The sequence below is a fragment of the Symphalangus syndactylus genome, chromosome 5, assembly GCF_028878055.3.
Source record: "Symphalangus syndactylus isolate Jambi chromosome 5, NHGRI_mSymSyn1-v2.1_pri, whole genome shotgun sequence".
Classification (NCBI taxonomy): Eukaryota; Metazoa; Chordata; class Mammalia; order Primates; family Hylobatidae; genus Symphalangus; species Symphalangus syndactylus.
In genome coordinates this window covers 146,635,701-146,779,513 of record NC_072427.2, presented here as the reverse complement: position 1 = coordinate 146,779,513, position 143,813 = coordinate 146,635,701, and the positions used below count along the sequence as shown (strand labels likewise).

The window sequence follows — 143,813 nt, the reverse complement described above, 5'->3', positions numbered from 1 at the left end:
ACCCACTAGGGGTCAGCAAATTCACATATTTGCTTTGACTTTTTTTTTTTTTTTTTTTTTTTTTTGAGACAGAGTCTTGCCCTATCACCCAGGCTGTAGTGCAGTGGTGGCATGATCTCTGCTCACTGCAACCTCTGCCTCCCAGGTTCAAGTGATTCTCCTGCCTGAGGCTCCTGAGTAGCTGGGACTACGGGCGTGTGCCACCATGCCCAACTAGTTTTTGTATTTTTAGTAGAGACAGGGCTTCACCATGTTGGCCAGGCTGGTCTTGAGCTCCTGACCTCAGGTAATCCAACCACCTTGGCCTCCCAAAGTGCTGGGATTACAGGCATGAGCCACCATGCCCGGCCTGGCTTCTTTTTTTAACTTCAGATTCTATTAATAAATGTCAGATGTAAATCTGATGGGAACAAATATTTTTATAAAGCATATCAGAGTTATGGATAATTATAAAAAAGGTGAAATACAAATAAAGCATTTCATAGGAATTTCTCTTGCTTACCTCATCCTTTTTTCTAAGTTCCAGATAGAAATTCATCAGGTTTGGCTGAGCTTCATGGTTCATGCCTGTAATCCCAGCATTTTGGGAGGCCAAGGCATGCGAATCACTTGAGGTCAGGAGTTTGAGACCAGTCTGGCCAACATGGTGAAACCCTATCTCTACTAAAAATACAAAAATTAGCTGGGCATGGTGGTGCATGCCTGTAGTCCCAATTACTCAGGAGGCTGAGGCAGGAGAATGAATTGAACTCAAGAGGTGGAGGTTGCAGTGAGCTGAGATCTTGCCACTGCACTCCAGTCTGGGACAGATAGAGACTCTGCCAAAAAAAAAAAAAAAAAATTCATCATCCTTGACCAAAAAGCCTCTTAACCTTTCACACTCGTTATGGGCTTTCTTCTTTCAGAACACTTTTTTTTTTTTTTTAAGTAGGACGTCATGGATTGGAAGAACAATCTTTAATAAAAGGAATCCAAGTCTGTTCCAATTCCACAGGATATTTGAAAAACCACTAACCTTAATCATTCCAGAGACTGCAGGAGAGGAGTGGAGCCTCTCCCTGGTGTAGCCCAATCCTTCCTGGTTCCCTTTCTCCAGAGGCCTAGCTACATTCCAGTCCAGCCACTCACAGACACAGGAGCAAAGCAATGGGAGAACAGAGGGCTTGAGAATGTATCCTAGCTGTCTCTGGGACTCTGGGATTTCAGGGCAGAGTACTGCTTTTCTGCATATACCTCAGTTTAACCAACTGTTCCAAGAGCTATCACCATATAAATATCTAGTATTCATGAAGTTCTCTCTGAAAAAAAAAATTAACATATTTTCTTTTCCTTTTCTTTTTTTGAGAGAGAATCTCACTCTGTTGCCCAGGCTGCAGTACGGTGGTGCCATCATAGCTCATTTGCAGCCTCGAACTCGCAAGCTCAAGCGATCCTTTCACCTCAGCCTTCTGAGTAGCTAGGACAACCTGCAAACCACCACACCTGTTTTTTTTTGTTTTTGTTTTTTTTTTAAGAGACAGGGTCTCAGGCTGGAAGCAGCGGCTCACACCTGTAATCCCGGCACTTTGGGAGGCCGAGGCCTGCAGATCACCTGAGGTCAGGAGTTTGCGACCAGCCTGACTAACATGGTGAAACCCTGTCCCTACTAAATAAAAAAAACTAGCCAGTTGTGGTGGTGCATGCCTATAATCCAAGCTACTTAGGAGGCTGAGACAGGAGAATCACTTGTACCTGGGAGACGGAGGTTGCAGTGAGCCGAGATCGCGCAATTGTACTACAGCCTGGGTAACAAGAGTGAAACTCTGTCTCAAAAAAAAAAAAAAAGGGTCTCGCTATGTTGCACAGGCTGATCTCAAACTCATGGCCTCAAGTGATCCTCCCACCTCAGCCTCCCAAAGTGCTTGGTATTATAGGCATGAGCCACCACACCAGGCAAGACAATTCATCATACCTTATGATATGTCTGCGAGAAAAGCATCTAAAGTCATAACACAGGACTGGTTCCTAATCAGCCCAGAAAAATGAATTCCGATTTTCAGTTTTGCTGGTACTGAAAGCTCGGGAGGCCTTTCCCCTAGTCTGAAGTCTAGTCACATTCCTGCCCTTTCTTTCCTAGATTCAGATTTAGATTCAGAAACTGGGGGTTTCAGATATTTTTACCAACAACAGAAAAAAAAAATTTTTGTATTTTTATCTTTTGTACCAGGACCCACTGCAAGGAAAATATATTATACTGTACCCTGGTATATACATATGGAAAACTAAGAGAAGTTTTATTAAAGTTGTATGAAATAATACTTTACTCTTGCAAAACATATGCAATGCATCCTGGTATATTTGTTTTGGTCTATCTTAATTCATTTTAAAAACTAATACGAGTTGTGACCCACTAAATTGATTTCATGATCCCATTAATAGGTTGCATACTGGAGCGCTCTGTCCTCTAACTCTCCTGGGATGGGAAAAATGAAGAGATAAATTATAATTATGTTGAATGCCTTGAGGCAGAATGGAGTTGTCTTCATGAAGTTGAAGGAAGTGGTCCTTTAGGAGTCATAACTTTTGGGATTTTTGTTATGGAGAATGGTGTGAGCAAAAAATACCTAAAAAGCAGAAAAACCAAAAAATACCTTTTGGGTTTTGCCCAGTTGTGCCACAATTTCACCTAGTACTGACATGACTCCTTTTTTTCTAATTTTTTTTTTTTTAGTCAGTCCCACTCTGTTGCCCAGGCTGGAGTGCAATGGCATAATCATGGCTCACTGCAACCTCAGCCTCCTGGGTTCAAGCAATTCTCATGCCTCAGCCTCCTGAGTAGCTAGAACCACAGGCATGTGCCACCATGCCAGGCTAATTTTTTTTTTTTTCTAGATATGAGGTCTCCCTGTGTTGCCCAGTTTGGTCTCAAACTCCTGGGCTCAAGCGATCCTCCTGCCTCAGCCTCCCAAAGTGCTGGGATTATGGGTATAAGATGACTTCTTATCCTGTCTTTCATTTTTCCACAATTACATGAATTAAGGAATGCTTTTTGTAAGGACTGGTGAGCATTTTCTGAGTAAGATAGGAGATGTGTAAAGAAAAATAAAAACAGAAATGGGCATAGAGGAGGTCTTGGGAAGGTGTTTCAGTAGTTTAAACACACACACACAAGAAGCTTTTATGAATGGGATAATAGGATTGTGGAAACTGGTGAGGTTGATCCTATTTCTCACACTTTGGCAATGCATCTCTCTGTTGTAGGAGATATTCTTTTTTTTTTTTTTTTTGGCAGCCATAGATAAGCAGGAGGGATTTTTTAACTCTGTTCATCTAAATTCTCCTGATAAGAACCCCAACAGAGCCCCTGTCCAAGGGTTCACCTACCTCCTCGTTGACTATTGACCCCCAGGGGTATCCAGTCTATAGCAAAGGAAAAGAAAAGAGATGTGAGTGACTGCAGCTCTATACCTCATAACCCTTTTATGAGACAAATCAGAAAGTCATGGAGAAATGGTTACACTTTATCTTTGTGACTTATTCCTAAATAGCTCAATATAAAATTACTGAGACCATTAGTGCGATGAACAAAACCAATAGGAATAGAAACACTTCAGAAAGACAAGTTCCTTCACTGCTGTGCATTTGTTTGGTTAAAAAAAAAAAAAAAGGCAAGTTCCTGAGAACAAAGCCCTGCTGCCCTCTTACCCTCATTCCTGGCCAGGAATGAAGTCCAGCTCCACTGAGAGGCCTGGCAGCCCTTCTAGTGTTTCCTGCCCTTCTAGCCCCACAGCTTCCCCACTAGCTACGCTAGTGAACAAGACAGAAGAATTATTTTTCTCAATCTGTATCGGAAGACAGAGGAAAAAAAATAGAGTAGGACATCTTTACAGCCTAAAGTTCACTTTCTGTGGCCAATCTTCTAGCCAGATTCTGGGAAATCTGTGAGGATCACTTTTCTCTTGTGTGTCAGTATGGCATATATTTTTTGCGTGCATGTGAATATACCTACATATATGATGGTAATAGTGTATATATTCCCACTGTTCTTCTTCAAGATTTACATTTGGTCCAGTTTCTTTTTTCTTTTTTTAGTGGAGATGAGGTTAACTCGTCTCACCATGTTGCCCAGGTTGGTCTCAGTGATCCTCCCCACTCAGTCTCCCAAAGTGCTAGGAGTATAGGTGTGAGCCCACCATGCCCAGCCCAGGTCCAGTTTCTTTCTAGGTAGTCCCTCTATATTTGTGTATGCATTTGTATGTCAGCTTCTTTTTTGCTTTGCAATTTGTTTACTCATATGTGACCCTCTTTGGGTGGTTAATATGCATTTGTGTGTATCTTAGTTGCACCTTAATTTCATAATTCTCGGGAGGTCTTTCCCCTAGTCTGAAGTCTAGTCACATTCCTGACCTTTTCTCCTTAACACAAAATCTGTTCTTTTCTTCTAATAGGAATTCCAGAGCTCAATAACAAGCATCTCTACTGCTTGTCTTCAACCTCATTCCATCCCATCTCCTGCCACACACATATATAGCTGAGGAGCTGAGGGTTTAGGGAGCAAAGAATAAAGGACTCACCAGAGGTGATGATGAATGCAGCAAGAAACAGCAGCACCTTGGGTCCCAAGAGCGACATATCTATAGGGGTGGTGGGCATAGCAGAGAATGTGATGCTCAGAGGCACATCAGCATTTCAGTGCCAGGGAAAGATGCCTCTGAGGTCCCTGTCTCTTTGTCTTCCCAGAACTTTCTTCATTTTCCCTTATGACTCAAACCCTTTCTCTCTTTTCGTACCTTTCACCCAACATTCATTTCTCCCTCAAATCTATTCTTTGGTCACTTACCATTATTCTTGCTTTTATTATTCTCTTCTACCAAGTCAGAGGAAATTTTACATTCCACATGGTCCGTACTTGGCCCTACCCTTTGGCCTCTTTCACCTCTGATGTGGAATCTTTCTTTCTCATATGCATGTCTTTTTCATATCATCTGCTCATCTTGGCGTCTCCTTCATTGGAATTCTATGGTTATTTGGGAGATCTGCTCAAGTCTAAGTTCAGTGACATTCCCCATTGCCCCTCTCCAGCCCTTTCACACACACACAGACATACACACATTCCCTCTGTCTCTTTAGGGTTTTAGGTAATCAAATAACTCACTGTCTATAGTGTTCTGCTCTTTCCACCGAGTCCTTTGGCTGCTGAATGTTTCTCTCTCCTCTTACGCTGTTCCTACTTTGGCTGGTGAATAAGATGAACAGAGCCACTCCCTGGAAAGGACTTCAGATTTGGCCTCCTCTGAAACAATGAGATGAGGGAGAGCAAGAAAGCCAGGCTAGGCGTAGAATGTGTGTTACAATGAGGCTGGAATGAGAAGGGAGATGGGAATTTGCAGTTGCTCACACCCTCATTCCAAATGTTATGACTACACTGGTGAGAGCTCTTGCTGCTCCCTGAAAGTGTTGGCTCCAGCTCATGTATTGCCTTTCTTCCATCAGCCTATTTTCCCTCCTCTCACGATCTGGTCCCAGCTCCCCTTTTCTCCTTGGGTTCCTTCTTACCGAAAAGTTCCATCTCCTCCTTGGTATGTTTTAATGCACATTATAGATGCTGTTTCTCTCTCTCTCTGGCTATCTTCTTCTTCTTCTTTTTTTTTTTTTTTAAGCAGAGTTTTGCTCCTGTCATCCAGGTTGGAGTGCAATGATGCGATCTTGGCTCACTGCAACCTCTGCCTCCTGAGTTCAAGCGATTATCCTGCCTCAGCCTCCCTATCTTCCATATTTGAATCATTCCTTCATCCCTCTTTCTCACTTTCTTTTTCAATATTCATCTCTTCAACACTAACAAATTCCCTTTTATTCCTGTATTTCTTTTTCATCTCTGCCTCTTTCTTGACCTACACGTTTAGACTCTTCTTGGTTTTTTTCCCCTGGGAATATCCTGTGTATTCTCACAACCAAGCAAACACAGATACCATATGAGTTTTGTCCAAGAGGAAGGCTGGCTACCTTAGGTTTATAAAATGTTGAGGAAATTTTCAGAACTCTCCAAATCATTTTCAAATGTAGGGAAGCTCCGTGAAAGGGGTGCCAGCCATACTTTGTCTTTTGGCTTTGTTTGAACTTAACTAAGAATCTGGGTTTCTGGGCTCTTAAGGATAAAATGCAATCAGATGCCCAAAGAAAATTGAAAGGCAAGGCTATTATGCGTGCCTTATTTTCTACCAATATTTTTCCTTAGATAATATAATGTGTAGATAACACTTTGTTTGATCCAGGAATTTTTTTTTTTTAAGATAGGATCTTACTCTGTCACCCAGGCTGGAGTACAGTGGCATGATCACAGTTCACTGCAGGCTTGACCTGGGCTCAAGTGATCCTCCTGCCTCAGCCTCCTAAGTCGCTGGGACTACAGGTGCATGCCACTATGCCAGGCGAATTTATATTTATTTTTTTGTAGAGACAGGATTTTGCTATGTTGCTCAGGCTTGATTCAGGAATGTTATTTTATTTTATTTTATTTTATTTTTTTTGAGACGGAGTCTCACTCTGTCGCCCAGGCTGGAGTGCAGTGGCGCAATCTCGGCTCACTGCAAGCTGCGCCTCCCGGGTTCACGCCATTCTCCTGCCTCAGCCTCTCCGCGTAGCTGGGACTACAGGCGCCTGCCACCACGCCCGGCTAATTTTTTGTATTTTTAGTAGAGACGGGGTTTCACCGTGGTCTCGATCTCCTGACCTCGTGATCCACCCGCCTCGGCCTCCCAAAGTGCTGGGATTACAAGCGTGAGCCACCGCGCCCGGCCGTATTTGTTGTTATTCACAGAGACTCCAGTGGTTCAACCACTAAAACATTCCTGCTTTGGATTCAAGAGCAAACTTGAATCACAGAAACTCAAGTCTGAGGAATGGTGGACCTTGCATGCCGTAGAAATATGTAAGTTTCAGGTTACCTGTTAGCTCCCCTTTAGTCTACATTATATATCTCCCTGATGAAATAAATTAGAGAAGAGTACAGGTAGAGAGAGAGCAGATAGTATTAATAAATTACAGACTAGAAGAAAATAAAAGGGGGTATGATGGAAGGAAGGAAAGAAGGAAGGAGTCTAGTTGAGAGGAAGAAAGAGCAGTGGACACAGAAATAAGCAAATCGCACTTTGTAAGCACCTCTGGGACCTCTGAGGGAGCTGTAAGTTCTACATCTCTAAGATACATGGAATCTGGTCAGTCCACAGAACAAGCTGAGTGCTACGCCCAGCTCTTCCTGATCTTCCTGCCCCAGAACTTGCTCTTCTTCCATCTGCTCCACAGTGAGGGGGCTGAGAGTAGAAAACAGATGTGATTCTAGTCTGAGGAGAGTCAGGGGGAAGAAAAGGGTGTTGGGAGAAGAAACAAAAAAGCAGATGCAAAGCAGGACATAGCTAAGGCAGGACATGGAATAGAGAGCCTAGAGCAACAATCAAGTTTTCCATGAAGCTCAGACAGATGGAGACACTGAACTCGGGCCAGTCATTTGGCAGGGAGAGCAATGACCTCAATGTGCTGGCCTGGCTAGAGGCTATAGTTTAGGAGAGCCTCCCCAGGCAGTGGGAGGGGGCGTTCTCCTGGGGTTGTAGGAGGTAGTCTAGAGTTGGGGCAGTGAAAATAGGAACAGAATGTTCAGAGCAGGGCTGAACAAGAGAACAGGCAGGGAGTAGCATCCTAGAAGGAAAGGAGAGGTAGTGAGGCAGGAACTGGCAGAAGAGCAGGACAACCATGTATTGTTGGGTTTTAAAGACTTTTGAGAATGCAGTTTGTTTCAAGGTTGGTTAGTTTCTTTTTTCTTTTTTTTTTTTTTTTGTGTGTGTGTGTGAGATGGAGTCTCGCTGTGTTGCCCAAGCTGGAGTGTAGTGGCATGAACTTGGCTCACTGAAACCTTCGTCTTCTGGGTTCAAGTGGTTTTCCTGCCCTAGTAACTGGGATTACAGGAACCCGCCACCAGGCCTGGCTAATTTTTGTATTTTTAGTAGAGAGGAGGTTTCGCCGTGTTGGCCTGGCTGGTCTCAAACTCCTGACCTCAAGTGATTTGCTCCCCTCAGCCTCCCAAAGTACTGGGATTACAGGTGTGAGACACCACACCTGGCCAAGGTTGGTTAATTTTTTCATGGCAACTATGGTGGGTCCTTTATTCTACTACAGTTCCCCATTTGTTTTCAGAGCCCAGGTTTGGATCCCCAGGCTTAGAGATCCTCAAATTTGTTTTTCTCAGGGTGATTTGGTCAGCCTCTTTTGCATTGTACATTAATTAATCATTTAATGACATCAAGTCAAAATCAGCACCAACGGTCAGAAACGAGCAAATGCCATCCAGAGTTACAAGTCCATAATTTTCTGGGGTTCTTTTTGAGTCACTGAGTAGCAATCCATACTTCCATCCCGTATAGGCTGGATCTTCTGAGGGTAGACAACACATTCTCCAGCAAAAAGAAAGCCCCTCATGGGACTGACTGGCAGGTGTAGAAGTGACTTAATGAAGGCAATCGATGTTTGAGTTACCCAGGAAAATTTTAGTTTTTATAAAATGTCTGTGAAAGATGGGCAAAGTGCAAAGAAAGGAGAGAGACAGAGATGCGAGATGTCAAGCTGGTTTTATTCATCTGTTTATTGGCCTGTAAAGAATACACCCATTAGCTGAAGGCCTCTGGGCAAATGTACAGAAACGTTATTACTACAGTCCCATCCAACTAAATTAAACCCAGGAGCTAAACACACACACAAAAAATTTCCCATAAAAGGAAGGAAAAGAAAGGGGGAAGGTTATATGAGGCAGGGAGGGCAGGGAGAGGGAGTGGTGTGTGTAGAGGAATGAAGCAATGAAGTAGTAACAGCCAAACACAAAAGACGGACTTAGATGCCAAAAGACATATGCCCTTAGAAAACTGAAGCTAGGGAACACTTGTTTGTCCATCAGAATCCAGCCTAGATGTTGCCTCCTGCCAGAAACCTCTCCTGATCCCCTCTGCCTCTGAAGAGTTAATCATTCCCTCTATTAAACCAACTCTTTGTTTATTTGTATAATTATATAATTCACTTTATTAAACTCTTTTACATATGTTTAATCGCTATTAGGCTGAGTGTTTCTTTTTCTTATTTTTTATAGAAATGGGATCTCACTATGTTGCCTGGGCTGGTATCAAACTCCTGGGCTCAAGTCATCCCCCTGCCTCGGCCTTTCAAAGTACTGGAATTATAAGCGTGAGCCACTGCCCCCAGCCTAGGCTAAGTGATTCTTGATGGCAGAGGCTGTCTTACTCCTCTTTAGCTGACATAATGGTTAGCACATCAAAACTCAGAATTTGAAGCCTGGGCAATGTGGCAAGACCTTGTCTCTATGTCTCTACAACAACAACAACAACAAAATTGTTTTTTTTCTTTCTTTTTTTTTTTTTTTTTTGAGACAGAGTTCCACTCTGTCACCCAGGCCAGAGTGCAATGGCACAATCTCAGCTCACTGCAACCTCTGCCTCCAGAGTTCAAGCGATTCTCCTGCCTCAGCCTCCCAAGTAGCTGAGATTACAGGCACCCACCACCACACCCAGCTAAATTTTTTGTATTTTTTAGTAGAGACAGGGTTTTACCATGTTGGCCAGGCTGGTCTCAAACTCCTGACCTCAGGTGATCCACCGGCCTCTGCCTCCTAAAGTGTTGGGATTACAGGTGTGAGCCACTACACCTGGCCAAAAAATTGTTTTTAATTAGTCAGGCATGGTGGCATATGCCTGTGGTCCCAGCTACTTAGGAGGCTAAGGCAGGAGGATCACTTGAACCCAGGAGGTCTAGGCTGCAGTGAGCTATGACTGTGTCACTACACTCCAGCCTGGGCAACACAGTGAGACCCTATCTCAAAAAAAAATTATCTAAATTTGGTCAACTGGATTGAATTGAGATGAAGACTTGAAATAGTAACTTCCTATTTCTGATATATTAACATTCAAAAACTTAGTCAAATGCGAGGGGGTAGAGGATAACGTTTTAGGGAAGTAAGCAGTTTGAGAGTATACATGGAGTTCAGCAAGCGGAACAAGCAATCAATGTATTGAAGCGATATGGGGGCAATAGAGCAAAAAGGAATAGGCTCCCCCAAAGCAGAAAAATTGGGCAACAGCTAGTCTTAAAATAAAGGAATTTTAGCAGTAAGACTTTAAAAGTTATTTCATGTAAAACATATATAATTTATATCTACAATAATTAGTGCTTCTGTCTCATTATTTTGCTTTGTGTAAATTTTCTGATGGCACTGGTAGTCAGTCTTACACTGTTACAGTCATACTTTCTTGACCATACGGATGTAAAATGTTTGATCCAGGTTTAAGATTCTGCTCAAGTTCCTGAACCCACAACAAAAAAGATATAAATAACTGATAAAACTGGCTATAGACAAACAAAACAGGACAAGTTCTAAAAATTCATTCATTCATCCATCTTCTCATTCTACCTGCCAAAAAAAAAAAAGAGAGAGAGAGAGAAACTCTGAAATTTGCAAATATGGTTTAAAACAGGAAAGTTCAATGTATATAGTTATTAATAATAACTCATATAATTAGTAATTTAAGCACATCTATATAATAAATATATAGTTTTATAAATTATATGTATTAATACTAGGCAGCCTGTAAGAGAGTCCCAACGATCCCCATCTCCTGTTTTGTTTTTGAGATGGAGTCTCTTTCTGTTGCCCAGGCTGGAGTGCAGTGGTGCGATCTTGGCTCACTCTCAATCTCCCTCCACCTCCCAGGTTCAAGCAATTCTCCTGCCTCAGCCTCCCAAGTAGCTGGGATTACAGGTGCCAGCCACCCCACCATGCTAGTTTTTGTATTTTTATTTATTTATTTATTTTCCTTTTAATTACATTTATTTTAATGCTGAATTTAGTCCCGTGCCATAAGTTTTTGTTTCTTCAGTTTCTTCTGGGATATCTTTTTCTTCTGGGCAACCTCCTCTTCTGGTTTAGGAACAATCTGTTCCTTTTCTGTAAGGATCATCTCAGTGTGGCAGGGAGAGCTCACGTATGGGTTAATCCGACCATGAGCTCTGTAGGTCCGGCGGCGCATCTTAGGTGCTTTGTTCACTTGGATATGCTCAATGACCAGAGAATCTACATCTAAACCCTTAAGTTCAGCATTACTCTCTGCGTTTTCAAGCATGTGCAGCAAAAATTCAGCACTCTTTTTGGGTCACCGACCTTGTGTCCAGCCCCACTGCTTGGCCTGCGCACACCTGCCAACTCCACCATTGTAACGTCGGAATGGTACGCACTGTTTCTGTAAAGTGACATCTTTCAGATACTTTGTGGCTTTTCGTATATGCATACCCTTGATGGCCTGAGCAGTTTCACGAGTGTTCTTAAAGTGAACACGAAGATTGGAACCTCTTGATTTGCATGATTTCGTGGGGTTCTCCGGGTCAAGTGAATAGCAAACCATTTTCACAGATTACCTCAGAGGCCAACTGGCCCTGGCTCCCAAAGTCAGGCCCTCTGCCACGTCCTCCCGCATAAGAAACCACCACATCCAGCGAGGATTTAGTAGCCCTAGGAGTTCTCCTCCTGGGGGCCTGGAGGCCGGCGACCCCGAAGCCAGGATGGCGGCGATGGCAGGAGGATTGAGCCCTTGGAGCAATGCAGGAGCTAGTTTTTGTATTTTTAGTAGAGATGGTGTTTCACCATGTTGGCCAGGCTGGTCTTGAACTCCTGAGCTCAAGTGATCTGCCCGCGTCACTCTCCCAAAGTGCTGGGATTACCGGTGTGAGCCACTGTGCCTGGCCTCCCACCTCCTGTTCTTCATCCCCTGTGTGATCCTCCCCCTTTGAGTGTGGGCTGATCTTAGGTACTACGAGCAAATAGAACATAGCAGAGGTGATGAGGTGTGACTTCCCAGATTATGTAACAGAAAGACTCTGGCTTCTATTTTTGGTGCTCCTTGTTGCTCTCCTGCTTTCTTCTTTGCTCTGAACAAAGCCAGCTGCCATGCTGTAAGCTGCTTTATTGAGATGCCCATGTGGCAAGGCACTGATGTGTGTAGCCACAAGCCAGCAACCCAAGGCCTGCCAAAAGCCACGTGCATGAACTTGGAAGTGGATCTTCTCTCAGTTGGGCCCTGAGATGATGACAGCACCAGCTAACACCTCGATGACAGCCTTGTGAGATACCCTAGCCAGAGGTACCCAGCTAAGTCGTGTTTGGATTACTAATCAACAGAAACGTTGGGAAAATAAATGTTTTTTGTTTTAAGCTGTTAAATTTTGGGCTAGATAGATAAATAATATGTTGTATAACTACAATATAGGATTATTTTATCTATTATATAAATTTAATATATATATATTTGTAACTATATATAGTATATGCCTTAGTCCATTTGTGTTGCTGTAAAGGAATACCCAAGGCTGGGTAAGTTATAAAGAAAAGAGGTTTATTTGGCTCGTGATTCTGCAGGCTGTGCAAGAAGCGTGGTGCCAGCATCTGTTTCTGGTGAGGGACACAGGTTTCGTCCACTCATGGATGAAGAGGAAGGGGAGCTGGTGTGTGCACATATCACACGGCAAGAGAGGAAGGAAGCAAGAGAGAGGGGAGGGAGGAGCCAGGCTCTTTTTAACAACCAGCTCTCACAAGAACTAATAGAGTGAGAACTCACTAATTACTATGGGGAGAACACCAAGCCATTTATGAGGGATCTGACCCCATGATCCAAGCACCTCCCACTAGGCCTACCTCCAACATCGGGGGTCAAGTTTCAACATGAGATTTGGAGGGGCCAAACCATATCCAAACCATAGCAGTATATAATAATTATACGATATAGTATCAATACAGTTATATTAAGATGAAATACTGTAAATTACCTTATATATTAAATATTAATGTAAATTAGTAATAATAGTAATATTTATGGAGCATTTATCATGCATTAGGCTATGGTAGCTAAAAAGTAAGTACAGTATGATTATGCTACATAAATTATATACCTCCTTTGGAAAGTAATACATTCATAGGAAAGCAGAGAGAAAAGAAAGGAAGGAAATGAAAAGAAAAACTAAAGAAGAGATAAGGGAGAAGGGACAGGAGAGAAGGAAGAGACATGGAGAGTAAGAAGGAATCAAGACCCCATGATTCAGTTACCTCCCCTGGGTCCCTCTCACAACATGTGGGAATTCACCGAAGTTGAGATTTAGGTGAGCACACAGCCAAACCATCTCATTCTGTCCCTGATCTCTCCAAATCTCATGTCCTCACATTTCAGAACCAATCATGCCTTCCCAAGAGTCCCCCAAAGTCTTAACTCATATCAGCATTAACCCCAAAGTCCACAGTCCAAAGTCTCATCCAAGACAAGGCAAGTCCCTTCCACCTATGAGCCTGTAAAATCAAAAGCAAACTAGTTACTTCCTAGATACAATGGGGGTACAGGTATTGGGTAAATACAGCTGTTTCAAGTGGGAGAAATTGGCCAAGACAAAGGGGTTACAGGGCCCATGCAAGTCCAAAATCCAGTGGAGCAGTCAAATTTTAAAGCTCCAAAATGATCTCTTTGACTCCAGGTCTCACGTCCAGGCCACACTGATACAAGCGCTGGGTTCCCATGGTCTTGGGCAGCTCTGCCCCTGTGGCTTTGCAGAGTACAGTCTCCCTCCCAGCTGCTTTCACAGGCTGGCGTTGAGTGTCTGCAGCTTTTCCAGGCACAAGGTGCAAGCTGCTGGCGGATCTACCATTCTGGGGTCTGGAGGGCCGCGGCCCTCTTCTCACAGCTCCACTAGGCAGTGCCTCAGTAAGGACTTTGTGTGGGGGCTCCAACCCCACATTTCCCTTCTGCACTGCCCTAGCAGAGGTTCCGCATGAGGACCCCACCCCTGTAGCAAACTTTTGCTTGGGCATCCAGGTGTTTCCATACATCTTCTGAAATCTAGACAGAGGTTCCCAAACCTCAATTCTCGACTTCTGTCCAACCGCAGGCCCAATATCACATGGAAGCTGCCAAGGCTTGGGGCTTCCACCCTCTGAAGCCACAGCCCAAGCTGTATGTTGGCCCCTTTCAGCCACGGCTGGAGTGGCTGAGACACAGGTCACCAAGTCCCTAGGCTGCACACAGCACAGAGACCCTGGACCCAGCTCATGAAACCACTATTTCCTCCTGGGTCTCCGGGTCTGTGCTGGGAGGGGCTGCCGTGAAGGTCTCTGGCATGGCCTGGAGGCATTTTCCCCATGGTCTTGGGGCTTATAGGCTCCTTGCTACTTATACAAGTTTCTGCAGCTGGCTTGAATTTCTCCCCCAGAAAACAGTTTTTTCTTTTCTTTCTTCTTCTTTTCTTTTTTTATATGGAATTTCAGTCCTGTTGCTCAGGCTGGAGTGCAATGACACAATCTCAGCTCACCGCAAATTCTGCCTCCCAAGTTCAAGCAATTCTCCTGCTTCAGCCTCCCAAGCAGCTGGGATTACAGGCATGTGCCACCACCCCAGATAATTTTGTATTTTTTAGTAGAGACAGGGTTTCTCCATGTTGGTCAGGCTGTTCTTGAACTCCCAACCTTAGGTGATCTGCCCACCTCGGCCTTCCAGCATGCTGGCATTACAGGAATGAGCCACCGCACCCAGCTGGGTTTTTCTTTTCTATTGCATAGTCAGGCTGCAAATTTTCCAAACTTTTATGCTCTGCTTTCCTTAAAAAACTGAATTCTGGCTGGGTATGGTGGCTCACACCTGTAATCCCAGCACTTTGGGAGGCCCAGTGGGTGGTTCATGAGGTCAGGAGTTCAAGACCACCCTGGCCAAGATGGTGAAACTCCATCTCTACTAAAAAAATACAAAAATTAGCCAGGTGTGGTGGTGGGCGCCTGTAATCCCAGCTACTCAGGAGGCTGAGATGGAGAATTGCTTGAACCCGGGAGGCAGAGGTTGTGGTGAGCTGAGATTGCGCCATTGCACTCCAGCCTGGGTGACAGAGTGAGACTCCAACTCAAAACAAAACAAAGCAAAACAAAGCCTGAATGCCTTTAATAGCACCCAAGTCACCTCTTGAATGCTTTGCTGTTTAGAAATTTCTTCCACTAAATACCCTAAATTATCTCTCTCAAGTTTAAATTTCCACAAATCTCTAGGGCAGGGGCAAAATGCCACCAGTCTCTTTGCTAAAACATAACAAGAGTTACCTTTGCTCCAGTTCCCAACAAGTTCCTCATCTCCATCTGAGACCACCCAGCCTGGATTTTATTGTCCATATTGCTGTCAGCATTTTGGGCAAAGTCATTCAACAAGTCTCTAGGAAGTTCCAAACTTTCCCACATTTTTCTGTCTTCTTCTGAACCCTTCAAACTGTTCTAATCTCTGCCTGTTACCCAGTTCCAAAGTTGCTTCCACATTTTCGGGGGTCCTTTCAGCAATACCCCACTCTGTTGGTACCAATTTACTGTATTAGTCCATTTTCATGCTACTGATAAAGACCTATCCAAGATTGGGAAGAAAAAGAGGTTTAATTGAACTTACAGTTTCACATGGCTGGGGAAGCCTTAGAATCGGGAGGAGAAAGGCACTTCTTACGTGGCAGCAGCAAGAGAGAATGAGGAAGAAGCAAAAGTGGAAACGCCAGATAAACCCATCAGATCTCATGAGACTTAATCACTACCACGAGAATAGCATGGGAGAGATGACCCCCATGATACAATTACCTCCCCCGAGTCCCTCCCATGACACATGAGAATTCTGGAGGATGCAATTGAAGCCGAGATTTGGGTGAGGACACAGCCAAACCGTATCAGTTCTCATGAGATCTGGTTGTTTGGAAGTGTGTGCTACCTCCCTGCCTCCCCATGCTCCTGCTTTCACCGTGTGAATGGCCTGCCCCTGCTTTGCCTCCCGTCATGAGTAAAAGCTTCCTGAGGTCTCACCAGAAGCAGATGCCGCTATGCTTCCCATATAGCCTGTGGAATCATAAGCCAATTAAACCTCTTTTGTCTATAAATTACCCAGTCTTGGAGTCAAGTGGTGCCATCTTGACTCACTGCAACCTCCATCTCCCAGGTTCAAGAGATTTTCGTGCCTCAGCCTCCTGAGTAGCTGAGATTACAGGTGCCTGCCACCATGCCCAGCTAATTTTTGTATTTTTAGTAGAGACAGGGTTTCACCACATTAGCCAGGCTAGTCTCGAACTCCTTGAGGTGATTCGCCTGCCTTGGCCTCCCAAAGTGCTGGGATTACAGGCCTGAGCCACCATGCCTGGCCTCTGACCAGGTATTTCTTTAGAGTAATGCAAGAACAGCCTAATACAGTGACAGAGCGATGCTGAGAGCAGTGACAGGTAGAGGTACAGTGCTGGTCTTTCAAATACTCCTTACTGACAAGTTTTCGTGAATCACTGATACCTTTCCATCTGAAGAGCATTCTCCTCAACTCCCTGAATGGTGCTATTTAACAAACTACACCAAAACTTAGTGACTAAAAACAACAATAATGATTATTTTTCTTGATTTTGTGTGTTGATCAGGCAGGAATTCTGCTTTACACAGTGTTAGCTGGGCTGCAGGAATGGCTGAATGGCTAGTTGGTGCTAGCTGCCAGTGGGAATCCCAAATAGGGTTGTTGGCAGAAGCCCCAAGTGTCTTCCACGTAGTATCTCCACCAACTCAACTCACTTGAGCTTCTTTTTTTTTTTTTTGAGATGGAGTCTTGCTCTTTTGCTCAGGCTGGAGTGCAGTGGTACAATCTTGGCTCACTGCAACCTCTGCCTCCCAGATTCAAGAAATTTTTCTACCTTAGCCTCCCCAGTAGCTGGGACTACAGGTGTGTGCCACCACGCCTGGCTAATGTTTGTAGTTTTTAGTAGAGACGGGATTTCACCATGTTGCCCAGGCTAGTCTCAAATTCCTGACCTCAGGTGATCCGCCTTCTTTGGCCTCCCAAAGTGCTGGGATTACAGGAGTGAGCCACCGTAACCGGCCTCACTTGGCCTTCTGACAGCACAATCATGGGTTGAGAGAGTATGTGAAGAAACATCACATCTCCTAAGGCTTAGTCTCAGAAGTCCCCACCATGTTCTGTTGGTTCAAATAAGCCACAGAGTCAGTTCCAATTTAAGGGAAAGAGAAATAAACTCCACCTTTTACCGGGAAGAGCGGCAAAAAACAAACATGCAGTCATCTTTAGTCCTCCACAGCATCTCTGAAGTTAAGCCTCATCGTTTCAACAGACTAGGGTTAAGTGTCAAATAGTCAACATTTACATTTTGCCCTTTCCCTGAAGCCTAACTCACCTCTTCTCACAATTCTTTTTTTTTTTTTCCTTTTTTAGGGGACCAAGGGGCCAGCGTCTCACCCTGTTGCCTAGGCTGGAGTACAGTGGCGCTATCTCAGCTCACTGCAACCTCTGTCTCTCAGATTCAAGCGATTCTCCTGCATGAGCCTCCCAAGTAGCTGGGATTAGAGGCATGTGACACCATGCCCAACTGATTTTTGTGTTTTTAGTAGAGATGGGGTTTCACCATGTTGGCCAGGCTGGTCTCGAACTCCTGACCTCAAGTGATCTGCCCACCTCAGCCTTTCAAAGTACTAGAATTACAGTCATGAGCCACTGTGTCCAGCCTCTTGTCACAATTCTTTTTTTTTTTTTGAGACGGAGTCTCGCTCTGTCGCCCAGGCTGGAGTGCAGTGGCGCGATCATGGCTCACTGCAAGCTCCGCCTCCCGGGTTCAAGCAATCCTCCTGCCTCAGCCTCCCAAGTAGCTGGGATTACAGGTGCCTGCCACCACACTCAGCTAATTTTTGTATTTTAGTAGAGACAGAGTTTCACCATGTTGGCCAGGCTGGTCTCCAACTCCCAACCTCAGTGATCTACCCACCTCGGCCTCAAAATGCTGGGATTACAGACGTGAGCCACTGTACCTGGCCCTTTTCTCACAATTCTAAGAAAAGCTGTCACGCAAGAACCTCTTTGTTGCTGAATAATACAGACACATTTCAGTCTTATTTTCTTATTTTCTGAAACATTAGTCATTGCTGACCAGTCCCTACTTTTGAAATGTCCTCTCCTCTTGACATCTATGATATCACAGTCCTTGTTTTCCTCTTAACACCTCTCTACTGTTCTTTTACATTTCCTTTTTCTTCTTCTGTTTACTCTTAAGTGCTGGTTTTCAAGGTTCTGGCCCGGCCACCTCTCTTTTTACTGTGCTTTCTCCCTCTCCTTAATCCACTCCCAAGTTTTCATTTACCATCTATTGGTATATTCTCCCAGATCTATACTTCAGTCTAACCTCTATCTATCACCTAAAATAATCAAAAGGGTCAGGATCTAATTTCAAAACAGTTTATTCAGGTGCAAAGAGTGGAAACATCAACTCCAAAAGAAGGAAGTCAGCTTTGTGAAGTCAGGAAGTTAAAGGTTCATTTCTATAGACAGAGGAGCCTTTAGCAGGATTACAACTTTTTCAGACAAGGTTGGCACATAGTTATAGCAAGCTGATTGGTTATAAAAATGTTTCTTTTTGGTAGAGTACATATAGTTGTTTTCTTGTTTTTTTTTTTTTTTTTTTTTTTTTTTTTTACGGAAGTGTAATAGTCATGGGTTTTCTGTCATCTGGTCTAAGCAAGGCAGAACAACAAAGGAAAAGTTAATCTGTAACAAAGGTCATTAATTAAGAAGGCAGGAGGTTTTTGTCCCTGACGTCGTTAAATTTTCTCTAGTCATTGTACAGGACAAGAAAAATGAGAAAACAAGTTAATCTATAGTCTGAGAAACATGTTATAGCCAAATGGGACTCAGATCAGTCTCATCTCTGTCAAGGTTTAAATGTTTTGGGGGGTTCCAAAAGCTTTTCTTTTTGAGACAGGGTCTCACTTTGTCACCCAGGCTGGAGTGCAATAGCGTGATCTGGGCTCATTGCAGCCTTGACCTCCTGGGCTCAAGCGATCCTCCTACCTCAGCTCTCCCAGTAGCTGGGACTACAAGCGTATACCACCACACCACACTCAGCTAATTTTTTGTATTTTTTTGTAGAGACAGGTTTTCACCATGTTGCCTGGGCTGGTCTCGAACTCCTGAGCTTGAGTGATCCCCCAGCCTTGGCCTCCCAGAGTACTAGGATTACAGGAGTGAGCCACTGTGCTAGGCCCCCAACAGCTTTTTTTTTTTTGAGACAGAGTCTTGCTCTGTTGCCCAGGCTGGAGTGCACTGGCATAATCTCAGCTCACTCGGCTGGGCGCGGTGGCTCACACCTGTAATCCCAGTACTTTGGGAGGCCGAGGCGGGTGGATCACGAGGTCAGGAGATCGAGACCATCCTGGTTAACACGGTGAAACCCCGTCTCTACTAAAAATACAAAAAAATTAGCCAGGCGCGGTGGCAGGCGCCTGTAGTCCCAGCTACTCCGGAGGCTGAGGCAGGAGAATGGCGTGAACCCGGGAGGCGGAGCTTGCAGTGAGCCGAGATCGCGCCACTGCACTCCAGCCTGGGCGAAAGAGCGAGACTCCGTCTCAAAAAAAAAAAAAAAAAAAAAAAAAATCTCAGCTCACTGCAACCTCTGCCTCCCGGGTTCAAGTGATTCTCCTGCCTCAGCCTCCTGAGTAGCCAGGACTACGTACGGGTGTGCACCACCACACCTGACTAATTTTTGTATTTTTAGTAGAGATGGGGTTTCACCATGTTTGCCATGCTGGACTTGAACTCCTAGCCTCAAGTGGTCCACCCGCCTCGGCTTCCCAAAATGCTGGGATTACAGGTGTGAGCCACTACATGTAGCCTAACAGCTTTTAAATTATATTTATTTTTACATATCTATGTCCTCAGCTCTAAGTCTGAATATGTAATAGGACATCATTGTTTGAACATCCCATAGGCACCTTGAGTCAGACAGGCTTTAATTACAGAAAGCTGACTCAGGAAGGGGAAAAGCTAAAGAAACACTCTAGTCTGAGCCCCCAGGAGTGACTACCAAGGGACTCTATTGCTTCTCCACCATCTAGGGGCCACCTTCCAAAATTGGAATGTCACCACTCAGGCATGAGAGCCACCCTGGCCGTGCTATAGTCCACACCAAGAAATCATATGCTCACTCCTTGCTGCTCTTCTCACTGAGCTTGGTTTTTAATTCGTCTCATTCTAGGGTATACGGTCACTGGAATCTAAATCACATTCAAACTCTAGCTGTAGGAGAGTCTTGAATATGTAGTTTTTTGTTTTCCACCACCTGTAGTCCAGGAAAAGCTCAAGGAAAAAGTGTGGATAAATGTTGAGCAAGCTAAATCCCTTATAGCTCGACATGTCTGTGACAGAATTGTCACTTTCCTGCACAGTGCACCCCCACCCTCAGCTAAACTGGTGCCATAATCTACTAAGTTACACAGTTGAAATATGTGTGAATCATCCTCATTTTCCTCAATGTCTGTCTTTGCCTAACTTGAGTCCCAGCACATACACCACACCCTTTATCACACACACCACACCCTTTATCACTAAAATCCCATTAAGCCTACCTCCCTAATATCGTTCAAATCCATCCATCCTCTATTCTTCCCACACGGCTTCAGCTCTGTTCAGTCATTACTCTAACAGAGTCCTAAGTGACCTCCCAGTTTCCACCCATGCTTCCCCATCTTTATAATACAAAGCAGCCAGAGTAATCTCTTTAGCACTAATCTGATTAAGTCATTCCCTGGTTTAAAAACTGTAAAGACCCTTCATTATCCTTAGGATGTGGACGAAACTCTTTAGCAAGACATACACAGCTATTCATAATATTTTTATGTTGTGTCATCAGTGCTCCAACCCACCCACCCCAGAAACTTTGCCCTTTTTTTTTTTTTTTCTTTTTTTGAGACAGGGTCTCACTCTGTTACCCAAGCTGGAGTGCAGTGGCACAATCTCGGCTCACTGGAACCTCCACCTCCTGGGCTCAGGTGATCCTCCCACCTCAGCTTCCCAAGTAACTGGGACTACAGGCATGCGCCGCCATGCTTGGCTAATTTATTTTTATTATTTGTTTATTTTTGTAGAGACAGGGTCTTGCCATGTTTCCCAGGCTGGTCTCAAACTCTTGGACTCAACAATCAACTCACCTTAGCCTCCCAAAGTGCTGGGATTACAGGCGTAAACCACCATGTTCACACACCCAGCCTTGCCCCTTGTTTTTTAGCCATACTGAATTACTTGCAGTTCTTCAAAAGCTCAGAAGTCTTTCTTATTTTTCTTTTTTTTAATTAAATATATTTTTTAAAATTTAAAAATTGAGACAGGGTCCTGCTATGTTACCCAGGCTGGTCTCGAACTCTTGGACTCAAGTGATCCTTGCACCTCGGCCTCCCAAAGTGCTAGGATTACAAGCTTGAGCCACCACGCCTGGCCGGTCTTTCTTTTTTTCTTTTCTTTTTTTTTTGAGACGGATTTTCGCTCTCGTTGCCCAGGCTGGAGTGCAATGGTGAGATCTTGGCTCACTGCATCCTCCGCCTCCCGGGTTCAAGCGATTCTCCTGCCTCAGCCTACCGAGTAGCTGGGATTACAGGCATGCACCACCACGCTCTGCTAATTTTGTTTTTAATAGAGACGGGGTTTCTCCATGTTGGTCAGGCTGGTCTCAAACTCCCGACCTCAGGAGATCCCTGTCTCGGCCTCCCAAAGTGCTGGGATTACAGGCATGAGCCACTGCGCCCAGCGGTCTTTCTTATGTCTAAGACATTGGCAAATAATTTCAGTCTTTGAAAGAATGCTCTGCAGACGAGATCCTGCCAGAGGCCCTAACTTCTGGAATGCGGGGCTGTGTTCAGGAGAGACTGTTCAAGTTCTGTCTTGCATTTCCCTCATTGTGGTCACTGAGAAATGGCATGGATTCCAGCTGGTGCAGGGGATGCAAAGGAAAATTAAGCTCATTTTTCAGGATGATCTGACATCAGATTTTTACCTATTTAGCAGATTCTGCATTCTTTATGTCACTGAAGCTGATTCAGTAGCCAGAAAATAGCTACATAAAGAGGCTTGGTCAGGTTAGGAATTCCAGTAATCTTCAAGGGGTTGTATTAGTTGAAAAAACTCATATGAGTGAACAACACTTTCCAGCCATACAGAAGTTCACTGTGCTTGACCTTGGGATGGCCAGCCAGATGGAAGCATCCTGCCTCACCATCCAGTGAATGGAAGAGCAAACCAAAGAGCTCTGGAAAAATCCTTTCTCAGGAAGAAAGGGGCTCTGTTTTCTGAGCCATTTATTCTTTGTTTTTGTTTTTGTTTTGAGACGGAGTCTCACTTTGTCATCCAGGCTGGAGTGCAGTGGTGGCATGATCTTGGCTCACTGCAACCTCCACCTCTCGGTTCAAGTGATTCTCCTGCCTCAGCCTCCTGAGTAGCTGGGATTACAGGCACCTGCAACCACCACCAAGCCTGACTAATTTTTGTATTTTTAGTAGAGATGGGGTTTCACCATTTTGGCCAGGCTGGTCTTGAACTCCTGATCTCAAGTAATCCACCCGTGTGGGCCTCCCAAAGTGCTGGGATTACAGGCATGAGCCACCGCGCCCAGCCATCCACCCCTTATTTAGCATAGCATCAAGAAATAACCATAAAATTGGGCAACCAGTCACCATCGGGGCTGCTCTGTCTTTGGAGTAGCCATCCTTTTATTCCTTTACTTTCTTGATAAACTTGCTTTTCCTTTGCACTGTGGACTCGCCCTGAATTCTTTCTTGCGCAAGATCCAAAAACCCTCTCTGGGGGTTTGGATCGGGACCCCTTTCCTGTAACACCGCTATACTGTCTGGGTTCAGGCATTGAAGTTATTGGACTGTGGAGGGCACTGCCTCATTCAGTTAAGATGAAAAGCGTCGCTAGAGATCTCTCATTCCCAGCAAAATGCCAATTAGGGCAGATTTTAATGTGTGACCTTGACCTTCATCTATTATGGAAAGGTCTTCTATGTTTTTTTTTTTTGTTTTTTTTTTTGAGACGGAGTCTCGCTCTGTCGCCCAGGCTGGAGTGCAGTGGTGCAATCTTGGCTCACTGCAAGCTCCGCCTCCCGGGTTCACGCCCTTCTCCTGCCTCAGCCTCTCCCAGTAGCTGGGACTACAGGCGCCTGCCACCACGCCCGGCTAATTTTTTGTACTTTTAGTGGAGACGGGGTTTCACCGTGGTCTCGATCTCCTGACCTCGTGATCCGCCTGCCTCGGCCTCCCAAAGTGCTGGGATTACAAGCGTGAGCCACCGCGCCCAGCCGGAAAGGTCTTCTAAAAAGTTTTGTGTGCTAGATCTAAAAGACCCATCTAAAGGAAACAAACTTACAATGAAGCATTGTGTATTACAAGCCCCTTGTTCCTGGGGTCAGAGCTGCTGTTCTCCAGGTCTGGTTTTTTTGTTTTTTTTTTGAGACAGGGTCTCACTTTGTCACCCAGGCAGAAGTGCAGTGGCACAATCTTGGTCTCAAATGATCCTCCCACCTCAGCCTCCCAAGTAGCTGGGACTATAGTTCGATACCACCACGCCCAGCTAATTTTTGTAGAGATGGGGTTTCACCATAGCATATGGACACCATTCTTAGGCTGGTCTCAAATTCCTGAGCTCAAGCCACCCACCCTCCTCGGCCTCCCAAAGTATAGGATTACAGACATGAGCCACTGTGTCTGGCAGGCCTGGTCTTCATATACCAGTGCTTTGAGGGCTGCTGCCAATGTAAACAAACAATTGTACAAAATATATATATATGTTGAATAAGTGTGGTATAAGAATAAATACATTTGGTCTTTGGGCCTGGTTCCTGTCACAGAGATCTTAAAATCCTTGGAATTTCCTGAGTGATAAGAGTGTCTTTTGTTATTCACAACAAGCCCCTGATCTTGCATAACCATCAGTCACACCTGAACTTGTGCTACGTTAATGCATGACGTAAGGTGTGGCTCCTATTCCGGATGAAACTGCTCACGTAAAGACCAAGGGATAAGAGGACTGGAACTATCAGCCCCACCCACTGACCTTCGGGAAGCAGGCAGGAGAGGGGGCTGGAAATAAAGCTCTATAAAAACTCATGAACAGTGGGTCTTGATGAGCTTCTGGGTTTATGGATTCATGGGCTGCTTCCACCGGCTAGGAGGGTGGTGCACTCTTAACTCCGGGACAGAAGCCCCTGTGCTCAGGACTCTTGCAGACCTCTTTACCTGGCTGTTCATCTTCCATAATCAACTGGTAAGTAATATGTTTTCCTGAATTCTGTGAGCCATTCTAGCAAATGATGGAACTCAAGGAGGAGGTCATGGGAACCCCCAAATTTATAGCTGGTCAGTCGGAAGTACCGGGACTTTTCAGTTGGCATCTGGGTGGGAGCAGTCTTGTGGGACTCAGCTCTAAACTTGTGGGATCTGACATTGACTGCAGGTAGATAGTGTCAGTATTGAGTTGGATTGTAGGACACCCAGCTGGTGTTGGAGAATCGGTCAGTGTGGGGAAAAAAACTCGCACATCTGGTGTCAAAAGTGTTCTGTGTGAGGGTGTAGAGAAACAAGTGTATTTCTTAGAATACATACATTAAAAAACACATAAAGTTAAAGGAATCAGAATTCTTCAAAGTGGAGGGAAGAGCCTGTAGTTCCTAAATCGGGACACAAGAGGGCAACAAATAACCACCAGAGCCTTGTCGTCGCGTTGCTTTTCTTTCCAAGGGGTTTATACTTCCAGTTGATTGCTAATATAGTTCATGTAGCAAGAATATTGAACTATGCCTGGCAGGATGAAAGGCTCCTAATGACTAAGACCTGTACTTCATTTATAGTCGGTTTCCTTCTCAATGCCAGGCACTGAGTTGAGTACTGATATTTTAAAATGATGAATCAGTCAAGGAGTCAAGAATTTAGTGGGAAAGAGAAACAAGTGATTCTTATTTTTTTATTTCCCCAAAATATAAAGAAATAAAGGGTCAAACCCATTTCCATCAGTAATACTAGCTGCTTAAGATGGTGGAGAAAGGCCGGGCACGGTGGCCCACGCCTGCAATCCCGACACTTTGGGAGGCCGAGACAGGCGGATCACCTGAGGTCGAGAGTTGGACACTAGCCTGACCAACATGAGGTGAAACCCCTTCTCTACTGAAAATACCAAATTAGCCGGGCGTAGTGACGCATGCCTGCAGGAGAATCGCTTGAACCCGGGAGGCGGAGGTTGCGGTGAGCTGAGATCTCACCATTGCACTCCAGCCTGTGCAATAAGAGCGAAACTCCGTCTCGAAAAACAAACAAAAGACCAAAGATGGTGGAGAAAGACCGGGCGTGGTGCCTGTAATCCTAGCACTTTGGGAGGCCAAGTCAGTCTGGGCAACGAGGCATGTTTTGCCACATCTTAAACCCGTTTTTCCTTTCACATAGACTTATTTTTAAAGAAGTTTTAGGTTCACAGCAAAGTTGTATTTTTAGTAGAGATGGGGTTTCACCGTGTTAGCCAGGATGGTCTCGATCTCCTGACCTCGTGATCCGCCCGTCTCGGCCTCCCAAAGTGCTGGGATTACAGGCGTGAGCCACCGTGCCCGGCCAGGTTCACAGCAAAGTTGCAAGGCAGGTAGAGTTCCCATGTATTCCTCGCCTTCACACACGTGTCCTGTAGCATCAACATCACTGACCCAGGGTGGTACATTTGTTAAAACTGATGAACCAACATTGACACATCATCACTCAGAGTCCACCACCAGGCCCAGCTAATTTTGTATTTTCAGTAGAAACGAGGTTTCTCCATGTTGGTCAGGCTGGTGTCGTACTCGTGACCTCAGGTGATCCGCCCGACTCAGCCTCCCAAAGTGCTGGGATTATAGGCGTGAGCTACCGTGCCCGGCCTGCAACTACTGATCTTTTTAACATCTCCATAGTTTTGTCTTTTTCCAGAATGTCATATAGTTAGAATCATACAGTATGTGGACCTTTCAGATTGACATCTTCCATTTAATAATATGCTCTTAAGGTTCCTCCATGTCTTTTGGAGGCCTGATAGGTCATTTCTTTTTATTGCTGATTAATATCCCATTGTCTGAATATACCACAGTTTATTTATTCCTTCATCTACTGAAGGACATCTTGATTGCCCATAAGTTTTGGCAATTATGAATAAAGCTGCTATAAACATTCATGTGCAGGTTTTTGTGTGGGCACTAAGTTTCCTCTCCTATGGATGAATACCAAGGAGTATGATTGCTGGATCATATGGTAAGAGTATGTTTAGTTTTGTAAGAAACCACCAATCTGTCTTCCAAAGTGGCTGCCCCATTTTATGTTCTACCAGCAATGAATGAGAGTTTCTGTTGCTTCACAGCCTCCCCAGCATTTGGTGGTGTCCGTGTTCTGAATTTTGGCCAATCTAATAGGGGCATAGTGGTATCTTATGTTTTAATTTTTATGCCCTCAATAACATATAATGTGCAGCACCTTTCCATATGCCCATTTGCCATCTGTATATCTTTGATGTGGTTTCTGTTCAGATATTTTGCCCATTTAAAAAATTTAGGTTAAATTGTTGTTTTTAACAGTTCTTTTATTATTTTGAATAATATGCCTTTTCCAGAAGTGTCTTTTGAAAATATTTGTTCCCAGTCTGGCTTGTCTTCTCATTCTCTTGATATTCTCTTTAGCAAAGTAGATGCTTGTAATTTTGGTTTTTTGTTTGTTTGAGACAGAGTCTCGCTCCTGCCACCCAGGCTAGAGTGTAGTGTGGCATGATCTCAGCTCACTGTAACCTCTGCCTCCCGGGTTCAAGCAATTCTCCTGCCTCAGCCTCCCGAGTAGCTGAACTTAAAGGCGCCTGCCATCACACCCAGCTAATTTTTGTAGTTTTAGTAAAGGTGGAGTTTCACCATGCTGGCCAGGCTGGTCTCAAACTCCTGACCTCAAGTGAACCACTCCCCTCAGCTTCCCAAAGTGCTGGGATTATAGGCGTGAGCCACTGCGCCCCACCAATGTTTGTAATTTTGATGAAGTCAAATTATCAATTTGAGTTCTCAATTATTTCTAAGTTCTTTCAAAGGATTATGCCTTTGGTGTCATATCTAAAAAGTTATTACCATACTGAAGGTCACCTAAATTTTCTCTTTTTTTTTTTTTTTTTAGATAGGAGTCTCGCTCTGCCACCCAGGCTGGAGTGCAGTGGCACCATCTCTGCTCACTGCAACCTCTGCCTCCCGGTTCAAGCGATTCTCCTGCCTCAGCCTCCCAAGCAACTGTGACTACAGGCACACACCACCACACCCAGCTAATTTTTGTATTTTTAGTAGAGCTGGGCTTTCACTATGTTGGCCAGGGTGGTCTGGAATTCCTGAGCTCCAGTGATCCACCCGCCCCCGCCTCCCAAAGTGTTGGGATTACAGGCGTGAGCCACCACCCGGCCTAAATTTACTCCTATGTTATCTTTTAGGAGTGGTATCTTTTGCATTTTGCATGTCGGTCTGTGATCCATTTTGAGTAAATTTTTGTGAAGTGTGTAAGGTCTGTGTCTATTGTCTAGATTCTTTTTTTTCATGTAAATGTCCAGTTGTTCCAGCACTTTTTTTTTTTTTTTTTTTTAGACACAGTCTCACCCTGTCGCCCAGGCTGGAGGGCAGTGGCACAATCTCGGCTCACTGCAACCTCCCAGGTTCAAGTCTCCCGGGTTCAAGTGATTCTCTCGCCTCGGTCTCCTAAGTAGCTGGGACTACATGTGCCTGCCACCATGCCCGGCTAATTTTTTTGTATGTTTTGCAGAGACGGGGTTTCACCACGTTGTCTAGGCTAGTCTTGAACTCCTGAGCTCAGGCAGTCTGCTCACCTCGGCCTTCCAAAGTGGTGGGATTACAGGAGTGAGCAACCGCACCCAGCCTGTGTTTTTTATTTCAAATTACACTTGCTCATCACTGATATATAGGAAAGCAATTAATTTTTCTATGTAAACCTTGTATCCTGTAATTGTGCTAGAATTGCTTATTAGTTTCAGGAGCTTTTTTGTAAATTCTCGTAGATTTTTTATGTAGGCAATCATGTCATCTGCGAACAAAGAGTTTTATTTCTTCCTTCTCAGTCTGTACACATTTTATTTCCTTTTCATGTCTTGTTGCACTAGCTAGAACTTTCAGTATTGAAAGTGGTAAAAGAAGCCATGCTTGCCTTGGTCCTTTATCTTAGTGGGAAAGCTTCAAGTTTCTCACCAACATGATGTTAGGTGTAGTTTCTTTGTAGGTGTTCTTTAAGCAGTTGAGGAAGTTCCTCTTTATTTTCAGTCTTCGGAGAGTTTTTTTTTTTTTTTTTTTTTTGAGACGGAGTCTCACTGTTGCCCAGGCTGGAGTGCAGTGGTGTGATCTCGGCTCACGGCAAGCTCCGCCTCCCGGGTTCACGCCATTCTCCTGCCTCAGCCTCCTGAGTAGCTGGGACTACAGGCGCCCACCACCACGCCTGGCTAATTTTTTGTATTTTTAGTAGAGACAGGGTTTCAATGTGGTCTCGATCTCCTGACCTCGTGATCCGCCTGCCTCGGCCTCCCAAAGTGCTGGCATTACAGGCGTGAGCCACCGCGCCCAGCCCATTTTGTGCTTTATGGGAGAAGTTTTGCAAACTTTTACGTGCACGTGCTTGTAAGCATGTTTTTCTATCAAAATTTGTGTTAGAATAGGGGTTTTTGGTGCGCACTGGGTTGTATGAATCCTATGCCTTTCTAAAATACTTTCACCTTGAAATATATAAACAAATGTAAAAAAGTGGTCTCGAACTCCTGACCTCAGGTGATCTGCCTGCCTCAGGCTCCGAAGTGCTGGGATTACAGGCACGAGCCACTGTGCCTGGCCAATCCCAGCACTTTGGAAGGCTGAGGTGGGCAGATCACGAGATCAAGAGGTCGCCGGGCACGGTGGCTCACGCCTGTAATCCCAGCACTTTGGGAGGCTGAGGTGGGCGGATCATGAGATCAAGAGATTAAGAGATCAAGAGATCGCCGGGCATGATCTTTTGTATTTTTAGTAGAGATGGGGTTTCACGGTGTTAGCCAGGATGGTCTTGATCTCCTGACCTTGTGATCCGCCCATCTTGGCCTCCCAAAGTGCTGGGATTACAGGCGTGAGCCACCGCCCTCGGCAGGAGAGTTTTTATTTTTATCCCATACTTCATGTCAAAATGCTAAGAGTTTTTTTTTGTTGTTTTGTTTTGTTTGATCATGAATGGGTGCTGGATTTTGTCAAATGCTCTTTCAGCATCTATTGGTATGATCATGTGGTATTTCTTTAGTCTGTTGATGCGATGGATTGCATTAATTGATTTTTCAAATATTGAGTCAGCCTTGGTTGTGGTATATAATTCTTTTTATTAAATTGTTGCATTCAGTTTGCTAATATTTTGAGGATTTTTACATCTATATTTATGACAGATATTTTAATATCCATAGGATTTGCAGTGATGCCTGCTCTTTCCTTTCTTTTCTTTTCTTTTCTTTTTTTTTTTTTTTTGAGTTGGAATCTCTCACCCAGCCTGGAGTGCAGTGGTGAAATCTCAGCTTACTGCAGCCTCCGCCTTCCGGTTCAAGTGATTCTCTTGCCTCAGCTTCCCAGGTAGCTGGGACTACAGGTGTATGCCACCACGCCCAGCTATTTTTTATTCTTTTTTGAGACAGAGTCTCGCTCTGCCTCCCAGGCTGGAGTGCAGTGGGGCAATCTCGGCTCACTGCAACCTCCACCTCCCAGGTTTAAGCAATTCTCCCGCCTCAGCCCCCCAGTAGCTGGGAGTATAAGCGCCCACCACCACGCCTGGCTAATTTTTGTATTTTCAGTAGAGATGGAGTTTCACCATATTGGCCTAGATGGTCTCGAACTCTTGACCTTGTGATCCGTCCACCTCGGTCTTCCAAAGTGCTGGGATTACAGGCATGAGCCACCGCACCCGGACTAATTTTTGTGTTTTTAGTAGAGACAGGGTTTCACCATGTTGGCTAGGCTCCTCTCGAACTCCTGACCTCAGCTGATCCGCTGATCCACCCACCTTGCCCTCCCATAGTGCTGGGATTACATTACAGGTGTGAGCCACCGAGCCCTCTCCCCGTTCCCTCCCCTCCCCTCCCCTACTCTCCTCTCCTTTCTTTTCCTTTTTGGAGACGGAGTCTCACTCTGTCACCCAGGGTGGAGTGCAGTAGCCCGATCTCTGCAACCTTCGCCTTCCAGGCTCAAGCGATTCTCCCACCTCCGCCTCCCCACCACGGACGCGTGACACCATGACCAGCTATTTTCTTTTTTCTTTTTTTTTCTTTGATTCAGGGTTTTCTTTTGTTTTGTTTTTGAGACGGAGTCTCTCTCTGTCGCCCAGGCTGGAGTGCGGTGGCGCGATCTCGGCTCACTGCAAGCTCCGCCTCCCGGGTTCACGCCATTCTCCTGCCTCAGCCTCCCAAGTAGCTGGGACTACAGCGCTCGCCACCACGCCTGGCTAATTTTTTTGTATATTTAGCAGAGACGGGGTTTCACCACGTTAGCCAGGACGGTGTCGATTTCCTGACCTCGTGATCCGCCCGCCTAGGCCTCCCAAAGTGCTGGGATTATAGGTGTGAGCCACCACACCCGGCCTCCATTGACTTTTAAAAAGTTAATGCTATATAGACAGCTGCATATATATAGATGCAGTGTTCAATCCTATGCAGATTTGGAGAGGGCTCCACAGAGGAATTATGGAGAAATCAGCGGTTATGAACTTTAGTGCATCAGAATCATCAATGTATAACAAAATGAGGAATCTTCAGCTCTTTCTCTAAGGATTTCAATTTGGTGTGTCTGTGGTGGGGTAAGAATACGTACTTGGCAACCACCTTCAAGTGATTCTGATTCAGATGATCTCATAAATGCAGGCTTTCTTACTTTATACCAGTATTTCTCAAATTTGAGTATGTACCTGAATCCCCCGAGGGCATGATTGCCAGATAAACACAGGATGATCTGTTTACTGTGAATTTCAGATAAACAATATAATTTTTTTAGTATGTGTCTCAAATACTGTAATATTTGGGCAAATAATCTAAGTAAAATTCAAATGTGCTTCCTCTCTAAGCATCATGAGTACTTTCAAATTAGGAGTTTAAATCTCCCTTGTGGCAGATATTTGTGATGATTATTTTGTCTTTTTAGGACATTTCAAAATATACAAACTCATCAAAAGATTTTCCTCTTCATTGCTGTTTCTCCTGTTAACTTTTTCTTAATATCTCCATCCTCCTTCTGTGGTCACTTCTGAAACAAAAAGCTCCAGAGAAATGTTACAACTTATTTTTCATACTTTTTCCTCTTTTCTTTGTTTCTCCTTTTATTTTCACACTTCTTGCTCCATTTCCTCTCTCCGCCTGTGCTCTCTCCTCTTTCCTTTGTAAGTCCCCAAGTTGCCCTGGACAAAATGAAATTTCTACCAGGGCTCCCCTCCTTCCTTTCTTCCTTTCTGTTTTCTTCTCTTTTTCCTTCCTTTCTGCTTTCTCCCTAAGCCATCCATGTCAAAATTAAAATCTGTAGGAACAAATTAGGGAGTCAGGGTACTGAGGACCAGCCTACATTATTGTGTTCCAGAAGGAGATTCTGTTCTGACAGTCCTTTTGCTAGAGCAAGTTCCAAGTCAGGAAAAAAAAAAGCAGGGGACCAGGGAGAGCTTCAAGAAACAATTGCTCTGCCTGGGGATCTGTTGGGAGAGTGATGGATGGCACTGCAGTTAGGACTTGGAGAACTGCAGGAAAAGGAGGGGAGTCATTGCCAGGCAGCATGAGGGGAGGAGGTGTCTAGAAGAAACAGCCATTCAGGAAGAGCTTATGAAAGGGGTGGAGAATGCACTGCCTGTGTATGCTGCAAGACCTTTCTGCAGACATTGTGTCTTTGTGAGCTGACTGCAGAGGCCATGTGCATGTGAAATGTATGAGAATGTATGTGTTGCTTATTTCAGATCATGGATGAACCTGTGTGAATTGCTGACTGCAAGAAACGGGAGTGGGTTGTTGAAAAGACCTTGCAGCCAGAGTGCTTGTTTGTGGTTGTGTGGTATGTGTGGCTTTTTGCCAAATGCACTGTTCTGATTCCAGCTCTGAAAGTTTAGTGGAAGTCTGGCAGATTAAGCCAAGACATAACAAAGTCAGAATTTAGAAGAAAATATGGGGGCAACATGAGAGGGAAACAGAAGCTGTTACAATAAGAGACAAGAAAAGGGAGATTTAGGGAAAGGGGAATGAGAAAACAGAAGATAAATAATAGAAATTATTTTCTTAGGAAAATTTTAAAGAAGAGCAGAAAGAAAAACAACACATTCTTTCAGATATAGGCACTGTATACTTTTAGTTCTCCTGGTACTCCAGTGACATAGTTCTTAGTCTCCCTAATTTCTTTCTGGATGGTTTCTCTTGAAATAATGTATATTACAGGTATATTTTGGTTATACCAGAGGATATTTAAACCTTACCAATTATCCAGAAATGAGCATTACTATTTTTATGTAATTAAAAAAAGCTTGTTGTTAAAGGAGGGCTGTTGAGCATAATGAAAGTTTTGATCCAGGGATTAATTGAACAGGATTAGAGAATTTTGTGTGAGTGATTAAAATAATGTGTGAAGTGCATGACATATTTCTTTCTTTCTTTCTTTTTTTTCTGAGGTGGAGTCTCGCTCTGTTGCCCAGGCTGGAGTGCAGTGGCACCATCTCAGCTTACTGCAGCCTCGGCCTCCTGGGTTCAAGAGATTCTCCTGTCTCAGCCTCCCGAGTAGCTGGGATTACAGGTGCCCAACACCACACCCGACTAATTTTTTCTATTTTTAGTAGAGACAGGGTTTCACCATGTTGGCCATGCTAGTCTTGAACTCCTGACCTCAGGTGATCTGCCTGCCTCAGCCTCCGAAAGTGCTGGGATTACAGGCGTGAGCCACTGCACCTGGCCGTGCATGACATATTTCAAAACAGGGATAATAAAATACACCTTATCTCCACATTCTAAAGATCTATTGTTATTACTTTATTAGCAAAATTTAACAGGGGCAACCTACACCTGGAATAAGATATTTAACTTAGTCATGAGATTTTCTTCTAGATTTGGTAAACACAAGGACAGCAGGCCGGGTGCGGTGGCTCACGCTTGTAATCCCAGCACTTCGGGAGGCCGAGGCGGGCAGATCATGAGGTCAGGAGATCGAGACCACGGTGAAACCCCGTCTCTACTAAAAATACAAAAAATTAGCCGGGCGTGGTGGCGGGCGCCTGTAGTATCAGCTACTTGGAGAGGCTAAGGCAGGAGAATGGCGTGAACCCGGGAGGCGGAGCTTGCAGTGAGCCGAGATCGCGCCACTGCACTCCAGCCTGGGCGACAGAGCGAGACTCCGTCTCAAAAAAAAAAAAAAAAAAAAAAAAAGGACAGCATAACTTTTAGACTGAATGTGGGATGAAAAGAGACGTCCTCGTTGGGAGCAGCCTAGTTTTGCTTTGTTGCCAGAACATAACTATATATTTTGACTTCAAATTGCAACCATTACAATGTCTCTCTTTCCCAGCATTTTGCTCAATTAATATTTTAAACCGAAATAATTAATAGAAATTATATTTCCAACACCACTTTTGCTCCATTCATTAATCTATTGTTTCATTCAGCCATATTTTCCTCCTGTACTTTCTACTCTTTTTTCCTCTGCCTCTCTCCTTTGTTAGTTCTTCCTCTCTGTCACGTTTCCCTGGATTTGATTAAAGTCTCCTTCACTTTCTCCTCACTCTTCTTTCTTTTACGGAAATCACTCCTTTTCAGGTTTGTCTTTCTCCCCATTCCTTTCTCTGGTGTCTGTGTCTCCAGCAGAGGGGGTCTGCTGGTGATCAGGAGGTGGGGAATGAGGCCTGGGAGAACGCAGGCTGGGTATAGGTAGGAGAAAATGGGGCTTCAGCTGTTTCTGCAATCAGCCTACAAAAGGCTGACTTAAAACCTGCCTCTGTAAATCCCCCCTCTTCCGCCCCCTCAAAGGGTCTCTCTACTTCCCCACCTTAAATTCCACCTCCCCCATCCGCATTTCTCTAGTGACATCACTCCTTACCAGCTGTGACCGTCAGGGACTCTGACCTACTTTTGGCCACTCTATTAGGCAATAAGCCATGTTTTCTCCACTAAACTCAGGATTTTCTGCTAAACCCTCTTTGTCTCAGCATGTCAGTGGGTCCCTTTTTAAACCTCAAAACATTTTACAGTTACCTACAATACAGTCATTTTTTCATGCCTGAAGTTCGAGAAAAAGCATAATTGATAAAAAGCTTCTATGACCGTAGAAAATCCATTTATGCCTTAAATGGAGTTATACTTTATCAAAATAGAATCCATACATTTTTGAAGAATCATGTATGTGTTAGTAACAATTTTTTGTTGAATCTTTAGAGGTGATGCTCAGTTAATGGATTCTTAGGTCCTTTGTGGCAAATTATAATGTATGTACCATTATTTTTCACATGTTGGTAAATGCTACTGAAGCATGAACCCAAACAGCAGGCATTGATATCTAAGTAAAACTTCACTAAGAAGTGGGGGAAACTGCAGACAATCCCTTTTATAGTCTTCGGAGGGATTACAAAAAGTGTTTGACAAAGCAGTTAAGAGCATGTACTTTGCTACTTGGATTCAAATCTTGGCTCTGCTATCTTGCTAGCTGAGTGACTTTGGACAAGTTACTTAACCTCACTGTTGTCTCTGTTTGCTCATCTGTAAAAAGAAGATACTCTATGCCAGGTGCAGTGGCTCACGCCTGTAATCCCAACACTTTGGAAGTCCAAGGCAGGTGGATCATGAGGTCAAGAGATCGAGACCATCCGGGCCAACATGGTGAAAACCCCTCTCTACTAAAAATACAAAAATTAGCTGGGTGTGGTGGTGCACGCCTGTAATCCTAGCTACTTGGGAGGCTGAGGCAGGAGAATCACTTGAACCCGGGAGGCAGAGGTTGCAGTGAGCCAAGATTGCGCCATTCCACTCTGGCCTGGCGACAGATCGAGACTCCGTCTCAAAAAACAAAACAAAACAAAACAAAACAAAAAATAAAGATAATCCAAACCCAGTAGGGTTAGAACATTCCATGTTCTAAGATATGATAGGTTTATTATGAGACTGGGGACAGTGATGTAACTATGTGTTTCAAGTATTTCTGTGGTGTGATCCTCATGCCTAAGTCTACATTTACCGTTTATTTATTAAGCAAGTATCTATGTTGTCTGCCCCAGTTACCCAGAAAAGTTCTGGGAAACAATAAGAAAGATGGGAACCCGTATGAGTGCAGTAGCATGATCATGGTTAACTGCAGCCTAGAACTCCTGGGCTCAAGCAGTCCTGCCTCAATCTTCCAAGCAGCTGGGACTATAGGCATGTGCCACCACACTTGGCCATATTTTTTTTTAAAAAGTTTTTGGTTTTTGTAGGGGTTGGGCACAGTGGCTCACGAGTGTAATCCCAGCACCTTGGGAGGCCAAGGCAGGCAGATCAACTGAGATCAGGAGTTCGAGACCAGCCTGGCCAACATGGTAAAACACTGTATCTACTTAAAAAAAAAAAAAAAAAAATTAGCCAGGCATGGTGGCAGGCACCTGTAATCCCAGCTACTTGGGGGGTCTGAGACAGGAGAATCGCTTGAACCCGGGAGGTGGAGGTTGCGGTGAGCCAAGATCGCGCCACTGCACTCCAGCCTGGGTGACAGAGTGAGATTCTGTCTCAAAAAAATAAATAAGTACAAAGGTTTTGTAGAGATGTAGTCTCACTATATTGTCCAGGCTGGTCTCAAACTCGTGGCTGCAAAGCGATCCTCCTGTTTTGGCTTCCCAAAGTGCTGGAATTACAAGCATGAGGCACCTGGCCATTTTTTCTTTCTTTCTCTTCACAGTCTCATCTTACTTTGTAGCTTTTTGTTAGGATGAAACCAAAATTGAAAGGTACTAAAAGAGAAGAGAAATCAAGGAAAGAAGGAGTTTGGGAATTCAAGAGTTGCTGGAAGAAAGGTTAAACAGGAAAAGCAAAGATTTTTTAAAAATGAGTAAATTAGCTCAGTGATTTAAAAACAAAATCAGGGGCCGGGCGTGATGGCTCATGCCTACAATCCCAGCACTTTGGGAGGCCAAGGCAGGCAGGAGTTCAAGACCAGCCTGGGCAACATGGTGAGACCCCCATCTCTACTAAAAATACAAAAATTTGCCGGGTGTGGTGGTTCATGCCTGTAACCCCAGCTACTCCGGAGGGTGAGGCACCAGAATTGTTTGAAGCCAGGAGGCAAAGGTTGGAGTAGAGATCGAGCCACTGCACTCCCGCCTGGGTGACAGATTGAGACTGTCTCAAAAAGACAAACGAACAAACAAAAAAGAATTAGGAAATAGGACAGGTTAAGAATTTAGATTGAATAGAAATAAACTGATGTTTCTTTGAACCTAGGATAACCACATGAACTTAGACTACTGAACAGGGCTCCCCGGTCTAATTCTTTCATTGTACAAAAAACAGCAAGGCAGATCAGGACAATTATGGTGGTGCCAGGCCATTAGGATGCTTCCAGACTTCATTCATTCATTTAATCTGTAAATGTTTACTAGTCATTCAAGGTGTTGCTGGTGACATAGATGTGTAACAGATGCACACACCCCTTATGTGGTTTGCATATTATCATTTCTGTGGTTGGATTCTATGGATGCATTATCTACAAATTCAGTCATGTTTCTCTGCACCAAGAGAGGGTTTTTTTTTTCTTTGATACTTGATGCTTCCTCTATTCTTCAGATGAGAACACATCTAATATGCCTTTCCATATTTTCTTATTTCATTTTTTCTTCTTTCATTCTTCCCAGGTTGTTATACTTCTAAGATCCTCCCAAAGACAGGGAAATCAGGACTAGGAAATTGCTGCCAATGATTTAATCTCATTGCCTCATTTTCTCTTCAGTCAGAGAGGACTAACAATATTTGCTCAACCTTAGAATGTTGCTTGAGGGTACAATGAGTTTATAAATGTTGAGGGCTTTAAATAAAGAGCATTTTACAAATAGTTATTTTGATCTCTAAGACACTGCTCAAACTTTCATGTGTCTAAAGATCATTTAGTATGCTTATTCCAAATGCAGATAAATTGCTGATTTTAGATGCTTTGAGTTGCTCAAGAAATGCAGGTACACAGGCTGATTCAGGTCAGAGGCAGAGGTCAAGGAATCTGCATTTTAAACAAGCATTCCAGGTAATTTCTATGTGGTAGAGGAAAAAAAAAATCTTAACCAGATACAATTAAAGAAGTGGGGGGAAAACCTATATCATGTTTCTTGCCAAGACTGTCTTCTTTCCACCCATTCTTTCTCTTCTGTGATTCAGCCAATGTATGGTCTTTCCTCCCTTTGTGTCTGGCATCTGCATTTTCTTAGCATAGAGAGAAAGCTCAGTTTAATGTGCTGAGATGGAGCAGGGAAAAGGAGGAGGGATGTGGGTGGAGAAAGGCTAGATCAGTGTTTAGCTATTCTACTGCAAAGACTGCAAAGACTGTCAGGCTGGTTCTAGCCGGCTGGCTCCAGGAGAGGAAGCAGTGGGGAGAGCTAGATTTAGTGCAGCTGCTGCTACCGTTCCTTATTTGCTAGTCAAGGTTCTGACATTAGACACCAACCACCTTTTCTCCAGCCACATGAATTTTGCAGTAATAACGTTAGATAATCCACAAAGAACACTATTTTAGGTACTGATGATAACCATCTCAAAGATTAAATTCTTGTTTACAATTCTCTTCACTACTTCGAGGCCCCTAGTTTTGATCAAATCCCCGCTAGTTTCCTTGTCTTCAAACCCAGGGGGAAATGATTTGCAACAGATGATGTGTATAGGCACTTAAAGGTTTTTGCTTGACCTGCAATAGACAAACAATTTATTGTTATTTCATTTGTAAATTATGTTTTTCTGGCTGATGTAGATACACTGTGTACTCAAGTAGAATCAGAGACGTGGGGTTGACTGGACCTGGGTAAGTCTGTTAGGGGAGATTTTGTTTTCATTAAACCCGCACTTTTATAGGCCTTCCCCCCAGTACCTTCATATTATCCCATCAAAAACTTAAAAATGGCTTGTACTGCAATATTTTCTCTTTTTCTTTCTTTTTTTTTTTTTTTTTTTGAGACGGAGTCTCGTTCTGTCGCCTAGACTGGAGTGCCGTGGCACTATCTCAGCTCACTGCAACATCTGCCTCCCAGGTTCAAGTGATTCTCCTGCCTCAGCCTCCTGAGTAGGTGGGATTACAGGTGCCCACCACTACGCCCAGCTAATTTTTGTGTTTTTAATAGAGATGGGGTTTCACCATGTTGGACCAGGCTGGTCTTGAACTCCCGACCTCAGGTGATCTGCCCACCTCAGCCTCCCAAAATGCTGAGATTACACATGTGAGACACCACACACGGCCTGTACTGCAAATTTAGTTGTCATATTCTAATCAGCTAATCTGACTGATTAGCCGAAATGGCTAGATAACATGTGTATTTCAGCACAACCAAATGGTATAGTTAATTCTAACATCTCTGTTTTGTAAACTTGGGTCTTTACCCTGGTTGTGTATTAAAATCCCCTGGAGGGCTCTGAAAAAATATTGATGCCTGGATGCCAATGCTGATTTAATCAGCTTTTGGGAGCTCTCCTGTTGATTCTATTTATTTTTTAAAAATAGAGATAGGGGCCAGGTGAGATGGCTCATGCCTGTAATCCCAGCACTTTGGGAGGCTCAGGTGAGCGGATCACTTGAGGTCAGGAGTTCGAGGCTAGCCTGGCCAACATGGTGAAACCCCAAGTTTCTACTAAAAATACAAAAATTAGCTGGGCACCTGTAATTCCAGCTAATCAGGAGGCTGAGGCAGGAGAATCACTTGAACCTGGGAGGTGGAGGTTGCAGCGAGCCAAGATCTCACCACTGCACTCCAGCCAGGGTGACAGAGCCAGACTCTGCTCAAAAAAACAAAACAAAACAAAAAACAATAAAAATAGAGACAGGTTCTCCCTGTGTTGCCCAGGCTAGTCTCGGACTCGCGTATTCAAGCGATCCTCTTGTCTCAGCCTCCCAAAGTGTTGGGATTACAGGTGTGAGCCATCACACTCAGCCTCCTGTTGATTTTTTTTTTTTCCTTTTTTTTTTGAGATGGAGTACCCATCTGTTGCCCAGGCTGGAGTGCAGTGGCCCAATGTTGGCTTGCTGCAACCTCCAGCCCCAGGTTCAAATGATTCTCCTGCTTCAGCCTCCCCAGTAGCTGGGATTACAGGCACCTGCCACCATTCCCAGCTAATTTTTGTATTTTTAGTAGAGACAGAGTTTCACCATGTGGGCCAGGCTGGTCTCGAACTCCTGACCTCAGGTGATCCACCTGCCTCGGCCTCCCAAAGTGCTGGGATTACAGGCATGAGCCACCCTGCCTGGTCCCTCCTGTTAATTCTCATGTGTCTAGGATGTTTTGGTGCAGGCAAAGGATGAACCCTAACTTCATCTCAAAGACATTACTCACCCATAGAGTTGGTCTCACACTCATAGGGATATGCAGTAAATAGGTGTAACTATTTGTATGATTATCACACATATCTAAACATTGTATAATTTCTCTTTGATTGCTATTTGACTGTTTTGGTATCAATTAGCCTTGAATAATAATAGCTAATATTCATTGAGACTTACTATGTTATGCATTATGTTTGAGTTACCTTATTCATCCTTCTATCTTAATAAAGTGGTGCTAATATGATCTTCATTTTGCTGATGAGAAAACTGAGGTTTATGGAAGTTAAGCAACAATCTCATGCTGCTAGTAAATGCAGCTGGATTTCAAATCAGATTGATCTGACTCCAGACATGCTAGGTTACTTACAGTATGTCTTCCCAGGGGATTCAATTGACCCTCCCCCCTACACCTCTGAACTTCCTGAAAAATATTAATTCACTGGTTAAAAATGAGTGGTGCATGATTATGCCAAGAAAAACTACTTGGCTGGGCACGGTGGCTCACGCTTGTAATCCCAGCACTTTGGGAGGCCGAGGTGGGAGGATCACGAGGTCAGGAGATCGAGACCACGGTGAAACCCCATCTCTACTAAAAATACAAAAAAAAAAAAAAAATTAGCCAGGCGTGGTGGCGGGTGCCTGTAGTCCCAGCTACTCGGAGAGGCTGAGGCAGGAGAATGGCGTGAACCCGGGAGGCAGAGCTTGCTTGCAGTGAGCCGAGATCGCGCCACTGCACTCCAGCCTGGGTGACAGAGCGAGACTCTGTCTCAAAAAAAAGAAAAAAGAAAAAAAAGAAAAACTACTTAAAATATTTTTGAGCATGTGTTGCTACCCAAAGGAGATGTGAGTCCATAGCCGCCTAAACATATCAACCATGAATGCTCAAAGATTATGACTGAATCTATGTACAGCCTTTCTGAACCTTGGGTTTCCAATATGGAAATGGTGTAAATAATTTTTGCCTCCTTATTACTTCATACAAAAAGTATGATGTATGAATTTGATCATTACTCACATAAACATTATCTTAACAATATCATGATAATGGTAATCTGTTTAAGCTTTATCATTGGCTTTGTTTTTTTAAATACCCTCCTGAGTTTTGTTTTACTCCCTATTAGCTTAAGTCAAAAGCAACGTTGTTATATACATGAGAATATCTTAGAATGTGTATGGCACATAGTAGCAATAAACTGAATAACAACTTTTTTTTGAGACAGAGTTTTGCTCTTGTTGCCCAGGCCGGAGTGCAATGGCACCATCTCGGCCTGAAACCTCCACCTCCCAGGTTCAAGCGATTCTCTTGCCTCAGCCTCCTGAGTAGCTGGGATTACAGGCATGTGCTATCACGCCTGGCTAATTTTGTATTTTTAGTAGAGACAAGGTTTCTCTATGTTGGTCAGGCTGGTCTCAAAACTCCCTACCTCAGGTGATTCGCCTGCCTCAGCCTCCCAAAGTGCTGGAATTACAGGCGTGAGCCACCGCGCCCGGCCCTGAATAACAACTTTTAAGGGCAAGTGGCAAGTGGGTTAATAGTCATACTTCCTATGCACAGTTTCACTAGTACAACCCACTTTTTCTGGGGATGCAGTTACCACGAATTGGATTCTTTAAGAGTGGGACTGAAGGAATAGGTTAATTAAATATTATTATTGATCCTCTGTACAATTTTTTCCCTGTGTCAATTTCACTAGGTTTATTTTGTCAGATTTTCAGTGTTAGTATATCTGTGCTCAAGCTTCCCTTGATCACAAAATGCTTCTCTTGGTCTTTGAGTTGAATATACTTTATGTCCCAGGGGGCTGTATATCAGAGTGGAAGTAAATAGCAATATTTTAGTTGTGTAGACCTTATCCCCTTTGTTCTCAAGATAGTGTATCTATCTTATAGGGCGTTTGTTCCTCTAAATTTTGTAAAACTAGACGCCTATCCTAGGTTACTCACTGATGTAACATAATAGCACTAAACACTTTGAACAGCACTTGATCTGTGTCAGGTGTTAAATATTATATACTTATTAACTCATTTACTCCTTATGACAACTCCATGAAGTAGGTAACTATTTTTATCCTCACTTTTACAGCTCAGCAGATAAAGATACAGAGAGGTTAAGTTACTGCAGAGGATCACATAGGTAGTGGAACCATAAATCCAATCAGGGCAGTCTGGAAGTTACCACCCTGGGTTATGCTACATCTTTTAAAGGACTCTCGAGACGCTGAAATTTGTCAAAAATTTTTTTAAAAGCAGAAAATGAAATTATATTGTCAATTGACTGGGAGAGGAGCAGTGAAAAGTTGTTAGCTGAGGTCACTGAGACGGCTGAGACCAGCAAGAAGGCAAACTGGTGAGCACATTACTGTACCTCACACACCTGGTGTCTCTGGTGACCGAAGTTATTTGGAAGTGAATCTTCCATGTAAACCTGGGAGGTCGTCTGTAGCCCTTTCTTTTTTTCTCCTTAAGAAAAAGTAATAGCGTAGTTGAACATTCATATTCGTAGCCTCCTTTGGGCTACACTTTTATTTTTTATACATAGTTTTAGAATTTACAAAATGCTCTTAAAATATCTCATTTCATTCTCACAACGACTCCGGACTGTACTCTTTTATCTTTTCACAACAAAGGCTCAGAGGAAGCGTAGCAACTAACTTGTCCAAGGTTTACGCTGGTTTCTAGGGCGCGGAGCTGGCGCTATCCACCCCGCCGGTATCTCCAAACCCGTTTCAGCCAGGAAATTTATCGTGTGGTTTTAAATTTGCCTCTCAATATACAGAGGTATTGTCTTTACTCCAGTCACGGATAAAGACCTTCTAGGTATGAATGATCTTTGTCTCCATATCTTTGCCTACCGGAGGGAGGAACCACCGTAAGCGGGGACTCCGGGCGGCGGCCGGCGGAAGGGCTGGGCGGGAGGCGTCGGGACGTGGGCAGCGCCCGAGGGGGTCGGGGGCTCGCGTCGGGGCTCCAGGCGCAGATGGATGGGGCCTGAGCAGGGAATGTGAGGGCGGGGAGGGCGTACAACGGAAGGGACTAATCTCGCGGTTTCGAGTTGGGAGCAAACCTCGCCCCCCCCATCCGTTTCCCTTTCTCAGTGAAGACGGTTTCGGGGCGGGTGGGGAGGCGCGTCCTCGGAGCGCCCTCGCGCTCCCTTTTCGCTCCCCGCGCGCGATCCATCGCCTCTCTTCCCCCGAGGCCAGCGATGGCTCGGGTGCGGGCGAGGAGCTGGGAGGGCGGGTCTCGACGCAGGTGTCAGATCCACTCGGCAGTGCTCGGCGCGCTGGCCCGGCCCCCGGCTCCGGCCGCCGCCCCCCGCCCGCCGCGCCGCCGCGCCGCCGCGCCGCCGCGCCAGGAGGGCGGGGCCGGGGCGCGCGCCGGTCCTCTGCAAGCGGGCGGGCGGGTGGCGCTCGGTCTGCGGGAGCGGGGCGGTCTCCGCCGGCGTCGCGCGCGCTGTGTGTGAGCGGGGTCGCGCGCGCGCGGCAGGCGAGTGAGGGAACGAGGAGCGGCCGGGTGTGAGTGTGTGGGAGTGAGAGTGTGTGGGAGTGGGGTGAGGGAGAGGCTGACGGGACGCGAGGCTGTGAGAAACTGGGCGAGTGTGCGAGGACGCCCGGCCAGCCTGCGGGAGCCGCGGTCAGCGGAGGAGAAAGGAGGCGGCTCCCGGTATCCCGACCCCCTCCCCCTCCTCTCCTTCCCCCCACTTCCAGCCGCCCGGCGGCCCGCGCTTCCTCGAAGGCCCCAGCCCGGCTCAGTCGGCCGAGAGCGAGGGAGGAGCCCCCCGAACCAGGTGAGCGGTACGACCGCTGCTGCCCCCGGGTGTAGAGCAGTGAGGCGAAGGCGCGCCCTTCCGAGTGGGCGAGTTCAGCGGAATGGATCCCCCGACTAGCGGGGGCTGGGCCGGGGAGGGGACCGGGCCGAGCGCGCCCGGGGTCCGGGGCTAGTTGAGGCCGGTGGTCGCCGCTCCGCGGAGTCGGTGGGGAGCGAGGCGGGGCCCGGCCTTCGCGCGTGTGCCGGGAGGCGCCGGCCCGTGGCGTGTGCGTGAGACCGGGCGAGCCGTGTTGAGGGGGCGGCGACCTCGGGCGTGTAAGGAGTATGGTTTCCCCGCCGGCGAGGGGGTGTGGTAACCCCGGGAACGCCGGCTGGTGTCGGACCCGCGGGCTGCTGACCTGTCCTCGGGATTGCGGCGACACCCCCCGCCCCCATTCCCACAAATTCTATGGAGCGACCGCGGGAGGAGGATCATGTGGTGCGGTCCCGCAGCTACTGTATTCGATTCCACGTTTTCCTCCTTACGTGTAAATTTTAGAGAGTGGCAGTCATTCCACCTTCTTCTTTGACAGCCCTCTGAATGAGAAGGGGATGACCAAATAATTGCTTGTCTAGTTTTGATTCTTTGAAAATTTGAGCATGATGTAGATATTACACTACTTGCCCCTCACCCGCCCCCCCCAAAAAACGCAAACCAGAGTGGTGATAATTTCAATCTCCCCTTATTAATATATCCTTATCTCTGGTCACACATTTGTTACTCCACTGTTTTATCCCATTTGTATTTGCGAATAGCGATGGGGTGGTAATTCTGTTCTGTGAGTGGGGTTATTACACTAACCATGCTCGATGCAACTGCTATGTAAATTCTTTCAGTATGCTGTCATTTTCCCATTAGTTATATGTATTGTTACCACATCTTTGTGGAGTTAGGTTTAACTCTAAATCGGTATAGAAAGTATATGGGCAGCCTACTATGAGGATTTTTTTTTTTGTGGGCTTGATATGTTCATTATATTTATGGATGTTCTTTATTAACTATAACCATTTAAATTTAAATGTTTTTAAATCTCATTTTTGTTACTTTCACAATATTGGGTAGCTTAAAGGTCATTTCTATTTTAAAAAATGATTTCTTAAAAGCAATTTTGAGAATACTTTTAAGATATTCATTTGGAATAAAACACTCTCTGAAATTCCAGTCGCGGAGATTTAACATTTATTTCCCAAATTTTACTATGTAAACCTCTAATTTTAAAAATAATCATAGTTAAATTTCTTTTCCAATGGTTACTGTTTTATTTGGTTAGTGTGTTAAAGGGGAGGAGGCCTATTTTGTCTTGAGGTAATCAATCCTATTTTATTCCTTCCTATCTTGGTTAGTGCTGTTAATTTCCTTCTTTCATGTCATTGATTTAGTTGTTAGTTTGGCAACATGGCTGTTGATGTTTTTTATCTTTCTCTGTCTCCCTTTTTTCTCTCTTGTCTTCTCTTACCCCTACCAGGTGCTGGAGTCCGCTTGTCAGGGAGGGGGGCAGTCTGTGATTCTGAGAACAGAGCCAAGAAGGGGAACAGCAAATTCAGTCACATACAATCCTCCACTCAGTCAAGAGCCACTTTCCTCTTCCTGCCTTGCCCCCCGCAGGGGGTAAGGAACTGAGCGTTTAATCTTTAGCCCATTGGCTACCAGCTAAAATTCTACTTAGTTTCTAGTGGATAGCTTTCTTATTTTGCCCATGTTTCTTTAGAATCCCTATTTAATATACTTTTGTCAGTAGTAGCATTTAGGAGTAGCAGGGAGAGTGACAATAAATTAGCCCCTTCTTTTTTCCCTTCTCATTCAGGCCCCTTTTCCTCTCCAGAGGGAAATTACCAGTAAACTCTTCTAAATCTTCCACCCCTTCTCAGTCATACTGTGAAGAAACACACTAAAGTGGACATTATTTGACCAGTGAACACGAACCCAGCTTCAGGCATCGGTTTGTTGTGGCACATGGAGAAACATCTCTTTTAAAATATCTCCCAATTACCCTTTTCACAATTTGTATCCACCTAGGATTTGCTGCTGGGGTAAGTCACTAGATTTATTTCTCAAAGCTCCCCTCTCTATGAGGTGAAAGACTGACCAACCATGAACACTGGTAGGGGATGGGGAAAGGGGACAGAGCAGAGCCAGTTGTTCCACACTTTGGGAAGCAGGAGTAGCTTTTATCATCTTCCTCTGGGGGAGCAGGCATAGAGACATAAACTGAGTGAAAATGGGTGGAGGAAGAACTTCTATACCCACGAACAACATGTGAAGAGAGAGAACCAAACATAAAGTAAGGAGGGTGAGTTTTATTGTATGTTGCTTGCTGACAACTGTTTTGGGGGCGCTTCAGTGATATACATTCATAGAGAGACTTTGTTTTATGGCAGATTAGTTTACAAAGAGTATTCTGCAAGTGGGATTAAGTCACAAGCAAAGGAGTTCGAAACCAGCCTGGCCAACAAACATGGCGAAACCCCGTCTCTGTGAAAAATATAAAAATTAGCTGGGCGTGGTGACGCACACCTGTAGTCATAGCTACTCAGGAGGCTGAGGCACAAGAATCGCTTGAACCTGGGAGGTGGAGGTTGCCGAAATTTTACCACTGCACTGCAGCCTGGGCAACAGAGCAAGACTGTCTCAAAAAAAAAAAAAAAAGAAATTGTAATATGTTACTAGAATCTGAGGGAGGAGGAGATTGTGATAGTGAAAAAAGTATTATTTTTAAATGTTAGCTGTGTTGATATGTGCAGTTGTTTCAAGAGAGGTTGAGTAGGGAGATTACGTACAGATGTTGGAAATTGTCTCTTAATTGTCTCAGAATTTTCTGCTTGTCATATGAGGGATTGTTAAGAAATAAGATAGTACCTCCAAAAGTATCTACATAATACATTTTAGATTTATATGCCATATGTATTTGTGTACATGTTAGGTTTGTAGAAAAGTACTGACTTTCTAGCTTCATGGTAGCTAATGCCATGGTGTTATTTTTAATGTTTTCTTTTTCAGTGTTCCCCCCCCCCCACTCAAAATTGGCTTGGAGGACAAAAGCCACAGAGCTAGCCAGCTCTACTCCCCTAGAGGCTGGTCTGCATGGAACCCATCTGTTTATATGTTTTTTCTTGTTTCTGAAATTGTTTTTGTTTTTTCTTCTAACTTTGTTAACAAAGCTAATTATTTCTGGATCAGTTATATGATCATTATGGGAAGTAAGCACAGGCCTGATCTCTCTCTTTTTTTTTTTTAAGAGAACCCGAAAATATTAATTAGGAATTTTGGATAGCTGCATTTAGATCTTACAGGGGCCGGGTGCGGTGGCTCACACCCGTCATCCCAGCACTTTGGGAGGCTGAGGCAGGCGGATCACTTGAGGTCAGGAGTTCGAGACCAGCCTGGCCAAAATGGCCAAACCCCATCTCTACTAAAAATACAAAAATTAGCCAGGTGTGGTGGTGTGCGCCTGTAATCTCAGCTACTCGGGGGGGCTGAGGCAGGAGAATTGCATGAACCCTGGAGGCAGAGGTTGCAGTGAGCTTAGATCGCACCACTGCACTCAAGTCTGGGTGAAAGAGCAAGATTCCATCTCAATAAAAAAAAAAAATACATCTTATGGGGACACCCATTTGCCTGGTATTTAATATTAAAATAGCTATGATTTTTTGATACTCTTTTACAACTTGATATAGCAGATTATTAAAATATGTTCTATTCCATAACTTCTCAGTGTTACATGTCAGGTTATGCATTTCCCACTGGGGATAACATCAGGGAATAAAATGGTTATGGGTTCTTTCTTCATGGAGTTTACAGACTAATTTTGGTAATCTCTATTTTTTATCTATCAGTTATCTGAGCAGTGTCTGAAGGAGTCTACTGGATTCTTAGGAAATGCGTACTAATTTGTGAATTGATGAACTGGCAAAACAAAAATCTGTTTAAACATTTACATGCCTGATTAATTTTACTACCTTTTATTTCAAAAGTGTATATCAAGTTGTGACAAAAAAGATTCAAACTTGTTCCTTTCTTAAATGCTTTTATTCTGTATTCAGCTTCTTACATTTTTTTTTCCTTCTGATACTAGCTTTTGGCTTCATGTTCCTATAAATTTAGAAATAAGGTCTCTAAAATGGCATATAGAATTGCTATGTAAGATCAGACCATTTCTTACTATTGTGCTTTCCAATTTTGAGGAGTATTTGAATTTTTCATACTTTATCAGAAAACTGCATTTTGAAAAGTCAGGCAGGTTTGCCCAAATAGCAACCTTGGAATTCTTCCCTGAGGCTTTGGAGTTCTCAGTTTTTAGTTTATTCCTTTGACATGTGATTTAGTTAGCCATATCTGTAAAGCCTTGGGCTTGAGAGTAAATGAATAGCTTTCTAACTCCTTTTTCAAAGTAATATCTGGGAAGAAAATTTAGACAGAAGGCCAAACATTTATCATGTTAAATATGAAACTTTGGGACTTTGAACTGTACTGTGCATTAAACCTAGGAACTGTTTTCTGTGCCATGTTCCAGAAATAATTTGATGTAAGTTTTTTCTATTAAGTGAAATCATTAGAAATGTTTGGAGGCTGGGCATGGTGGCTCACACCTGTAATCCCAACACTTTGTGGGGCCAAGATGGGTGGATCACCTAAGGCCAGGAGTTCAAGACCAACCTGGCCAACATGGCGAAAACCCATGTCTACTAAAAAATACAAAAATTAGCCGAGTGTAGTGGCACGTGCCTGTAATTTCAGCTACTCAGGAGGCTGAGGCAGGAGAATTGCCTGAACCCAGGAGGCAGAGGTTTTAGTGAGCCAAGATTGCGCCCACTGCACTCCAGCCTGGGCAACAGAGTGAGACTCCCTCTCAAAAAAAAAAAAAGGAAAAGAGAAATGTTTGGATTCCAGAAAAACTTTTTTTTTTTTTTGAACCAGGGTTTTGCTTTGTCACCCAGGCCGAAGTACAGTAGTATGTGATCATAGCTCACTGCAGCCTTGAACTTCTAGGCTCAAGCGAACCCCCTGCTTCAGCCTCTTTAGTAGCTGAGACCATAGGCCTGTGCCAACATACCCGGCTAATTTTTTTTTTCTTTTCACTTTTTGTAGAGATGAGACCCCACTATGTTGCCCAGGCTAGTCTTGAACTCCTTTCCTCCTACCTCAGCGTCCTAAAGTGTTTATTTTCTGTAGAGATGAGGTCCCACTGTGTTGCCCAGGCTGGTCTCAAACTCCTGGCCTCAAGCAATCCTTTTGCTTCAGACTCCCAAAGTACTAGGATTACAGGTGTGAGTCACTGTGCCTGGCCCCTACCACTTTCTAACTGTGACTTTAAACAAGTTATCTAACCTTTCTGCTAGAACAGCGTCACTGCCAAATGAAGACCATAACACACTGCAGAGGGATGGTTGTGAGGATTAAATGATAAAAATAAACCATCTCATATTATGTTTGGTACATATAATTACTCAGTATGTGAATTTATTTTCTTTATCCAAATTAGCTTTAATGGTTCTGATTTCTTTGTAGAAAAGCATAGAGAAACAGAAAATCTTAATTCCAGTTTTGGGTCTACTATTGTGATATCTTGGGCTGGTCTTTCTTTAAATTGGGATAATAGAAGCCTGTGTTCCTTACATTATTATATACAGATTAAGTGACAAAATATATGTAGAAAGTGTTTTATGGGTCGGACGTGGTGGCTCACGCCTGTAATCCCAACCCTGGGAGGCTCAGGCAGGCGGATCATTTGAGGTCAGGAGTTTGAGACTAGCCTGAGCAACATGATGAAACCTTGTCTCTACCAAAGAATACAAAAATTAGCCGGGTGTGGCGGTGTGTGCCTGTGGTCCCAGCTATTCAAGAGGCCGAGGTGGGAGAATCACTTGAACCTAGGAGGCGGAGGTTGCAGTGAGCCGAGATCACACCATTGCACTCCAACCTGGGTGACAGAGTGAGACCCTGTCTCAAAAAAAAAAAAAAAAAAAATTGATTTGGTAAGGAAAATGGCATTTTATAAACTCAGATCACCTAAACATGCTTATTTGTTGAACATGTTTTCAATCATGACTTAACCTGTAAAAAGAGAAATTGTCTTTGTAACAAATAGAATTGTTTAAACATAGACTTTAAGAATTCATTTTATAGCACTGGCAGACCCTAGTTTTTAAAAATAAACCTTAATTATATACTGTGATAATGGCTTGGGTGCAAATGTTAACACGTCTGTTAAGTTTTCCCTGACTCCTAAAGTCATTCTTCCAGAGGATGTGTTACCTAATGAATGCATTAACACTTGAGCCATGGCTCATGCCTGTAATCCCAGCTATCCGGGAGACTGAGGCAGGAGAATTTTGCTTGAGGCCAGGAGTTTGAGACCAGCCTGGGCAACATAGTGAGAACCTGCCTCTAAAAGAAGAGGAAAAAATTAGCTGGGCGTAGTGGTACACACCTGTAGTCTCAGCTACTTGGGAGGCTGAGGTGGGAGGATAATTTGAGCCCAAGATTGAAGGCTGCAGTTGCGTCACTGCAGGCTTGGTGCAGAGCAAGACCTCACTTCTAAAACACACACACACACACACACACACACAAAACCCCAGACTAAAACCATTTGAGCTCAGACTTTACTAAATAGGTAAGTGTTTGGGGTATATATTCCAAGCAAAAGGAAGCATGAAAGAATATAATGTGTTTAGAAAATTGGAAGTGACAGAGGGCAGAAGATTTATTTGGAGGCTTTTATAGTAGTCCAAGTGTCATAAGTTGAATATACTGGAGATAAGAGTAAAGTGGGCCAGGCATGGTGGCTCATACCTGTAATCCTAGCACTTTGGGAGGCCAAGGCAGGAGGATCACTTGAGGTCAGGAGTTCGAGAGCAGCCTGGCCAACATGGTGTAATCCCATCTCTACTAAAAATACAAAAATTAGCTGGGTGTGGTGGCACATGCCTGTAGTCCCAGCTACAGGAGGCTGAGGCAAGAGAATCGCTTGAACCCGGGAGGCGGAGGTTGCAGTGAGCCAAGATCACGTCACTGTACTCCAGCCTGGGTGACAAAAAAAAAAAAAAAAAAAGTCAAGCCCCAGTGATATTAATATTTAGAAGATAGAATTAGCTTTGTGTAAACAGTGAAAGAAGGATGGAAATAAAAATTGATGCCCTTGTCTGAATTGAGTGCCTTAATAAGGATAGGTATATCAGTCAGGGTTCTCCAGGGAAATAGACTCAATAAGATATATATATATATATTTTTTAAAATTGTGTATGTATTTTAAGCAGTTGGCTCATGATTGCAGAGTTGCTAAGTTCAAAATCTGTAGAGTAAGCAGCAGTCTGTAAACTCAGACAGGACTTGATGTTGCAGTCTTGGGTCTGAAATTTTTGGGCGGACCAGCAGACTGACAACTCAGGTAGCATTTCTGTGAGTCTGTCTATAAGTCCTGAGTCTTGAGGAAGAGTTCCTCCTCAGTTTTTGCTTTTTAGCAAGACCTTCAACTGATTGGATAAAGCCCCTCCACTTTATGGAAGCTAATTTCCTTAAGGTCAACTGATTAGATGTTAATCACATATAGAAAATACCTTCAGCAATGTGTAGACTGTTGTTTGCCCAAATAGCTTGGAACCATTGCCTCACCAGGTTGATGTAAAATTTAATGATCACAATGGGGAATATATGTGCTGAAACATTTCTGTGAATAAAAATACATTCTTTGTTTTTTGTTTTTGAGACGGAGTTTTGCCCTTGTCACCCAGGCTGGAGTGCAATGGTGTGATCTCAGCTCACTGCAACCTCCGCCTTCTGGGTTCAAGTGACTCCCCTTCCTCAGCCTCCCAAGTAGCTGGGATTACAGGCGCCCACCACCATGCCTAGCTAATTTTTGTATTTTTAGTAGAGACGGGATTTCACCAGGTTGGCCAGGCTGGTCTTGAACTCCTGACCTCAGGTGATCCACCCGCCTCGGCCTCCCAAAAGTGCTGGGATTACAGGCGTGAACTACCACGCCTGGCCTTTTTTTTTTTTTGAGACAAGAGTCTCGCTCTGTACCCCAGGCTGGACAGCAGTGGCGTGATCTCGGCTCACTGCAAGCTCCGCCTCTCGGGTTCACGCCATTCTCCTGCCTCAGCCTCCCGAGTAGCTGGGACTACAGGTGCCCGCCACGACACCCCGCTAATTTTTTGTATTTTCTTTTTTTCTTTTTCTTTTTTTTCCTTTCTTTTTTTTTTTGAGACGGAGTCTCGCTCACTGCAAGCTCCGTCTCCCGAGTTCACGCCATTCTCCTGCCTCAGCCTCTCCGAGTAGCTGGGACTACAGGCGCCCGCCACCACGCCCGGCTAATTTTTTTGTATTTTTAGTAGAGACGGGATTTCACTGTGGTCTTGATCTCCTGACCTCGTGATCCACCTGCCTCAGCCTCCAAAAGTGCTGGGATTACAGGCGTGAGCCACCGCACCCGGCTTTTTTTTTTTTTTTTTTTTTTTTGAGACTGAGTTTCGCTCTTGTCACCCAGGCTGGAGTGCAATGGCACAATCTTGGTTCACTGCAACCTCTGCCTCCCAGGTTCAAGCGATTCTCCTGGCTCAGCCTCCTGAGTAGCTGGGACCATAGGTGTGCACCACTACGTCCGGCTGATTTTTTTGTGTTTTTAATAGAGGCAGGTTTTCACCATTTTGGCCAGGCTAGTCTCAAACTCCTGACCTCAGGTGATCCCGTCTACCTCAGCCCTCCAAAGTGCTGGGATTACCGGCGTGAACCACCGTGCCTGTCCTTTTTTTGTTTTAAAAAACATGCTCAACTGAGGCAACAGTGGGTGGCATTTAGTTAGGGATGCCCAGTAGCCTCATTGAAATGGATTCTGAAATTTAGTTGAGAAAGAAATACCTAGTGGGTCAGTGGTTCGGAAGGAATAAAGTTTAAACCTGGATTCGGATGACATTTCTAGAAAGTGGAAAGCAGAGTTTAAGAATGAAACTCGGGGGATCATGTGCAGAAGGAGAGATGTCGGGAGGAAGGTCACAGAAAAAGAGACTTGATAGCATACCTAAAATTTAATGAGAGAGCCTGGAAAAAACAACATTCAATGTGCTTTTTCCTGTTCTTTCAGCAACACCAATCAATCAACACAGAAGATCCACTGATGGAGATTTCTCCTCACCAACAATCATTTCTGCAATGGACACCAGCTAGGTGTCCTCTAATTCATTTCTGACACTGTCTCCCACAGGTTAAGGCTCAGTCCCCAAAACGACCCCTTACCATGCCCCCCACCAGTACAGGCCTCTGGACTTCAGCCAGAAGGCTGACTTTAAGATGGAGTTCCCATCAACCCTGTCTTTGGGTTCGATTAATTTGCTAGAGCAGTTTACTTAACTCAGGGAAACATGTTTACGTGTATATTATAAAGGATACAGATGAAAAGGTGCATAGGACAAAGTATGGAAAAGGGGCACGGAGCTTCTTTGCCCTTCCCGGGTGCGTCACCCTCCAGGATCTGCTATGTGTTCAGCTATCTGGAAGGATTTTGAGCCCAATCCTTTTGGGTTTTTTTTGGAGACTTCCTTACATAGGCATGATTGATTAAACCACTGGCCACTGGTGATCAACTTGACTGTTAGCCCGTCTCCCCTCTCCAGAGGTTAGGGGATGAGACTGAAGGTTCCAACCTTCTAATCATGCCTTGGTCTTTCTGGTGACCAGCCCCCATACTAAAGCTGCCTAGGGGCTGCCAGCCATCAGTCAATTATTAGCATACAGAAAGATATCATTTTGGAGATTCTTATGATTTTAGGAGTTGTATGCCAGGAAACAGGGTTGAAGACCAAGTATATATTTTGTAATATCACACTTTTAAGAGACACAAATTTGTTATTTTTCTCCACAAACCTGATTCAACTCCCGTGATTCCTATCCAAGAGTGGATAGTGTTGAAAACAAGTCTTTAGTATTATTATTTTTTATCCTATGTACAGTCTTTCCCGAAGCAAGTCTGTATTAACTGACAAATGGAATAAATGCTATTAAAATTCTATTGTATGTTACGATAGAATTCTATTCAGATTCTATTGTGTGTTACAATAGAATTCTATACAGATTCCATTGTGTGTTACAAGAGTTCTATACAGATTCCATTGTGTGTTACAATAGAGTTCTATACAGATTCCATTGTGTGTTACAATAGAGTTCTATACATATTCTATTTTAGTGTATGTATTTTTTTCCTTTAGCTTTATTTTTCTTCAGTAGTTGGAATTTTGAGCTCATATGTTAATGGATTTTCTTAGTAAGAGGTACCCTAATATCTTCAGATGGCAGATTGTGATTTTTTGCTTTTTCTGTACTAGACCCTTCTGGGAAGGGTCCTCACAAGAAAGATGAGAGGGAGAGAAATGACTTTCATTTTAACTTTTTTTCTCTTATTCTGTGATGTAATAGAAATCTTTTACGCTCTCATTTGTCCTCTGTACAGAATAGGTTGACACATCCTTTGGAAGCTCTAAATATTTGTAATGTATTTTGAGATTTTGACTCTAAACATTGAACTTTTCCTTTGTTTATTAAGGAAATTTGATCCAATAAGAAACAACACTAAGTTTTAGATCCCAGGATGTTGACTTGAAAAAACTTTTAAAGTAGAAAAAATTATTCCTCGGGTTGGTCTAATATGGGAGCTAAAAGTTGGGAGAAACAAAGTGGTACTTTCTAAACTATTACCTTAGAAAAAATTTGGGAAATCTTAAGCAGTGAAATAAATGTTTATTTCCTATTTCAGAAGATGAATGAAGCACTTTAAGATTCCCATATACTCAGTTTTGCCTGAGTATTCCAAGATACAGTGCTGTTTTTTATTGGTATGCTGATCCAGAAGTTTGTGTGGGAAAACTCTCAAAAATAAACTCTCTTGGTAGAATTTCTCTTTATTTCAAAAAAGGTACTTTTGTCAGTAGTATTTATTCGGCATCTGATATTTATACGTTGTTTTTCTTGATACACTGGAGGAAATAAAGAGAGGATGGGATTGGTTGACCTGAGCTTACATTCTAAGAGAGGAAATACTATGGTACTCATCTATACTATATGTGGACATTTGCAAGTGCTGCATTTATGTTTTGCTACTGGAGAATATTTTCTTACAGTTACCTTATTGGGTAACCAAGTTTACTCCTTTAAACTACTAGGAAAAAAGTTTACCATTTTATTTTATAGAGGACTCTACTGTCTTTTAAAATAGTGAATATTATCTGAATTTTAAGATTCTGGATCATTAGCAGGACTGTCATTTTATTGGTGCACTTTTGAGCTCCTGTACTATTTAGATTTACTGGAATTCTTTTGACTTGTCAGCATTTCTGTTTTTTCCTGTTTTTCTTTTTATGTTAGCAGATGGGAAAAATAGAAAAGTAGATGTTTTGAAATTCTGTTGAAGAGGGAAACAGCTGTGCCCAAGGCTAGGAGAGAACCACTGAGGGGCAGAAGCAGGCAGGCACGCCTGGAACCTCTACCTTTGGGATTGAAGTCTTCACCCAACACTTCTGGCATCTCAGATGTGAATCCAGTTGGAGCACCCCTAAGAAGGCGAGCAGCTGTTGCTGCAGCAGCCCTTGGGGAGGCCCCATCGCTTGGGCCCTGAGGAAGGCTAGCCGCATGTCCTCCTGTGGGAATGGCAGTGTACCACTGGACAGGTTTCACTTTCCCTGGTTTCACTTTCTGTGGTTTCAGTTACGCCCTGACACAGTACAATAGGATATTTTGAGAGTGGAAGACACACTGCATTCATATAACTTTAATCATAGTATATTGTTATAATTGTTCTATTTTATTGTTAATCTCTTACTGTGCCTAATATGCAAATTATCATAGATATGTATGTTTAGGAAAAAACATAGTATATGTATATGGTACAGTACTATCTGCAGTTTCAGGCATCCACTAGGCTGGTCTTGAACTCTTGACCTCAAGTGATCTGCCCACCTCAGCCTCCCAAAACGAGCTACTGCTCCCTGCCAGTTTGTTTGTTTGTTTCTTTTCTTTTTTTTTTTTTTTGATGAAGTTTCGCTCTGTCACCCAGGCTGGAGTGCAGTGGCGCGATCTCCACTCACTACAACCTCCGCCACCTGAGTTCAAGTGATTATCCTGCCTCAGCCTCCCGAGTAGCTGGGATTACAGGCATGTGCTGCCATACCTGGCTCATTTTTGTATTTTTAGTAGAGACAGGGTTTCGCCATATTGGCCAGGCTGGTCTCAAACTCCTGACCAAGTGATCCGCCCACCTTGGCCTCCCAAAGTTCTGGGATTACAGGCAGGAGCCATCGTGCCTGGCCTAGAAAAACATGTTGACTGAAAGCTTTGTGGCTCTTCAGAGGGGAATATTATTTTCTGATTTCAGAATCATTGGAAACACTGTTATAGCCCATGTAATTTCTGACTACTGATATATCAGCAGCGGAACATTTCTGCTTCCCAATTGCTAGTGACTGTAACATTCCATCCTGACTGCTATTGGGGCAGCAACTGCCACACTCAGGTGAAAACCCACCGTACAATGAAATTAATCATCGATTGGGAAGGCATGGTGGCTCACAGCCATAACCCCAGCACTTTGGGAGGCCAAAATGGGAGGATTGGTTGAGGCCAGGAATTTGAGATCAGTCTGGGTAACATAGTAAGACCACATCTTTATAAAAAAAAAAAAAAAAAAAAAAATTAGAGACCGGGCTTGTTGGCTCACACCTATAATTCCATCACTTTGGGCAACATGACAAAACCTCATATCTACTAAAAAGAGAAAAGTACAAAAATTAGCTGGGCATGGTGGTGGGCATCTGTAATCCCAGCTACTCGGGAGGCTGAGGCAGGAGAATCACTTGAACCTGGGAGACAGAAGTTGCAGTGAGCCAAGGTTGCGCCACTGCACTGCAGCCTGGGTGGCAGAGCAAGACTCCATCTCAAGGGAAAAAAAATTAGCCTGATGTGATTTGCTCCTGTCGTCTCAGCTGCTTGGGAGGCAGAGGAGACAGGTGGATCACTTAGGCCCAGGAGTTTGAGGCTGCAATGAGCTATGATTGCACCACTGTACTCCAGCCTGGGTGACTGAAACCATGTCTCAGAAAGAAAAAAAAAATCGGCTGCAAATGGATGAGTTTCAAGAGCCAAGTGTCAGGCCAAGGCACGGACATAGCTTCAGAGTGTTGGAAGTCAGTGACAGAGTCTTTCAATCACTACTGATTATAGACATTTTAAGGGCATTTTTACAATTCCTTCATCAAGGGAAGCTGGGGATATTCTACATCAGGTATTCTGGCGTGACTTTTTCTTTTGTGGAGCTTTGCTTTCTGAGACCTTCCCAAGTGGCCTGGAAGGCCCTGTGTGGCTATAACCTTTTTCTAATGAGCGTAGTATCTCTTTGGGTACAGCGTCTGGTCAGGGACACACTGTGGCCTTCCCTGGGATTGTCCACAGGGAAGAGACTGAAATGCAACCCATAAAAAAAGTCATTCCATCAGGTTGAATTGACAATGCAAGTTTGCACTGTACCTTTCCTATACTGCGGTTAAAATGTAAATCTCTTTTCAAGAAAAGTTTCATAGGAGAAAAAGTTTATCAGAAACATTCTGTTTAAGGAGGAGGGAGGATAAGGTTTACTGCTTGTAATATGCATGGAATATCCTGCTGTAGGGAAGCCATAGTGTTTATATATTTTTCATTTTAATGAGCCTGGTCCTTATCTTCTTTTTTGTGTGTGAGAGACGGAATTTCACTCTTGTTGCCTAGGCTGGAGTGCAATAGTGTGATCTTGGCTCACTGCAACCTTTCCGCCTTCCGGAAGAAATTAGCTGGGTATGGTGGCACATGCTACTTGGAGGCTGAGGCAGGATAATCACTTGAACCCAGGAAGCGGAGGTTCCAGCAAGCCGAGATCACACCATTGCCCTCCAGCCTGGGTGACAAGAGTGAAACTCCATCTCAAAATAAATAAATAAAAATAAAAAGTTATTAAATATTCAGAACTGCTAACCCTAGAGCATCCAACATTAAGTTAGCATAGTTCCTTCCTAGCATGTGTATAAGCTGAGTTACTACCATAATCCAATTTAGATACCCTGCTTGTTTAACAGAGACTTAGGCCTTCGAGGCAGTGGATTGTGGGGTAGTAGGTGGGTCAAGAGAGAGGTAGGTGGTCAAGTGTGGCAGACATGGCATTTCAAGGTGCTTGGGGATGTGTGCTGTTGGCTCTGGTGGTGCCCCTGCCCAGCAATGCTCTGCTTTCAAACCGTGTGCATTGTGGGGCAGGCCCTTCTTGCTGGTACCTGGGAGGGTGGACCATGTCCAGCTGCCACTATTCAGGAAGCTGCTGGTCTGTACAGCCTTTCCTTCCTGCAGTCTTTGCCCGGGACCTTTCCTTTTGTGTTAGGTGTGCCATGTTATCTGGAATAATACTTGAATGATACTTGACATTTTGTTTTTTTGTAAACATTAAAAAAAAATTTTTATTGCTTGTTCTGAAACTTGTAAATTTTTTGCTTCTCAGGAAGGTGATTTTTAATGTTGCATTGTTCATGATACAAACTCGGAGAAGCAACACCATCTGGAAAAAAAGTCCTTTTTTGCATTTTAGTAAAAAAGCTGAATTTATTTTTAAAAATTCTATTTATAGAAAGAAAACATCGAGTAAGAGCATGCTGTCCTCTGACTGAAATAAATGAAATTTAGTGAACAGACCTGATAACCCTTTTGCTCATTGTCCAATTATTTATTTTCACTAAAGCTACTGTGTAAATGACTTCATCATTGAAGCTTACCTAGTAAGATAAGTGCTACTACCTATTATTTTTTCTACATACCTATAACAAAACCAGGGAAGAAAATTGAATGTAAAGTTAACCACAGATACAAAAATATACTTAAGTGGGATTTCTAGTGATGGGAAAGATGGAAATATATCGATGATTGGCATTTCATTTCTTATCAAGAACAGAAAGTTGAGGAAGGAGATAAAACAAAAAGTGATCAGATTAAAGTATATTCCTAGACAATATGTAATATTGGGAAGGGTATTTAAACTTTCTGCTAAGTGACCAGCTACCGTTATTAAGTTGCAGTGCCAGTTTCTCCAAGGAAAAATGGAGAAATTGTATTTCTGAAGAGATGGTCAGTTTCCATATTACTAGTGTATAAAAATTTTAGTTTGAATGAAAGGGAAACAATATCTGTACACTTGTTTTTTCCTGTTTATATAATTAGTATATAATCACAGCATTTATTTGTATGAAATCCAGAAATCAAGTAGATTTCTTGATTTACCTTTTATGTATATTTTCTCTTCCATCTAGGTAGACGTTACATCCAAGAGGAAATAATCCAAGCAAGGAAGCACAAGCTGATCAAGATGTGTAGTTCTGTGGCTGCCAAGTTGTGGTTTTTGACAGATCGTCGCATCAGGGAAGACTATCCTCAGAAAGAGATTTTACGAGCATTGAAGGCCAAATGTTGTGAGGAGGAGCTGGACTTTAGGGCTGTGGTGATGGATGAGGTGGTGCTGACAATCGAGCAAGGAAACTTGGGTAAGTCTCTATACTAAGTGATCTTTTGGATTTTTACCTAGAATATGATGAATCTGCATGTTTTAGGAATAATTAGGACAGAGGAATTCTTAGCCTTGTCATTACTAAGTATCTTCTAATTATAAGGTCTAATATATTTTATGGAAGTAATATAAACAGTAGTATTTATAAAGTTTATTAGAAAACAATTGTGAGGGAAATTAAAGGTGACCTTCAAAATAGATAAACAATAAAACAAAGTAGGCGCATGTCTGTAGTTCCAGAGGCTAAGGTGGGAGGATCACTTGAATTCACAAGTTCAAGTCCAGCCTGGGCAACATTGTAAGACACAGTTTCTTTTCTTTTTTTCTTTTTCTTTTTTTTTCAAATTTGTGTGTTTGCTTTCTTCTATAATTCCAATACCTCCACCATCAACGACTTGAGATAGCTGCCAAGGTGTTATATAATCAGTGCCAGTGTCTTCATTCATTCTACAATGAAGGCTGTCACTTCACACTTGGAAGGTTGCACAGTGGCCAGGCAGAGGCGCTCCTCACTTCCCAGACGGGGCGGGCTGGCAGAGTCGCTCCTCACTTCCTAGACGGGGTGGCGGCCAGGCAGAGGCGCTCCTGACACAGTTTCTTTTTTTTTTTTTTTTTTTTTTGAGAGGAGTCTTGTTCTCTCGCCCAGGCTGGAGTGCAGTGGCGCGATCTCAGCTCACTGCAAGCTCCGCCTCCCGGGTTCACGCCATTCTCCTGCCTCAGCCTCTCCGAGTAGCTGGGACTACAGGCGCCCGCCACCACGCCCGGCTAATTTCTTTTTTTGTATTTTTAGTAAAGACGGGATTTCACCGTGGTCTCGATCTCCTGACCTCGTGATCCGCCCGCCTCGGCCTCCCAAAGTGCTGGGATTACAAGCGTGAGGCACCGCGCCCGGCCGACACAGTTTCTTAAAAATAAAAGTAAAGATGATTCTCAAGTTCCTTTCATTTTTACCGTCTTCTATTTTTAAAATACCTTGTTTATAAGGTGCTCCTAAGGAAATTTGTATCTTTGGAGGTTCTTTGATTAATACTTGATTAATAAATTAGATCCACTTGATTCCTTTTTAATAAAACACTTTATACATGTAATATAAACTAATACGGTTTTATAGGTGAAAGTGTCTTAATGATTTAACTCAATTGGTGATAAATATTTCTAGTATTTTTAGTATTTCGTATTTGTTTTAGGATTGTAGGGGAAGATATCCTGGAAAAGTATAGAAATTCTTTAGTACTGATTTTCAGGAAACTAAATTTTTGCCTTTGAAAGTTTTATGGCTTACTATAGCTAAATCGGTAGTTTCTGTCAGGGAGCATTATATGGTGTCATATAAATGGACTTTTTGACTGGCTTTCAGAAAGTACTTCATAATTTAATGATAGTATAAATACATTTTAGATCACTTTCTTCCTTTGTGACTAAAATTATACTGAAGCCCCATGATTTAATTTCGTCATCAATGAAATGGAAAAAGACAGTTATTGTGAGAATTAAGGCTATGCAAAGTACAATAAAATGTTACCTTTATCTGCCATGGTAGGATAATTTCATTCACAGGCCAACAGATTCAGAATCTTGTCTAAATTAAAATGTTACTATAGGTTGAGTATCACACTAAGTATAATCTCTTAGGAAGCATCACTTTTATTTTCAGTCCTCTTGTAACATTTATTTTATCCACAGTACCTTTGATCAGTTTTTGTTTCCAGAAATGTTTCTTTGTTGTTTTGCTTAAACGGATAAGTGCTCTTGTTATTTTTTTTTTTTTTTTTTTTTTTGGAGACGGTCTTTTTCACCAGGCTGGAGTGCAGTGGTGCTATCTCAGCTCACTGCAACCTCTGCCTCCCAGGTTCAAGTAAATTCTCCTGCCTCGGCGGGGCGCGGTGGCTCACGCTTGTAATCCCAGCACTTTGGGAGGCCGAGGCAGGCGGATCATGAGCTCAGGAGATCGAGACCACAGTGAAACCCCGTCTCTACTAAAAATACAAAAAACATTAGCCAGGCGTGGTGGCGGGCTCCTGTAGTCCCAGCTACTTGGAGAGGCTGAGGCAGGAGAATGGCATGAACCCGGGAGGCGGAGCTTGCAGTGAGCCGAGATCGCGCCACTGCACTCCAGCCTGCGTGACAGAGCAAGACTCCGTCTCAAAAAAAAAAAAAAAAAAAAATTCTGCTGCCTCAGCCTCTTGAGTAGCTGGGATTGCAGATGTGCACCACCATGCCCGACTAATTTTGTATTTTTAGTAGAGACGGGTTTCACCATGTTGGCCAGGCTGGTCTCCAACTCTGAACTCAAGTGATCACCCACCTCGGCCTCCAAAAGTGCTGAGATTACAGGCATGAGGCACCATGCCCACCTACTCTCGTTCTCTTGAATGTAGTTACTACCATTATCGGGATGATGCTCACTATTTTATTTTCAATGTAATTCTCTTTTCAGTATATATTGCCTGGGTTCAATACCTAGTTATTTAGATTCAGGAAATCTGGGATAAGAGTCTATTTCATTCTTTCATTAAGTATTATTTGAGCATTTACTATGTGCTGGATAGTGGTATGGTATACGAAATAAAATATAGTCCTCATATATTCTAAAGGATGAGGTCAACATTAGTCAAACAATCACACAAATGTAAAGTTATTATAACTGGTAAGTTATGAATGAAAAGTATGAATGTCACTTTGCACCTCTCTCACATCTGTGACCAAGATCCTTGATCAAATCAAGGTAAACCTCTAAAACTCAATATTTGTGACATGCTGGTTCAACTTACACAGCTTTTTCAGTGTAAGTGTGTATGTACAGTTGTTGAAATTGGAATCAGAAACTCAGACACTTTATTGTATTGGGAGCCATGTTCTTGAAGTCTGCATGAGAAGAGACATGCCAGTGTAAAATGTTAGTTCACTCAGCACTGCTCCTACAAGGCTTCTGGTGGTTGGAAAACCAAAGGTTACAGCCATAGTTCCTTATGAAATCTAGTGGCTACTAAGTAATAACACAAAATTTGGGAGGTAGAAATGGGCATCTCTATTTTTTAGAAGTGTGTAGGTTGAAAAGGATCTAGGGTTGAAAACCATTGCTCTTGATATTTTTCCCAGTTACCTAGTGAACATTTTCACTTTATTCTCAAGTGGCATTTCTGTGCCATTCTATCACAGTGGAACTTGCTTTTTTCCATCAAAGCTGTCTTGTTATTTCAGCTTCTCCATCTCTGTTTGTAATATCACCTTTCTCCCATTAACCTAGCCTTATACCATTAACATGTTTTTTTTTTGTTTTTGTTTTTTTTTAATCCACAAGAGCCAGTATGCTACAAAATTTTGTTGCTTTTTCCTTCTAAGCCATAACTGTTCTATCTTCTCACTATCCTGGGTCAGGCTATCATGGCTTCAATTTTTTTTTTTTTTTTAAGACTAAGTGAAGTTTTAATTACTAGGTAAAAGAAAAAGGAGATCATCTCTCCTGTGAGAGAGAGGGGCACCTGAGTGGGGCTTCCCATGACTTCACATTTTAATGACTTTAGTTAGCCCTCTAGCTCCTAGCTTTTTCTTTCTTTTCCTTCCTTTTTTTTTCTTTGAGACGGGGTCTTGCTCTGTCACCTTGGCTGGAGCACAGTGGTGCGATCTTAGCTCACTGCAGCCTCAACTTCCCCGGCTCAAGCGATCTTCCCACCTCAGTAGCTCTTTCTTTTTCAAAATTGTCTTTTCCTCTCTAGCATTTTCACATCTTCATTAAACACAACTTTTCTCATCTTAATATTCTTTTTAAAATCTTCAGAAACTTTTCCCCTGTAGTGTTAAATCTAATTTTAAAATTTTTCAGACTTTTTGTTGATGCATCTCCTATATATTCAGGCATTTCTAGGAGGGTTTTTTACATTTTTCATGTATTATTTAATTCTCATATCTTATGAGGGAGGTGATATTACCAGTATGCAGATGAGGAAACAGGCTCTTTCACAGAATTAAGTGGAGAAACTTAAACAAATTGGCATAAGGGAAATGTTCTAAAATTGTGGCTATTTTGCATAATACAGTGAAAATATTAAAAACCACAGTTCTATACTTTAAATGGATGAATTTTACAATATGTGAATTATATCTCAATAAAGCTGTTTAAAAAATGTTACACGTCATTTACACGTTATCTGTGCAGTGTTTTCACAGTCAGGTTAAAGAGAGGGTATAGTTGTAAATGAGTAGAAGGCGTAGAAGTTCTTTTGCTTTTCCTTTTTTTTTTTTTTTTTCCTCATTGCCTCTCCCTTTGTGTCAGTGTATGTAAAACTGCTCTCTTGAACTTCTCTTAGTCTTTTCTATTAATGGTGTCCTATTCCTAGCCTAAGCTTGAAGAAATCATGGAGTCAACTTTCTTCTTCATTCTCCCTTACTTCCAGATATAATGTTGTAAAAGGCTTGTCTGTTTTGTTTGTAGTATATCTGACATAATGTCTGTTCTTACTACCACTAATGAAATCAAAGTTGCCTGAACTATTACAGTAACCTGAATTTGTTTCCACTTTAAACTCATCTTCTAACGTACTGTAGTCAAATTAATCTTTCAGAATTACGGCTCTAGTTATATTTGCCTTTCCCAAATCCCCTTTATCTTTTTATTGCCTAATTCTCCAAGTTTTTTGTTGTTGTTGTTGTTGAGTATCTTCATCGGTTAGAAACTTTTGAAACATTCACTCCAATATATGCCTATTTTAAAATAATGAATAGTGTACTGTGCTATTGCCTGTTGTAGGACTGTCCTTGGGCTAGCAGAATTGTATTTTCCTTGTTCATCTCTTTTACTGACAGCGTGGCCTTGGATTTTCAGCCTCTGTGCCTCAAATTAAAACCATCCCCCGGTAGCAAATTTGCTGATTTTTCACAACTGTCCCACTGTAGTCAAACTACTGTGCCAGCTATTCCGTTCCCTCTATGGAAATAGAATCAGACCTAGGTAAAAAAGGCCGTAGATTTCCATTGTTGATACCCAGAGTTCTAGCAGGTTTTCGTTGTTGTTGTTTTAAATGTGTCTCAAGTTGTCTGTCTTTGATTAATTACCAGAGCTCTGAAATAGAATTGACAAAAATATTTCCAGTTTTATACTTGTTCTTTGGGGTGAAGGTTTGTTGACCTCTTTTTAAAAATATAACTTTGGGCACAGTGGCTCATGCCGTAATCCCAGCACTTTGGGAGGCCGAGGCCGGCAGATCGCAAGATCAGGAGATCGAGGCCATCCTGGCCAACGTGGTGAAACCCGTCTCTACTAAAAATACAAAAATTAGCTGGGCCTGGTGGCGTGCGCCTGTAGTCCCAGCTACTGAGGAGGCTGAGTCAGGAGAATTGATTGAACCTGGGAGGTGGAGGTTACAGTGAGATAGCACCATTACACTCTAGTCTGACAATAAAGCAAGACTCCGTGTCCCTCTGTCTTTCTCTGTTTCTCTCTCTCTCTATATATATATATATGTGTGTGTGTGTGTGTGTGTGTGTGTGTGTGTATAATTTTTAGAGCAGTTTTAGGTTTACAGCAAAATTAGGCAGAAAGTACAGGGATCTCCTATGTATCCTCTGCCCATATACATGGATATCTTTGCCCCATTTTGAACATCCCTTACAAGAAGGACACATTTGTTGAACTTGATGAACTTATATTGACACGTCATCACCCAAAGTCCTTAGTTTACATTACTGCTTACTCTTGGGTGTTCTATAGTCTGTGGCTTTGGGCAAATGCATAATTACATGTGTCCACTGCTGTGGTATACAGAATAGTTTCCCTGCACTAAAAATCCTGTGCTCTGACTGTTCATTCCTTTCTCTTTCTCCCTCCTGTTCATCCTCCCCCCTCCCTTCCTCTCATCCATCTCTTGACAACCACTGACCCTCTGACTGTCTCCACAGTTTTGCCTTTTCTAGAATATTATAGTTGGCACTGTGCAATATGTAGTGTTTTCGTATTAGGCTCTTTTACATAGTAATATGAATTTAAGGTTTTTCCACGTCTTTTCCTGGCTTGAGAGTCATTTCTTTTATTGCATAGTTATATTTCATTGCTTTTATATACTGTAGTTTATTCATTCAACTGCTAAAAGACACCTTGCTTCTAATTCTAAGCCCTGGGATTATAAATTAAGCTGGGTTTTTTTGTTTTGTTTTGTTTTGTTTTGGAGTTTTGCTCTTATCGCCCAGGCTAGAGTGCAGTGGTGCGATCTCGGCTCACTGCAACCTCCACCTTCCGGGTTCAAGTGATTCTCCTGCCTCAGCCTCCTAAGTAGCTGAGATGACAGGCGCCCACCACTACGCCCAGCTGATTTTTGTATTTTTAGTAGAGATGGGGTTTCACCATGTTGGCCAGGCTGGACTCGAACTCCTTACCTCTGGTGATCCACCCGCCTAGGCCTCCCAAAGTGCTAGGATTACAAGCATGAGTCACCGTGCCCAGCCTAAGCTGAGTTTTTTGTCTTCCAATTTAATAATTATTGAAGATCTACTTAGTAATGTGGGAGATTCAAAATAACTATTACAGGTGCTTAGATGCTTATCAGCAAAAAGGTACATAGAAAACCAAAGTAAAAATACAAAATTGCCTTCATGAAATGCCTGTTTCATAAAGGACAATGTACAAGATTGTGAACACAAGGATGGAAAAGACATAATTGTCAACTCCTGAGGATCTTGTTCTGATAAAGGAGACTGACAAGGAGTCTGGCCTCAAGGTAGGGCCTGGTTGTGAGTAGAGATAGATCATGAGCTCTTTTCATATTTGGCTTACTTGGGAGTGAGTGTAGGTGTGCACCAAGGATTGTGAAGAATGAAGCCTTCATTCAAAGCAAGATTGCTACTGAGACTTGGTGACAAGTTTGGTATAGCTAGATGATGGAACTTTCAATGCCAGGATACAGTCTAGATTTGAGCCAGTAATGACATTTTTCAGTTATGAGTAGGGTATAGAACATTAAGACATTGAGGACATATATTTTGACACCACAAAATCCATATTAAAACACATTCATTAGGTGAATATGAGAAGTCACATCATCAGTAACATTCTTTTTCTTAGTTTCTTTTGATGGGTAAAAGGCCTAATTAAAAGGTACAAAATTGGATTCATACTTTTGAGTTCAATCTTTTGACGCTTAGTGGTCAACTAATATTTGAGAAACTACTATGTGCCAGATACTTTCCAGTGTATAATAGTAAATAAAGGGTCTCTGCTCACATGGAGCTCAGGAGTCTAGTAGAATTAAGGACTATAAACTATACTAAGCAGCTGAGGATGCATTTTAATTCTCATTGAGGGTAAAGTATCATTATCCCTCGTGTGTGTGCGCGCGCATGTGTGTGACGGAGTTTGGCTCTTGTCACTCAGGCTGGAGTGCAGTGGCACGATCTCGCTCACTGCAACCTCTGTCTCTCGGGTTCAAGCGATTCTCCTGCCTCAGCCTCCTGAGTAGCTGGGATTACAGGCGCCTGCCACCACGCTCAGCTAATTTTTGCATTTTTGGTAGAGACGGGGTTTCACCTTGTTGGCCAGGCTGGTCTGAAACTCCTAACCTGAAATGATCCACCCCCCTCGGCTTCCCAAAGTGCTGGGATTACAGGCGTGAGCCACGGTGCCTGGCCTACCCTTGTTTTAAATAAGAGATTAAGAAGCTTGGCTATGGCCTTGCAGCTAGACACAAAGTGAGACCCCTTTGAATATTATGTTATGCTGCCTCAGAGTCTGCTGGGACAGATTTAGTACCCTGGAACCAGGTAATTTTTAAAAGGCTATTTAAAAACAAAAATGTTAACCAATGACTCTTCCAGAAGTGCTAGGATATAGTTTAAAAAGGAGAATGTTAATAGGTAATGTCTGCCTTTTGAGAGTTTAATTATAATGTGTTTTGGTGAAGATCTCTTTATAGGCACACCTTGGAGATACTGCAGATTTGGTTTCAGACCACCACAATCAAACAAATATCACAATAAAGCAAGTAACACAAACTTTTGGTTGATGGCTACTGACTAGTCAGGGTGGTGGTTGCTGAAGGTGGCTGTGGCATTTTCTTGAAATAAGAAAACAATGAAATTTGCCCCATCGACATTAAAGATTTCTCTGTGGCACATGATGCTATTTTACAACATTTTACCCACCGAATTTCTTTCAAAATTGGAGTCAGTCCTCTTAAACCCTGCTGCTGCTTTGTCAACTCAATTTGTATAATATTCTAAATCTTTGTTGTCATTTCAACAATGTTCATAGCCTCTTCACAGGAATAGATTCTATCTCCATTGGAATGACCATTTGGTCATCCATAAGAAGCAACTCATCTGTTCAACAGTCTCTCATGAGACTGCAGCAGTTTAATCCCATCTCAGGCTACACTCTCAATTATAGTTCTCTTGCCATCTCCACCACATTTGCTGTTATTTCCTTCACTGAAGTCTTGAACCCGTCATAGTCATCCATGAGGGTGAGAATCAGCTTCTTCCACATTCCTATCAATGGTGATATTTTGACCTCTCATGAATTATGAGTTTTTTTTTTTTTTTTTTTTTTGAGATGGAGTCTCACTCTGTCACCCAGGCTGGAGTGCAGTGGCACGATCTTGGCTCACTGCAACCTCTGCCTCCTGGGTTCAAGCGATTCTCCTGCCTCAGTCTCCCGAGTAGCTGGGACTACAGGTATGTGCCACTACGCCTGGCTAATTTTTGTATTTTTAGTAGAGATGGGGTTTTGCCATGTTGGCCAGGTTGGTCTCAAACTCCTGACCTCAGGTGATCCACCCACCTTGGCCTCCCAAAGTGCTGGGATTACAGATAGGAGCCACCGCGCCTGGCCTATGAGTGTTCTTAATGGCATCTAGAATGATGAATGCCTTTTAGAACTTTTTCAGTTTACTTGCCGAGATCTTATAGAGCAATCACTGTGGTAGCTATAGCCTTATGAAATATATGTCTTAAATTATAGGATTTGAAAGTAGAAATTACTCGTCTTTGTCAGCTGTCTCACAGAGCTAAAAAAAAAAATTACTTCTTGATCCATGGGCTGCAGAATCCATGTTGTGTTAGCAGCTGTGAAAATAATGTTAATCTTTTATACATCTTCATCAGAGCTCTTGGGTGACCAGGTGCATCAACAGTGAGTAGTAATATTTTGAAAGGAATATTTTTTTTCTGAGTAGTAGGTCTCAACAGTGGACTAAAGATATTTGGTAAACCATACTGCAAGCAGATGTGCTGTCATTCAGGTTTTGCTGTTCCACTTAGCACAGGCAGAGTCCATTTAGCATAACTTTAAAGAACCCTAGGATTTTTGGAATGCTAAATGAGCATTGGTTTCAACTTATAGTCACCAGCTGCCTTAGCTCCTAACAAGAGAATTAGCCTGTCCCTTGAAACTTTAAAGCCAGTTATGGACTTCTCTGTAGCTGCTATCAAAGTCCTAGAGGGGGCATCTTCTTCCAACAAAAGGCTGTTTTGTCTACATTGAAAATCCGTTGTATAGTGCAGCCGCCTTCATCAATTATCTTAGCTAGATCTTCTGAATAACTTGCTGAAGCTTTCACATAAGCAGCTGCCGCTTTACCTTGCACTTTGCACTGTGTTATGGAGATGGCTTCTGTTCCTAAGCCCCATGAACCAACCTCTGTTAGATTCACCTCCCTCAGCCTTCAAAGAATTGGAGAGTTAGGGTCTTACTCTAGATAAGGCTTTGGCTTAAGGGAATGTTGTGGCTGGTTGGATGTTTTATCCAGACCACTAAAACTTTCTCCATATCACCAATAAGGCTGCTTTGCTTTCTTATCATTCATGCGTTCACTGGAGTAGCACTTTTAATTTCCTTCAAACACTTTTCCTTTGCATATACAACTTGTCTAACTTTGGCACAAGAGGCCTAGTTTCTGGCCTGTCTCACCTTTTAAAATACCTTCTTCACTAAGCTTAATCTTTCAATTTAAAGTGAGAGATGTGTGACTCTTTTTTGCCCTTGAACACTTAGAGCCACTGTAGGGTTATTAACTGGCCTAATTTCAATATTGTTGTCACAGGGAATAAGGAGGCCCAAGGGAGAGGGAGAGAGATGGGGAAGCCAGTTGGTGGAGCAGTGAGAACATACACATTCAGTTTGCCATCTATGTGGTTGCAGTTAGTGTCGCCCATTTATAATAGTAACATCAAAGATCACTGTAACAGATACAATTAAAATGGAAGTTTGAAATACTGTGAAAATTATCAAAATGTGACACAAAGACACAAAGTGAGCACTTGCTGTTGCAAAAATGACACTGATTGACTTGCTTGACGCAGGGTCACCACAAATCTTCATTTCTAAAAAAAACACAATAACTGCAAAAGGCAATAAGTTGAAGCACAATAAAATGAGGCATGCTTGTATATTTAATCTATTTGGATTTTGCTGGGCTTCGTGGATCTAGATGTTTATTTCTTTCTAGATTAGGGAACTTAATTGTCCCTTTGTCTAAACTATTGTCCCTTTGTCTTTCTCTACTCCTTCTGGAATATCCATAATGCATATTATGGTTCACTTGACACGGGCCTATAATTCTGACAGGCTTTCTTCAGTTCCTTTTTTTTTTTTTTTTTTTTTTTTTCCGAGGCCGAGTCTTTCTCTGTCATTCAGGCTGGAGTACAGTGGTGCAGTCCTGGCTCACTGCAACCTCTTGCCTCCTGGGTTCAAGCAGTCTTTCCACCTCAGCCTGCCAAGTAGCTGGGACTACAGGCACGCGCCACCATGCCTGGCTAAGTTTTTTTTTTTTTTTTTTTTTTTTTTTTTTTTTTGAGACAGAGTCTCGCTCTGTCGCCCGGGCTGGAGTGCAGTGGCGCAATCTCGGCTCACTGCAAGCTCCGCCTCCCAGGTTCACGCCATTCTCCTGCCTCAGCCTCCGAGTAGCTGGGACTACAGGCGCCCGCCACCGCGCCCGGCTAATTTTTTGTATTTTTTTAGTAGAGACGGGGTTTCACCGTGGTCTCGATCTCCTGACCTCGTGATCCGCCCGCCTCGGCCTCCCAAAGTGCTGGGATTACAAGCGTGAGCCACCGCGCCCGGCCGGCTAAGTTTTGTTTTGTTTTGTTTTTGTGGAGTTGGAGTTTTGTCATGTTGCCCAGGCTGGGCTTAAGCAATCTGCCCACCTCAGCCCCCAAAATGCTAGGTTTGTAAAGGTGTGAGCCACCACACCTGGCCATTCTTCAGTCGTTTTCATTCTTTCTTGTTTCTGTTTGACTGACTTGGTAGTTTCGGATGATCAGTTTTCAAGTTCGCTCCCTAGGGAAGATTTTCAATTCAGTCATTTGTTTTCTCTAGCTGTAAAATTCGTTTGATTTTTAAAGATGATTCTCTTTGTTGAACGTCTCATTTGGTTCGTTGATTTTTTTTCTTTCTGATCTTATTTGTGTATCTGTATTCTCTTATAGCTCACTGAATTTCTTTAATAAGATTATTTTGAATTCTTTGTCAGGTACTTTGTAAATCTCCATTTCCTTAGGATCATTTACTTTTGCAGCATGTTATTATTTGATGGTGTGCTTTTTTCTGATTTTTTTTTTCCTGATCCTGAGGCCAAGTGTTCGTGTTTGTGTATTTGTTGATGTGCACACTTATTCCAGTCCAGTGGCTTTAGCAGAGAAAGCCTTTGAATAGTCAGCTCATGCAGAGATTGCTGTATGGTATGCTCTCTGTGTGGTTTGGACTGCCACTTGGGTCTGCAGCACTGGGCCTGGAGTCTAGCTTCATAAGTGCTTCACTCAGACCCTGAGTCTGAGTCTGCAGGGACTGTGGCCAGGTGTTGGGATAGGCTTGGCACCTGGGTCTACAGTTGCTGACCTGACACTGGGATAGGGCTGGAGGCTGGATCTGCAGGTCCTGGCCTGGAAACAAAGTCCTCAGTTACCAGTGTGGGATATGGTGCTGTGGGGGACTGCCTGTCACTGGGTTTTACTGATATAGGGCTGGTGTTGGGATCTAAGGCACATCTGTTACTTGCTTCATTCTCCTGCTTAGGGTTAGTGGAGGTTAATGCATTTGTCTTATTTCCGTGCTACACCCAGGTACTATAATTTCTCAGTTGATTCTTTAGCTCTGATTAATGTATTTTTGTGCATTGGTAGTTGTTTAAACTGTTGTTTCTGTGAGATGACAAACACTGGACCATCTTATTTCACCAGCTTGCTAACATCCAGAAGAAAATTGTTTGTTAGACACAGACGTCAGACATTCCAGGTCCTGATGGAGGCAGGCTTCTCATTCAGGTGAAGACTTTTCTGAAAACTCCGTGCAGACTGCATGCTAGTTACAATTTTCTCTCCCAGGAAGGCAAAGGATGCTCTACTTTCCTTTTTCTTTTTCTTTTTTTTGAGATGGAGTCTTGCTCTGTCGCCCTTGCTGGAGTGCAGTGGTGCGATCTTGGCTCACTGCAACCTCCACCTCCCCGGTTCCAGCGATTCTCCTGACTCAGCCTCCTGGGTAGCTGGGATTACAGGTGCATGCCGCCACGCCTGGTTAATTTTTGTGTTTTTAGTAGAGATGAGGTTTTGCCATGTTGGCCAGGCTAGTCTCACCTGAGTTCAGGATGCTCTACTTTCAAGACATCCTAGAGTTGCATCTGCGCCTGGCCCCTTTGCATATGTTCTAAGCCTAGGGGGCACACCAGCCCTGGCAGAGGCCACAGGGGGCAGGTAGGAGTCAAGGGGAGCCCTGCTCTGGAGTGGCTGCTGTGTAGAGCTTTAGCGCCATATAAAGCTGGTTTAACCATCTATGTGCAGGTATGTGTGGGCATAAATTTTCAACTCCTTTTGGTACACGCCAAGTAGCACAGTTTTCCTGGACCATATGGTAAGAGTATGTTTACTTTTGTAAGAAACTGCCACGCTGTCTTCCAAGGTGGTTGTACTGTTTTGGTTCATTTGTTTTTTGAGACAAGGTCTCATTGTGTCACCCAGGCTGGAGCACAGTGGTGCGATCTTGGCTCACTGCAACCTCTGCCTCCCAGGTTCAAGCGATTCTCCTGTCTCAGCCCCCCAAATAGCTGGGACTACAGGCATGTGCCATCATGCCCAGCTAATTTTTGTATTTTTAGCAGAGACAGGATTTCATCATGTTGGCCTGGTTGGTCTCGAACTCTTGGCCTCAAGTGATTTGCCCGCCTCAGCATCCCATGGTGCTGGGATTACAGGCGTGAGCCACTGCACCCGGCCCAGGTTGTACTGTTCTGCATTCCCACCAGCACTGAATGAGAGTTCCTGTTGTTCCACATCCTCTTCATTGTTTCGTGTTGTCAGTGTTCTGGATTTTGGCCAGTAAGATGTAGTGGTATCTCTCACTGTTAAAATTTGCAGTTCCCTGAAGACATGACACGAAGCACTTTTTCGTATACTTATTTGCCATCTGTATATCTTCTTTGGTGTGATGTCCAGGTCTTCTGCTCATTTTTTAATTGGGTGGTTTATTTTCTTATTGTTGAATTCTAAGAGCCCTTTGTATATTTTACATAATAATCTTTTGTTATATTATTTGCACATATTTTCTCCCAGACTATAGCTTGTCTGAAAATAATACAGTTATTTTTCTATACTTTCTTTTGGTTAGTGCTACCATGGTATATCTTTCTCTATCCATTTGCTTTTTTATTTTTAATTTTTAAACTTTTAATTCTTTTATTTTTTACCCACATGAGTTTACTGGGCCATTTTATTCTTTTTTTCATTTTATTTACTGTTAAAATATGTGTTTTTCTATATTTACAGTAAATTTTCTTATGGATGACACGTAGTTGGGTCTCGTTTTTTGATCCACTCTGACAATCTCTGTTAAAATTGGAATATTTAAACCATTGACGTTTACAGTGCTGTTGATATGGTTGAATTAACATATCATGTTTGTTACTGTTTTCTCTGTTACCCCTATTTTTCTTATTTTTGTCTTCCATTCTTTTTTTTGCCCTGTGTCATTTTAAATTGAGCATTTTAATTCTGTTTTCCCTCCTTTCTTAGCATTTCATTTATGTAGCTTTTTAAAGTGGTTACCCTAGGGTTTACAATATACATTTACAACTAATCTAAGTCCACTTTTAAATACCCACCTCATGGATAGTGCAAAATATTGCTAATTCCTCCCACCAGTCCCTGAGATCATTGCTGTTATTCATTTAAGTGTTATATATAACTGTATGTGTGTGCCTGCACAGACACACACACACACACAGTGATTATACATGCAATCAAATAAAGTTGGCACTTTGGTTTTTTGTTGTTGTTGTTGTTGTTTTTGAGAGACAGAGTCTCGCTCTGTTGCCCAGGCTGGAGTGCAGTGACATGATCTTGGCTCACTGCAACCTCTGCCTCCCAGGTTTATGTAATTCTCCTGCCTCAGCTTCTCAAGTAGCTGGGACTACAGGCATGTGCCACCACGCCCAGCTAATTTCTGTATTTCTTTAGTAGAGATGGGGTTTCACTATATGTTGATCAGGCTGATCTTGAACTCAGACTCAGGTAATCCATCCTCCTCGGCCTCCCAGAGTGCTGGGATTACAGGCATGACCCACTACACTCAGCTAAAGTTGGCACTTTGTATCCATGGGTTTTGCATCTGTGAATTTCACATTCACACATTCAACCAAATGCAGATCAAAAATCTAGTATTTTTGGCCAGACGTGTTGGCTCATGCCAGCACTTTGGCAGGCTGAGGCGGGCGAATCAGTTGAGGTCAGGAGTTCAAGACCAGCCTGGCCAACATGGTGAAACCCTGTCTCTACTAAAAATATAAAAATCAGCCAGGCATAGTGGCGGGCGCCTGTAATCCCAGCTACTCGGGAGACTGAGGCAGGAGAACTGCTTGAACCCCAGAGGTAGAGGTTGCAGTGAGCCAAGACCGTGCCACTGTATTCCAGTCTGGGCAACAGAGTGAGACATTGTCTCAAAAAAAAAAAAAAAAAAAAGAAAGAATCTAGTATTTTTGGACACATGATGAAATATATTTGTCTATCTATACATGCATACATTCATGGAATGCAAAACCCACAGTTAGGGCCAACTTTTGGTATCCATAGATTCTGCATTGCCAACTAGGGGAACTTGAGCTTGTGTGCATTTTAGTATCTGTGGGGGATCCTGGAACTAGTTCTTTCTTACAATTCCCGTATCTCTCCGTACATTATCCATCAGTTTTTGCTTGTTGTCTACTTTTTTTGTGGAAGTCCTTAGCCTATGAATCAGTCTTTTAAAATCCTACCACTCCTGCTACATCTGTCTCTGGTTAGTTTAGTTTTTGACTCTGGTTTAGTTTCTTCAGACTGTGTTTTTGCCTTTTCAGATAACTTGTATTTTTTGGTTGAAAGGTGGGAATTGTGTAAAAGGAACTGGAGTAAATAGGCCTTTAGTGGTATAGTGGTAAGGTGTGTGGGGGGGTAAAGCATCCTATGATTAGGTTTCTGCCTGTTGGTGAGCCTTTGCTACTGGACTACAAACATAACTAGTGTATCCCAATTATTTTTATTCCCCTTTAGGTGGAACATAATGTCCAGAGGGGGCTGGAGTTTTGTATTTTTCTCCCCCTAGGTAGGTTAGATTTTAATAAAATCCCAGCAAGTTACTAGCTTAGTCTTCTAAGCTTACCAGAAACTGGAAGTCCTACTTAGGCTTTTTTTATTTTTTGAGACGGAGTTTCACTCTGTTTCCCAGGTTAGAGTGCAGTGGCATGATCTTGGCTCACTGAAACCTCCACATCCCAGGCTCAAGCAGTTTCCCACCTCAGGCTCCCTAGTAGCGTGCCACCATGCTCCACTAATTGTGTGTGTGTGTGTTTTTGTTTGTTTTTTAAGAGATGGAGTTTGCCATTCTGCCCAGGCTGGTCTTGAACTTTTAGGCTCAAATGTTCTACCTGCCTCTGAAGCAGAATATTTCCCTGACCACTTCGCAGGTGGGAACTGGAGTGCGTGGGCTCCAGCAGGGGTGAACTCCACTCGCTTACTGCTCCACCCCTCATGGGAGGGGGAACACAGGTAAGCGGGTGCAGGAGCTGGGGCAAGTGCTTTCGCATGCTGGCAAGAGCGAACTTCATACTGGCGCCGCCACAGTGTGTAGGGGAGGGTACCCATAACCTCTGAAGCCCCAAAGGAAGTGTTACAGTGCCGTTTTAGCTTTGCCATCCACAGACGGCTTAAGTGTTAACAGCTCAGTGGAGGGTCAGTGTGACAGCCTTTTGCACCCACACCCTTGGCACCCAAGTTCTTGTCCAGTGTTGAGGAGGAATCACGTCGCATAAATGAATTGAAGGTGGTAAATGTGGGGTAAAATACCATGCAGATGAAAATGGCTCTTGGTGGGAAGCGGAGCTGAAAAAGGGATGGAGCGGGAAGGTAATCTTCCCCTGGAGTCCAGCCAGAGATGGCTGGACTCTTCTCCGAAGCTTCTCCGAAGCTGCGCTTTCGAGCTGTCCCTCTGAAGTCAGGCTGCTTCTCTCTGATGTCTAACTGTAGTCTCCGATGTCCAGCTGCTTCTCCTGTCTATGCTGGCTGAGCCTGGGCTTTTTGTGGGCACAAGATAGAGAGTGGGGAGGGGCAGGCCATGGGTGGTTTTGGAAAAGGCAGCATTCGAGCAGGAAAACAGGGATGTAAATTCTTACTTTGGGCCATGGTACCAGGCTTTTTGGCTTGAGGGTCGGTCCGTCACCAGGGATCTGCCCTCTTTTGCCCAGAATTTCCCTGCCTCCTGTTCCTATGACCTCAGCCTCCCAAAGTACTAGAATTACAGGCATGAGCCACCATACCTGACCTAATAGTCCATTTTATGTGTTTGCTTCATTTTGTTTATCCATTTTGCATTCCCATCAAGAGTGCACAAGGGTTTCAATTTTCCACATCTTTGTCAACTTCTGTTTTATAATAGCCATCCTAATGGGTTATCCCATTGTGGTTTTGATTTGTGTTTCCCTAATGATTAGTGATTTGGGAGGCCCCAGCCTCCCAAAGTGCTGGGATTACAGGCATGAGCCACAGTGCCCAGCCACCCTGGCTGCTTTTAGATGTCTTAATTTCCCAAATCGTCTCACTCCAGCTTGGTCACAGGGCCTAAGATGGTCCATTGCATGTCTCCAGCTATAATAGCTTGCCCCAGGCATCTGCTGGACTGTAGCTGGCTTGCAGCTTTCTCAGCCTGAGAACCTAGTTAGGTGAAACAGAGACCAGACCTTAGAGAGATCTTAATATTGCTAATGAGATCTGCCCTACACCTTCCAATTTTAGGTAGGGAATTGGGCTGCCTAAAGTCTTCTAGATCAAGACAACTCTGCATTGTGGAAAGGATAGGGCAAGGGTGAATAAAATACCATCTTTTCTACCATTTTCAATGCAGCTCTTTCTTTTCTTTTTTTTTTTTCAATTTTCTTTGAGACGGAGTCTTGCTCTGTCGCCCAGCCTGGAGTGCAGTGGCGTGATCTCGGCCCACTGCAACCTCCTCCTCCCAGGTTCCAGAGATTCTCCTGTCTCAGCCTTCTAAGTAGCTGAGATTACAGGCATATGCCTTCACGCCTGGCTAATTTTTATATTTTTAGTAGAGATGGGGTTTCGCCGTGTTGGCCAGGCTGGTCTTGAACTCCTGACCTCAAGTGATCTGCCCACTTCGGCCTCCCAAAGTGCTGAGATTACAGGTGTGAGCCACCGTGCCCGGCCTCAGTGCAGCCTTCTTGATTGGGCATTTGCTTGGTGCTGTAGACCTTTCACTGTTTCTCTTTTTCTTTGAGATGGAGTTTCGCTCCTGTCGCCCAGGCTGGAGTGCAGTGGCGCAATCTCGGCTCACTGCAACCTCTGACTCCCGGGTTCAAGTGATTCTCCTGCCTCAGCCTCTTGAGTAGCTGGGATTACAGGCGCCCGCCACCACACCCAGCTAATTTTTTGTATTTTTAGTAGAGACAGGGTTTCGCCACGTTGGCCAGGCTGGTCTCGAACTCCTGACCTCAGGTGATCCACCTACATTGGCCTCCCAAAGTGCTGGGATTACAGGTGTGAGCCACTGCGCTGAGCCTCCTTTCACTGTTTTTCAGAGGTTCAGTAAGATTATTTTAGCCAGTTTCTGTTTTTTTAATGTTAGGCAAGGAGGGGATGATGAGGGCTTGGAATTTCCTATTCCACCACTTTGCTGACATTCTTTAGTGGTTCTTTAAGCTCTGGTCAGCAATTGGTAAACAATCTTTGCTTTGTGCCTGGAAATGTCTTTATTTGCTTTATTCTTCAATGATAGTTTCATTGGGTTTAAAACTGTGGAGAGTCAGTTACTTTGTACTCCAGTGTTTTGTAGATGTTGTTTTTATTTCGGCATCTTATATATGTAGAATAGTCTCCTGTCATTTATAGTTAATCTGATATTCCTCTTGGATACCTGCGAATTTTTTTTTTTAACTTTTTTAGCTTTTACAATATCTCAAGCGAGGATATATATTGTTTATCCTTTTGAGGATCTTGAGTATACTTATTTTAAAGTCATTTCAGATTGCATTATCATGTTTGTTTCATCAGGATGGAATTCATCTCTTGATTACTAAGTTTATTGCCTGTTTTTCTTACTTTTTTCATGTGCCTTAACATTTTACTTTGCAGGCTTATTTTAGAGTATGAAGTACTCTGCTTCTTCTTCCCCTGCCCAAGTTTGTTTCTTGCCCAATAGTAACTTTGGTTGCGTCTGCTTGGTGTCTTGGGTCTCTTGGACTAGAACTAGAACTTTTATTGTGGACTGGAGCTTGAGACCCTGTTGGTATTGGAGATTTTTGTAGATTTAATGACCAAATCAATACATAAATGGGCACATGTCTGTATAATGTGAGGCTGCTTTCTCTTGCCGCTCTAGCCTTTAGCTTTTACTTAGCAGGTGATTCCTACTTGCCCTTTGTTTCTGCCATTGATCAAGACTTTAGTTGCCTGTCTCATTTGGAACACTTTTGATCCTAAGGAATCAAATTACTGGACTCTTCTGCCCTTTGTACTATATGGAGCCCAACACATCTATGTCCGTTAATTGAAGTCACATTCACGCTTTCCTGTTCAATTTCTGTTTATGGAGATAGTAATCTTGTGTTTTAACATGGCTGAGTATTTAAAAAATTAAAAACTGTGTATTTACTGAATTGTGTATTTTTGGGGTGGTGTTACCTCTTTAATAAGGAAGAAGGAAAAATGGTTCAAAATCTTAGCATTCAGATAATCTGACATTTTAACATTAATAACTGTTGTATGCGTATCCTAAGAGTAAAAAAGTACTAATGGCATAATTAAAATGCAGACACTTTGTGAAGATAATGCCCATCACCTGACTTCTTGAATATTCTTCAAGGGGGAAAGCGTTATGCATATAACAGAAAATTTTATATATATATATATATATATATACACACACACACACACACACTCTCTTTAATTTTTTTACGCAAAAGAATCATACACATTGTTCTGAATATTATTTTTCCCTGACTTAATATTTTAGAGGTTTTCATATGTCAGCCCAGCCAAAATTCTTTATTCTTCAATTTTTAGTTGCGGTATAATTCATACAATATACTGCATAGGGGCCGGGCGCGGTGGCTCAAGCCTGTAATCCCAGCACTTTGGGAGGCCGAGGCGGGCGGATCACGAGGTCAGGAGATCGAGACCATCCTGGCTAACACAGTGAAACCCTGTCTCTACTAAAAATACAAAAAATTAGCCGGGCGTGTTGGCGAGCGCCTGTAGTCCCAGCTACTCGGGAGGCTGAGGCAGGAGAATGGCCTGAACCCGGGAGGCGGAGCTTGCAGTGAGCCGAGATGGCGCCACTGCACTCCAGCCTGGGTGACACAGCAAGACTCCGTCTCAAAAAAAAAAATATACTGCATAGGTCTTATTGGTGGACATTTGTGTTGTTTCCAGTTTGTAACTTTGAATAAGTCAGCTATAAACAAATCTTTTTGATGATGTTTATTGTTGTTTTTCTTGGGAATATACCTACTATTTAGTATGGCTGTATACTATTCAGTTGTATAGAATTGTGATTTAGAAATACCTGTAGATGTTTTGTTTGAAACACCTGGGCAGGAGGTTGCTCTTGGCAGCTAATGGATAGAGGCTAAGGATGCTGCTAAATATCTCATAACACATAGTACAGCCCCCAACAACAAAGAATTATTCCGTTCAGAAATATCAGTTCTTGAATTTATATTATACATATTTTATTTAGAAAAACAAATGCTTCTTGTTAATGCAAAAAAAAAAAAAACCCCACATTTTAAAACCTTTGCTCAGATCGTTGCCACATCTTAACTCAGGATCTACTATTATTTCAAAGTTACAAGATGAGATCCGTCGTGTAGTATCTATTTACTACCATAGCCATGAATAGATATGGAGGAGGAGAATGTTCTATTATTAAGTAACCTGAATATAAGGAAAAACATGAAATTGCTTTAAGTCTGAATAAGTGAGAAACTATAATAAGTTGAGATTTTAAATTCATGTGAAGTAAAGAGTTTTTTAATTAAAATTGATTCAGGCTGGGCATGGTGGCTCACGCCTGTAATCCCAGCATTGTGGGAGGCCAAGGCAGGAAGATCATGTGAGGCCAGGAGTCCAAGACCAGCCTGGGCAACATAGCAAGACCTTGTCACTACAAAAAATAAAATAAAAATAAGAAATTAGCCGGACGTGGTGGTGCACACCTGTAGTCCTAGCTACTCGGAGAGGCTGAGGTAGGAGGATTGATTGAGCACAGGAATTTGAGGCTGAAGTGAGCTATGACCACTGCACTGTAGCCTGGGTGACACAGTGAGACCCTGTCTCTGGATAGATGTTGATTGATTGATTTAGGTAGATTGTATGACTACTTACTGTCTACTATATATTGACCCTTTGAAAGGTACAGTGTTTGAGTAGGATACTGTCCTCACCCCATCAAGTGCTTGTAGGTCTACTAGAGGACAATAAAATAGTGTTAGTGGTTATAATAGATGTACAAATAAGGTACTTGGAGAACACAGAGGAATTATCTGGTAAGGCAGAGGAATGGTGAAGTTTCGTGGAAAAGTTATATTTTACCTAGGCCTTATGGTACCGAAGTAGACTTAAGGCAAAGAAAGGAGCCTAAATCTGAGATGGGAGAAGGAAGGAGAACTTGGAGAAAGGATAACTTGACCTAATTGTTGCCAAATTCAGAAATATAAGGGTTTGAACTAGGGGAGCAGTTCAAAGCTGTTCATGGGAGATAGTAATCTTGTATTTTAACATGGCTGGAAATAGAATGAACTAGTTTACCTGAAAGGTATTTTGAAAGTAAATATATTGGTTCTGGTGACCTGTTGACGCTCAGAAAGTTTGTTTAATTTATGTTCTTATGAGCAGGAAGTTAGTGCCTACTACCCTCACCTTAATACCTTTATTATGTATGCATAAGAATCTTTGTCTCGTAGATGAAAAATAATATTAAATCATATAGTATTTAATGACATCTAAGGAATCAAGCTATATTTGGACTGAATGTGAGTTCATTTAGTGGGACTGAATGTGAGTTCATTTAGTGGGACTCATGTGTGTAAAAATCCTTGATTTTGTTTTTGTTGGTGGCCATTGGGTTTAGATGTTATCATGTTTTACTTGCCCATAGTATTGTGTAGCTTCTCAAAGTTTATTTTAGTTGTTTCTTTTTATTAACTATTCAACACAGGAACTAGGAAGGCGTTAACTTGTATTCCATATTATTTTATAAAAATAGATATATTTATGTATTTAAAATAAAAAGCATCTTCCAGATGGAGAAAGTAATAAACACCAAGAGGCAAACTGAATTCTATCTTCGATGTTCCAGTTTGCCATTGGTTAAAACCTTTGGAGTTCTTTGTAGTCCTTTCATGAGACTTGATGTCAGCTAAGCAAATAATACATTAAGGATCAGAAATTCACTTCAGGGGAAAATGAGGAGAATTGAGGTCGTTTTCTCGCTCTGTCATCTTCTGGATTTTATTTCTTAAATTTCATCTAATAGGCAATAAGAAAAACTGTCCTTATATGGATACAGAAAGTTTGTAGGTCAAATCAAAAATTTTGTTTTCCTTGGTCAGAGAGCTGCAGAATATTTGGTAATGATGTCAGCTGTGGGGTATTGCTGCCTACTTACCAGGCAGCAATATTTATCAAGCAGGCTAAATTTTTTTTTTTTCTTTTTTACGTGGAGCCTTGCTTTGTTGCCCAGGCTGGAATGCATTGCCACAATCTCGGCCCATTGCATCCTCCACCTCGTGGGTTCAAGTGATTCTCCTGCCTCAGCTTCTAAAGTAGCTGGAACTACAGGCGCACACCACCATGCCCAGCTAATTTTTGTATTTTTAGTAGAGACGGGGCTTTGCCACGTTGGCCAGGCTGGTCTCAAACTCCTGACCTCAGGTGATCTGCCAGCCTCAGCCTCCCAAAGTTCTGGGAATAAAGGCGTGAGCCACTGTGCTCAGCCTAAAAAAATTTTTTTTTTTTAATGTAAATACCAAGGGATTAAGCTTTAAAACAAAGGGAAATATTGCTAAGTAGATAAGATACATAATTAGCTTTGGGGCAAAAATTTTAAAACTTTATTCATTGAAGTTTTGCCTGTTTTTGTTTAATGACATATTTATGGGAATGGTTATTGTTTTAGACTTTCTTTTTTGTTTGTTTTTTTAAGACGTAGTTTCACTCTTATTGCCCAGGCTGGAGTGCAATGGCGGAATCTCGGCTCACTGCAACCTCCGCCTCCCAGGTTCAAGCAATTCTCCTGCCTCAGCCTCCTGGGTAGCTGGGATTACAGGCATGCGCCACCACACCCGGCTAATTTTGTGTTTTTCATAGAGACGGAGCTTCTCCATGTTAGCCAGGCTGGTCTCAAACTCCTGACCTCAGGTGATCTGCCTGCCTCAGCCTCCCAAAGTGCTGGGATTACAGATGTGAGCCACTGCCCTGGCCTAATTTTAGACTTTTTATTGTCTGTATTAATCTCTTCAGTGCAGCAAGTTAACCAATTTTGTTACAACTGAAAGATTTCTTCCTCACATGGTAGTGTTTTCCAGTTTTGGAGTGGAAAACCATTGTTAGTTCTTTCTATTTTAGTTTTAAGGATGGGCCTAATTTTAGAAAGCTACAAGTTTGGTGTGTGCTTGAAAATTATTTTCTTTTTATAAGGTGCTATTTAGGGATGCTGGGTAATTTCTTTCTCCAAGCAGTTAAAATGAAAAGTCTACTAGCTTTGTCTTTCTTTTAAAAACTTTTTATTTTGAAATAGGTTCAAATTTATAGAGGTGTTGCAAAAATAATACAAATAGCTCCTATATACTGTTTATTCAGTTTTCACCCATTGTTAATACTTGGCCACATTTGCTTTGCCACTCCATGTAGTTTGTTTGTTTGTTTTCCGAGTAGATCAAGGTGCCCCAAATTCTTAAGCACGCATTTCCCTTTTTTTTTTGACGGATCTTGCTCTGTCTCCCAGGCTGGAGTGCAGCGGTGTGATCATGGCTCACTGCAGCCTTGACCTCCCTGGGTAGGACTACAGGTGTGTGTCATGATGCCCAACTAATTTTTGTTTTTTATGGAGATTAGGTCTTATGTTACCCAGGCTGGTCTTGAACTCCTGGGCTCAAGTAATCCCATGTGCCTCAGCCTCCCAAAGTGCTGAGATTATAGATGTGAGCTACCTCACCCAGCAAGTTTCAGGAATTTTAGTACTACTGTTAATTATTTTCTTTTCTGAGACGGAGTTTCGCTCTTGTTGCCCAGGCTGGAATGCAATGGCACAATCTCTGCTCACCGCAGCCTCTGCCTCCCGCGTTCAGGCAGTTCTCCTGCCTCAGCCTCTCAAGTAGCTGGGATTACGGGCATGTGCCACCACGCCCGGCTAATTTTTTTTTTGTTTTTAGTAGAGACAGGGTTTCACCGTGTTGGCCAGGCTGGTCTCGAACTCCTAACCTCAGGTGATCCTCCCGCCTTGGCCTCCCAAAGTGCTGGGATTGCAGGTGTGAGCCACCGTGCCCAGCCTTATTAATTACTGTTAACTAATATATAGTTCATACTCAAAAATAGCTATATCATTTTAGCATTTTTTTCTCCTTTATCCAGGATTTCTTCAAGATCACACATTGTATTTGTCATGTGTCTTTAGTTTCCTTTAATTGTGACTGTTTTTTTTTGCCTGTGTCTTTTTTGACATTGACATTTTTGTAGAGTACAAGTGAGCTTTTCTGCAGAATGTCCCTCAGTTTGGGTTTGTCTGATATATACTAAGGATTAGAGTCAGGTTATGCATTTTTGGTAAGAATATCACATAAGTGAAATGCTGTACTTCATAATTCTTTACTTCAGAGGCATATACCCATTTTTCTCAACATTTGATTACTTGGTTAAGGTCTTCCAAGTTTCCCTACTATATAGATACAGTGTTTTTCTTTATTAATAATATGTGGGGAGATTGAGACTGTAAATATCCTATTTTTATATCAGACTTTTAATAGTTTTAGCCTCCATTGATGAATCTTGCCTGAATCAATTATATTATGATGTTGTTACAAAATGGATTTTTTCCCCCTCATCTCTATTATTCATTCTGTATTTATTCGTTGGTATTGTACTGTAAGGAAGGATTTTCTCTTTTTTTTTTTTTTTTTTTTGGAGAGGAGTTTCGCTCTTGTTGCCCAGGCTGGAGTGCAATGGCGTGATCTTGGCTCACCATAAGCTCCGCCTCACAGCTTCAAGCGATTCTCTTGCCTCAGCCTGCCGAGTAGCTGGGATTACAGGCATGCGCCACCATGCCCGGCTAATTTTGTATTTTTAGTAGAGACGGAGTTTCTCCATGTTGGTCAGACTGGTCTTGAACTCCCGACCTCAGGTGATCCGCCTGCCTTGGCTTCCCAAAGTGCTGGGATTACAGGTGTGAGCCACTGCGCCTGGCCCATGACTTTTCTCTGTTATCTTCTGGATTTATGGTCTCATTAAAAAAATTATAATCCATTACCGTCACTATTCATTTTGCTTAAATTGTCAGGGTTAGGGACAGTGGGAGCCTTGACCTACCTGGCCTCAGGTGATCCCAAGCCGAGCCTCTTAAGTAGCTGGAACTACAGGCATGTACCACTGTGCCCAGCTAAGTTTTGTATTTTTTTGTAGAGACAGAGTTTTGCTATGTTGTCTAGCCTACCTTGGAACTCCTGAGGTTCAAGCAGTCTGCCTGCCTCAACTTCCTGGAGTTCTGGGATTATAGTGATGAATCACCACACCGTGCAATTAATGGTTCTTGAATGTACATCCTAAGTGTTTCTGCTGGACAACGCAAAGCTTAAAATAGCATTCTTCATAAAAAGTTGATGTAGTAATAACGAGCTGTTTCTTAGAACTCATTTTGAAAATGCAGTAACCAAGGCCTGAAGTAATGACCTATCTGAAGTCCATTAAAATGTCTTCTCTCCTGGACAGTATTTGTATGGTCATCCGTGATGTTTTCTTCTTGACTATTCATTATTTCGTAAGACTTTTAAATCTTTTTGTCTGATTACACACACACACACACACACACACACACACAACATGATTGCAAAAACGTCTTAGTCTAAATAAGAACAACATCTTAGTCTAAATAAGAAAAGGAGACTAGAGAGTAAAGTTGTAGTTTTCTTTTTTTTATTTTTATTTTTATTTTTTTTGAGACGGAGTCTTGCTCTGTCGCCCAGGCTGGAGTGCAGTGGCGCGATCTTGGCTCACTGCAAGCTCCGCCTCCCGGATTCACGCCATTCTTCTGCCTCAGCCTCTTCGAGTAGCTGGGACTACAGGCGCCCGCCACCACGCCCGGCTAATTTTTTTTTATTTTTTTACTTTTAGTAGAGATGGGGTTTCACTGTGGTCTCGATCTCCTGAACTCGTGATCAGCCCGCCTCAGCATCCCAAAGTGCTGGGATTACAAGCGTGAGCCACCGCGCCCGGCCTGCTGGACTGATTTTTAAAGATTTTTTTGTAGAGACAGGTCACACCGCGTTGCTCAGGATGATCTTGAACTCCTTGGGCTCAAGCGACCCTCCTGCCTCGGCCTTCCAAAGTGGAATTACAGGTGTGAGCCACCACACCTGGCTTCTTGTCTCTTATAAAGGCACTAATCCCATTGATGAGAGCTCTACCTCCTTGTGTCATCACATTGAGGGTTAGGATTTCAACACTTAACATTTTGGGAGACACAAACATTGAAATGATGACTGATGTATTTATATTTTCTCTTCTTTTCCCAGACAGGGTCTCGCTCTGTCACCCAGGCTGGGGTGTGGTGGCCTAATCTCAGCTCACAGCAACCTCCGCCTCTTGGGATCAAGCAGTTCTACCTTAGCCCCCCCAGTAGCTGGGATTACAGACGCCTGCCACTGCGCTCGGCTAATTTTTATATTTTTAGTAGAGGCAGGGTTTCACCATGTTGGCCAGGCTGGTCTCGGACTCCTGACCTCAGGTGGACTGCCTGCCTCGGCCTCCCAAAGTGCTGGGATTATAGGTGTGAGCTACCACACCCGGCCATATTTGTATTTTCTAGTTTCTGAATTCTTTGATACGGTAAATAATAATACCAACATGATGAATAACAACACATTTTATTTTGTGTCCCCTCTTTTAGAATACTTTTTTCCCCGACGGTCATTATAGACTTCTTTTTTACAGTGTTTTTTATTTCAGTAGTTTTTGGAGAACAGGTGGTGTTTGGTTACATGGGTAAGTTCTTTAGTGGTGGTTTCTCAAATGGGTGCGCCTGTCATCCAAGCAGTGTACACCGTACCCAATGTGTAGTCTTTTATCGCTCACCCCCCGCCACCCTTCCCCCCTGAGTCCCCAAAGTCCATTCTATCATTCTTATGCCTTTGCATCCTCATAGGTTACCTCCCACTTATAAGTGAGAACATATGATGTTTGACTTTTCTTTCCTGAATTACTTCACTTAAAATAATGGTCTCCAACTCCAGGAAGATGCTTTATTCTTGATATTAATATTTTAAAGAGCATATGTCTCCTTTTGCTGTTTTCTCCACAATTGACATGCACTTAGAGAATTCTCATGGTTGTTTGACCTAACAGTGATTAACTGAGCTACTCTTAAAAATAGGAGAACTGGACCGGACGTGTTAGCTCATGCCCATAATCCCAGCATTTTGGGAGACCGAGGCGGGCAAATCATGAGGTCAGGAGTTCGAGACCAGCCTGGCCGATATGGTGAAACCCCAGCTGTACTAAAAATACAAAAATTAGCTGGGCGTGGTGGTGTGTGCTGTAGTCCCAGCTACTTGGGAGGCTGGAGCAGAAGAATCGCTTGAACCCGGGAGGCGGAGGTTGCAGTGAGCCGAGGCTGAGCCATTGCACTCCAGCCTGAGCGACAGAGCGAGACTCTGTCAAAAAAAATTTAAAAAATAAAAAAATTTAGCTAGGTGTGGTGGTGTGTGTCTATGGTCTTGGCAACTTGGGAGGCTGAGGCAGGAGATTCACTTGAGCCTGGGAGGCAGAGGTTGCAGTGAGCTGAGATCGCGCCACTGCACTCCAGCCTGGGCAACAGAGCGAGACTCCATCTCAAAAAAAAAAAAAAAGAATCAGTTCTTCAATTATAACTTCAAGTATAACTTGATGGAAGGAAAATAAATAAATAAAATAAGAGAACCAGGAGGGAGCGGCGCAAGGGTTAAAACACTAACTGTTGGGGCTGGGCACAGTGGCTCATGCCTGTAATCCCAGCACTTTGGGAGGCCGAGGCCAGTGGATCACGGGGTCGGGAGATCGAGACCAGCCTGGCTAACATGGTGAAACCCCATCTCTACTAAAAATCCAAAAAATTAGCCTGGCATGATGGTGGGTGCCTGTAGTCCCAGCTACTTGGGAGGCTGAGGCAGGAGAATGGCGTGAACCCAGGAGGCAGAGCTTGCAGTGAGCCGAGATGACGCCACTGCACTCCAGCCTGGGCGACAGAGCAAGACCAAAACTAACTATTGGGTACTGTGCTCACTCCCTGGGTGACAGGATCAGTTATACCCCAGACCTCAGCATCATGCAAATATACAAACCTCCATGTGTACCCCCGAATCTAAAATAAAAGTTTAAATTATTAAAAAAGGAGAGCTTGTTTTTTTTTTTTTTTTTTGAGACAGAGTCTTGCTCTGTCACCCAGGCTGGAGCGCAGTGGTGCAATCTTGGCTCACTGCAACCTCTGCCTCCCAGGTTCAAGCAATTCTCGTGCCTCAGCCTCCCAAGTAGCTAGGATTACAGGCATGCGCCACCATGCCCAGCTAATTTTGTATTTTTAGTAGAGATGGGGTTTCACCATGTTGGCCAGGCTGGTCTCAAAACTCCTGACCTCAAGTGATCCACCCGCCTCAGCCTCCCAAAGTGTTGGGATTACAGGCATGAACCACCATGCCCAGCTGGAGAGCCTTTTAATAACATTTGTTACACATTTAACATAAAAATCATGAATCATCTATAGTTTTTTTTTTTTTTTTTGAGACGGAGTCTCGCTCTGTCGCCCAGGCTGGAGTGCAGTGGCGCAATCTTGGCTCACTGCAAGCTCTGCCTCCCGGGTTCACGCCATTCTCCTGCCTCAGCCTCCTGAGTAGCTGGGACTACAGGCGCCCGCCACCGCGCCCGGCTAATTTTTTGTATTTTTAGTAGAGACGGGGTTTCACCGTGGTCTCGATCTCCTGACCTCGTGATCCGCCCGCCTCGGCCTCCCAAAGTGCTGGGATTACAGGCTTGAGCCACCGCGCCCGGCCTCATCTATAGTTTTAACCTAAAAAGTAGAAGGGAAAGCATGTGGATTTTAATGCTTTTCGTTTTACTATTCTGTGGTTTCTACTGCCATCCTAAAGAATGACACTATCCCTTTCTATGCCACCTAGAGAGGGAGGGGTCAATGTGGCCTTCTCATCGTAACTTAAAGGGAGGTTTTCATGGTGTCTGGAACCCTTGATGTCCTACAAAGAGCACATGGAGGAGGAGGATGTCCTCAAGTTCCTTGCAGCAGGAACCCACTTAGGTGGCACCACCCTTCACTTTCAGATGGAATATATATCTATAAAAGAAAAAGTGATGACATCTGCATCATCAATTTGAAGAGGACCTAGGAGAAGCTTCTACTGGCAGCTCCTTTCATTGTTGCCATTGAAAACTATATTGATGTCAGTGTCATATCCTCTAGGAATGCTTGCTGGCAGGCTGTGCTGAAGTTTGCTACCGCCACTGGAGCCACTCCTGTTGCTGGCTGCTTGACTCTTGGAACCTTCACTAACCAAGTCCAGGCAGCCTTCCAGGAGCTGTGCCTTCTGACGGTTATTGATCCCAAGGCTGACCACCAACCTTTCACAGAGACATCTTAGTTAACCTGCTGACCATTACTCTGTGTAACAGATTCTCTGCACTGTGTGGACATTGGCATCCCATGCAGCAACAAGGGAGTTCTCTCAGTGGTTCCAGTGTGGTGGATGTTGGCCCTGGGAAGTTCTGCAAACGTATGGCACTACCTCCTGTGAACACCCATGGTAGATTATGCCTGGTCTCTACTTCTGCAGAGATTCTGAAGAGATTGAAAAAGAAGAGCAGGCTGGGCACGGTGGCTCAGGCCTGGAATCCCAGTACTTTGGGAGGCCAAGGCGGCAGATCACCTGAAGTCAGGAGTTGGAGACCAGCCTGGCCAACATGGGGAAACCCTGTCTCTACTAAAAATACAAAAATTATCCAGGCGTGGTGATGCTCACCTGTAATCTCAGCTACTTGGGAGGCTGAGGCAAGAGAGTTGTTTGCACCTGGAAGGCAGAGGTTTTACAATGAGTAGTGGAATTGTGGGTAAAGTTCTTCGAACAATTATGTGCACTTGTTTACTAAATAACAGGGGTCTAAGGGAAGAAACCATTCCTTTTATATCCATTTATAAGCTCTACGTCAAAGGCATGAGTGATATTTGGTGAGTGCTCAAGAGATCAGTAGCTCATAAGGCAGAGTCCTAAGAGATGCCACTTTGCCTTTTTGGCTCACATTCATCTTTCCAGCCTTCGATCACTTCTGCTTTCCTAGAATAACATCAGGTATTTGTTACAGGTGGCATTGAATTTCTTTCCAACCTCACTAATACCCCCATAGTACACTGTACAGATCCAACTATACTTTGGGTAGAGCACTCCCATTTTCCGGTGGCAACAGATAGGCTGTTTATACTGGAGAGTGGAACAGTTTTTTGCTTTCTGTATCCCATTTTTAAAAAGGAACAAAAGCTATTTCCAGGTTAGCATAATGACAAGGTAATAATGGTTGAATTTTTTCTTGACAATTACATTGTCTTTCTTCCTGATGACTCAGGCTTTTCTCAAAACTTAATCTTCCTGTTTTCTTTCATTTAACGGTTTTGATTGTTCTCTCCTGATTTTCTTATTTCTTATAATACTATTTAATAATTGTAGATTTTGCAAGTTTTTTCAACTTTTTTATTTTTTTTTTTGAGACGGAGTCTCACTCTGTTGCTTAGGCTGGAGTGCAGTAGCCACAGTCTCTGCTCACTTCAACCTCCACCTCCTAGGTTCAAGTGTACCTCCTGCCTCAGCCTCCCAAGTAGCTAGGATTACAGGTGTGTGCCACCATGCCTAATTTTTGCATTTTTTAAGATAATTCTTTCTTTTTTTAATTATTGTACATGTGTACAACGTGCAGGTTTGTTACATAGGTATACGTGTACCATGTTGGTTTGCTGCACCCGTCAACTGGCCATTTACATTAGGTATTTCTCCTAATGCTATCCCTCCCCCAGCCCCTCACCCACCAACGGGCCCCGGTGTGTGATGTTCCCCACCCTGTGTCTGTGTGTTCTCATTGTTCAACTCCCACCTGTGAGAACATGCAGTGTTTGGTTTTCTGTCCTTGTGCCCACCTCAGCTTCCTAAAGTGCTGGGATTACAGGCGTGAGCCACTGTGGCTGGCGTTGCTGGGTTTTTTTTTCACTGATTCTTTTCCTTTAAGTTTTACTTTCTTCTCCTGGCTCTTATTGAGGTCCTAGGTGTCCCTTTTTTACTTTCATATTTTCAACTTACATATTCCTATTTCTTTAGCTGTTCTCAGGCTGATTCCCATAAATGAATTTTTTTTTTTTTTTTGAGATGGAGTCTCGCTCTGTCTCCCAGGCTGGAGTGCAGCGGCACAATCTCGGCTCACTGCAAGCTCCACCTCCCGGGTTCACGCCATTCTCCTGCCTCAGCCTCTCCGAGTAGCTGGGACTATAGGCGCCCGCCACCACGCCCGGCTAATTTTTTTGTATTTTTAGTAGAGACGGGGTTTCACCATGGTCTCGATCTTCTGACCTCATGATCCGCCTGCCTCGGCCTCCCAAAGTGCTGGGATTACAAGCGTGAGCCACTGCGCCCGGCCCCGTAAATGAATTTTTTTTTTTTGAGATGGTGTTTCACTCTTGTTGCCCAGGCTGGAATGCAATGGCAGGATCTTGGCTCACCGCAACTTCCGCCTCCCTGGTTCAAGCAGTTCTTCCACCTCAGCCTCCCAAGTAGCTGGGATTTTATGCATGAGCCACCACGCCCGGCTAATTTTGTATTTTTAGTAGAGATGGGGTTTCTCCATGTTGGTCAGGCTGGTCTTGAACTCCTGACTTCAGGTAATCCGCCCTCCTCAGCCTCCCAAAGTGCTGGGATTACAGGTGTGAGCCAGTGCGCCCAGCCCTTTTCTTTTTTTTTTTTTTTTTTTTTTAACACACAATTTCACTCTGTCGCCGAGGCTGAAGTGCAGTGGCTCGATCTCAGCTCACTGCAACCTCTGCCTCCTAGGTACAAGCGATTCTCCTGCCTCAGCCTCTCGAGTAGCTGGTATTACAGGCGCCTGCCACCATGCCTGGCTAATTGTTCTATTTTTAGTACAGACAGGGTTTCACCATGTTGGCCAGACTGGTTTCGAACTCCTGACCTCAGGTGATCCACCCACCTCGGCTTCCTAAAGTGCTGAGATTACAGGTGTGAGCCACTGAACCTGACCCTATAAATTAATATTTAAACATAAATACACAGTTTTCACTCCACCAATATGACTGTATACATATATGTATAGTTCCAGTCTACATTTTAAGTACAGTAATTCTACTTTAAAATCCTTATGTCATCACCAAAGTCTTTCCTATCTAGATCCAAATCCAACATCTTCTGCCCCAGACCAGCTTCCCTTCTTAACATTCCCATTCTCTATATCCTTATCTCAAAAAAAGAAGCAACTCATATAAATACCTTGTTTGTGTATTATTTGGGGTCTCCCTAAATAGAATGGTGTTGGATAAATGTTCTTTTTTCATTATAGAGGCATATGTTCTCACTTTTTAAAAAACATACAAAACATAATATAGATTGAGAATTGCATAGGGCACAATATTCAATTTTTCTCTTCAACCTTCTTCTTCCTGCCTTGCCACCCAGTCATATTCAGAGGAAGCCAGTTAAATCGTTAAACCACTTAGATTTTTTTTTTTTTTTTTTTTTTTGAGTCTCTCTGTGTCACCAGGCTGGAGTGCAGTGGCACTATCTCGGGTCACTGCAACCTCCACCTCCTGGGTTCAAGTGATTCTCCTGCCTCAGCCTCCCGAGTAGCTGGGATTAGAGGTGCCTGGCCACCACACCCAGTTAGTTTTTGTATTTTTAGTAGAGTTGGGGTTTCACCATGTTGGCCAGGATGGCCTCGATCTCTTGACCTCGTGATCCGCCCGCCTTGGCATCCTAAAGTGTTGGGATTACGGTGTGAGCCACTGCACCCGGCCCACTTAGATATTTTTTATGTGTATGCACAAATTAAACTTTTTCTCAGATTTGCCCTTTAAAATAAAAACTCAGCATTATGTATCTGGGCATTTGTTCATCTCTGAACATACATGTTTATGACATTCTTTTTAATGGCTATATGGTAATTCATTGTAGTGATGTGTACTATAATTTCTTTAACCAGAGATTTTTCTAATTAAATTTTCTTTTTTCTTACAGGGGGATATCTCTATCCCAATTTAATATTAACGAAATAGTACATTTCATTTTGTGATCCAAACTTGGTGTATTACTATTCCTCTATTTTGTTGTATATTTCCCTCTAATGGTTTTGGCCTTGTATTTATATATTTTAGGTCTGCGGATCAATGGAGAGCTAATCACTGCCTACCCACAAGTGGTGGTAGTCAGAGTACCAACCCCTTGGGTGCAAAGTGATAGTGACATCACTGTTTTGCGCCATCTAGAGAAGATGGGATGTCGGTTAATGAACCGACCTCAAGCCATCCTGAACTGCGTTAATAAGTTCTGGACATTCCAAGAGTTGGCTGGCCATGGTGTTCCTCTGCCAGATACCTTCTCTTATGGTGAGCCTACTAAAGAGCATACGTAGCCTCTTAAATATTAACCACTGATAGTTTAATAGGATAAATTTACAGACATGAAAGAACATCTTATAGAAGTGACTTTCAGTTTTAACACGCTGGACAGGATAATTACGAATTATAAAGATTTGTTTCATATTATGGGGGAAAATAGGGTTAAGAAACTTTTTCTGTAAAGGGCAAGATTATAAGTATTTTAGATTTTACAAGCCATAAGTTCTTTGGTAACCCTCCGTAATGCTGTTGTAGCATGAAAGCTGCTATAGACAATGCTTAAACAAATGAGTAGCTTTGTTCCGATGAAACTTTATTATAAAAACAGCCAATAGGTCAAATTTGACCTGCAAGCCTTAGTTTGCCAACCTCTGTGGTAAAAGATAATTCTAATTTTATGACATGAATTTTTCATTTTCTTCATTACCATTTTGATAACTCAAATATTTTAATGTTTTTAAAGAAAGTAACACTTCAGTAGGTGTGCTTTAAAGCAATGCTTTCAAACTTCTGGTAAAAGGGTTTTTTTTTTTTTTAAAAAGATCAATCTGTGGTAGATTAATACTCATGTAAAATATAATAAAATGATCACAGCAGTGCCAGATTGCTATAAAAAACTTCTGCTGCCTACCCTTTTTGTATTTATCTGACGACGTAACAATAGTGAACAAGTCCTATACAGGCACAGGTTACAGGACCACATTCTGAGTAGCACTGCTTTAAACAATATTTTGCTAATGTATTTCCTGCCTTTAATTCTCTTGTTTGGAAAAGATTAAACTTAAATCAGTCCAGAGTTTTCCATAAAGGTATTTCTCCAAATAAATATCTAGTAGAATGCTTGGAGATTTAATGAGGCTTTACAAAGGAACCCTTGTCCTCTCCTTATTGTTAATATTTTAAAAAAAGGAACTCTTCCCCCCCAAGCCCCACCAAGCCTGTATGGCATGTGTGGACGCAGTTTCTGTTTTTAGCAATTGCATAAGAAGAGACAGAATTAATGTAAGTTGAGAATTCTGTGTTTTTAGTGCTTTGGGGATATTAATAGTTTATAACATGATTGTACAATTTTGATTTTATGAGAATAGAAAGAAGGAAAAACAGGTTAACTAAATTAACAAGTATTACCTTTGTTCTGTTGATGAAGGATTAAAATTTGGTGACCAAGTCATAATTTTGCAACACTATAAATTTCTTGTATTTCACTTGTTTAATGGACTTTCTCCTGTCTCAGCTTTTCTCTCTCATCGTGCTGAATTTTGTAGCTACAATCTATTTTTGCTCTAATCTTGTTATTGTATCATTTGGTTTTGGGCAATAAAAAGAATAAGAAAGGAGACTTAACCCATGATGCTGAGTTACCCCAGTGTAGAAAGAACTCTGATTAATAATGGAGATAAGAAAAATTGGTGTGTGTGTTTGTTGATAATAAAAAGAGTGTGTCAGTGTGTGCAGCATCTCTTCAACCTTGGATAGATCTTAACCAACTCATTCTTCAGTTCCTTAATTCAAGCAGGGAATTGAATATATTAAAGTAAATCTTGGGGCTTCTGTTACTTGTGTGGGACAATAATAAGGATAAAAACATGAGAAATGGCATAGAATTAGGAAACTCTGCTTAGCTGAAAGATACTTAAGTTAGATATCAGAATATGTATAGATTAAGGGAGCTACTATTTGTTTTACAACGTATTGTTTTAAACTGATATTCAGTTATATTTTCAACTTACACATACTTTCTCCAAGAAAAAAAGATAGCCATCAGGCTCTTACCTTCAACTTCCTTGTGCTGTTGGTTGTCTTTAGTATTGATAAAATTGATCACAAAATACTGCTGCTGTTTGTCTTAAATTTTTTTATTGCTCAAACCAGGTGGCCATGAAAATTTTGCTAAAATGATTGATGAAGCTGAAGTACTGGAGTTCCCAATGGTAGTAAAGAATACGCGGGGTCATAGAGGTGTGTATGAGTTGTTGGTAAGGTATATAGTTTTGAAACTATTCTTGCTTATTAATATGAGCGATTTTGAAGAATAGAGAGAAATTGTTAGACGCATGATACCTCAGACTTACAGAAGGCTACTATGAGTTGTTCAGTTTGGCTAAAAGCTATTTGTTTAGTGGTTACCTAGAGATTTTAACATACATACTTAGACTGAGTCTCAAGTTAATGTCTGTATCTTCCTCAATAATATAAAGACCGCCCGTAATCCCAGCACTTTGGGAGGCTAAGGCAGGCAGATCGCCTGAGGTCAGTAGTTCAAGACCAGCTGGCCAATGTGGTGAAACTTCGCCTCTACTAAAAATACAAAAATTAGCCAGATGTGGTGGCATATGCCTGTAATCCCAGCTACTCAGGAGGCTGAGGGAGGAGAATTGCTTGAACCCGGGAGGCGGAGGTTGCAGTGAGCCGAGATCAGGCTACTGTACTCCAGCCTGGGCAATAGAGCCAGACTCTGTCTAAAAAAAGGCAAAGAAACAAGAAGACCTTAGATCACTAACTCCAGTCATCACCCTCTAAAGATATGTAGTTTGAAGACTTAAATGCATAAGGCAAAACTATAACACTTTATAAGATGGCATATGAAAATATCTTAATGACTTTGGATTAAAGTAGTTTGTTGTTGTTGTTGTTGTTGTTTTGAGATGGAGTTTTGCTATTGTTGCCCAGGCTGGAGTGTAGTGGCGTGATCTCAGCTCACTGCAGCCTCTGTCTCCCAGATTCAAGCGATTCTCCTGCCTCAGCCTCCCAAGTAGCTGGGATTACAGGCATCCACCACCACGCCCAGCTGCTTTGTTTTTTTGTATTTTTAGTAGAGATGGGGTTTCACCATGTTGGCCAGGCTGGTCTCGAACTCCTGACCTCTGGTGATCCACCTGTCTCAGCCTCCCCAAGTGTTGGTATTACAGGCGTGAGCCACTGCGCCCAGCCTAAGGTAGAATTTTAAGGCATAAAATGATACATCAATCTGAGTGCATTGACATATTTTGTGTTTTGGCAGGGATGGCTGGATCAGAGTTCAGCTGGAACTGTTGACTGCATTCTTTATATTTGGCTTCTCCAATAGAGCAGCCAAGAGTCTCAGGCCTCCTACAGTGAATGCTAAAGTGAAGAAAAAGTCTCTGACCTTTTATGGTCTACCCTCATAAGTCATAATAGAATTACTTCTGCTATATTCTCTTGTTCAGAGCAATCACAAGCCCTCCTAGGTTCAGCCAGAAGTGACATAGATTCAGTATCTCTCCTTTCCCCTCCCCACCATGGGAGGAATTTAGAACCATATATCAAAAACAGCCACTTTCATTGGCACAAAAATAGACAAATAGAGCAGTGGAACAGGCTAGAGAATTCAGAAAAAAATTGAGGTAACATACTGCTATATTACTATATCCTAATCTCATATATTAATATATTGTATAATAATATATCACTTTTAATATATAATAATATGTAATATATAACTTTTTAATTCAGAGATAAAAAGTTTTGCTAGTGAATAAGACTGACATTATTGGCTAACCTGGAGCAGTACAAATCTAGACCCCTGCCTCACAGCGTATATCAAAATAAATTTTAGTTTGTCATGAAAGAGTTTGGGGAGTGGTAAAAGGAGATTATTTACCTTGTCTTTATATATTTTTGTATTATTTCACTGTTAAAACAGTTCTAACAAGGAAAACTTAAATACAGTGTAATTGGCTCTGAAATAGCACATTGTGATACAAGAAGATTCAGATAATAGGTATTAGCTGCCCACAATTGATGACTTAACACGTATTTTTATTCTTTTCAATCATAGGTAAAGCTGTTTTCTTGGCTCGAGATAAGCACCATTTGGCTGATCTAAGCCATCTTATTCGCCATGAAGCGCCATACCTGTTCCAGAAGTATGTTAAAGAGTCTCATGGACGGGATGTACGTGTCATTGTCGTGGGAGGCCGTGTGGTTGGCACCATGTTACGTTGTTCAACAGATGGGAGAATGCAAAGCAACTGCTCATTAGGTAAAAATAATGCAATTATCTTTCTAGCATATAAAGTAACATTTATAACTTGCCCAGTGAGTATTCGTATGTGTAACTCTAGACCTTCTTAATAAGTTGAAAAACGTATTTTCTTTTACATGTAAATACGATCTTTACACATGCCATCAATGTAATTAAACTCTTGTTATTTTTCTAGTAATATAATTCTGTTTCACTGAATCATATTAAATCTGCCTTCACCCATTCTCAATTTGTAACCTAATTTATATATGTATTGGTTATCTGACAAAAGTTAGAGATTCCCTCTTTGGTTATATACTTATTTTGTATATAATTGGAGTTCCTATAAGATGTCATAACCCATTTTACCCATTGGTCCAAACAAGATTGCTGATTTTGATTTTCTTAAATATGTATTTTCTCAGATCTCTTTATTGTTCAGGTACATCAGAGCTTAGGCTTATCTCCTTATCATTTTATTCTTATGTATGTGTATATGTATGTATGTATGAGTGAGTGAATGATGGGGTCTTGCCTGTCTCCCAAGCTGGAGTGCAGTGGCAGGATCACAGCTCACTGCAGCCTCAACCTCCCAGGCTCAAGCGATCCTCCTGCCTCAGCCTCCTAAGTAGCCGAGACCACAGGCACATGCCACCATGCCCGTCTAATTATTTTATTTTTTGAAACGAGCCTCACTCTGTCACCCAGGCTGGAGTGCAGTGGTGCAATCTCAGCTCACTGCAACCTCCACCTCATGAGTTCAAGTGATTCTCCTGCCTCAGCCTCCTGAATAGCTGGGACTACAGGCACCTGCCACCATGCCCAGCTAATTTTTTTATTTTTAGTAGAGACAGGGTTTCACCATGTTGGCCAGGCTGGTCTCAAACCTCTGACCTAGGTGATACACCTGCCTCAGCCTCCCAGAATGCTGGGATTACAGGCATGAGCTACCACACCCAGTGCTGGCCTAATTTTTTACATTTTTTTTTGTAGAGATAGGGTCTCCCTATGTTGCTCAGGCTGGTTTCAAACTCCTGGGCTCAAGCAATCCTCCTGCATTGGCCTTCTAAACTTGTGGGATTATAGATGAGAGCCACCACATCCAGCCTCTCTCTTTTGCTTAATGACAGCTCTGTTTTTCTGATTTAGATCCAAATCCTTAAAGGCGTCCTGGTCCCTCTCTATTCTTATACCTCATATTCAAATTGTCAGGAACCCCTTGAAATCTCTACTCAGAATGTTTCCAAATCTGACCATTTTTTACCATCTCCACTCCTAATACCATCTTCTCTTATTTGGATTACCTATAGTAGCCCCTTAAGGGGTCTTCTTGCTTCTACCCTTCCCTCCTAATCTCTTCCTAACACTGCAGTGGTATGATGGATGCTTTTACATTGCAAGTCAAATCAGCCTTTGCTCAAAATCCTCCAATAGGGCCGGGCACAATGGCTCACACTGGTAATCCCCAACACTTTGGGAGGCTGAGGCAGGAAGATCATCCTGAGCTCAAGGTTCAAAACCAGCCTGGGCAATCGAGGGGGAGACTCTATCTCTAGAAAATATAAAAATAAATTAGGCCGGGCGCGGTGGCTCAAGCCTGTAATCCCAGCACTTTGGGAGGCCGAGGCGGGTGGATCACGAGGTCAGGAGATCGAGACCATCCTGGCTAACACGGTGAAACCCCGTCTCTACTAAAAAATACAAAAAAATTAGCCGGGCGTGTTGGCGGGCGCCTGTGGTCCCAGCTACTCGGGAGGCTGAGGCAGGAGAATGGCGTGAACCCAGGAGGTGGAGGTTGCGGTAAGCTGAGATCGCACCACCGCACTCCAGCCTGGGGGACAGAGAAAGACTCCGTCTCAAAAAAATAAAAATAAAATAAAAAATAAATAAATAAATTAGCTGGGGCCAAGCTTGGTGGCCCAAACCTGTAATTCCAGCACTTTCTTAGGCCAAGGTGGATGGAACACTTGAGGCCAGGAGTTCAAGACTAGCCTGGCTAACATGGTGAAACCCCATCTCTACTAAAAATATAAAGTTGGCCAGGTGCAGTGGCACATGCCTGTTTAGTCCTAGCTCCTTAGGAGGCCAAGGCATGAGAATCTCTTGAACCAGGAGGCAGAGGTTGCAGTGAGTCAAGATTGCACCACTGCACTCCAGCCTGGGCAACAGAGTGAGACTGTCTCAAAAAAAAAAAAAAAAAAAAAATTAGCTGGGCATGGTGGCATGCACCTGGGGTCCCAGCTGCTCAGGAAGCTAAGGCAGAAAGATTGCTTGAGCCTGGGTGGTCGAGGCTGCAGTGAACCATGATCATACCACTGCACTCCAGCCTGTCTCAAAAACAAAAACAAAAAAAATTCCTCCAATAGCTCCCCAGTTTCATTCCCAGAAAAATCTTAAGTTCTTGCCCTGGCTACCAGGCCGCAGGTGATGTCATTCCTACTTACCTCTCTGAGATCTATAATCACATGGATGAATCTCAAAAACATAATGTTCATTTAAAAAGGCAAGTCAAAGAAGAGAATACATGTATTGCATTTATATAAAATTTAAATATATGCAAAACCAAACAATGCAGTGTTGGGAATACAAACATTTAGTAAAACTAAACAAAAGGCAATATATTGCCAGGCGTGGTGGCTCACGCCTGTAATCCCAGTATTTTGGGAGGCTGAGGCGGGCGGATCATGAGGTCAGGAGATTGAGACCATCCTGGCTAACATGGTGAAACCCCATCTCTACTAAAAATACAAAAAATTAGCCGGGCGAGGTGGCGGGCGCCTGTAGTCCCAGCTACTGGGGAGGCTGAGGCAGGCCCCGGGGGGGCGGAGCCTGCAGTGAGCCAAGATCACGCCACTGCGCTCCAGCCTGGGCGACAGCAACACTCCGTCTCAAAAAAAAAAAAAAAAAAAAAGGGCCATATATTGATGATCATGAAATTCAATATGATGGCTTATTCAGAATACATGATAGAGTAAGAACACAGTGAAGATTTGAAAGATATTGGTTATATTAATTTTACTTTCTACTTTTTTTTTTTTTTCCTCTGATGGAGTCTTGCTCTGCCACCCAGGCTAGAGTACAGTGGTATGATCTCAGCTCACTGCAACCTCTGCCTCCCAGGTTCAAGCAATTCTCGTGCCTCAGCCTCCTGAGTAGCTGGGACTACAGGTGTGCACCCCAATGCTAGGCTAGTTTTTAATAGAGATGGGGTTTCACTGTGTTGGCCAGGCTGGTCTTGAACTCCTGGCTCAAGTGATCAGCCTCCCAAATTGCTGGGAGCCACCAAGTGTGAGCCACCGTGCCCAGCCTACTTTCTATTCTTGAAAAATGACTTCTGCCTCCTTGAGTTAGCTCTTCATGTCTCATTTTAATTTTTTCACTATAACACGTCCTGCTGACTAGCTAGAAGAGTGCTAAATGGCATCTTTTATGGGTCACTTTTACTTTACTACGTTGAGATTTAATTAATAGTTACTCTTCTTACTTCAGGCAAAACGAAGTTTAGAAAGTAACTTAGTTTTATATTAAGAAGTAATACTTTTTTTTTTTTTTTTTTTTTTTGAGACAGAGTCTCGCTCTGTCGCCCGGGCTGGAGTGCAGTGGCGCAACCTCGGCTCACTGCAAGCTCCGCCTCCCAGGTTCACGCCATTCTCCTGCCTCAGCCTCCGAGTAGCTGGGACTACAGGCGCCCGCCACCGCGCCCGGCTAATTTTTTGTATTTTTTAGTAGAGACAGGGTTTCACCGTGGTCTCGATCTCCTGACCTCGTGATCCGCCCGCCTCGGCCTCCCAAAGTGCTGGGATTACAAGCGTGAGCCACCGCGCCCGGCCTGAAGTAATACTTTTTTCATTAAGTTTGTTTTGAGGTCGGGTGCTGTGGCTCAGTCCTGTAATCCCCCACCCAATACTTTGGGATGCCAAGGCAAGAGAATGGCTTGAGTCCTGAGGTTTGAGACCAGCCTGAACAATGTAGAGAGACCCCATCTCTACAAAAAATAAATTAATTAAATAAGCCAGACGTGGTGATTCACACCTCTGGTCCCAGCTACTTGGGAGGCTGCATTCTGGCCTGGGCGACACAGCAAGACCCTGTCTCAAAAAGAAAAAAAAAGGTTGTTTCGAGATCAGTGAGGCTTACAAAAAGGTATAAAGGATTCCTTTGCACCCATTAACCAGCTTTAGAAATAAGTTGTCAATATAGTTACCTGTTTACTCTCTCTGATCATTTTCTTCTCTCTTCCCCACATCCTGAACTTGGTATTTATCTTTCCTATATGTACTTTTAGTTCTTCTGTCTATATTCCTAAACTAGTTATTATTTTGTGTTATAAAACTTCATCCTTAGATACATCGTCAAGAGTGTTTCTGGGTTAACCCATTCACCCAGAAGTGGGATTTCTGTGTTGTAGTGTATTACAATAACTTCAGCTCTACTAGATATTGCCAAATGATTCTCCAAAGTGAGTATACTACCTTAGAATTTCTCCTCGTTGAACACTATTTCTTACAATGCCACCTTCTTGCCAACCTGTAAGATTGGTAGACATTAAACCTTCTGCCAAAATAATGTGAACTTATGTCATGTCATTATTTTATCTCTCACTGAGGTTATGCATCTGTTCACTTTTTTTAGTGCATATTCTGGTATCTCATCTATGAATTGCCTGTTCAGGTCCTTTGTGTCCTTTTTTAATCGAGATTTTTTTTTTTTTTCCTTTTTTGTATTGATCTGCGGGCTCTTTTTCTTTTTTTCCTTTATAAAAATATTTTTTATCAAGATGAGGTCTTGCCATGTTGCCCAGGCTAGTCTTGAACTCTTGGCCTCAAGTGATCCTCCCATCTCATCCTCCCAGCGTCCAGTGATTATAGGTGTGAGCCACTGTACCTGGCCAGATTTATCTAATCTGACTTCAAATTCTTTTGTCAGTTATATGAATTGTAAGTACAGTATTTTCATCCCAGTCTGTGGTATTTCTTCTTTTTTTTGATTATAGATTTTGATGGGCAAAAATTGTCACTTTTAATGTCAAGCATATTCATTATTTCTTTACATTCTCTACTATTTTTAAATTGAAGAAATTCTTCTCCACCCTTTGGTCATGTTCAGTTCTTGAATGTCTTCTAAAAGCTTTTCCATGTTTAGGACTTTAATCTACCTGAAATCGATTTTGCTGTTCAGCATGATGAAAGAGATCCTGTTTTCTTTTTTCAAAATGAGTAACTGGTTGTCTGAACACTACTTATTGAATAGTATGTTTATTACTACTTTGTAATGTGTTTAATTTCCATATGTGCATTGGTCTATTGCAAGGTCCCTTAGTCTATTGTATCGTGCTTTTTATGTATGATACCAGTCTTTATTCTTTTGGTACTATGGGTAGATATCTGATAGAGCAAGAGCCTCTCTACCTTGTTTGCCAGAATTGAATTGCAATTTGTGTTCAGTGTTTTACTATTGTGAGCAATAATACTATAAACATCCTTGTGAATATGTTTTGTTTTATATACTGGTGGCTTTTATCTTGATAAGTCTCATCAAGGTTGGAATTGATGGAACAAAATACATATTTAAAAAAATGTATAGTGGCTCACGCCGTAATCTCAGCACTTTGGGAGGCTGAGGTGGGAGGATCACTTGAGGTCAGGAGTTTGAGACCAAAGGGCATAATGGCGAAACTTCATCTCTACTAAAAATACAAAAATTAGCTGGGCATGGTGGCAGGCACCTGTAGTCCCAGCTACTTGGGAGGCTGAGACAGGAGAATCACTTGAACCTGGGAGGTGGAGGTTGCAGTGAGCCAAGGTCCTGCCACTGCACTTCAGCCTGGGCAAAAGAGCAAGACTCCGTCTCTAAATAATCAGATTACTTTTTAAAAAGCCCATAACTTTTTGCATTTCAACTTGCAATTTTTTTTTCCAATCAGATGAGAATTAATTGCTATCTTATGGCTATTTTAATTTGTATTTTTCTTTTTTTTTTTTTTTTTTTTGAGACAGAGTCTTGCTCTATCAGCCAGGCTGGAGTGCAGTGGTGCGATCTCGGTTCACTGCAAGCTCCGCCTCCCAGGTTCATGCCATTCTCCTGCCTCAGCCTCTCTGAGTAGCTGGGACTACAGGCGCCCGCCACCATGCCCGGCTAATTTTTTTGTATTTTTAGTAGAGACGGGGTTTCACCGTGGCCTCGATCTCCTGACCTCGTGATCCGCCCGCCTCGGCCTCCCAAAGTGCTGGGATTACAAGCGTGAGCCACCGCGCCAGGCTAATTTGTATTTTTCTCACCATGAACGATGAGAGAATCTTTTCATAGTTTATTTGGTCATTTGTATTTACTTGTGTATGTATTGCTCTTCATTATATTCGCTTACTTTTAAATTGGGCAGTTTTGTCTTTTGCATAGCATTTCTGACCAATGACTACTAAATGCCAATATGTCCGCCCCAGATCTCAAGCAAGCAGAAATGCTACCATACGATTTCCAGATTCTCCCCAGTTGAGAACCACTGCTTTAGAACCTCCAGTATAGTGTTAAGCAATAAGGATTGCAGTGATTTCTGTCTAGTTTCCGATTTCCACTGAAATAGGTTTAGTGTTTTGCTATTTAGGATATTATATTTAAGGAGATTAATTCTATTAGAGATTCTATTAGAGTTTTTAGGAGGGATGATTGTCAGATTTTATCCTGTGCCATCTTGGCATCTTTATTTTTTATTTATTTATTTTTATTATACTGTACGTTCTAGGGTACATGTGCACAATGTGCAGGTTTTGTTACATATGTATACATGTGCCATGTTGGTGTGCTGCACCCATTAACTCGTCATTTACATTAGGTATATCTCCTAATGCTATCCCTCCCCCCTCCCCCCACCCCACGACAGGCCCCGGTGTGTGATGATCCCCTTCCTGTGTCCAAGTGTTCTCATTGTTCAGTTCCCACCTGTGAGTAAGAATATGCGGTGTTTGGTTTTTGTCCTTATGATAGTTTGCTCAGAATGATGGTTTCCAGCTTCATCCATGTCCCTACAAAGGACATGAACTCATCCTTTTTTATGGCTGCATAGTATTCCATGGTGTATATGTGCCACATTTTCTTAATCCAGTCTATCATTGATGGACATTTGGGTTGGTTCCAAGTCTTTGCTATTGTGAATAGTGCCGCAATAAACATATGTGTGCATGTGTCTTTATAGCAGCATTATTTATAATCCTTTGGGTACATACCTAGTAATGGGATGGCTGGGTCAAATGGTATTTGTAGTTCTAGATCTTGAGGAATCGCCACACTGTCTTCCACAATGGTTGAACTAGTTTACAGTCTCACCAACAGTGTAAAAGTGTTCCTATTTCTCCACATCCTCTCCAGCACCTGTTGTTTCCTGACTTTTTAATGATTGCCATTCTAACTGGTGTGAGATGGTATCTCATTGTGGTTTTGATTTGCATTTCTCTGATGGCCAGTGATGATGAGCATTTTTTCATGTGTCTGTTGGTTGAATAAATGACTTCTTTGAGAAGTGTCTGTTCATATCCTTCACCCACTTTTTGATGGGGTTGTTTTTCTCTTGTAAATTTGAGTTCTTTGTAGATTCTGGATGTTAGCCCTTTGTGAAATGGGTTGATTGCAAAAATTTTTCCCATTCTGTAGGTTGCCTGTTCACTCTGATGGTGGTTTCTTTTGCCGTGCCATCTCGGCATCTTTAATTTAGGACCAGAAAGGTTCACAGCTCAATTTTATTTAGCTATCCTAATAAGGATCCTTAAGACCTTTAATTTCTTGGTGTGGTGGATTATGTTGATACATTTTAGATTAAAAATAATTTTTCTGGCCGGGTGCAGTGGCTCATGCCTGTAATCCCAGCACTTTGGGAGGCCAAGGTGGGCCTTGAGCTCGGGAGTTCTAGAGCAGCCTGGGCAACATGGCTAAACTCTATCTCTACAAAAAATACAAAAATTAGCTTGGCATTCTGGCACATGCCTGTAAATCCAGTTAACTCAGGTGGTTGAGACGAGAGGGTGAGGGGGAGGTCTCAAAAAAAAAAATTTTTTTTCTTAATTGCCCTTTGCATTTTAAAAATAAACCTTCTTTGGATAGCTTACTGTTCTTTCAAAAATTACCAAGTTTGTTTTTGTCATATTTTATTTAGATTTTTTTTTTTGTTTCAGTTGCAAGGTTTAATAAAGCAAAAACAGAGCTCCCATAAAATGGGAGGGGACCCAAAGGGGGTTGTCGCTCCCTGCTCAAATGCGTGGGGTTTATATACTGATCATTGCCCCTCCCCCTGTGCTCTTAGGCGATATATGATTTGACTGTTTCTTTACCTCCTGCTTTAGCCTAATTTGTATTTTAGTGAGCCCTCTTTACCACCTGATTGGTCGGGTGTGAGCTGAGTTACAAGCCCCATGTTTAAAGGTGAGTGCAGTCACCTTTCCCAGCTAGGCTTAGGAATTCTTAGTCGGCCTAGGAAATCCAGCTAGTCCTGTCTCTCAGTCCCCGCTCTCAGTAGGAAAACCCAAGTGCTGTTGGGGAGGTTGGCTGACGACCACTTTTAACTGCTTCCTGCTGAATTGGGGTATAGTAGGGGTCATGCAGTCTAGATTTCCTTGGGAGGGCTGCCTTCGATGTCATTAACATTGGTGCATGGGCTAGCAGGCCTGTCCAGGGGTCTGCGATAGATCTTAGTCATGGACTGCATCTGGGGCCACATTTGAGGAACCATTTGTAGTTTTACAGCTTTGATTCTAGAACAGACAAACTTAACAAGGAGGTTAAAGATACAGGAATTGAAATGTATGACCTGAAGTGCAGCGGCAAATGGGTGTGGGCGGTGAAAGTGGGGTTTCCTTTACAAAAACTACGATGGGGCGTCAGTGTTTCCGGGAAGCCGCATTCTCCATAGAAGCTCTTGGTAAGGGGAGCTACTGGTAGTACAGCGGCAAGGAGGAGATGCAGTGAGAGTGAAAGGTTTGGTGAAGGGTTTTAAGTAATTTCCATTGGTTAGCTGCAGGCAAAAGTATTTTTCCTTCTTTGGTGGCTAGCCATCCTGAGGGGAGGAAACTACGTCCTCATGAGGTTCCCCATTCTGTTTCTTCTTCTGAGTACTGGGGCTTGGTTTCCCGGAGGGGATTACCCCATGCTAGGGTCCTTCTATAAGTATTTCTAATGGAGGGTCCTGCCTTGCGGCTCTTTTGGCTTCAATATCCGCTTGGTGGTTCCCTTCTATTTCTCTTTCCTTTTCCTTCTGATGACCCTGGCAGTGTAAGACTGCCATCTCTTTAGGTTTCTGTACAGCCAAGAATAATCTCCTAATGGCTTCCTGATGTTTGATAGGTGTTCCTTGGAAGTTAGGAATTCCCTTTCTCTCCATATTGCTGCGTGGGCATGGAGGACTAGGTAAGCATATTAGAGTCTGTATATATATTTACCTTTTTTCCTTCTAATTCTAGTGCCCAAGTGAGATCTGTTAGTTCTGCCAGCTGAGCACTAGTTCCTGGAGTGAGGGAGTTACTTTCTTTTTTTTTTTTTGAGACGGAGTCTCACTCTGTCACCCAGGCTGGAGTGCCGTGGTGCGATCTCTGCTCACTGCAAGCTCTGCCTCCCGGGTTCACGCCATTCTCCTGCCTCAGCCTCCCGAGTAGCTAGGACTACAGGCGCCCGCCACCACGCCCGGCTAATTTTTTGTATTTTTAGTAGAGACGAGGTTTCACCGCATTAGCCAGGATGGTCTTGATCTCCTGACCTTGTGATCCGCCCACCTCGGCCTCCCAAAGTGCTGGGATTACAGGCGTGAGCCAGCGTGCCCGGCCAAGGGGGTTACTTTCAAGTATTCCATTATCACTGAGCACTGCATACCCTGCTTTTCGAAGTCCTTTTTCTACAAAGGAACTTCCATCAGTATACAAGTTGAGGTCGGGATCAGTCAAGGGAACCTCTAGAAGGTCCCCTTAAGCAGCGTAGGTGTGAGCAATCACCTGTTGACAGTTATGGTCTATCTTTTTTTTATTGTCTGGAAGAAATGTGGCTGGGTTAAGAGTTGCACAAGTGCACAGTTGCAGTACTGGCTCTTTAATAGAGCCTGATATTTAAGCAAACGGTTGTCTGACAGCCACAAGTCTCTTTTAACAGTGAGTATGCTGTTTACATTATGAGATGTCCACACAGTAAGATCTCTTCCCTGTATTAACTGCTTCACATCCTAAGACTGCTACTGCTGCCACTACCCATAAACAATGAGGCCAACCCTTTGCCACTACATCAATTTCCTTACCCAGGTATGCCACAGGTTGCAAGCTGGTCCCTCGGACCTGTGTAAGGACTCCTAGAGCTATTCCTGTTTTTTTCTGTAACATATAAAGAAAAGTCTTGGCCTGTTGGCAAGCTTAACACTGGGGCTTGGGTTAGGGCCTTCTTTAGGGCCTGGAAAGCAGCTTTTGCTTTAGGCATACATCTGACTAAATGGGTATTGGCTTTCTGAGTTTCCTTAATTAGTGTATATAATGGCCTGGCTATTTCACCATACCTGGGAATCCATAATCAGCAGAAGCCTGTTATGCCAAGGAACCCTCTTAGTTGCTTTAGGGTTTTGGGATGAGGATAAGGCAGTATAGGCTGGATACGTTCCTCGCTGGGGGCCCTGGTGCTTTTGGATAATTTTAGCCCTAGTATTTAAGCTGCTGTGAGCAGAGCTGAGCCTTTGGTTTGGAAACCTTGTAGCCACAGGTGGCGAGGAAGTTTAAAAGCGCTTGGGTGGCTTGATGACACAAGGTTTCTGAACAGGCGACTAAAAGTAAATTATCCACGTACCAAAGGACAAGAGTGTCCAGGTATGAGAACTGGCTCAAGTCTTGGGCTAATGCCTGGCCAAATAGATGGGGGCTATGCCTGAACCCTTGAGGTAAAACAGTCCAGGTGAGTTGAGATGTTGGGTTCAAGGATCTTCAAAGGCAAACAAGAATTGACAGGATGTACAGGGATACAGAAAAAGGCATCCTTAAGGTCCAGACTGTAAACCACTCTGCTTCCTCTGGCATTTAGGGAAGCAGAGTATAAGGATTAGGTATAGCTGAGTATAGAGGGACAACAGCCTCATTAATAATCCTGAGATCTTGCACTAACCTCCACTGTCCGTTGGGTTTCTGTACTCCTAAAATTGGAGTATTGTAGGGGCTACTGCATGATTTTACTAGGCCTTGGGCTTTAGGTCCTTAACAGTCTTTTGGAGTCCTTGTTGGGCCTCGGGTCTAAGGGGGGTACTGCCTTTGGCAGGGAAAGGAAGCAGAATCCTTTAACTTGAACGGGACAGGCATTCTTCGCTTGTCCATACTGTCCTTCTGTTGCCCAGACTTCAGGATTAATTCCTTCCTCAAGTAGGGGACAATAAATGGGTGTTCCTTTTCGTATATTCAGGTGTATAATGACCCCTGCTTTTGCTAGAATGTCTCTCCCTAACAAGGGAGTGGGGCTTTCAGTGATAATTAGAAAAGCATATGAAAAGAGTAAAGTTCCCCAGTCACAGCTTAGTGGCTGGGAGAAGTATCTAGTGACTGGCTGTCCTAGGACCTCTCGGATAGTGACAGATCTGGAGGACAGTTGTCCGGGACAGGAGAGTAAGACTGAGAAGGCTGTGCCAGTGTCCAGGAGACAGTTAACCTCCTGGCCCTCAGTGGTCAAGCATACCCGGGGCTCTGTGAGGGTGATGGCATGCATGGGCTGGCAGTTGCCCCGGGCACCCTCAGTCCTGCTGCTGGATCATCTGATAGTGGCTTCTGACTCAGAGGACCTTCGTCCCCTGGGGCAGTGGGCCTTCCAGTGATTCCCTTGACGTAAAGGGCATGGATGAGGGGGCGGCTTATTTCTATTTGAACAATCTTTTTTAAAGTGTCCTTGTAGACCACACTGGAAGCAAGCCCTGTTAGGCATTGGATTTGCCCAGCCTTCTGTTCCAGAGCCTCCAAAGTCCACTTGCCTGAGCGCCATGACTAAAGCAGTGGCCTTTTTCTTATCTTGTTTGTCCCATTCCGCCTGCTCCTCTTGATTTCTATTATAAAAAACCGAGGTTGCCAAGTTCAATAGGGTTTCTAAGTTTTGCTCAGGGCCTAAGGCGGACTTTTAAAGTTTTTTCTAATGTCTGCAGCTGACTGAGTGATAAAACTTATCATTTAAGATTAGTTGGCCTTTAATAGCCAAGTGACAGGGAGGTATGCTTCCTCAATGCCTCCCTTAGTCTCTCCAGAAAGGCAGTAGGATTTTCTTCCTTTCCCTGTGTTATAGCGGACATCATTGAATAATTTATAGGCTTTTTCCTAGTTTTCCTTAGTCCTTCTAGCATGCAAGTTAGCAAATGTCTGCAGCACCAATCTCCATGTTCTGATTCTGCGTCCCAGTGAGGGTCTACACTGGGAACTGCCTGCTGGCCTTGGGGAATTGTTCTTTCCTCTGTTGTCATCCTATCATTGACCTGACTGAGATACCAGAGATCGCCAAACTCTCGGGCTACGGTTATGGCGGCACTTCTCTCATTTGGTGTTAGTGTCTGATTTAGCGGTAACATTATATCTCTCCATGTCATATCAAAGGATTGTCCTAACCCTTGTAAAACACCAGTATAGCCATCAGGGTTATCTGAGAATTTGCCCCAGTCTATTTTAATTTGCTTCAAGTCTGAGAGAGAAAAAGGTACGTGCACTCTGACTGGGCCAAATTCTCCTCCTCCCTCTGCTTGGAGGGGGCATAATCGGGAAATATTGGCACTCTTTGGTTCATTGTTTACCCCTTGTCTATCTCCTTTTGGGTCCTTATTAGTTGGGGAAGAAGCTGGGGGGACGCCAGGATAGGGAGGTAGACTCTGAGGGCTTTCTGTAGGGCATAAATCACACTTTTTACGTAATTGTGAGTTGTTTGTTAATGAAAAGAAAGTTTGTACATATGGCACTTCACTCCATTTGCCAAGTGAGAAAATCAAGTTCTGCTTCCTTTCTCTTCCTTCCTTTTGGCAAGGCCAAAGATTTCACTTCAGCCAGCTACCTTATAACCCAGAAGCCTTTTGGCTTAGGAATGACAGCTATGTTGAAGTGGGGGCTATAGAGGAAGAGAACTGTGTCCAGGTCACCACCACCTTCGCAGATTTCACCCCATCCTCGGTTCTGTTACGCATTTTTATTATTTTTATAAATCAAAAACCAATAACACTTTTGCCATCTATAAAGTGGTCTAATTTATGCTGAACTTCCCCTATACTTGGTTTATATTATTGCAAGTAAGATAGACTTGGAAAAAATATTGACAGCTTATGAAATCATCAATTCCTGGGAGACTGGATAGGGAGAGGATTCCTAATTAAGGAAATCTAGACTTAGAAGTCCTAATTTTACACTAGAATAACACCTTTGTTTTTGCTATTAATTTAGAAGAAAGGCTTAGCCTTGGAGGCCAACTTTAATTTTATTTCAAAAGTTTATGATTTTGTTAATTTCCTGTCTTGTTTCTCTTGCCAGGTGGTGTGGGGATGATGTGCTCATTGAGTGAACAAGGGAAGCAGCTAGCTATCCAGGTGTCTAATATCCTGGGGATGGATGTGTGTGGCATTGACCTGTTGATGAAAGACGACGGCTCCTTCTGCGTCTGTGAGGCCAATGCAAATGTAGGTTTCATCGCCTTTGATAAGGCTTGTAATCTAGATGTAGCTGGTATCATAGCAGACTATGCCGCCTCCCTTCTACCCTCTGGCCGGCTCACCCGGCGTATGTCCCTGCTCTCCGTGGTGTCCACTGCCAGTGAGACTAGTGAGCCGGAGCTGGGTCCCCCAGCCAGCACTGCTGTTGACAACATGAGTGCAAGTTCCAGCTCTGTTGACAGCGACCCTGAAAGCACGGAGCGAGAGCTGCTCACCAAGCTCCCAGGGGGCCTGTTCAACATGAACCAGCTGCTAGCCAATGAAATCAAACTACTGGTGGACTGACTCCACTGGTAATTAACCAACAAAACCCTTGTAAAACTTTCTTTTTTCTTTTCTATTTTTAAAACCAACTTGCAATGCTGTTCATGGAGGATGCTCAGGAATATGAGAGAAAATTAGTAGGATTAGTTGGAGAGAGTGGGAGATAGATGAGACCTCTGCTAGTAAGATGTTACTTCATTTACAAATCCTACAAATAGAGAGGCAGATCATTTACAAATCCTACAAATAGAGAGGCAGAATAGGTGGGGTATAGAAAAATGTCAGGCTCTCATAGTTACCCTTTTAAATTGCTAAAAAATTTGTATGCTCATAGGCCATGAGGAACAAATACTTTTTTTTTAATGGTCCCTTGCTTTTGTTTTTGTACAAAAAAAAATGGTTTTGCTACAAATATCCAAGTAGCAAACTTCACATTGTGTTGGAAGATTTGTCATCAGTGAGGAAAACACCTGCTTAAATTACAGGAATTTTTGTGTTACACAGCTTTGAAAATTCTGCCATTTCCTTATCTGCCTTTAGTTTGTAGTTTATGAAATCTTGAGGGGCTCTTTTACTGGGATTTCTTATTTTGCTTTTTCCCCCTTAATTTGGTGGGAGGGTCAAATTGAATATAACCCAATAAAGGCTTCTTAATGACAAAATTGGCATGTTTGCATGATGAAATGGAAATGAACAGTATTGCAATGTCCGGTATACAAAATAACATTTATTCAATGTAGATAAAATTACACTAGTTTAAAATATGTGCATTGACTTGTATTTGTTAGTGTTTTAGTCTTTTTTGAAAGATGTGCTCTGTTAATGTTGCTTTTTTTTTTTAATACATGCTAGTCTAATATTTCCTGCTCTATGCCTGCATCTATAACAATGGCCAAAGTGAAGAAAATGCTACCTTTTTTGTTAACAAGACACTGACTTGAAACATGTACATTTAAAGCGTTTTATTTTTTCCCTTTTTGTTTTGGTGGTTGGGCATTTAAGGACAAGGAAAAATATTTTTGGGGGCAAATCAAGAGCCTATGAGTTCTAAGTATAAAGCTGAAGTGATTTCGAATGCCAGCATTATATATTTGCATTTTTCACATTTTACGAGGGAGTATATATGTATGTGTGTGCACGCATGCATGTGTATGTGTTTTGCTTTTTGTTTACATCAACTAATCAAAAAGGATAATTTAGAAAATGGAGCATGATGGGAAACAGAGTTTTTGACTTTAAAAAACAGATGAGTTGTCTTCATAAGTAGACTCCACTGGGGTAGAGGTATTCACCTTAAAACATAGGGTGAATAGATGCTTTTTTAGGCCTTTTTGTGTGTATGTACGTTGTTTGTTTTTTTCTTTTTGTTTCTAGCCTGTTCAGTGTACGGTTTATTCAAGGCTACATGCTTTTCTTTAATGCTTCTGGCTATGCATTTTCTCTTTTTACATATAGGATTTGGGATTGGGGGTGGGTTGGATGTTTTTGTTTGGGGACTTATTTAGTAGTATTGAGTCTCTTATAGCCCTACTCTTAAGCCTTCAATACTGTCCACTCTTTATATTCCTTTACTTGCAGAATTTATAAAAGCCCCCAAACTGCATATAATATGAGCCTTTAAAACATGGGTAAAACTAATCCCATTGATGGGTTTGGATGGTATGTTAAGAAATGGAGATGCTGCAGACCCCAACGTAATTTTTTAAACAGCAAGTTTTCCATCTCCCTACAAATCCTCTGAAGCTTTTACCCAAGCCCTTTCTTGCCTCTCCAGTGCTATTTTCCTTCAGATGGACGTTAAACATAATTTCTTGGACACTACTAGAGAGACTTCGAGGCAATAATAAAAGATCAGTATTAACCAGCTATAACAGAGGTTTGATCATGCTTACTTGTACAGTTTTCCCCCCATTTTAAAAAGGAATGTAATAAAATTTGTTTTTTCCATAGAATTAAATAATATTAAAATTGAGTGAAAGGTTGATTGTTGATGAACAGAATAGTACCTCTCATCTGTGCAGTGTCTCATTTCACCTCAGAGAAAAGGATACATAAGAGGAGTTTGTAATTTATCTTAGGATATTCTAATTGCATTTAAAAGAACTTATCTTGCACAGGGTAAATGGGGGACTCACATACATATATTAGTACCTCTGACTCATTAACAGAAAGAAATACTTGGTACTTCTTTCGCTGAATGACCATACTGTGGAGGATGCATACTATTTGGTATAGAGAAAATGAGGAAGAAAGAACTGCTTAATTAAATCATCATTCATATGTTCATGTAGAGACCATCTGGTTGCCATGTGTGTTATGACACATACACTTTGAATAGTTATATATCACAAGTATGTAGATTAATACATTTAAAAACAACCTCTTTATTCAATGAAAAGTTCATGTTTGTGTTGGTGGGGTAAGGCATCAGGAAAAATGTAGTTAGTCTTTTCTTAACTTATACCAAATTAACCAACTATATTATAGGAAATATGTGAAATTAGTTCATTAGCTTTATTCACTATTATGCATTCACATGATATTAAAACGTACACTCACATGTTAGAATGAAAAGAGCAGTAGTTATCTTAGATTTTAAAAACATGGATATCTTGAATTCCTTCAAGATGAAGGTAAAGAATAAGAGCAAATCATTCTGGAAGTACCCTAAGGAAACAGCAGCAGATATTTAGGTTAAATTTATTTTCATAATTGTTTAATAACTTTTGTATAATCTTCATTGCTATTATGAGATAAAATGTATATATCAAATATGTGTAATGATAAAATCTGAATTGTAAAATTTTTGTATATTGTTAAAATTGTAATTCTAAATTGTATTTCAAAAATAATTATTTCTGATATTGTTTTTATGTCACCCATGATGAAAACTGGACTTTATATATCGAAACATATAAGTATGAACTATTCTATTTAAAATTTTTAATAGTTTTTTTCTTTTTTGGTGCCTATAATTGATTGGTCATTTCTGCTGGCTTTTCACCAATGAACACTGAAATCTTTCTGTATATGTTATCAATAAGAAAACTACCCTGGAACAGTAGAAAAACCCAACAAGAGACTTGGCATTCATCGAGCACGTTATCAGACTTTGAGAAGATATTGAAGGCATTGACTTTGAAAATCATCTTTTTCTCGAGAAGAAAGCAATGGAGAAGCAAATTTGCTTCATTCAGTGAATCCCCAGTTCGGGGCTTATGGGGCTTAGAGACATTGTGAAATCAAATCTTGTGTTATACTTTTCTCCTGGCTCACTTTTTTTGAGAAGGTTTATGGGCTATTTGGCTGGTGAGACACGATCCCCTCCTAAGAAAATGTAGGTGCTCAGACAGGTAACCACTGCTGCTACTGTTTTTATTTGTTTGTTTGTTCAATTTTATTTAAGATTTGTTTTTGTTGTACTAGGATTTTTTAAAATGTAATATATTGCAGGATTTATAACCAGGTTCACTGACTGCTTGCTTGCTTTCTTTTTTTTTTTTCTTCTTAAAAAAACAAAACAAAGTTTCATTTAAAACACATTTAGGCACCTTTGGAGCTTGGATTTTGGAATGTTTCAGTAGTGGACAGAAATCTGCTGTTGGAATCTTCTAGTCTTCCAGGTTTAATTTGAAATGTTTTTAGTTTTGTTTTGGATTTTTGTGTGGTATTTTATTTCCTTTATTACCAATGCCATTTTGCCATGCTGTTTTGGGGTGGCTGCCTAACTCTAGTGAAAATTATTTCTATATTAACGAAAGTTTGGCCTTTGAAGATCCTTAATGTTTTGCATTTTTTACATTGTTTTTAAAGAAATATTCTAACTGCTTGCACTGTTACTGTTCTTTACCAGCCTTTTCAGGAGCCAAAAAAACAAATACAAACAAACAAAAAAATACCCAGAGAACAAACTTTCCTTCTTCCCCCTTCCTGATGATGAGTGAGAAGTATTGAGAACTTTCGGGGTCAGTGCCCTTCTAAACTCCCCTTCCCCCAATAATGCAGCTGTATAATGAACGGTAAATGCACCGGTTTGGATTCAGGCACAGCCCCAGTCTGCCTGCAGGTAATTTAACTCTTTCTCCTTTCTTTCCATCACTAGGCTAACTTTCTTTTTTTCAAACTTCCTTTCTTTACGTACTTTAAAAAGTAACCATGGGTTTGTCATAATTCTCACTTAAAAATAATGCATAAATATATCTAGCAAATAATATGATTAAAGAAGAGCTTTTGGGGGTAAAGTTTGACTTGGTTACGATATACTCAAGGCTTTCTCGGGAATTTTGTTTAGCCATTTAGATGGCTGCATTTCTTGCATATATGTCTATAATTAAGTATTGCAGAGTGTGAATTTTTTGGCTTTGTTTTTGTTTTGGGTTTGTTTGTTTCTTCCATTGTGCTACTCTGGCTTAAGCTTTTTCAGGGGTTGGTGTTCCGAATACACAGTGAGCTCACAGTATAAAGACATCAATTAGGAGTTGACAGGTATGGAAAACTAGAGTTTTGAAAGGTAAAATTAGGTTCTAGGTTATATATATGGTAAAAACTCAACATAGCATTCATTTTACCTTAGTGCTTCTCTCTGACATTATAAAAGTGAAAGGGAATAATAAGATGAAGATCATACAAAAAAATTTAGTTCTTTTAGGAGCAATGTGATTTCAGAACTAATCGTTTTGGCATTTCTAAGATACTAGTTCTAACAAGGAGATGTGAGCAGTTTGAGATTATCAGAAAATCATGGTTTAAACCTCAAAATTACAGGTTTGAACAGATAGGAGGACATTTCTGAAGCACAAGATGGCTAAGCACGTTAACTAAGGACATAAAATGTCAGGGATAGGACTACAACTCGTCCATTTTAATAGCCTTTCTGTTAGGTAATAAACTAATCTATCCTCTCCTCTGTCTTTACCCTAGTCTACCTACCCATTCTTCCTTTCTCCTATACTTCCTAAAGTTTTAGCTCTGAGCTTTAATTATTTTGGGATATTGTCATCTTTCTAATAGGTAGAATTTTAGTGAAAGTAATCAGGACCTTTTCAAGATATACTTCTGCATAATTTCATCCTGTGGCTTTGGACGTACTATCCAAAGAGGCTATATGTCCAGCAAGTCACTAGTTAGTGAATAGGAAGTCTTGGCTTGTAATGCCATTTCTTGTAGCTGAAGGAAGACATGTGATAAGTGATTAACCTGTTCTGTGCTTCAGTTGACTCTTATAAGGACAGTCATTCCCTTTAAGCATCTTAAGACAAATACTTATCTGTTGAATTGGAATTTACTAACAGAGGGATTCCAGCTGCACTCATGGAAGAATTTGTGATGTATACTAAAAAAAAAAAATAAAAAATAAAAAAGGCTAATTCAGGAGAGCCTTGTACTCTTGCTGATAAGAATGGCTAACATTAGAGCATATGTGATTGTATAAGGCATGGAGAGTTAAACAACCTCCGGTCAGCTGCCTGTTTGAATACCACTGACTTGTTAAGAATGATCTTGCTTTTAGATTTTACCATATTCAAACTTATTAGGTGAGCCTTACATAGCATATATACCTGGCTGCTATTGTGGGGTTTGGGAACATGAGGGGTGGGGTGAACTGTTGTTGTTTTAGGTTTCAGTCAGACAGACATCCCTGTGCCTCAGTTCCCAGAAGCACAGCAGGCCTCTAGGAGCATCCGTGGGAACGGCGCAGTCCTGACATCACCAACTCTCCTGCTCAGGCTCATCCCATATACAGAGGTCAAAGGGTGGGGTTTGAGATTGGGGGAAGGAATGAGAAAGTAGAAGCAATGTCACTTCAGTGCCACTGTTGACTAGTCTTTGGTGCTTATGTCAGTGTTTGTTTTATTTCCTGATTTTTTAAAGTTGGCAAAACTACATATTTTTATCTTGATGAAGGCAGTGGGAGGGTGGAACAAAAACAAGCCATTACCGCTATTTCTAGTTCATTACCGGAGACTGTCCCCTTAATAGCTAATGTAGAATAAATTTGAAACATAGACCTAGATGACAAAAAGAATGGGAATAGAAATGAATCTCAGGATTTGAACAAACAGAAGACGTTTGTGCTGTGTTAATCCCCAGTTCTACAACTGCTATTACATTTGTCATTCTGTCTCCCCTTTTCCCCTAATTCTTTTATGTATGTATACGGTTTGAGGAAATGTGCATTTATGGTCAGTCCTTTTTAAAAGACTTAATGAATTTATTACTCTTTTGCAAAAAATATACCCACTGCTTATATGGGCATACAAATGCTACCCTATTTTAAATGTAGGTGGCGTATGTGTTCGTGTTTTAATGTATTCAGAGCCATTGGGCAATAAGCAGTCCAGAACATTGAAAACTCAAGCAGGTAAAGCACCTAACACCCTTAGTTTCTAGAATTACTTTAAAAAACTTTTATATTGCTGCATCTTCCACAGTTCTTTGGGTAGTCTCTGAACTTAAAATTTGTAGGAGTTGTAGACTACCTACTTAAATTTTTAAGTTATGGTATTTGTTCATAGATTGTAGGGGTAGGTAAAGAAGGAAACAGATAAGAAAATGTCTTCTTGAGGTGGCAGCTGCTGAGTGGCTGAATCTTACCACTTTCTGTTTTTTTTTGGAAATTTTCCCAACTTAGCATGAACTTTGATCATACAGTGTTTGATTTTCTGTGATTGAGATTTTTGTTTTTTATTTTCGGAGGGAAGGTCTTGGAGAAACATTAAGAAGTTTTTGTATATACAAAAATACGAAATGTTAAACAAAGGAATTTCTTCTTATTTAATCTGAATGGTAAGCAAGAACTCTTTCTATATACCCTTCTGCTGCAGCAGACAACTAAACTGGTAGGTGGCAGCAGAGGAAGGAATTCTTCAGATTGATGGCTACTGACTTAAAGTCTGCATAGGAGAAGAGATAGAGCATGACATATACCAAGTGAAGCAAGGGGGACAAAAATGGAAACAGGACTAAGATTCCTGCATTTTGACTCTAAATGGTAAGTTATCTTTAAGAATGTGTTTTTAGTCTGATAGCAATGTTATAAATTATATGATTTGGTACTATGGCATGTAATCATAAATGCCTGTAGGTCCTCGCCTTATGTTGAATTTGACCTCACTGGTAAACTGTCATTCTTTACTTTGAATAACTAATAGTATGTAAAATTAGGATTTTCTCCTCAGTATGTTGGTATATGTGACCTTTATGGCAAAATTATGCTGACAGTAAATCTGAATTTTAATTTGCAAGATAAATAAAATATGCATTGTTAACCATTTTATACAAATAAAAGGTTCTGGCCATGCACTGTGGCTCACGCCTGTAATCCTAACACTTTGGGGAGACTGAGGTGAGTGGATCACCTGAGGTCAGGAGTTCAAAACTAGCCTGACCAACATGGAGAAACCCCATCTCTACTAAAAATACAAAAATAAGCTGGACGTGGTGGCGGGCACTTGTAATCCCAGCTACTCGGGAGGCTGAGGCAGGAGAATCACTTGAAACCCAGGAGGCAGAGGTTGCAGTGAGTGGAGATGACGTCACTGCACTCCAGCCTGGGCAACAAGAACAAAACTCCATCTCAAATAAAAAAAAACTAAGAGATTCTTCCCTTTTTAGTGTGAGCTTTGGGAGATAACAAGAGAGTATAATTGGAAAAAAATTATTGGGGGTGGCATGATCTCTTCCAGCTGGCTGTCTCTAGGTCAAGACCCATTTCTTTGTCACTGTGCCATGTTCCACCCTGCCTGTTCACCTTTCTCTTGCTTATCTGGCTGGCCTTTTCCCCTGTTCCTCTATCTCTCCCTGTCGTTGTGCCTCTCCCTTATCCAAGTCTATTTGTAAGCTGCTTTCTCTCACATTCAGTCCTGAATTTTAATTATCCAATGTTGCCATTTTCCATCTCTGCCTGCCTGTTTTTCCTAAGAGAGTGTGCATGTCTGTCTTTCTTTTCCTCCCTCTCTCCCCACTTTTCATTTGCATTCTTTATTAGAATTTGACTAGACTGAATAGAAATTAAATGATACTTTGAAGTTCTCTAGAATTAAAGAATGTAAATTCCAATTAAATTTATAAGATGCAGACCTGTTTATTCACCCAACTACTTATTTAACTATAGTATCTGTTGTTTCTGGCAGCCAAGCTGTGTATGATCAGTTGGATAGAAATGAAAGGCATATGGTTCTTATCTTATTTCAGCTTCTTTTTCCTTGAGACAGGGTCTCACTTTTTCTCTACTGTACTTGAGTCTGGGTGACAGAACAGTAATTTTGATTACTATATAAAAATGTTAATGCTTTAGAACTGAAAGAAAGTGATAAACTTGAGTTTTAATCTGAATCAAAAATTGTTTTTTTCTGTAATTTATTTTTAAGTTAACCTGGAACACGAGAGAGCATTTAACTTGAATTTTGTTGGTCTAGGCATATTGGCACAATAATTTTGTTTTGTGTGTTCTATAAGAAATTTTTGTTAGATTTTTTTCTTTTGGTACAATTTTTCTGACTAAAATGCAGCATAATTGTCTATTATAGGATTGCTAAGGAGTAAATAGTATGGAGACATTTTTGTGGTTTTATATATATATGTATATACACACACATACATACACACACACACACACACACACATATATATATATATTTTGAGACAGAGTCTTCCTCTGTCGCCCAGGCTGGAGTGCAGTGGCGCGATTTCGGCTCACTGCAACCTCTGCTTCCTGGGTTCACGCCGTTCTCCTGCCTCAGCCTCCTGGGTAGCTGGGATTACAGGCGCGTGCCATCACACCCAGTTAATTTTTGTATTCTTACTAGAGACAGGGTTTCACCATGTTGGTCAGGCTGGTCTTGAACTCCTAACCTTGTGATCTGCCCGCCCCAGCCTCCCAAAGTGCTGGGATTACAGGCGTGAGCCACCGCAGCCAGCACAATTATATTTTTAAAGTTATGAATATTCAGTGTCTTAAATGGGGTTGTTTTGTTTTGTTTGTTGTAAAATATGTTATTTCTATAGTGCAGTTTAAATTAATTCCTGGGAGGCTGGGCACTGTGGCTCTTGTCTGTAATCCCAGCATTTTGGGAGGCCAAGATGGGAGGATCACTTGAGGCCAGCCTAGATAACAAAGCAAGACCCTGTCTCTAGACAAAAGAAAAAAAAAAAAAAAACTTTGGGAAAATATACTTAACTAAATAAGCTGTCTAAAATAAGTCACAAAACTTGCAGATTAGAAAAGGAAAAACATTTTGGCTGTTTTGGTGTCAGCATCTTAATTAAGTAGAAAATATTATGGACCTATAAATTGAACTTATGACTATTCACTCACTAGAGAGAACAATTTCCAGGGAGTTAGAATAGTTTTTTTAATAATAAGAACATTAAATGTCTTCTAAGTCAGAATCAGAGTATATCTTTGTTAACTGAGCTCACCAAGACAAAGAATGATAATAACACAAAACTGTGGTTTTTGGTAGTCTAATCAATTTAGAATGTTTTATTGTCATGTTAGTTGATTTTCTGTCTTTATTTTTATTTTTTCTTATCCTGGTTATAGAGACTTAAAATCTGTGATTTAAATAAGTTGTGTTTTTCCCCTCTAGGTTCTTTTGATGTAACCAGTGATCCTTTTTGCTTACCCCCATCAACAGAATGGATGAAGACAGATTTGACTATGTGCTCTTTCAAAGTGGAGAATATGAATATACAGAACAAGAAAGCAATAACTCTAACCTGTTTGATTCCGTCTGTTTTCTAAATAAAGACACGATGCACTGGAAATAAAATAGCATGCAGTGTGACTTGTTCTTTATCAGTTCACTTTGGTCCAGATATCTAGACTTGATGTCTAGCTCCACATGTCATTCCCTTTTTTCTACTCTTCGCCTTTTGCTCTTGAGTCCTTTGGTTCTTAACAGACTGATTTCTATGATACCTTCTAAAATGATTACTCTTTTTGGCACATAGGTGAGCACTATTCAATGGATTTTCCCCTGTCCTTTTTATCACACTTTTATCTGTCCATGCTGAATAGTTGTTGCTGTACTTTTTAATCTCTGAAGAAATGCAACCTTTTTAAAAATTTCACCCTGAACATCATAGAATGTACTTACATTTATATGGTACAGCCTACTATACACCTAGGCTATATGGTATAGCCTATTGCTTGTAAGCTACATGCCTGTACAGCATGTGAATACTGTAGACAATTGCAGCGCAATGGCAACTATCTTATTAAAATTTAATGGCCGGGCACAGTAGCTCATGCCTGCAATCCCAACACTTTGGGAGGCTGAGGCGGGCAGATCACTTGAGGTCAGGAGTCCCAGACCAGCCTGGCCTGGAAACCCTGTCTCTACTAAAAATACAAAAAATTAGTGGGGCATGGTACCAGGCACCTGTAATTCCAGCTACTTGGGAAGCTGAGGCAGAATCCCTTGAGCCCGGGAGGCAGAGGTTGCAGTGAGCCAAGAACACACCACTGTACTCCAGCCTGTGCGACAGAGCGAGACTGTCACAAAAAAAATAATAAATTAGCATGGTGCTGGGCATGGTGGCCTACGCCTGTAATCCAGCACTTTGGGAGGCCCAGGTGGGCAGATCACTTGGGGTCGAGAGTTGGAGACCAGCCTGACCAACATGGTGAAACCCCATCTCTACTAAAAATTATATATACAAAAATTAGCCAGGCATGGTGGCGCATAATCCCAGCTACTCAGGAGGCTGAGGCAGGAGAATCGCTTGAAAAACCTTAGCTGGGCGCGGTGCCTCACGCCTGTGATGCCAACACTGGTAGGCTGAGGTGGGTGGCTCACTTGAGCCCAGGAGTTCAAGACCAGCCTGGGCAACATGGTAAAATCCTGTGTCTACAAAAAACGAGCCCAGCATGGTGGTGTACACTTGTCCCAGCTACTCAGGAGGCTGAGGTGGCAGGATCACCTGAGCCCAGGAGATCAAGGCTGCAATGAGCCATGATCATGCCATTGCACTCCAGCCTGGGTAACAGAGTAAGACCCTGTCTCAAAAAAAAAAAAAATCTCTACTTGATTATTATCATTTAACAAGTTCATTGTTAAAGCATGTATGGTCGTGTCACCTTAGATCCTCCAAAAGGCAGACACCAAGGTGGAGTCAGAGACGCTAGATACGCTAGAGCTGTACTGAGGGAAATGCCTGTGAGGGATACAAGGGAGGGGGCCAGTAGGCAGGGAAGGCCTTCAGAATGCAATGTGCATGTGACAGAAGAGAGAGAACTCAAACCTCAGCTGCTCTGAGAGTCTGCCAGCCTGATGAGGAATCTCAGAGTAGATTAGCCATTAAGAGTAGTCCCGGATCGGGCAGAGATGGCCTGACTGCTAGTCCGGAGCAGCCTGGGGAGAACACGTGGTTTTCATGTGAGTGCTGCCGCGGATCAGGAGGACTGGCAGCTGGTAGCTGGTGGCTGTCAGAGAGGAGAACTGAGTGGCACAATTCTACTCCTTAACACTACACAGATGCACTTTACACCTTTGGGTAGCCCCTCCACAGTTCCATGAGCTTCTGATGTGAACTCCACATTGCATTGCATCTTTTCCTGCCACTGACACCCTCTTACACTATAAAGTTTGTCAGATTATGTCCAATTTGCAGGGCTGCTTGCATCATAGCCTGAATCTTAATTTTCAACGGCCCTTTCTTGCTCTAAGGCTCTACTCAAGCCTAACATTTTTTTCATGTCATTTACTATGTGGGTTGGAGTAGTCTTTCTAGGTGGAATGTCTTGCTTTCTGAACCTAGAGAACCCGAGTTACAGTGCTTGCTTCCTTGTAGCAGGTGATGCAAAATGTAGTAATGTGTCTTTACTTTGTAGAGTATTCCAGCATGCCCATGACCCCTGGTCTCCTAGAACCCTTAAAGGAATGGCAGATGCCGGCCAGGTGCAGTGGCTCATGCCTGTAATCCCAGCACTTTGGGAGTCCAAGGTGGGTGGATCATGAGGTCAGGAGTTTGAGACCAGCCTGGCCAAGATGGCGAAACCCCGTCTCTGCTAAAAATACAAAAATCAGCCAGGCATGGTGGCGCACGCCTGTAGTCCCAGCTACTCGGGAGGCTGAGGCAGGAGAATTGCTTGAACCTGGGAGGCGGAGGTTGCAGTGAGCCGAGATCATACCATTGCACTCCAGCCTGGGCAACAAGAGCAAAACTCCATCTAAAAAAAAAAAAAAAAAAGGAATGGCAGATCGCCAAATCCATGTAGAGTTTCTCTCTCACCTGGAACACATAGCAAGGCTTCCGGTGTGCTAGCTACCTTATATTCATTTTGCTTATTTAGCATGATGTCATTGATGCAATGTTCTATGGAATGCCCAGATGGCCCACATATTAGGCCATTCTTGCATTGCTATAAATACCTGAGACTGGATAATTTACAAGAAAAGAGATTTAATTGGCTCATGTTCCTATAGGAAACATAGCAGCATCTGTGGGGAGGCCTCAGGAAGCTTCCATTTCAGGGCAGAAGCCAAAGGCGGAGCAGGTACATCACATGGTGAAAGCAGGAGTGAATGGGGGGAGATGCCACACACATGACCAGATCTCTCCAGAGAACTCACTGTCATGAAGACAGCAGCAAGCTATGCAGAATCTGCGCCTACAGCCCAAACACCTCCCACAAGACCCCGCCTTTAGCATTGGGGATTATAGTTCAACATGAGATTTGGGCAGAGACAAATATGCAAACTATATCATTCCACCCCAGCCTCTCCCAAATCTCGTCCTCACATTACAAAGTACAATTATGCCTTCCCAACAGTCCCCACAAAGTCTTAACTCATTCCAGCATTCATTCAAAAGTTCCAAGTTTCAAATCCAAATTCTTATGTGGAAATGAGTTCCTTCTACCTAGGAGCCTGTAAAATCAAAACAAGTTGTTTACTTTGAAGATACAATGGGGGTATGGGTATTGGGTAAACATTTTTGTTCCAAGTGGGAGAAATAGGCCAAAAGAAGGGTTACGGAGCCCACGCAAATTCAAAACCTAGCAGGGCAGTCATTAAATCTTAGACTCCATATTCCATATCCAGGGCACACTGCTGCCAGGGATGGACTCCCAAGGCCTTGGGCAGCTCTGCCCCTGTGTCTTTGCAGGGTTCACCCCTCTCAGGTGCTCTCACAGGTTGTTGAGTGCCTGTGGCCTTTTCAGGCTCAGGATGCAAGCTGCAGGTGCATCTACCATTCTTGGGTCTGGAGGATGGTGGCCTCTTCTCACAGCTCCACAAGGCAATGCCCCAGAAGGGACTCCATGTGGGGCCTCCAATCCCACATTGCCCCTCCGCACTACCCTAGTAGAGGTTCTCTATGTGGGCTCCACTGCTGCAGCAGGTTTCTGCCTGAACACCCAGGCTTTTCCATACACCCTCTGAAATCTAGGCAGAGGCTGCCAAGAACCCACCAGTCTTGCAATCTTTGTACTTGCAGGCTTAACACCATATGGAAGCCATTTACAACTTGTATTATCCAAAGTGGTAGCTTAAGCTGTACTTGGGCCCCTTTGAACCCTGGCTGGAGCTGGAGCTGCCGAGATGTAGGGAGCAGTGTCCCAAGGCTGTGCAGGGCAGTGGAGCTCTGGGCCTGGCCCATGAAAATCATCCTTCCCTCCCAGGTCTCAGGGCCTGCAATAGGAGGGGCTGCTGCATAGGTCTCTGAAATGTATTCAAGGCCTTTTTTCATTGCCTTGACTGTTAGCACTGGCTCCTTTTTAGTTATGCAAATATCTCTAGCAAGTGGTTGCTCCACAGCCTGCTTGGATTCCTCTTTTTTTTTTTTTTTTTGAGACGGAGTCTCTCTCTGTCGCCCAGGCTGGAGTGCAGTGGCGCGACCTCGGCTCACTGCAAGCTCCGCCTCCCAGGTTCACGCCATTCTCCTGCCTCAGCCTCCCAAGTAGCTGGGACTACAGGCGCCCGCCACCGCGCCCGGCTAATGTTTTGTACTTTTAGTAGAGACGGGGTTTCACCGTGTTAGCCAGGATGGTCTCGATCTCCTGACCTCGTGATCCGCCCGTCTCGGCCTCCCAAAGTGCTGGGATTACAGGTGTGAGCCACCACGCCCGGCTTTGGATTCCTCTTTTGAGAAAGCTTTTTCTTTCTTTGCCACATGGGCAGGCTACAAAATTTCCAAACTTGTATGTTCTGCTTCCCTTTTAAATATAAGCTCCAACTTTCTTCCTCATTTCCATCTGAGACTCAGCAGCTTGGATCTCGCTGTCCATATCACTATCAGCATTTTGGTCACAACCACTTAACCAGTCTCTAAGAAGTTTTAAACCTTCCCTCATCTTCCTGTCTCTTTCTGAGCCTTCCAAACTCAGCCTCTGCCTGTAACATAGTTCCAAAATGACTTCCACATTTTCAGGTATCTTTATAGTAATTCCCCACCCCGGTGCCAATTTTCTCTTAGATTGCTATACAGAAATAGCTGAGACTGGGTAATTTATAAGAAAAGAGGTTTAATTGGCTCATGGTTCTACAGGCTGTACATGAAGCATAGCAGCATCTGCTTCTGGGGAGGCCTCAGGAAACTTCCAATCACGGCAGAAGGCAAAGGGGAAGCACGCACATCACATGGTGAAAGCAGGAACAAGGGTCAGAGGGCAGGTGCTACACACTTTAAATGACTAGATCTTGAGAGAACTCAAAAGACAGTACCAAGCTATGAGGGATCCGCCCCCATGATCCAAACACCTCTGGCCAGGCCCCACATTCAGCACTGGGGATTACAATTCAACATGAGATTTGGGTGGGGACAAATATCCAAACTATAACAGCCTATAATTCACATTTTATCATCAAAGGAGCAAACATTTTTGGGGCAAAACTAAGTAAATATTGTCTGTCCCACATGGATGTGAACTTTTTCTAGTCTTTTTCCTGATAGAAGTAGGGGAAAAAATGCATTTACTAAATCAGTGGATGTGTATTATGTACCTCAGACTTAGTACTCCTACTGTGTGCAGTCACTGAGTGGGAGTAAACCAGAAAGTGTCCTCAGTGTGAGAACTGAGGTGGATCCAAAAACGGCAGCTGGCTGTGCATGGTGGCTCACACCTGTAATCCTAGCAGTTTGAGAGTCCAAGGCGGGAACATCATTTGAGGTCAGGAGTTTGGAACCAGACTGGCCAACATGGTGAAACCCTGTCTCTACTAAAAATACAAAAAATTAGCCGGGCATGGCTGGGTGCAGTGGCTCATGCCTGTAATCTCAGCACTTTGGGAGGCTGATGCAGGCAGATCACCTGAGTTCAGGAGTTCGAGACCAGCCTGGCCAACACAGTGAAACCCCCGTCTCTACTAAAAATAGAAAAATTAGCTGGGCATGGTGGCTTGCCCCTGTAGTCCCAGCTACTCAGGAGGCTGAGGCAGAAGAATCACTTGAACCCGGGAGACAGAGGTTGTAGTGAGCCAAGGTTGCATCTCTGCACTCTAGCTTGGGCTACAGAGCAAGACTCTGTCTCAAAATAAAAAATTAGCCGAACATGGTGGTTCATGCTTATAACCCCAGCTACTCAGGAGGCTGAAGCAGGAGAATCGCTTGAACCTGGCAGGTGGAGGTTGCAGTGAGCTGAGATTGTACCACTGCACTCCAACCTGGGCAACAGAGCAAGACTCCATCCCCACTCCCCCCACAAAAAAAAACAGCAGCTGGAGGCTGGCCAGGGAACTATTTTTCTCATAGAGGCCTCCCTTCCTTCCTTCCTTCATTCCTTCCCTCCCTCCTTCCTTTCTCTTTTTTTCTTTCTTTCTTTTCTTTTCCTTCCTTCCTTCCTTCCCTCTTTCTCTTCCTTTGACATGATTTAAAAAATAATTTTCATTATGTATGCATTAACATTGTTTTATTGTGGCAAGAACACTTAACATGAGTTCTACTCAATTGAGTTTTAAGTTCACAATGCAGTATTGTCATCTACAGGCACAATACTGTACAGCAGAGCTCTAGAATTCATCTTGCATAATTGAAATGTTATATCCATTGATTAGCAACTTCCCATGTCCTGCAACCGCCATTCTACTCTCTGTTTCTATAAGTTTGACTATTTTAGATACCTCGTATAAGTGGAGTCATGGAATATTTATCCTGGGACTGGCTTATACTCTTAGCATAATGTCCTCAAGTTTATTATGTTGTTGCGTATTGCAGGATTTCCTTTTTTAAAGCTGAATAATATTCCATTGTGTGTATATACTACATTTTTAAAATCCATTCATTGGTCAATAGACTTTAGGTTGTTTCCAGTCCTTGGCTAAGAATAGTGCTGCCTATGAACATGGAAGTGCAGATATCCAAGATCCTGATTTCAAGTTTTGTTTTGTTTTGTTTTGTTTGATAAATACCCAGAAGTAGTATTGCTGAATCATATCATAGTTGTATTTTTGGAGAAACTTCCATGCTGTTTTCCATAGCAGCTGCACCATTTTACAGCAGGTTTTCTTAAGGGAGGTCTAGGTGGCATACCTCTATGGCTGTCAAAGCTCACAGTGTACAAATCGTTCTCAAGCAGAGGATAAACGAAGGTAAAATCCACTGACACCCCTCCCATTCTGGTGACCTTACTCCCTAGAGAAATCATTGTTAATATTTACTTGCATATACTTCCAAAATTTGTATATCCATTTATAAGCATTTCTTAACCCAGTGGGATCATGATATAAGCAGTATTCCCTAACTTAACATTACATCTTGACTATCTTGCCATACAAGCAGGTATACTGCTGTCTCAATTTTTTAAACAGCAACATAAAATTTTATTATTTGTTTCTTTTTTTATTTTTTATTTTTATTTATTTATTTTTTTGAGACGGAGTCTCCCTCTGTCACCCAGGCTGGAGTGCAGTGGTGCAGTCTCGGCCCACTGCAAGCTCCGCCTCCCGGGTTCACGCCATTCTCCTGCCTCAGCCTCTCCAAGTAGCTGGGACTACAGGTGCCCGCCACCACGCCCGGCTAATTTTTTGTATTTTTTAGTAGAGACGGGGTTTCACCGTGGTCTCGATCTCCTGAGCTCGTGATCCGCCCGCCTCGGCCTCCCAAAGTGCTGGGATTACAAGCGTGAGCCACCGTGCCCAGCCTAAATTTTATTATTTGCTTCTACCATAATGTATTTCCTTGGCTTAGTTAAATGAAATAACTCAGTATTCTTCCAATAAATTCTCACTCCCCCCTCCCCCGCCACCATTTTTTGAGACAGGGTCTCACTCTGTCGCCCAGGCTAGAGTGCAATGATGTGATCAAAGCTCACTGCAGCCTCGACCTCCTGGGCTCAAGAGATTCTCCTGCTTCACCTTCCTGAGTAGCTGGGACTACAGGCATGTACCACCACACCTGGCCAATTTTGAAAATTTTATTTTTATAGAGGTAGGGTCTTGCTATGTTGCCCAGACTGATCTCAAACTCCTGGCCTCAAGCAATCCTCCCACCTTGGTCTCCCAAAGTACTGGGATTACAGATGTGAGCCATTATGCCTGACCGATTTTTCTCCTTTGCTTACATTTGTTACATGCAGCCACAAAATTCTAATACAAGAAAAGAGAATAGGAAACAGGCACAGTGGCATGTTTCTGTAGTCCCAGCTATTTGCGAGGCTGAGGCAGGAGGGTCACTTGAGTTCAGGAGTTTGAGGCTAGCCTGTGCAACACAGCCATACTGCCCCAGGTAATTTATAGATTCAATGCCATCCCCATCAAGCTACCAATGACTTTCTTCACAGAATTGGAAAAAACTACTTTAAAGTTCATATGGAACCAAAAAAGAGCCCGCATTGCCAAGACAATCCTAAGCAAAAAGAACAAAGCTGGAGGCATCACGCTACCTGACTTCAAACTGTACTACAAGGCTACAGTAATCAAAACAGCATAGTACTGGTACCAAAACAGAGATATAGACCAATGGAACAGAATAGAGCCCTCGAAAATAATACCACACATCTACAACCGTCTGATCTTTGACAAACCTGACAAAAACAAGAAATGGGGAAAGGATTCTATATTTAATAAATGGTGCTGGGAAAACTGGCTAGCCATATGTAGAAAGCTGAAACTGGATCCTTTCCTTACACCTTGTACAAAAATTAATTCAAGATGGATTAAAGACTAAATGTTAGACCTAAAACCATAAAAACTCTAGAAGAAAACCTAGGCAATACATGCAGGCCATGGGCATGGGCAACGACTTCATGACTAAAACACCAAAAACAATGGCAACAAAAGCCCAAATTAACCAATGGGATCTAATTAAACTAAAGAGCTTCTGCACAGCAAAAGAAACTACCATCAGAGTGAACAGGCAACCTACAGAATGGGAGAACATTTTTACAATCTACCCATCTGACAAAGGGCTAATATCCAGAATCTACAAAGAACTTACACAAATTTACAAGAAAAAAAATCAAACAATCCCATCAAAAAGTGGGCAAAGGATATGAACAGACACTTCTCAAAGGAAGACATTTATGCAGCCAACAGACACATGAAAAAATGCTCATCATCACTGGTCATCAGAGAAATGCAAATCAAAACCACAATGAGATACCATCTCACACTAGTTAGAATGACCATCATTAAAAAGTCAAGAAACAACAGGTGCTGGAGAGGATGTGGAAAAACAGGAACACTTTTACACTGTTGGTGGGACTGTAAACTAGTTCAACCATTGTGGAAGACAGTGTGGCGATTCCTCAAGGATCTAGAACTAGTAATACCATTTGACCCAGCCATCCCATTACTGGGCATGTACCCAAAGGACTATAAATCATGCTGCTATAAAGACACATGCACACGTTTATTGCAACACTATTCACAATAGCAAAGACTTGGAACCAATCCAAATGTCCATCAATGATAGACTGGATTAAGAAAATATGGCACATATACACCGTGGAATACTATGCAGCCATAAAAAAGGATGAGTTCATGTCCTTTGTAGGGACATGGATGAAGCTGGAAACCATTATTCTGAGCAAACTACCACAAGGACAGAAAACCAAACACCACATGTTCTCACTCATAGGTGGGAATTGAACAATCAGAACACTTGGGCACAGGGTGGGGAACACACACCAGGGCCTGCCATGGGGTAGTGGAGTGGGGAGGGATAGCATTAGGAGATATACCTAATGTAAATAATGGGTGCAGCACACCAACATGGCATATGTATACATATGTAACAAACCTGCAGGTTGTGCACATGTGCTCTAGAACTGGAAGTATAATAATAAAAAAAGAAAATTTGGCACATATACACCATGGAATACTACGCAGCCATGAAAAAGATAAGTTCATGTCCTTTGCAGGGATATAGATGAAGCTGGAAACCATCGTTCTAACCAAACTATCATAAGGACAAAAAACCAAACACCACATGTTCTCACTCATAGGTGGGAATTGAACAATGAGAACTCTTGGACACAGGGCGGGGAACATCACACATCGGGTCCTGTCGGAGGGGTGGTTGGCTGAGGGAGCGATAGCATTAGGAGAAATACCTAATGTAAATGACGAGTTGATGGGTGCAGCAAACCAACATGGCACATGTATACATATGTAACGAATCTGCACGTCGTGCACATGTACCCTAGAACTTAAAGTATAATAAATAAAATAATAATGCCTCGCTTTCACAAACCAGTAGAAGTTATGAATTGACCTGAGTGACACTAGATCTAGTGAAGGATAGTTGCGCCATCGTAGGGATGTAGTAGGATTAAAGAATTGCCAAATCTAATTAACATCTAGGGAGTATAACGTATCAAAAAGAAAAGTCATTTGTACCAGTTCAATAAAAATCAATTGAATATTTGAACACACACTTGGGGATTGTAATCAAAATCCATTTTTGGTATAATTAGAATACGGGATCTTAACGGAAGCATAAAGTGCCCATTCAATATTTCCAAAGCAATTTTTATTTCATTATATTCCCCACTTTATACCTAACTCTACAGGAAAACCCATTCAAGTGACAATACACACCAAGATCAGCCAGTCAAAAACAACATGTATTTATTGGGCACAGATCATAAATATTTCATAAATATTTATATATTCAGTGTATGTGTAAACAGAGGAATTCTAGATCACTTTATGTAAAGCATCTCTGCCAGAGAGCATGAAATATAATGCTCCTAGTCTGGGTTGAACAGAACTAACTCTTGATAACATAAACATATTATATTATCCCCAGAGCAGATTTCCCAGTTAAGGAAGTTTGCCATGAAGTCAAGCAATAAGTAAGACCCATCAAGTCTATTATTTGCACAACAGTCTTTAATAACCCTAAGCCATGGAGCCCTTTGGGTCCAGGAATGGCAAGACCAGCAAGAAGATCACCATTGACTGTGGACAACTCTAAATAAAGTTTGACTTTTTTTAAATCTTAACCACTGGAGCATTCCTTCTGCAGCTCTGGAGAGCACCCTCCACCACATTTGCTCGCAGTATCCTAGAATCTTTGTGCTCTCGCTGCAGTTCCCTTTGGGTTCCATGCGTTCCTCATTCCCATCCATGCCTGGCTGGATTGCTGCCGAGACCAACTCGGTCGTGGAGACCCTAACCCAACAGTGCTAGAGGAATTAAAGACACACACACAGAAATATAGAATGTGGAGTGGGAAATCCGGGATCTCACAGCCTTCAGAGCTGAGAGCCTTAAACAGAGATTTACCCACATATTTATTGACAGCAAGCCAGTCATAAGATTTACTGAAAGTATTCCTTATGGGAAATGAAGGATGGGCCGAAATAAAGGGATGGGCCTGGCTAGTTATCCGCAGCACGAACATGTCCTTAAGGCACAGATCTCTCATGCTATTGTTTGTGGTTTAAGAACACCTTAAACGGTTTTCTGCCCTGGGTGGGCCAGGTGTTCCTTGCCCTCATTCCGGTAAACCGACGACCTTACAGCATGGGCGTCAAGGCCATCAGGAGCATGTCACGGTGCTGCAGAGATTATGTTTATGGCCAGTTTTTGGGCCGGTTTACGGCCAGATTTTGGGGCCTGTTCCCAACAGATTGCAGAGTTAAGTTTATGATTATGAAATAAAAACTAAATAATAAAACAAAAAAATAAATTCAGGAGAGAATATTTGTAGAATATAGCAAAACTTAAAAAAAGGAGCACAGGACTTAGATCAGACCTACAACAATAATATATTATTATGTTCAGTATTAAGCGATGCTGTTTCCTATGCTTTCATATACATTTTCAAGTAGCCTTCAAATGAACCCTACATTATATGAAATTAATATTTTTGGTATTTTCAGAAGAGCACAAGTTATTTATTTGCCTTGCTAAAAAAGTACAGAGCTGCATAGCAGAACATGTGTCCATGTATCCTGATTTCTAGAGAAGAAAAAGAACATTTTGCTGAAAAACCACTGTGGGCCAGGCGCGGTGGCTCACGCCTGTAATCCCAGCACTTTGGGAGGCCAAGGCAGGTGGATCACAAGGTCAGGAGATCGAGACCATCCCGGGTAACACGGTGAAACCCTGTCTCTACTAAAAAATAAAAAATAAAAAAAAAATTAGCTGGGTGTGGTGGTGAACGCCTGTAATCCCAGTTACTCAGGAGGCTGAGGCAGGAGAATGGCGTGAACCCAGGAGGCGAAGCTTGCAGTGAGCCGAGATCGTGCCACTGCACTCCAGCCTGGGGGCCAGAGAGAGACTCCATCTCAAAAAAAAAAAAAAAAAAAGCCACTGTGATCCAAGTGGGAGGATCACTTGAACCCCAGAATTCAAGGCTGCAGTGAGCTATGATTGTGCCACTGTGTATTCCAGTCTGGGCAACAGAGTGAGACCTCATGTGTTAAAAAAATTTTTAAAAAGGTTCTAGAATTGGATGGTGGTTATGGTTGTACAACAATGTGAATATGGCCGGGCGCGGTGGCTCACGCTTGTAATCCCAGCACTTTGGGAGGCCGAGGCGGGCGGATCACGAGGTCAGGAGATCGAGACCACGGTGACACCCCGTCTCTACTAAAAATACAAAAAATTAGCCGGCTGTGGTGGCGGGCGCCTGTAGTCCCAGCTACTCGGAGAGGCTGAGGCAGGAGAATGGCGTGAACCCAGGAGGCGGAGCTTGCAGTGAGCCGAGATCGCGCCACTGCACTCCAGCCTGGGCGACAGAGTGAGACTCCATCTCAAAAAAAAAAACAAAAAACAAACAAACAAAAAAACAAAACAAAACAAAAAAAAAACAATGTGAATATACTTAATGCTACTGAACTGTATACTTAAAAATGGTTAAAGTGATACATTTTATGTTATGTATATTTTACCACAATTAAAAAAACTAATATAAAAAGATTGCAACAGAACTCTACCATTAGTTGGCCGGGCGCGACGGCTCATGCCTGTAATCCCAGCACTTTGGGAGGCCGAGGCAGGCGGATCACAAGGTCAGGAGATCGAGACCATCTTGGCTAACATGGTGAAACCCTGTCTCTACTAAAAATACAAAAAATTAGCCGGGCGTGGTGGTGGGCACCTGTAATCCCACCTACTCAGGAGGCTGAGACAGGAGGATGGCGTGAACCCGGGAGGTGGAGCTTGCAGTGAGCCGAGATCGCGCCACTGCACTCCAGCCTGGGGGACAGAGCAAGACTCCATCTCAAAAAAAAAAAAAAAAAAAAAAAAAAGAACTCTACCATTAGTTTATTAGGTACACATTTTATTACATCTTTATCAAAAAGTCTTAACAAATATATCTATATTTTTTAAATTATGGTATTATATAGCAAGTTTTCAATGAATCCTAGTAGGAACAGTATTTTCCAAGCACACATCTAAACTCCTGAAATTCTTCTGTTCGACACGTTTGCCCTTTGAAATCATGCTTTTGGAGTATTTCAAGCTAAACTTAATATCAGTTCCTGCTTCTCATAGTTCAAGTCACTTGATCCCCATCATTTTTTTTCTTGAGACAGAGTCTTGCTCTGTTGCCCAGACTAGAGTGCAGTGGCACCATCTTGGCTCACTGCAATCTCCGCCTCCTGGGTTCAAGTGATTCTCCTGCCTCAGCCTCCTGAGTAGCTGGGATTACAGGCGTCCGCACCGCGCCTAGCTAATTTTTGTATTTTTTAGTAGAGACGGGGTTTCACCATCTTGGCCAGCCTGGTCTCAGACTCCTGACCTCGTGATCAGTGGCTCACACCTGTAATCCCAGCACTTTGGGAGGCCGAGGCAGGCAGATCACCTGAGGTCGGATGTTCGAGACCAGCCTGACCAACATGGAGAAACCCCGTCTCTACTAAAAATACAAAATTAGCCAGGCATGGTGGCGTGCACCTGTAACCCCAGCTACTTAGGAAGCTGAGGCAGGAGAATCTCTTGAACCCAGGAGGCAGAGGTTGCAGTGAGCTGAGATTGTGCCATTGTAATCCCAGGTACTTGGGAGGCTGAGGCAGGAGAATCGCTTGAACCTGGGAGGCAGAGGTTGCAGTGAGCTGAGATCATGCCATTGCACTCCAGCCTGGGCTACAGAGCAAGACTCTGTCTCAAGAAAAAAAAAATAAAGAAAAAAATAAAATATCTGTCTAGTAAATCTAACATCTTATTACCACAGTAAAAAGACAGTGATTGGTGATATTATGTAGTTTTATCTAAATATCTAGCTTTGAAAAATTTATTTCCCACTTATTCTTTTAAGGCAAGTCAACAAAAATGTATTGAATGCTTACTATGTGCCAGAGATTGCTGAATTTTAAGGAAACCTTTTGTTCCTTTCTCCCATTAACCGTTTCATAGATTTCTTTTTCTGGCTGGGCGCAGTGGCTCACGCCTGTAATCCCAGAACTTTGGGAGGCCGAGGCGGGCAGATCACAAGGTCAGGAGATCGAGACCATCCTAGCTAACACGGTGAAACTCCGCCTCTACTAAAAAATACAAAAAATTAGCCGGGCGTGGTGGCGGGCACCTGTAGTCCCAGCTACTCAGGAGGCTGAGGCGGGAGAATGGCGTGAACCCGGGAGGCGGAGCTTGCAGCGAGCGGAGATCGCGCCGCTGCACTCCAGCCTGTGCGAGACAGCGAGACTCTGTCTCATAAAAAAAAAGACTTCTTTTTCTGAAACAGTTTATACTTTACAAGAAGCACTTCCATCTGTTCTACTACTTCTCCTCCTCTCTCCCATCCCCCAAAATAGTACCATCTAATTCAGAAAAATCAGAAAAATGGCTTAGTATAGACAAGGCAGTGTCTCATAGAGGAAATAATACGGCTAGGACTAAGGGAGAAGGATACTGTCCTTCAAAGAAGAAAGAGAGATTTTTGTTTCTTTGAAAGATTTAAAGTTAGAAGAGTAAGAAGGATTTAAAGTTAGAAGAGTAAGAAGGATAAAAGCATAAGAAACACCTGGATGAAAGAGGTTCCCTGAAACTTCTCAGTTACTTGCTGATTTACATGCCATTAAACTTTTTCTGACAACTGTAACCCAGCTTATAGTCTTCTAAAATGAGTCATATTTATCATCAGTAGCACATATTAGGGACTCAGTCATGTTATTCAGTAGCATTTCTTTAGCATTTTGTTACTGGACTTTTCATATGTGACTATCTTACGTTCTGAAATATTTCCCTTGAAGTCAAAGAAAACATCTTCAGATATGGTTGCTAAAGTGTCTAACATGCTGAAGGTTTGCATAGTCAGGTTTCTTCAGATAAAAAAAGCAAGCAAACTATATACATATATACAAACTATATACATATATGTGTATATGTAAGTGTATATATATACACACATATATGTATATATGTATATAGTTTGCTTATTTTTTTTGAGATGGAGTTTCGCTCTTGTTGCCCAGGCTGGAGTGTAGTGGCACGATCTCGGCTCACTGCAACCTCTGCCTCCCAGGTTGAAGCGATTCTCCTGCCTCAGCCTCCCTAGTAGCTGGGATTACAGGCATGTACCACCGCACCTGGCTAATTTTGTATTTGTTTTAGTAGAGACGGGGTTTCTCCATGTTCGTCAGGCTGGTCTCAAAGTCCCGACCTCAGGTGATCCGCCCACCTCGGCCTCCCAAAGTGCTGGGATTACAGGCATGAGCTACAGGCATGAGCTCCCGCACCCTGCCCCACACCCTGAGAGATTTATAATTGGCTCACATGATTGTGGAGGCTGGCAGGCCCAAAATCTCCAGGGCAGGCTGGACCCTATTTCCAAATTAAGTCACACTCGGAGATCCTAGGAGTTAGGACTTCAGCACATAAATTTTGAGGGGGATGCAATTTATTCCATAACAATGTTAAATAAATATTTGTTGAAAAAAAAGTTTTTCTCCCTAGGTATAATCTGAGCATGTGATCTCCATGTTTCTTTTTTCCCTCTTTGAACTTTCAGTTTTCTGTCATTTCTGACTTTAGGAAGCCAAATGTTGGTTCATGTGCTGTCTAAGCACGGGTGGGGTTGGGTGGCACCCTTATTTTCCCTGATGCATTCATGTGCAAACTTTGGTACATTGCATATTCACTTGAATGAATTTGAAAAAGGAATAGGGTGAAGCCTATAATTAGTAAGAAGGAGGGCGGAGACAGTGGCAAGCAAGGAGTGGCCCCAGCTTCTGCTTGTTCTTTCTTTCCTTAATGTTGTGTCTTGGTTTGATTAGCCCCATGCTCTCTGGAGGTAAAACCTCAAATCAACAGTCCTGGGTGGAACAGAAACAGGCCCTTCTCCTCTGGCCTCCAGTGAGGAGAGCAGAAAACTGACTTGCTGAGAATAGCATCCCTTGGCAGATAGGACTAAGCTGTCTCCTGGGAGGTTACCAAGTAAAGTGGGCTAATAGCTTTTTAGAAAGCCCTTCATGGAAAAGCAAAATAGTCAAAGAAAATGTTCACAGACGTAAGACCAAAGACTACCTGTGAAGAATAGAAATAATCTGGAAATGCGAAAATAATATCCTTTTTTTTTTTTTTGAGATGGCGTCTCACTCTGTCACCCAGGCTGGAGTGCAGTGGCGTGATCTCGGCTCACTGCAAGCTCCGCCTCCCGGGTTCACGCCATTCTCCTGCCTCAGCCTCCCAAGTAGCTGGGACTACAGGCGCCCACCACCACACCCGGCTAATTTTTTTTTTTGTATTTTTAGTAGAGACAGGGTTTCACCGTGTTAGCCAGGATGGTCTCAATCTCCTGACCTCGTGATCCACCCGCCTCGGCCTCCCAAAGTGCTGGGATTACAGGCGTGAGCCACTGCGCCCAGCCAAAAATAATATCCTTGAGCAGAATGGTGTGAAACAAAATATAAAATACACAGAAATGAGTGAGGAAGCCTGGGATAATACAAAAAAATAATTCCAAATACACCAGAATGAAAACATTTTCTTTAGCTGTACTGATTGGCAGTTATCATCACTAATTTTTTGGCAGGGATAAATTGGAAATTTATGTCAGTACCCTTGGATAATAATTAAAAAATATATACTATAGGCCGGGTGTGGTGTCTCACACCTGTAATCCCAGCACTTTGGGAGTCCGAGGTGGATACATTACCTGATGTCAGGAATTCGAGACCAGCCTGACCAACGTGGTGAAACCCCGTCTCTACTAAAAATACAAAAAGAATTAGCCAGGGGTGGTGGTGGGGCACCTGTAATCCCAGCTACTTGGGAGGCTGAGGCAGGAGAATCGCTTGAACCCAGGAGGCGGAGGTTGTGGTGAGCTGAGATCGTGCCATTGCACTCCAGCCCGAGCAACAAGAGCAAAACTCTGTCTCAAAAAACAAATAAAAACTATATATATATATATATATATATACATATACGTATATATGTGTATATATACGTATATATATATATACGTATATATATTATAGTTATGCCTAAGATAATATGTAGCATAAGATGATAAGATAATATATAATTGATGTAAGTCTTACTCCAGAAATACTTTTATTATTTACAATAAAGGTCCAAGTGTAAGAAGCCTTCGAGGTAACATATTATGGTGTCTATCTAAACTAAAAGTCTCAAGTCAGGATTCTGATACCCAGAACAAATCCAAGCACGCTAACCCCTTTACAGAATAGCCTTCCACATGGCTCCGTTTCGCCCATATGCGCCCCATGAGATGTCAACAGTAGGGTTTTATGCAGCCTAACTTTGGGAGATTATTAAACCCTGGACATTTCCTCCCACCAAATTCCAGACAGATTATCAGGCTGATAGCTGCATTTAAATAGATTTTAAAATGGGTAAGAGATGAAAATCACTGGTGGGCCGATTTGACTGATGGAAGTGGTGAAGGGGAGTCAGCAGCTCTTGCTGGAGGGGCACTCACCACCTACGGAGGAGTGGGTGCTCACGGACCTGGGCGATTGCTCTTAGCAGGAAGAGTGATGGGAACCAAGGAAAACCAGACCGCGCTGCCTCATGCTGGTCATCCCAACACTTTGGGAGGCCATGGTGAAACCCCATCTCTACTAAAAATACAAAAATTACCTGGGCGTGGTGGCATGCCCCTGTAATCCCTGCTACTCAGGAGGCTGAGGCAGGAGAATCTCTTGAACCTAGGAGGTGGAGGTTGCAGTGAGCAGAGATCACGCCACCGTACTCCAGCATGGGTGACAGAGTGAGATCCTGTCTCGAAAAAAAAAAAGTTTATGGAGTTTATGTAGAGTGGTAGAGTGACCCAAAACTCAATTGAATATACTGGTTTTCCCTGTGTCCAAATCAAACAGAGCCTCCAGAGACCATCACAAGTTTTACAACCTAACCGAGAGGCTTGGGGTGTGCATGTTTGTGTGTGCCTAGTGTGTGTGAATTAGGAGAAACATGGAGAAATTGTTTATAATTCTTGAATCTGTTGTTTGATATCTTTCATTATTTTTGGAAAATTCTCATTATCTCTTCAAACATGTCTTCTGCTTGTTCTTTCTCGCTTCTCCTTCTAAGATTCTGATAATATGTATGCTAAGCCATTTGATATTGTTTTATAGAATTCTCTTCGAGTGCTATAAAAATTCAATTATTTGAAAAGAATTCAAATGATTTTCACTTTTTTCTTGTTGTGTTTGGGTAATTTCTATTGACCTAATTTCAAGGCAATCGATTATTTCCTCAGCTATATTCGTATTGTCAAGGTTATTAATGAGAATGAAGAAGGAGTTGCTCATCTCTGATACTGCATTTTCTCTCTTTTTTTTTTTTTTTGAGACAGGATTTTGTTCTGTCGCCCAGGCTGGAGTGTAGTGGTGCGATCTCAGCTCGCTGCAACCTTGACCTCCTGGGCTCAAGTAATCCTCCCACCTCAGCCTCCCAAGTAGCTGGGACTACAGACCTAAGTCACCACACCTAGCTAGTGTTTTTATTTTATATAGACACAAAGTCTCCTCACTATGTTACCTAGGCTGGTCTCATACTCCTGGGCTCAAGTGACCTTCTTGCCTTGGCCTCCCAAAGTGCTGGGATTACAGGCTTCAGCTACTGTTCCTGGCCTGATATTGCATATCTTATTTTTGAAACTTCTATAAAGTCTATCATGTTTAGTATTTCAGGAAGTAGATCACTTTCACCTTTCTTTTGAAATCCACCCCTGACACTGTCTCCTCATGTCTGTTGTCCTTTTTTTTTTTTCTTTTTTTCATGAGCTCCTTTGATATATTACTCCTGGGCATTTTAAAGCCTCTCTCTTTTAGTTATAACATGGAGGGCAGCTCTGAGCCTGGTTCCGCTGACTACTTTGTATCTTCACAGGGCGTTCTTGTCTTCTTCTTCTTTTGATACAACTTACGATTTTTCATTGATTGCCGAACATCTTGTGTAGGACAGGAAAGATTTAGATAAATAGTATTTGTGACTAGAAATGGACACACCTCTTCTCAGGCAGTTAGCTTGGTAGATTAAGTTAATCTAGTTAAAAGGTGAACTGGATTCAGGTTTTGTAATTGCCAAGTTTACTTTTGGTACACCATAGGCTTCAAATTCCTTTTGTGATGCCTTATGCTTAGGGTGGCATCTGGAGTGCTGGCTATTTCTCAATGTTTGTGCCTCACCCTCAGCTCTCGTCTCCTCTGTACACCACACAGACACCACAGAGGTCGTCTCTCTGCACGTTCATGTCCTCTGCCAGTGGCAGACTGCTTAGTTACTTGGTGCTCTTGCTCGGGTAATGGTGAGGGGACAGGGTGCTTCTCTGTTGCCCTCTTCATCTTCTATCTTAGGTAGGTTTATATGCCTGGGCCCCGGGGGATGAGTATTTCTGCCCTACTCCTTATGCCAGGCTGCCAAACTCTGCTTTGAATTTGTGGCGGGTCTTGGGTGGGAAAGATTTTTTTGTGCTCTCTGTCAGTTTCAGGAGACCTCTAAAAGTATTAGCTTAGAACTCTGGGCTCACAATTGCTCCTTGTCGCTCCCTCGGACTAGGGTCCTCCCCGCTCTCCCCTTGGTAACACCGGTGAGATGGGAGCAACAGTATTTGCCACTCCTCCCCAGGGTCTTAAGGCGTTCGAGAGAGGAGCATGGGCAGCTGGGGCCTTTTCTGCAATGATAGCAACTATGGTCCCTGATGCCCATAGTACTGAGGGGGCTCTTTTTAGTCTCCCACTTGGCCCCCAATATTTCCTGTGAACACCTGGTAGAGGTCATGGAAAGGAGCCTGTGGGTAAGTAAAGCCCTCCCTTGCTTCTGTGACACCCAGAGGCTCCTTATGGCCACTCTAGTCTGCACCAGGCCTCTAGCAATTTGTGGAAAATGTAGCTGCTTTCTTCTTGCATGTCTGTATGATGGCCCAAAGACCTCCCATGCTCTGGCACTGATGAGACTCCACCCATCGGTCTCTGCGCATGAGGAATTGTATCTCCTTGAATTTCAGGCTCCTTAGCTTACCTGCAACCACAGCTCGGCTGTTTTGTTTTGTTTTGTGATAGAGTCTTGCTCTGTCACCCAGGCTGGAGTGCAGTGGCGTGATCTCGGCTCACTGCAACCTCCACCTCCTGGGTTCAAGCAATTCTCCTGCGTCAGCCTCCCAAGTAGCTGGGATTACAGGCATGCACCACCACGCCCGGCTAATTTTTTTGTATTTTTAGTAAAGACAGGGTTTCACCATATTGGCCAGGCTGGTCTCGAACTCCTGACCTTGTGATCTGCCTGCCTCAGCCTCCCAAAGTGCTGGGATTACAGGCGTGAGCCACCGCCCCCGACCCAGCTCAGCATTTAGGTTCAACTTTTGGTTTAAGAAAAGTGATTTTGCGGTTTGTCTGGCTTTTTCATATTGTCAGAGAGGGGGCAGTGCACTTTCCAGCTTATTTTTATTTTTTATTCTTAGAGACAGGGTCTTGCTCTGTTGCCCAGGCTGGAGTGCAGTGGTACAATCATGGCTCACTGCAGACTTGAAGTCCTGGGCTCTGGTGATCTTCCTGCCTCAGCCTCCCAAGTAGCTGGGCATGTGACACCACACCTAGCTAATTTTTAATTTTTTTTTTTTTTTGTAGAGATGGGGTCTTACTCTACTGCCAAGGCTGATCTCGAACTCCTGGCCTCAAACAATCCTCCTACCTTGCCTTCCCAAAGCATTGAGGTCACAGGCTTGAGCCACCATGCCACACTCTTTCTAGCTTTTTATATTCCAAGTTAAAGTGGAACTTGCCACATGTCGTTTTGTATCACTTTCCCCAACCCCTTTCTTTTCTTTTTTTTTTTGAGACGGAATTTCGCTCTTGTTGCCCAGGCTGGAGTGCAATGGTGTGCTCTCAGCTCACTGCAGCCTCCACCTCCCCAGTTCAAGTGATTTTCCTGCCTCAGCCTCCCGAGTAGCTGAGATTATAGGTGCCAACCACCCTGCCTGGCTAATTTTTGTATTTTTGGTAGAGACAGGGTTTTGCCATGTTGACTAGGCTGGTCTCGAGCTCCCACGGATCGGCCTCCCAAAGTGCTGGGATTACAGGTGTGAGCCACTGCACCAGCCCTGACCCCTTTCAATTAGTATTGCAAATAATTCCCCTTATCATGAAAACATTATTTTTAATGGCTGCAGAGTATTGCTTTATATTAACATGACAGTTTTTTCGACTAAACTCGTTATGGGGCATTGTAATAGACTTAATGTTTTATGTTTGCAGCTCTTTACACCAACACATTTCCTACTGCAGTGATTTCTTTGAACAATTTCCCCTCCCCAACTCCCTATGGTTCTCAAGGGGTGGCCAATCACAGTACCCCATCACCCTGGCCTCTAGGTGGGAGAATGACCCGGGCCCTGCCTAAAATACCCTCCTGACTACAGTGACTGATGCAGAGGTGAGCCAGTGAGAGAGGGAGGAACACAGTCCTTCTTCCGGAATTTCTGTAACATAGGTGAAAAATTTTGTCATTTGGGGTCATGCAGCTGAACGAATATGGCTTGAGGGCTCCCAGCTGCCATCCTCCCTATGACTTGAAGAAAAGCTTGTGTGCAGTAGGAGAAAATGAGCCAATCAGAGACAAGTATACAAGAGAGAAAGACTGGGAGGAGTCGGCCCTGGCTGCACCAAGTCTCCACTCCTAGGCTGTAAAGTGTTTCAGGTTGCTCTGGTTCCATAAGCTCATTCTTCCTGTTGGGTCCATTCGAGTTACCAAAAACACTTTTTTGTTTAAGCTGGTTTGATATAGGATGATCATTGGTCCCAGGGAGCATCCTCGCTAATTTATTATTTTATTTTATTTTATTTTATGAGACAAGTTCTCACTGTTGCCCAGGCTGGAGTGCAGTGGTGCTATCATGGCTCATTGCAGCCTTGAACCCCTGGGCTCAAGCAAATCCTACCATCTCGGCCTCCAGAGTAGCTGGGACTCCAGGCATGCACCACCACACCCAGCTAATTTTAAAGAAATGTTTTATACAGACTGAAACTGCCTTTGCAAAATTATAACAGGAAATTATGACAGTGAAAGAAGTCAGACCTAACCGACTCTATCTTGCTTCTAACACTTAAGCTGTCCTTGTTGATTCCTGGGCATAGGCCGAAGTAACTTTGGGAAGGAATTCAGTTCATGTTTTGACTCTGAAACAAAATTGATAACAGCCCTTTCCCAAAAAGACCCCCTTCTTGCCCGGGGTCCAGTCTGCCTTTGCAGGACTAACAAATTAGCTACAAGATTAGAAATCACAGTTTAGGGGTCATGCAGCCTCTGGCTCCAAGAGTCTGAACCTCCCCAAATTGCTCCTGGGGAGAACATCACTGTTGTGAAACCTAAGATCAGTAATTATTTTGCAGACCCTGCACTCGATGGGATCAGCTGACACCACACAGACCAGTAATCTGGCCCAACCAGTTCTGCCATCTCACCCAGGAACAGAAGACGTTAAGAAAATCTAACTTCGACCCTCTATGATTCCATCTCCAACCTGAGCAATCAGCACTCCCCACTTCCCAAGTCCCTACCCGCCAAATTATCTTTAAAAACTCTGATCCACGAATGCTCAAGGATTTAAGTAATAATAAAACTCTGGTCTCCCGCACAGCCGGCTCTGCATGAATTACTCTTTTGCCATTGCAATTCCCCTGTCTTGATAAATCGGCTCTGTCTAGGCAGCGAGCAAGGTGAATCCATTGGGTGGTTACAAAACGGGGTCTCACTATGTTGCCCAGGCTGGTCTTGGACTCTTGGGCCCAAGCAGTCCTCCAGCTTCCGACTCCCAAAAGCTGGGATTATAGGCGTGAGCCACTGCACTTAGACTAATTTATATTTTAGGTGACTTCTAAGTATTACCATCGTAAAGAACACTGTAGGCTGGGCATGGTGGCTCATAATCCCAGCACTTTGGGAGGCTGAGGTGGTCGCTGGAGCTCAGGAGTTCGAGACTAGCCTAGGCAACATGATGAAACCCCGTCTCCATTAAAAATACAAAAAAACTAGCCAGGAGTGTTGGCGCCCACCTGTGGTCTCAGCTACTCAGGAGGCTGAGGTGGGAGGATCGCTTGAGCCCAGGAGGTCAAGGCTGCAGTGGGCTGAGATTGTGCCACTGCACTCCAGCCTGGGTGACAAAGTGAGATTCTACCTCAAAAAAAAAAAAAAAAAAAATAACAATAAAAAATAAAGAAAAAAAAGAAAGAACAGTGTGAAAAAACTCAGTGTTACACTTGTGGCATACATGCATGCTGTCCTTTTTTTCCCCATTAAGAAACATTTCCAGAGTAGGAGTTGCTGAGTCAAAGAATATGCAAATCTTAAAGGCTTTGGTGTGTTACGAAATTGCCATGAGAAAGTTATCCACATTCCATTTTCTCTAGAACTTATGTGTCCCTATTTCCATACAGTCACAACAATACTGAATAGTATTATTTTATTTATTTATTTATTTTTTTGAGACAGAGTCTCGCTGTGTCACCCAGGCTGAAGTACAGTGGCATGATCTTGGCTCACTGCGACCTCCGCCTCCCAGGTTCAAGCGATTCTCCTGCCTCAGCCTCCCAAGTAGCTGGGACTACAGGCACCCACCACTATGCCCAGCTAATTTTTTTTTTTTTTGTATTTTTAGTAGAGACAGGGTTTCACTATGTTGGCCAGGCTGGTCTTGAACTCCTGACCCAGTGATCTGCCAACCTCAGCCTCCCAAAGTGCTGGGATTACAGGCGTGAGTCACTGTGACTGGCCAAGTTTACTGCTTTTCTATTGATACTGTTCTCATACCTGTGTTCCCAACTACACCTTAATTGAATAATAAAATAAGGACATTAAATGAAAACAGGAATTGGAATGAAACCAGAAAAAAAGGGAGGAGTTCAAAATATGTTCTGAGAGCTTTACCATTATGAATACTCAGCTCTGGTTTTCCCCCCAA

General features: G+C 42.8%; 3 protein-coding genes and 1 pseudogene across 19 annotated transcripts in view; 1 reads left to right on the top strand and 3 right to left on the bottom strand.

Moving 5' to 3' along the window:
* Nucleotides 1-5,334, bottom strand: part of MFAP5 (microfibril associated protein 5) — a 17,947-nt gene extending 12,613 nt beyond the window's left edge. Inside the window, exons 1-3 of one of the 2 annotated variants that reach the window (XM_055280784.2) lie at nucleotides 5,135-5,334; nucleotides 4,554-4,613; nucleotides 3,364-3,399 (exon numbers count right to left, since the gene is read on the bottom strand). In XM_055280784.2, the coding sequence (XP_055136759.1) occupies nucleotides 3,364-3,399; nucleotides 4,554-4,611 (94 nt within the window). In that variant the 5' untranslated portion in view covers nucleotides 4,612-4,613; nucleotides 5,135-5,334. The remainder of the gene's footprint in view (nucleotides 1-3,363; nucleotides 3,400-4,553; nucleotides 4,614-5,134) is intronic. The other variant, XM_063639716.1, reaches the window with a different exon arrangement.
* A 5,522-nt stretch (nucleotides 5,335-10,856) lies between these two features.
* Nucleotides 10,857-11,477, bottom strand: LOC129483425 (large ribosomal subunit protein uL22-like; annotated as a pseudogene).
* A 30,220-nt stretch (nucleotides 11,478-41,697) lies between these two features.
* On the bottom strand, nucleotides 41,698-54,834 carry LOC134736574 (mucin-1-like). Its single transcript, XM_063638519.1, has 3 exons — nucleotides 54,712-54,834; nucleotides 42,267-43,577; nucleotides 41,698-41,874 (listed from the first exon to the last, which is right to left on the bottom strand). The coding sequence occupies exons 1-3, from the start codon at nucleotides 54,832-54,834 to the stop codon at nucleotides 41,725-41,727; spliced, it is 1,584 nt and encodes a 527-aa protein (XP_063494589.1). The 3' UTR covers nucleotides 41,698-41,724.
* RIMKLB (ribosomal modification protein rimK like family member B) lies at nucleotides 42,791-119,830 on the top strand. 16 transcript variants are annotated; one of them, XR_010120878.1, is made up of 10 exons: nucleotides 42,896-43,198; nucleotides 44,685-44,827; nucleotides 45,024-45,509; nucleotides 58,519-58,749; nucleotides 91,897-92,127; nucleotides 94,012-94,098; nucleotides 95,939-96,142; nucleotides 109,615-114,123; nucleotides 116,341-117,048; nucleotides 119,648-119,830. XR_010120878.1 is itself a non-coding variant. In XM_055280750.2 (8 exons), exons 3-7 carry the CDS (start codon nucleotides 58,575-58,577, stop codon nucleotides 110,076-110,078), a joined length of 1,161 nt encoding a protein of 386 aa, XP_055136725.1. In that variant the 5' UTR covers nucleotides 42,895-43,198; nucleotides 44,685-45,509; nucleotides 58,519-58,574; the 3' UTR covers nucleotides 110,079-110,086; nucleotides 113,911-114,000. The 16 variants fall into 16 exon arrangements, 1 of the variants encoding a protein (XP_055136725.1); XR_010120885.1 differs by having other exon boundaries at nucleotides 44,685-45,509; nucleotides 109,615-113,394; nucleotides 113,911-114,123; XR_010120884.1 differs by having other exon boundaries at nucleotides 44,685-45,509; nucleotides 109,615-113,410; nucleotides 113,911-114,123.
* Nucleotides 119,831-143,813: the final 23,983 nt, after the last annotated feature.

Excerpts from the sequence above, each read along its gene's own strand:
- LOC134736574 (XM_063638519.1), bottom strand. The coding sequence starts at position 54,834 with ATGCGGCTAGCCTTCCTCAGGGCCCAAGCGATGGGGCCTCCCCAAGGG. Across the intron at positions 43,578-54,711 it reads TGAGATGCCAGAAGTGTTGG|GTCAGCAGCCCGCGGGTCCG; the intron begins GTGAAGACTTCA and ends TCCCGAGGACAG. Across the intron at positions 41,875-42,266 it reads TACGGTGGTTCCTCCCTCCG|GAGAAAAAAAGAAAGGGCTA; the intron begins GTAGGCAAAGAT and ends CTTTTTCTTAAG.
- RIMKLB (XM_055280750.2), top strand. The coding sequence starts at position 58,575 with ATGTGTAGTTCTGTGGCTGCCAAGTTGTGGTTTTTGACAGATCGTCGC. Across the intron at positions 92,128-94,011 it reads GCCAGATACCTTCTCTTATG|GTGGCCATGAAAATTTTGCT; the intron begins GTGAGCCTACTA and ends TGCTCAAACCAG. Across the intron at positions 94,099-95,938 it reads GAATACGCGGGGTCATAGAG|GTAAAGCTGTTTTCTTGGCT; the intron begins GTGTGTATGAGT and ends TTTCAATCATAG.